Source organism: Coloeus monedula (genome assembly GCF_965178545.1).
Source record: "Coloeus monedula genome assembly, chromosome: 8".
NCBI classification, from domain to species: Eukaryota; Metazoa; Chordata; class Aves; order Passeriformes; family Corvidae; genus Coloeus; species Coloeus monedula.
The window spans coordinates 11,530,398-11,649,123 of NC_138788.1; the positions used below are offsets into that span (position 1 = coordinate 11,530,398).

General features: G+C 40.1%; 2 protein-coding genes across 2 annotated transcripts; one reads left to right on the forward strand and one right to left on the reverse strand.

Moving 5' to 3' along the window:
- The first annotated feature begins 16,703 nt into the window (after nt 1–16,703).
- Nucleotides 16,704–68,707, forward strand: RASGEF1A (RasGEF domain family member 1A). The gene is made up of 13 exons (XM_082286077.1): nt 16,704–16,783; nt 43,774–43,953; nt 50,245–50,373; nt 55,767–55,904; nt 59,174–59,395; nt 59,680–59,754; nt 59,998–60,090; nt 61,725–61,827; nt 62,128–62,207; nt 62,793–62,984; nt 64,069–64,192; nt 64,460–64,532; nt 66,203–68,707. Exons 1-13 carry the CDS (start codon nt 16,766–16,768, stop codon nt 66,225–66,227), a joined length of 1,452 nt encoding a protein of 483 aa, XP_082142203.1. The 5' UTR covers nt 16,704–16,765; the 3' UTR covers nt 66,228–68,707.
- Nucleotides 68,708–76,475: 7,768 nt separating this feature from the next.
- On the reverse strand, nt 76,476–109,243 carry CSGALNACT2 (chondroitin sulfate N-acetylgalactosaminyltransferase 2). The gene is made up of 8 exons (XM_082286318.1): nt 109,204–109,243; nt 92,284–93,531; nt 84,766–84,982; nt 84,130–84,231; nt 82,354–82,532; nt 80,665–80,759; nt 79,508–79,589; nt 76,476–78,353 (listed from the first exon to the last, which is right to left on the reverse strand). Exons 2-8 carry the CDS (start codon nt 92,945–92,947, stop codon nt 78,061–78,063), a joined length of 1,632 nt encoding a protein of 543 aa, XP_082142444.1. The 5' UTR covers nt 92,948–93,531; nt 109,204–109,243; the 3' UTR covers nt 76,476–78,060.
- Between the last annotated feature and the right edge of the window lie 9,483 nt (nt 109,244–118,726).

Sequence of the window (118,726 nt, forward strand, 5' to 3'; positions counted from 1 at the left end):
TAGATGGCAATAAGGCCTGAAATTGCTTCTGTGGTGTTTCCTCCACGCTGCCCACCCCAGAGCACAGAGGGAAGAGGCAGAAATCGTACTTACTTTTGGGAGCAGATCTAACTGGAGGCTTCTTAGGTGTGAAGGCAAGTAAGGAGTGAAAGTTTGTCCTTTGGCATTGTCCAGAGTATGAACTGTAAGAAAAGCCAGTCTGTTTTTACCAATTTTATCTCCTGAATCAGTAACCAAGAGCAAGTCAAAGCATATTTAGCAACATCTACCATTTGCTATTTGCCACAAAATATCAAAACACACACTTTAGCAATATATTTAAAAGAACCAAATTACTGACACACTAGAAAGAACTTTTCCTTGATATTGCAAGACATAAGCATGTGTTTCTTAGCTTTACTACAGAAATATACAGACTAACAGAACAAACTGAGTTTGTGCTCTATATGCCTAATGCAAGGAGTATCAGTTTTGCTTTGGAAGACGGGGAAAGAACACTCAAGGGCAACCACCACCATTCCAGAAACAAACCCCCCATCTTTGGAAGAGGAGTTTACCAAGTCAGAAAGGAATAGATTTTAAAAAAAAAAAAAAAAAAAAAAAGCATTTTTTGAATGCAAATATGATTAGCCCTCTTCTTTACTACAGCAGCTCAAATTGTGGATGCAGATTTTTTTTCCATGTACCACTTGAAGAATTCATTGCTTCTTTGTGTTGCTATTTTTGGCAGAGAAGACTTCATATATTCAATTTCGTATCCATGTGACAGAAATCTTACAGAGACTGCTACCAGCACCACTGTATGATAGTACTCAAAAGGCAAATAAGATCAGCTTCAAAGGCTCTTATCTTTCCTAGATCTGTGATTTTTTTATACTCCCTGGCCTGCAACAAGGCTGCACTTCTTCCCACAGACCACCTGTGACCAAACAATAGGACTGCAACCTGTCCTCCCTGACACCAAGGGGGGAAAAGCAAGTTAAAAAATGGTGTATATTTCAGTGCTCAACAGTGTATAGTCCTACATGATTATCTTATTGCTAAATATTTCTACAACTGTTATTATGTTCATCTCAAGTATATTTCTGAGTGACTATGGGAATAAGAATTTGCTTTTGGCAGCTATTGCATCTCACTCTTTTCTTTGCCTATGGTTGTGATCACCATCAGTATTTCACATGTAAAACCACTCATGTACAATTAATTAATTATTCCAAGTAGGATTTTAGCAATCACTGTGCAGTTTTTAAAATTATGCAGTCGTGTGTGTATATATATACACACACATACACAAGGAAAATCAATATCCCTAGAGTTTTAACAAAGCAGTTAAACTTTAACACCAGCCCATCACACACAATGCACTGGCCCCTCTTCAATGGGCTTACCAACTTCTGGATAAATAGTAAAGCTGGAACCAAGACATTCCTTTTGATTTCTTCATTGGGTTGTGAACAATGGAAAAGCAACAAAATTGCTGAGTGACCAAAGAAAATACTACCCTGCACATGTTAAAACCAAAATCAAAATAAAAACCAAAACAAACAAATAAGAGACCAAAACCACAAAAAATCCAAACCCAGCCCAAGGAACTCAAAGCCATCTTGATAAGTTAATCACTGTTACTTTTAAAAATGATCATTACTACAGCACTGAGAAAGGTTTACAGATGATTTAAAAACTGAAAACTCATAATTAGCAAATAAAGTTTTCTGAAACAAAATATAAAAGCAATTCCCAGAAAGAATAACATTTAAATGAATGGAGGGAAAAGAGGTTGCAAACCTGTCCAAATGAAGAATGCTTCTTTTCTAAGCTGATTTAAAACAGGAAAAAGGAAAAAAGGGAAGGGACATTTAACTAAGTAGTTACAAAAAACTTTATCACACAATGAAATACATCTAGGACTGAAGATATGAAAAGGTATGGTCAGAATTGATTCGGTGCGAGTTAAAGCAATGGTCCAAAAGGTCAGAGAATACGAATTTACACTCTAAAGGCAAAGCTTGTTTCTAATACCAAGCAGAGAATTCCTCTCTTTACACACAATATTTTAAGTAGTAGCTCTGCAAGTTCAGCAAGTTTCTGTAGGCTACCTTACCTTGAACATTTCACGAAAGACCTTCCCAGAACTGGGAATAACACACATTTTGTGGTATTTGTGGTTCCTAGCATGCTTAGCAGTGTGATTAATAATACACATTTTTCTCTTAACACTGAAAAATAAATTCGTGGCCCAGTAAGTTTCCCTAACTGTGATTCTCTGCTCTCCAGAAATTGGAGTAATGTTCTAAAATCTCTGCTCACAAGTCCTCACACATGTTATTACTGGTTCTGTTCATCAGCCTTGCATAGGTAAATGCTGATCAGCAGAACAGAGGTTGTCTGTTATTAAAGCACACCAGCAGCCCCTTTTCCTCTAGGCTGAGAGCATTTAGGTGATTTTTAGCCCACAACATCTCACAAAAAATCTGATCGATTTTCCCTTGATATCAACAGAAATCCCCCTTCCAGTTTCAAAAGGAGATCAAATCCAGGAAAGCCAAATCCAAGAGACAAAAGCTCAGAATAGCTCCCTAATATTTCTGAATGATATGCTTCACTTCTATGCTTTATTGAATGCAGCTGTGGAAATAAGAGGCCTTGTCACCTTTGATGACAGAGAATCCCTAAAGATACAAGATTATATGCTAAATTTTACTTGTCTTGAGCTGGGACAAGCTATTCCATAGCAGGTTGGTGAGGTGCTAGGAAGAAAGCTGATAGCAACTGTCTAAAAAATCAATTCTAAAATAAAGTTGACATTAAATAACACAAATTAATTCTTTCTACAAGTATAACCCAAACAGTTTGCTTCCAAAAAAATACCTTATCTTAATGTCTTTAACCAATGCAGTCAGAGGGTCATTTATCATAATCTGTAGTCCTAAAATAAATGAACACTAGCATTTTTGAGGGTTAAAGAATGCCAGTGAACATTACAAGAGGGAACAAGAGGACCCACCAGTTCATGAAACAGGATATCATGGATGGGTGTAAAAAGACTCATAAGATTTCACTCTTTTAAATGCTGTCAATTAAATTTGTGATAACAATCCCAGGACATGTAGCAGATTTCCTGGAAGCACATTCCTGCAACTCCTTGTAAGCATTTTTAGTGCTAATCTTGGGAAAAATCTCTTCAATGTGAACAAAACAACAACAAATATTAAGTGGCTACATGCATTCTTTATAAATAAGGACTTGAAAAAGAAGAGAACACAAAAATGCGGGCTTTGCACGGAAAATGCAAATATGAAAAGGGATTAAACCTCTGGATTTTGACATTATGACTGTACTTTTCACAGATCTTTAGGTCTCAGAAATGCAAGTACATCAGCATCAGTTTTTGTTGTTAGCCACTTTTTTCAAACACACTTGAACTTATTTGGGCAATGGCTGTTCAGGTGAATGGCAGACATGCTTCTTCCAGGAGCCAGTGAACAAGCTGAAGGGCATATTTGGAGCAGGGCAGCTCAGCATGGGAGTCAGTATGTTGGGGCAAAACCAGCAGGAGCTGTCCTGGAAACCAACTGTTTTGTTCCCAGGATTTCTTGTTGTTGGAGTTTGTGTGCAAAAATCACACCAAATTTAGGATCATAGTATTGTCCATGATGTAAATCTGAAATTCAGTTAGCTGTAAATATTTGATGCTTGTTCAGCTAATTAATCCTCTAATAGCTGCAGTATTCAGATGAAGAGCTCATGAGAATAGGTATGTAATTGGTTTTCCAATATTCTATTTTTGCCAATTCCATAAGACTCTGTTTTACAACCAGCAAAGAGCATAGAAGAGGAGATCCTAGATTACTGGAGAAAGATAAGCAGAGCATTTTCCTTGGTAGAAGCAGGAGGGGTTCACTGTATTACATCCAAAGATGCCAACTGCAATGCTCAGGAAGACACAGAAGGGAAAACTATTTATTCATAAATTCTTAGAGCACAATAAAGCAATGAGAAATAGCCAACACAAGCTTGCTGAGGACAGATCATGTCAAAGCAGTCTAACTCCCTTCTCAGGTGGGATAACTGGCCTAGCAATGAGGATACAGCAGGAGTGACACGTCTAAAGTATCCTCAAGCCATTTGCTTTGTCACAGAGGTCATTCCCAAATGAACTCTACATCAGCTTCCCCCACAGGGAAACAGCATAAGGACCACAGTCAGCTGAAGAATCATGATGGAGCCACAGTTATCAGTGACCTGCTCCTGTGTCAGTCAGCCAGCTGTCTCCAGTGGCATTATATGGTGCCTACACCGTATTCTGCCCAGTCTATTCAGTAGTTTAACATCATCGAATATTGTATAAATTACGCACGAGAATCTTAGGAACATTACTAAAGCAGGAGGAGACATACTTGGGAAGACAGCACTTAAATTCAAAGGGTTCCTGATGCACGATGAGCCCAGAGAATTGCTAACAAATCCAGTCACACAAAGAGAGGAACTCAGTAAGCAGGAGGTGCAGCAGATCACAGTACGAGCCAAGAGCGTAACTCAGTGTGATTGTTCAAACACGGTTTTAAGAGACGAAAGGAACGCAATGTGCAAGCAGTAGTGGTAACTAATCCACTCTCTTTAATGCTAGTGTCTCTCAGCTGGAATACAGTACCCAAATTTGAGCTTCAAATGATAAAAACCCAGGCAGCATCCAGAGAAAAAGCAAGAGAAATACCAGAAAATATCCTGCAGAGAGAGACTGTATTTGTTTGCAACACGCACAAACAAATCTTTCATTACAACTTTTCAAGGGCCATTTCAAAGCCATGTGCCATGAATACTGTGTACCTTATCTTGGGTGGATTTCAAGTGATACCTCAGGTCACTTCCAGGCCCCATTTCTATGATGCTTTGTCTGAAATATTTCCAACAAGCCAAACCAAACTCCAGCAGTGCTTTCATTGTATAAAAAAGATGTAAAAAAGGAAAGTCATAGACTTGCAAAAGATAACAACTGAATTACACACTCTCTATAATTCAAAAGTAAAAAATGAAAAATCTACTTAATCTATACCTAATCTAAAATTAAATTGTGTAACATTCTTCTCAAGAGGAGCATATCAAGTCAAAGAACTTAAGAAAGCAATCACTCCTGGTGTCCCTACATGCTACAGTAATCAGAGAAATTAAAAAGATGAGGAAGGAATGGTACTTTTAATTCAGATTTAATAGCCAGTAATTGGGGTAAAACTCCTTTTACAGTTGCAGAAAAAATGAAATTAATAATAACTGCCTTCCAAATCAACCAAGATGCATAGTATCACATAATTATAATGAAGGACTTAAGAAGATTCAGATAAAAAACATTTTAAAATATTTTGACGTTCTGGCACTGACCTGAGCAGATGGAATTGCATTAGGTTTGTTAAATGCCAGCTAAATCAGGCTTTCCACAGGAAATAATGTGCCTACATTAACTATCTGTAAGAAATTGAAACTCACTTTCAAAGTGCTATGATTAATTATGAATAAGCTTTACAATACAATTTTAAGTGACATCTCTTTCCAGTTAAGTGAAAGCTAAGAGATGCTTGAAATGACTTTGCTTGTACAAGCTATACATTATCCCTACTGTAAAACTGCATGAAAAAGAGTTTCCCCCTATGTACATACAAAGGAGTGATGAAAGGTCAAAGAGAGACAATATTGCTATGAGTTTCTTTGGAGGTTTTTTACCAATGAATGAGCTGAGTGGGTCACAGCACTGGATGCCGCGAGGGCTGGATGGTTTGCCTGGCTTTGCCATTAACTCAGAACAGCATCAGACAAAAATCACTGAACAGAGAACCCATTCCTTTCTTTGAAAAATGAAGTTAGTGGCACTCCTTAGGTTTTCTAAATCCTTCCTTATCTATGAAGGAAAAGTACTATTTTTGAGTACTTTATTTTAAGCAATTCAACATCCCCTAGCCAACAAACCGAACTACTCAAAAATAATCAAATAAAATCCAGTTCCCCAGGAAAGATGAATTTGTTACTGTTTGTAGCATGCTTTAGAGGCCTGAGACAAAAGATGACTCACAAAAGGTAAGCATTGATTTCAGGAACAAAACATTTACACAAAGGCTTTGTTTTAGCACATTGGAACAAAAGGGAATGCCTGCAAATGAAGGAATTGATAAAGACTCTGATGATATGACTGAAGAGTGGGGTAAGAGCAGCCTAAATCTGTGTGAGCAGGGCCAAGTGTCTCTTAGCCAGTTAGGTGTTGGCAGCTGCCACCTGCAATGTGTAAAGCAGAAGCTTTAGAAAGCTTTAGAATGAGGTGGCACTTGGCCTGCACCATCTGTGCCTCTGTAGCCTCAACAGCAGAGCAGAATTCTTCACGTGCTCTCAGACTGGACCTATATCACTTGTATGGCACTGAGCCTCATTTTCAGCTGGTGTAAGGATTTGAACAGAATTAAGAATCAATTCAGTTGAGAATCTCATATATTGTCACTATCTTGAACCTAAAAGTTAAAATAAAATGTGACTAATGGTGACTCTGAAGTTTATTGTTATGAAAATTGGTGTTTAGATATGCTTTAGGCCTGATGCATTCGAGGAACTACAGCAGTAGCCAGAACTACATCATATGCTTGTTACACCAGCTCATACATTAATAAATCAGTTGGATGATACATTTTTGGTGGCCAGGTCGTTGTGACCATCAAAATCAGCTGATTAGGTTTTTAGTGATCTCAGCTAAACACCAATGTTGGTTTTTGAAGCAGTGTTATCAGGTCCAACTCAGAATATTCTGAGTCTGTAAAGGTAAAGAACACACACACCTCTGCCATGAACTAACATGGACTGATGAAAATAAATGCCTAAAATAATCAGATGGGAGAGAAATGTTATTTCCCACCTATACTGCTGACCAGTTCAGCATGCATTTACTCATGCCACACGTATGCACTCTTGAAGCATAGATGAGCGTACGACAGAGTGGATATTATGCTCTGCTAAACAAGCTCAGTGTCACCTACCAGGTGCCTGGTCACCTCTGAACTTCCCCACATCACACAGATTGAGGCTGATTCTCTTGAGATCAACTATAAAACAGAAGGATGGAAGGACAGGAAGGGCATATATGCATGGAGATAGCACACAGGGGTGCAGTGAGCACACCAGCACCTGGCCATGCCCTGGGGAGCCTTTCCTTGTGTTACTGCTCTTGGGAAAACCATTCCTGGGTACCTACGTGCTCATCGTGCCTGACTTGCACCTCCCACATCATCAGCAACAGGGAAAAAAGGTCCAAAGATAGAAAAAAAAAAAAGGTAAAAACCCCACCCCGAAAACCAAACAAAAAACCAACCCAAGCCTAACCAACCAACAGAAAAACCCCAAGATATTACCTTGCACAGTGGGAAAAGCTAAATGCAAAGAACTACTAGCAGGTGCTGGTGACAGATGCATAAAGTAACTGCTAAAACACAGGAGGAACTTGGAAGCACAGGTCTTAATAATTTTCAGCATGCGATAGTGATTTTCTTTTCTTTTTTTCTGTGTCTGTTTGTGATGATGACTGTCTCATTTCTGTAATTACTAAAGGTGTCCTTCTTGGTCATGTTTTTCTCATCACAGCAAGGGTGTAGTGCTAATGAGTTTTCCTAAGAAACAGAGATAAATACTGGCAGTTCTTCAAACTGTAAACTGGAGCAAAGGCATTTCTGTTGTGAGAAAATCTCAGCACCAAATCATAATCAACCCTGTTACCCACTGGTTATGAGAAAAGGAGGGTAGAGAGATGCAGTTACTTGAAGGAAAGGTTACTGTTGGGTTTGGTTTTTCTTTAGATAACTTTTCTAATTTCATTCAATTTGTCAATAAATTCCCTAAGATGTTTATAGTAGTTTGTGACAGTAACCATTACATTTTGAAACATTGTGAACAAAATAGGAAAAAACTTTTTCATTTAATTAGTTTAAAAGCAAGATGTTGATTAAAACAAAAAAACGAGTAGGAGTCGTAGCTTTTCAAAACCTTGAATCAGCAACACTTTATCAATGATGCCACACCATGTGACAGTCCTCATAAACTGCAGGCTATGCTCAGCACAGCGTTTCCAATACTTTTCCCATGCTTTTATCCAGCCTAATCTGGGGTGTAAGATGGTGCAACATGGAATTTCTATTTCTCTCTAGTTTTTCACGTTGTATGATATTTTGCGACCAAATCAATAGAGCACAGCCTAATATACTCACTGTTTGGAATAAAGAAATAGATAAAAGCCCCACAATGCAGCGTGGGAGACTAAAACAAGCCAAGGAAGGAGATGCTTAGCAAAGAAAACTTCATCCAGAAACAAACTGTAAGAGGCAGGGAATGGTTCTACCTGAATTATGTGACAAAGAAATGCCAAAGCATACACAGGTAAAATATGCTCAAACAAATTCTCAAAAAAGGAAGGATATGACCCAAAAAAAAAAAAAAAAACAACAACAACCCCTTAGTATTTTGATACCACACACCTTGCACTTTCTTATGCCACCTTATCCTAACGTATGAGAATTGTGCTCTCTCCTGTAAATGGCACACAGCCACAAGGTAGGAATCCACTGCCTGAGGCTTTCTTTAGAGTGTGTGGAATGGCAACCAAGTTGTGGCGCTTTTTTTCCCCCCCAAACTCATTTCTCACAGCAACCTTTACTTATTCTTTCAAGTCAATCTTCCATAGAGTAGCCTTTTGTATCTACCAGGAAAACAACGTGTCGCTGAGACAAACAACATCGTGATTCATGCTAGAAGCAGAGTTCACTGTCTGCTGGCCCTCAGCCCAGATCCTGAAGTGCCCACTCTTATTTTGTAGCCTGCATTACCATAAAAGCAATATTTTATTAGCAGAGAATTTCAAACTCTTAATGTACGTCTGGCTTTTTATGGCTGCATAATGTGTGCAAAATTCAGCTCTTTCTTTGCTTCCTTTTCACTTCAAACCAATGAAACACATCCTGGCTGCAACACCAGCCCCTTTTCTTTCCAGAAGTATTCTGGCGTCCTCTTTCATATTTCTTTTTTCTTGGAATAAGGCCTTCTTCTCAAACCTGTTCACCTTCTTCCACACTATCACTTTCAAACACCTTTTATAACAATTTTCATATAGTGACTGTATAAACCATTTTGAGGTCAAAGAGTTCTGAGTTGTCTGTAGACAAGAAAAATGCTGAAGACTTATGTGGGAAATTTCTGGTGCTTTCCAACCTGGATTTTTTTTTCACTTGAGTTACTGGGTATTTCCTTCCAGAATTAGGGATAGTTGTTTTTTCCACAGCTTCTGCTTTGGTCACATGAGGTGGCTGCCTGAGGCATCACGCTCCTTGGAGGATCCTCATTCTATTCTGGGACACACGCTGAGGAACACCAGAAAACACAAGGCTGTGGCCACAGAGGATAGCTGAAAGCACCAACTCATACACTGAGCTTTCACTGAACAGTCAAGCTGCAGGGAACCACCTGAATAAAAATAAAGCAAAACAGGGCCCCCAAAACATCATAAAGCTACCAACACCTCTCTATGTTATGCAACTTTTCAGATTTTAGTATGAGACAAATAATGGTTCATCATTAATGCAAGTATCAAGGGATTCACCAACAATGACACTTGCTTTAGAGGAAATCAATGCACTTTTGTGATGTGACCACACATATTTGTGTTTAAAAAGATGATTAAAAGTGGATAAAGGGCCCAGGAATGGAGATAGGCCAAAGAAAATTTGGCTTAAAACTTGCAAACATTGAGTCCATGCCAAGTAATCTGCTTAACCAAGGAAAACCCCAGTAAATAGCCTATTTCCTGAAAAGTGTACAGCAGTTCTACAGCCAGAAATTCCCCTTCTGACTTGCAAATTGAAACACTTTTCAACAACGACAACAAAAAAAGAAGCAGACTTAGTGCAAATAATTTGAACTCATTATTCAGCATCACCAAGAGTTCTACATAATGGAACAGTAAAGCATAGGATAAGCCTTGCCAAGTTGTCATTTTCCAGTTTTCACTACTGAAATAAAAGTGCTCATGGTTGGAGGTGATTGGTAATAGATGGAGATGGTTAAGAAATAGACAAATAGATTTTTCATCTTCCACTTCCATGCTTCAGAAAAATAAGAAGAATCAAAGCCAATATAGCCATGTACCAAACCAGAAACAAGGGAGAAAAAATACAGCTCACAAAAGAATCTACAGCAGAACCAGCAAATGGACTTGGTCCCAGCTTGTGCCTTCAGACACTCCCAAGACTATATTGTTTTAATCAGATTTATAGTAATGTTAGACAGCTAAACTGTCAGAGTGCACACATGCCATACTGTTCCATAATTATTATGGGTAGCAAGACATTGCATTTCTTTGTGAAGGACCACCATTCTGCTGGGATCTGCAACACCTGGAGAACAGGGGATTGTAGTCTTTGCAGAGCTACCACCATGGGCAAAACTCTATCATGTATAACACACAGCTGCTCCTTATTCAGCTGACCAAAACATTTGCTTCCACCCTGAAACATTTCCACAAATGGCCATGCTTGGCTCTTGCCTGATGAATCCTGGCAGAGGCAGGATCATGCAGGTTGTGGTCTAAGGTCTGCATCTTTATTTTACATGTAGTACTTCTGAGACGCATTGAAAAGCATAACATAATAAAAGACATTTAATACCATCTAGATCAGTATGACAAGAACATCTCCAGCAAATTGCAGAAAAAGCAATGGAAATCACTTAATCCACAGTGCCTGCTTAATAACAAAAGAAAAGAGGGCACAGGGAAACCACTATGGAAGAAAACATTTTATTTCTGTGTCTCTCCATGCTTTTTAAAAATTGAGTACACAATTGCACAGGTGTCACAGGGAGGAACAAGTGCTTGAAGTCTAAGAGCAGCTTTTTGCATGAAACAAGCAATAGATAAAGCCTGAGTTTAAAATACAACATGTCAGGGTTGCTTTCCAAAGCCCCATCCAAAAAAGCAGGGCCACTCCATCTTCTACATGCATATAAATTAACCATGGAAGTGAGCTTTGCCCAGTATGTTTTGTCCATTTTTAAAGGGTCTAAATGTTGCAGTTAGCTCTACAACCCAAGTCCCACTCCATGGTGTAAAGCCCCTCTACCACTTCCATAACTCAGGGAGTGCTCCTGGCAGCAGTGACCTGCACCACACGTGGGCAGGTCTCAAAGCAGCACAGCTGGGGGACCTGCACCCCAGGGAAGAAGTGCTCTTACACACTTGTGAGGATTTACCAATTTTCACTTCCTCTGCTGGACATTAACCTGTGATCATAGTACCAGGGATAGCCAAAGGGAAATTGATCTCCATTTTAAAGGAGAAAATTAAGATAGTATCATTCATAACATATATGTTTTCCTGACATATTTCCACATTTGTCATATGTTCAAAGTTTAACTGGCAAACATAATCAAATCTGTCTTCTATCCTATTGTCATTGTCAGGGGGGAAAAAAAAAAAAGAGGCTTTTCTTCAAATAGGGAAGATGATTTCAAGCAGTTTCTCTTTCTCACCAGCAACAAGCTGTATTGGGCAATCAAAGACAATCTTCAGAAAGCCACAAATCAGACATTATGAAATTATATTCTGGGTGTCTTTCTTCCTCTTTCCTACTTAAAATAAAACTGAAAGGGAACACAGTTTTATTCACCCAAGAACTATTTCCTCCAAAATTTCACTGCTTGCTAAATGATTTCAAATTTAAAAAACCATAAAATTTCCCGCATATTCAAAACCCATGACTATTTTTCACTTTTGTTTTAACTATTCCAAGTTTATATTAAAAATAAAAGTTTTAACATGAAATAATGCTTAGTTCCTAGAATCCTTGCAAATCCCCTTCTAGAGTAATAGTATTAATAGCCACCTTTCCAAGGCCAGATTACTGCCCATCTTGTATCAGACCACTCCACTTGGTACTTTCTTTCTCCTGACAAGCATCTGCTCCCTTTAGGTGAAAAATAACTAAAATCCAGCAACAGTTCCCTGTTCCAGGTCAGAATCAATGGCACTGACAAATGATAGTAACAAACCAACGCCAACCAAGAGGACACACCAAGATAACTTTTAACATTATAATGAAGTGCAAGTCAAAATATAGCCACTATGCAGATACAAAAAAAAAAAAAAAAAAAAGAAATCCATATTCATATGTTGCAGCAGCCTTGCCAGAGCTTAGAGATAATGCACAGCAAAACTAAACTGCAGTAGTAACATTCAGAAATGGACTCTGCTGCTAAACATGTGGGGCCAATCTTTACATATCAAAAATGGAGGCGAAAAAAGTGACTCCTTCCAAAGTCGGTGACTTCCAATGGCAAAGGAAGTCTATGGCCGTGCTCACAATTAGAGGCATGAATTACAATCTAACCACAGAAGACCCATCTTTCGTTCAACAGCACTCTTACAGCTTTCTAGGGAAGCATAGTGCTTTCTAACTTGAGGCTTGCAGCATAAATGGGTTTTTTAGGAAAAAATAAAACCACTCGAGTTCACCAATAAACAGCTCTTAAACAGTGAAAAAATATATTGGGACATCATAATATCTCTACAAGGAAGATGCAGAAGACACATAAGTACTATATCCTCTAACATCAAGTTTTGCACTACTATCCTCCAAAATTCTCTGATTTCGATGGGATTTTATTAGCTTTTTTCTCTTCTCCTCCAAATCATTGTAACTGGGTGAATGATGAAAAAACCCCATGAGAACTTTTCTTACTCCCACAGTAGTTTCCCACTTCTCCAAAAATAAACACACCATTATGTTTTTACACTTGCTGTAGGTTCCACTACATAACATTCTGAGAGGGGCGGGGGTTTCCACTCTACAGACATACTGCAGCATCAGTGCTAGCAGGAAGCTGCTCTCTTTACAAAAAAAGGGAAGTTGCCTGTCTGCAGTGTTTTGAAGTCACATCCTGCCTTTAACCCTGTATGGGCACATCCTCCTTTCCCCAAAGTCAAGTGTTGTACACGCAAGAAACTGAGGAAGAAAAGAGAGTAAGTGCTGATCACATCCCCACCTGTGCCTAACACAACTCAGCAACTAAAAGCACATCTTGCTAGTGTTGGAAGTCAAGATGAACTTTGCCTTGGAATACTTTTGGTATTTAAAGCATGCTAGGCTTTACCGAAAAAAAAGTCTTTAAGTGGAAGCTTCATAAGCATAGCTGGCCTCCTGGTAACTGTGTTTACTGATAGCCAAAACTAAGTACAACTGTATGCTCCTGCTGCTTTAGGTTCTGGTGGCACCTGCAGCAGAGCTTGGAAGGCCTGCCAGAAGATTTCTTAACATTTATAGAGAAGCCATGCTCATCCTCATAGCTATGGGAGAAGCTCTCCCTCATCAGGAGTACGTTTACTGTTTCCAACAAACTACAAACAAACAAAAAACTAGAAAAACTCCAACATTTTCACTTCAGTTCCAGCATGAAATGAGAAGCAGCATTTCTTCACTGATATTATTAGCATGTAAAAATCTTGCATCATATGAAAGTAACAGAAAAATCCAACTCAAAAATGTGTTTTCTGTATTTCTTGCTTACTTCCTATCTTTCCTTCTGTTTTGATAATGAAAATCAAAAAAATAAGATTTTTCTTTGAAAACATTCATTTTGAATTAACTTAGAGTTTGATTAAGAATACAAGGACTCTAAAAGTTATTTAAAAGTTGGTTTAAGCTAAGAGCTGATCAAGTACTGAAAACAAAATTCATTGATAACACCAAAACACTCAGGATAATTCAGAGTTGAAGGTACAAGTATATGAAGATTAGTCCTTAATGGCTGTAAAGCTATTCTCACTCTCATAACTGACACTTACCCTACTTGGGGTAAATATTTATACATTCAGTCACATACTATGCTTTCGGGCAAATAACTGTTAATTTTTAGTCAGATTTTCAAGGGAAATGAGTTTTGTGTGCTTATTCCACTTGTCTGTTAAGTCCCCCCCATACTTAATTCCAGGAAGTAATTAAAATTTGTAAAAGGTAGAGGTCTCAATGGTAAGAAAGGTAGATGTGTCAGAGAAGAACAGCTCAGGTTAGTGCCATGGCTGAAGTCAAAGCACTTCAGCTGTAACAGCCCTCTGTGGCTGGTGCCAGCCAGGATGCTCACAGCTCTGGTTTAATTCCACATTCAGCAAAAAAAGGGCCTTGAAACTACAAACTGACCCAAATCAGCAGTACTAATCACAACATAACATTCAGCTTAGTAATGCAGCAACAGTGAATTTCCTGAAAATTCAAAAGAAAAAGAAAAAAGGGGGGAAAATAATGCAAGTCCCACTAAAAACCTACAAGATGGTTTTCGAGTTGTTCTGTGGTGAATAATCTGTGTTTACAATAGCTACAGTGTGCCTTTGAACAGCTCAAACCTGGATTGTCTTCAATCCATTTTACCTTAGGTGTCAACAGAGCAGCTGCCAGTTTCTCCATATTCTTTATTTTTATGTGACATTTAAACATATATAGTTAAGGATGTCTCCATCATCCTGATGAGATATGATTGCGCTGTCACTTTTCTTTATGCTGTGATAGTACTTCTTAACAAGGAAAAAAAAAAAAAGATTTCTTATTCTTATATGATCAAAACTGCGCTAAGGAATAAAATTCTCAATTCCAAGGTTTTTGTGAAGCAGTTTAATGAATTGTCAATTTAGCAATATAAATATTGGTATTTTACTAGAAATAACTTCTTAATGACTATTAAAAAACTGCTGTTACTGGTGGATTTGAGTTGGGGGGGGATTTAACCTTTCCAACTCTTCTTATTGCCTTTCTCTTGGCACCTAGTGTTTAAAATCCTGCCTTTTCCCTTTTTTTGTATACTATAATTTGTGTTATTTCCTTCTTATAATCTTCCCCTCTCTGAAAATATGTATGTCAAATTTTAGTCTTTTACTACAATGCATTTTCAGTGCAAATTAGCAGTGTGTTCTAATAGTAATCCATTGCACCCCTCATTTTAAGGGGAAGGAGGCAAGACACATGACAAAAATCATAGAGTGAAATAGCTGGAAGTCCACCCACTGAGAAAGGCTGGATGGCAGAACCACTGTGCAATGCTGCTGTAAAGAAATGCAAAGTAAGTATTATTTTACTTTATATGAGTCTTACATTATTATTTTTTTTAAATTTGAAAGCACCAGTGTAGGATAATTTATAGTTAGAGAATTATATTGTTCAGAAATTACATTGAGCCATCTTAGACTTGAATAAAATTTAGTTCAGACATTAGAGAGCAGAAGAATGCATCTTGGAACTATGTGAAGCCAAACTGTGCACTAGGAAATGCAGGCAGGCATACTGCAGTAACAGTTCATTGTAAAATTCAATATTGTTGATATTTGCTTTCAAAACACACTCCCCTGCCTCCCATCCTTTCCTTCTGTCATTTCAGACAAATCTGTGGTTAAGGGATTCCGTGCACCTCAGTCGTCCACTTCTCAAACCTCATCTAAACACACACCTCACTTGGTAAAGCAAAACCATTCTTATCCATCACTCATGTCCATTGCAGAAACCTCGTCCTCTGCAAGCCTAAATTAAGTGTATTCCACTGACCTCTTCCAAAAGTATCTTACTAGCGTGTAATCACATCCCTGTGTTCTTAGCTTCCCCTTCTAAACTGTTCCTTCACATTTCCTCTATAGAAATGCCAGTTCCATTTCCATAAAGTTTTGTCATCGTCTTTTGCCATCACCTCTGTTTTCTTCCTCATTCTTCACCGATTGTTCTGTTTCCCCAGTCTGCTTATTTCTACATCCTTATTAAAATTTCTATACCTTTACACAAAACAAAACAAGACCCCCCTCACCACTAGCATTATGCCTTCAGTAACTACAAACTAAATTACCTACACAGAATATTCCTTTCATTATTTACTTATTTGCCTCTGATTGGAAGATTTTACACTGTAGACATATATGGAATGGAGAGAATTTCTCATTTCTTATTATTACTGATTCAGGTCTCCCGACAGAACACATCTACAATTCTTCCTGTATGATTTAAGTGAGCTTCTGAAGAATTTCTGGTATGCATTGGACATTACTATGCAAAAATCAAGTACAAAGAATGGTCAAATAAAAACTGATTTAAAAAAAAAAAAAAAGCCAGCTAGTTTAATTCCAGAGCGTTAGTTCTGAGCTGTCAGATCTCCATAGCATACACTATAAAGTTTCTAGGTAGCTTTGTAGGAATTTTATATTAGAAAAATCAAAACAAAACCGGCAAAAAAAACCCAAACCAACAAAAACTCCAGAAAACAACAAATTAAGTCATACTACACCAAAACAGGAATTTTGGAGAAATTTTAGCAGCAATGTTATAAGAAAACAGCCAGTTAGAAATGCCTGCCCAAAATCTACTTCCTTTCCTTCACAACATCTTTACACGGGTCTTAACCAGCAAGTCAATTCCTATAACCCAAAACGCAGAGGAAACAGCAGAACAGCCCTGGTTTCGCTGCAGCATAAGGGCAGCAGGAATGGAAGTTCCCAGTCCGTGCCCAGCACATGACACCTACGTAATGGAGAGCTGAGGCTCAGAATTTCCTCCCGTGCAGCACCTTCCGCAGTACTTTCGTTTTTTCTGGGTATAATGGTAACGGGAAGCCGGGGCTACCCACACTCCCTGCCCGAGCGCAGCCAGAGGAGCGGCACAGCAGCTCTTGGCTCCTGGGCAAGCACAGAGCAGGGACAGGCTCCGGGGTACCCCAGCTGGGAGAGGACATGGTCCTGGAGAGCCAGGTAAGTCTGCACAGTGCTGTGGGCTCTTCTGTCTGCTCCGTGTTCTGCTGGTGCTTTAGGAGGCTCGTTCGGCTCCAGGAAAACCACAGTGACAGTAGCTCTGTGCTGGGTATGGCAGGGTTCAGCCACCCCCAGACGCACAGCCATGCACGACACAGTGATTTAATGCTATGCTACAGAGAAAGCACACTTAAAATTGTGCTTTAATTTAATTTCAGGTTATACATTCACTGGTTATTCTGTGCATTGCATCGTGCTTGGGTCACTTGTAATGAATCGATGCCGCGCAGAAGGAAGATTACATGGCGGTAGCTTTACGCAATGGTGGTGTGGAGAAATGGAAACCGAGGTTAATATTTCATGTTACTGTGGTCTGTGAACTTTTTTTTGCTCTGGAGTGGTGTAACAGAAAAGACAGAAACATAGATTTGAATGTTTGAATGAATATTCACCAAGTGAGATGGCTTCAGTATTGTGCAGGCAGGTTTAAAGTGATGCAGTACACTGCATCACAAACACAGAATCAAAGTTCTCTTGCAGGGATGTTTGAATTTGTCCTTTGGAGTCAAACCCATCCCAAGCTCAGGTGATGTTTCCAGAACATCAGCAGTCAAGTTTCAAATATTTGCAGCAAAGATAGGTACTTCTTCTCAAAGATTTCTCTCAGTCCCTCCTTTTCCAAGTTAAGCAGCAACGCTGTAATTTCAAGAGTAACAGGGCATTTGAATTGCAATATGCACCTGCTGTCACCTTATGCAACAGAATAAAAAATATTTTCTGTAAGATCAAAAAAATAGGTTTTATTTTCAAAAAATTGCAAAGGGATGCTTTCATTTTAACTTCTGCTACACCAAAACCACTATCATGATACCTTACAGAGAAATAAAGGTTTCTGCTGCAACAAATAAGATCCGACTCTGGACTAAGTTTCTCTATCTGGTGAATTAAAGCTTTAAGTGGATTGGTAGGGACCTGATGCACATAAGTCGTGCAATCCCTTGAGAAATGATTTTCAAATTAACTAATAAGATATTGCACTGTGTATAGCTTATTAGAAAGAAACACTGAGCAGCAACAGCACATAGCTACTGTGCCTGGGATTTAAAAGCCGGATTTAGCTGTCATGTCCATAATTCTTAGTGCATTGGTTATGTAAAGGAGTAGGTGAGAGGAGGGTTTAGTTTCATATTAAGGAAAGTAAAAAGGCTCTGCAGAATGTAATTGCAGGATTAGTAAAAAGTATAAGGCAGCTTTGCTCTGCTATCAAAGAGCATACAAGCTTTACATATCAAGGCAATTCATGGAAATACTCATATAGAAAACTTGAATAATTGAAAATGAGATTGGTCTTACATTAAAGGATAAAACAGATGTTTTCATATTAAAAAAATCATATGTGTAGTGAAGAACTTGGTAAATTTTCACAGGAAAATTTAAAGGTTAATTCCACAATGGGAGGGAATAATATTCAAGAGCTTTTTTACCAACCCTGATAGTTACTTTAGTAATATCTCTGCAACTTTCTAGATGTTCAAGAGATCCACATGTCACAGGATTTCTATGCATGAGAACATTTTGACAGTAATTGCCATCCATCTTGAGGGGGAAAGTTAAAGGTAAAGAGACAAAGCAAGCAAATGCCTTGAGAATAATTTTTAGACAGAGAATCACAGTATGGGGACAACACTTAAGAACAGAGAAACTATTAAGGCAAGAGATGAGGTGAGTAGTTGAACCTAGCTGGGCAGAAAAAGGGGAAATCATAAGAATTAAGGGTGAAAACTTGTCAGTTTTAGTAATATATACAACCCTGATCACAGAAAATGAAGTTATCATAAAAACATTCTTTAACAAAGCTGCTGTTTCAAAACTAGAAGGGTACAAAAATTTGAGATTGCACACCAGAATGCATCAGTGAAGTCTACCAAGGTAGCACTACACCTAGGGTAAAGAAGTGCTAAGGGAGGAAATCCCAGGGAAAAAGTAATCATTGATTTAGCCTCATGCAAAAGTCACCTACAGGGCACAAGTGATCTAGTTGTATGTGATTGCAAAAAGGGGCAATTAAAAATAAAATTTAAAACCATTACAGAGAACTGGAGTGAAAGTGCTTTGCTTAGAATACATATAAAGACAGGGACTACTGCTTTCTAATTTGTGAAACCAACTTCAGAACTTCCCCACTGAAACAGAACAGATGTCATTTTTTAATGCAGATGACATTAGAGGAACTGAAAATATAATAAATGCATAAATGGTTCACGTGGAAACAAAGGTTATCAAAATAATTATTTGATGCTTTGACACGGAAGGACCTCTAGTTTCAACCTTTAGCTGCGACTGTCATGGACTTAGATTACCCTTTGTCACACAGCCAGCCTTGCAGCAGCCCTTGCACAACTCCTGTCCTGTCCTAAGGAGACACAAATCAGCCTTGCTGTCACATCCCATTAGGAGCTAAGCTGATAAAACCTACTGGGATTCCAAGGTGACATCGCTTCTTTCATTACGTTTGTCACAATATTGATTAGATTAGGTCTGGAGCCCATCTTTGGCCTGCCACTGACCCATCACATCTCCTGGGAAATTCTGCAGAGTAGGACACAAAATTGAAAATGACTGGAACAATAGAGATGTTCAAGATGGTCATAGCTCATGGGACTCACACAGATGTGACAAGTACTGATTTTTACTAACTATGCATCCTAATACATTAATCCCAAACTTGACAACTACATATTACATTATCTCCTCCACGGTAGTCAGCCTTCAGGAGCTTAATGGCATGAAAATAACCCACCAAAGATTTTCATTTCTTTCACTGGAATAAATAACAACATGGTCGAAGTGCTGCCTGGCTAATTTTCTCTATCAAAATTTTAAAGAGTAAATAAAGAGCAGGTTGGTTTGCTGTCTGTGTAGCAAACCTTGTATCAGTTGTCTCCCGTGGCATGTTTAGTTTTAGATGTTTCACTCACACAGGACAGCTGAAGATTCAGTTCAGAGAACTGCACAGCTGAGCCATATGGCATCCACATAATGGTAGCAGTCAACAGCTAAAGACCCCTACACCTGTTCTTACGTGTTCAACAGGCTTTACTTATTGGCATTAAACACTTCTAATATAATACATTCTCTGTGTTGATAGAGGCTTTGTATGTGACAGATTTGATAGTTCCAAAGGCAAAAAGGACTACTCCGAATTGCTAAAAAAGTTTTCAGATTTAGACAGAATGAAAGTTGGTGATTTCTATATTATTTTAAATCTTTTTCAGTATTAGGTCAGCTTTTCCTGTTTCACATGTGGGCTGCTTTACAAATACCATCAGTAGGCATAGCTGAACTGCAAGGAGCCTGAGCAATAAGTTCAGTAAATGTCACTCCTTTTACCTACACCTTTACCTCCCACATATAACACCCACTCCCTCTGACAGCACCAAACCTATGGTTTGAATTTTCCTTTCTTCTAAGTGTTCTCTCCTTCTCCTTATCTTCACACAGCTTTGCAAAATAGGACAGCTAAGCAATCAGCATTCCATAAGTAAAATAAACATTCCTATTTGCAGCAGGGAAGCTGTAGCACATCTGTCCCACGCAGTAAAACCCCTGTCAGAAGAGGACCCAGTGTGATAGCCCAGGAACCTCGGGGTCTCACGGAACAAGAGCTTCCAAATTTGATTCTTGTATGCTTCGAAGGATAAAGCAACATGAAGCAGAACAAGAACAGTGTGTTTCATTCAGTTTAGTATGGCAGAACACTGCTTGTTTTATTTCCATGGGAATAGAAAAAACATATCAAGAAGGAAAAAAACCAAACATCCAAGATTTTTTTCTGTATAAAATGTTATTTCTCAAACATGCATATGAAAATACATATTTCAGTTTGCTGCTTTGATCTTTTCACAACTGTTAAGATTCCTTTAAGTCCTAGAGATCCTCTCACCCTGTTCTTAAACTAGCCATTCTTTTTTTCTTTCAGAAAAAAAGGAGTCGAGTTTCTCTTAATATAATCCCAGCTATTTTTTTAATAGAAAATTTTTGTATGCTACTGAAAGATTTGACACATAATTAGCATTCCATTGAAAAAGACTTTAAAAATTAAGACCACACAGAGAAAGAACAATACTTGATTATGGGTTTAGTTTAAATAAACTTGCTTTAAATGCACTCTAGGATATTTAAATTGAATGAGATGCAGCTATCTATACCCATAAATAATACTCCAAGCCCCAATAAACTCATCCAACATATCTTCATGCTCTGCAGAATTTTACCTGTAGGTTATTACTATGCAGACTTCAATTAAGATGCAATAACAGCTTTTACATCGAAAAACTATGGTTTGCACCTTGAGGATGTAAAAAAAGCAATATTCTGAGGACTGCCCAGGATCAATCTTTTTATGCTTTAAGGGCTGAAAATTGTGGGAGGAGGTTTCAGCCAGAACTAGAAGGTTTTCTCTTTGGAAGGGTACAGTTCTTCTCCCAAATAAAAATGTTCAGAAGATCCCTTCCTGCATTATCAAACAATATCCTCTAATTGTATTACACTTATGCCCTTGCTTAAACCATTAAAATCTAAGTGGTACAACAGCTGCACTCTTCACACATTATAAAATAATGAAATCCTGAGCACAGACCAAAACGAAAAAGTAACCTTTCCTCAACACCATAATATACCATTAAAAAAAAAAATAAAGCAGATATTTTTGTTGCACATTAATATCTTTGTTTACAAAACCCCACGACCACTTATTTTGCCCAGAATACACGACACAAATCTGAGGGGACATTTGCATTAAAATTCTTCATTCATATTGACATGGGAAGAACCTTTCCTTCCTCAAAGAAAGCAACATGCAGTACACATGTGTGGAGAAAGTAACTTTTCAGAAGTTTTAAATAGCTTTAGTGTCAAATAGACCCTGACCCACTTCTGTGTTCCTATATCTTCACCCTCTTTTCTGCATTCCCTCCTCACATGCACTACTTTCCCAGCTCATCCACACCTCCTGCTGTGGCCCCAGCAGGTCCATGCCCTGCCTTGATCCCGTCTCCTTACTAATCCAATATGTGGCCCAGCTGTCTTTGGCAGCATTAATTACATTCCTCTCCTGTCCTATCAATTGCTGGCCTCTTCATTACCACTGCTGGCTTTGGTTACCAGGAAGAGGATTTATTTCTATTCCCTGCTTCCCTTCGCTCCCCATCATCTTCTGGTCTCACCAAAGAGATGCGCTGGAGTCCTGCGCATGAGCCTAAGCAAACCTCCAGCTCTGCCACCTGGTACTTTGCAACCCAGAAAGAAGAAACTCGAGCTGAAGGCTGAGAGTTCTTGCTCTGTGCAGATCACAGACTGTGACAGAAATGGACATGACACCGCTGGTTTTGTTTGATGGTTTCTGATGTGTCTTCCCACTAGAGAAACAGAAAGCCAAGACACCCTAAAGCTACCTCTCAGCTGTATGAGTTTGATACTTTGCAGACTTCAGAAGGAAGAGGGTGAAGATGCAAAAAAAGCTTTGTCAATCATTTGGACTATGCGCAGCTTGCTTGTGTCAGGGTGCTGTCCTCTCCCTGGTGATTGTTTCAGCCAGAATCTAAGGTATAAATGTGTCCCCTGCCCACAGTGCCTCTACCTGCAGAGAAAGAGCTTGCAAGTCAAGTTTGAAAAGTACTATAGAGCATGTCAAAAGAAGTGTACAGGAACCCACTTCTTTGAAATTGCTGACATTTTGGAGGATGAAAGAAGCTTCAAATCTCCAGGGCTCCCGCCTTACAGGCACTAAGGAAAAATAAATCCCTTGAAAAGAAAAGAAAAAGAAGAAGAGAAACTGCCTATCTCTGTTTTTAGAAGTTCATATATTTAAATCCCTTGAGAAAGGGAATAGTTTGGGAAACTGACAGTGAAAAATAGAAGACTGAAAATAAGTCTGATTTTTCTGATATGTTTTAATTTTATTTTTTTAATGAGAAATGGGGTTTGAAATAAATGTAATCTGAAAAAGCAATATAATTTACCCACCAAAAGGCAAGAAGTTAGGAAAACACCATCTAGAAATAGTCTGGCCAAAATTTAATTTGCTTTCAGAGACTGCACATGTTTATCATCAGCAATAGGCATCCCATTACTGGTTTTGCCACCAGCCAATAACAGAAATGCATGTTGCTTCTTTATTTTTCTTTTTATTCAAGTAATAGCCTTCCTTACAAGACAGAGTAAGTGAATCCTAAAACTGGTACTGTAAATCTCAGTAATACACGCAACCCTTTTAGCCAAACTGGATGTTTGAAAGTAAACTAGAACAGCCCTACCACACTGAGGGCAGCTTTGTCTCACCCACTGGTGTCTGCAGATGCAGGGCTGAACAACATCTATCACTGGCTTTGATAACCACTTGAAACAAGAAGAATAATGCTGCTCTACTTGGAGCAGATGGGCAAGTTAGGATAGCAGAGCTGCAGGAAGCACACTAAGCTGAAGTGGGGTGTGACCAGACCTCTGCCCTGTGCCCAGGTCTATGGGCAGAGACTGGGGACAAATTAAAGCAATTGCCAGGTTTCTCTGACTTGTGTCATGGGGCATCCATATGTATTTTAGGACGAAAACCAGACAGTACTGAATGCTTTCAAATTATAACCAGAATCTAGTTTGGACCCATTATTTTATATTATCTTCTGACCTTGCTTTTGCCACAGGAAAAAAAGCTCTGAAAACCATGTTTACATACTTAAATGAGAAAAGGAACTGCTATCCCCTTATATTTTTCTTTTCTGAAGGTCTTAAGGGAGGAGTGAGAACACATAGTAAATAAATAGCTTAACAGACTGTAAACAACTAAAGCTTTGCCTCTTGCAAAACTATAGCCCCTGTGATTAATGTTTCAGGAATTATATTAAAATGCAATAACTTTCCCTGTAGACTGGTGATACCCAGGAGAAAAGATTCTCTGCCTTGAATAAGACCATGAAATTTGATTTGTGTATTCTAAAGAAAGAAATAACAATCTCTTAATTTAGATAGATTTCTTAACAAAGGCAGCATCTTCCTGTTTTGATCACAAATTAAACAATAAAAATAAAGAAGTCAGGCTGTCTGACTGCATGAAAGAAAGGGAGAATCTGCATGAAGTAGGCCTCTCTTGTAATTAATAATAAGAAATTGACAGGCAATACATCTACTCTGCACCTTCCAGTATCGTGACTCAGAACTGTACTGTAAAAGCTGTACACACTGCTAACAGCTCCTTTCTTTAAGGGCTGCTTGTGCTAAAGAAAACTTGTGAACTGAGTAAAGAATTTAGGGCATCAGTCACTGCTGGACTAAGATAACATCTCAGAAACTTCAGGGGTGGTTGTGGAGTTTGCTCTTACTCTTTGGTACTTTCTCACCACTCAGACCAATAATTAGGCATGTGATGACTGACCTTAATTTTTAGGGAACAGACTCTAGCAGACTTGTTAAAGGATAGAGGAAAACCCATAAATTAAGATTAAATGCAGCACACACGCACATGCACAGATGCAATCAGCACTAAACCAGTGCTCCAGGCAGAGGTGCCCTTACCAGGCTCTCTCCCCCTGGCCAGGGTAAGGCTGGCTCTTCCCAAATGCTGCCTTCCCCACTCTGTTCCCATGACAGCAAGCTCAAATTTCACCTCAAGTTTAGCAACTCTGTTCTGCACCATGGTCACTGATTAATGCCATGACCCTTGACTCACTAACCTCAGCAGTAACAAAACAGAAGGCTCTGGGCTTACAGCCCCAAATTTTAAATTGGTTTTAGGGATGGTCCTTGCTGGGGGGCAACAGTGGAACTTGTAGAGATGTTTTGCATGAATAAACAGAGATAATTTTTACCCCTCTTAGCCTTTTCTGAAATTTAGTAGCAATAGAAAAGTAAACAGGTAACTGTTCCAGCACAGCCTTAAATAATTCAAAGAATCACACTCTGCCTACCTGAAAAATTCAGAGCAGGCCCTGTAACAGTAAACAGGTTTTTAATCAATTCTAAAATCATAAGAATACAGAAGATAGATGACACTAAAACTTAATTTATTTTCTATTCGGCAGAATTTAATAGAGCCTGAATGGCCCTCTCAGAAAACTGAAATAGGAACACAAGTTTTAAATAAACTTCTTCTGGGCACATCTGCAGGGAACAGTTCACGATCAAGCAGTCCTTGAAATTTCTCATGCCATTTGCTGTTATAGCAATACACAAGTTTTAACCACTGCAAGGAGCTTCAGCTTGTTCTTCCTAGTGATCTTAACTGGAAAAATCCTGAAAAAAGCAGGTCATTGCAGCACGGGGACTCAAACAATCCCTGTGCTTCCAGAGGGGAGAGGCCAAGCAATGCCGGAAAATGGAAGTCAAACGTTCAGATGGCACTTGGCAAGGAAGAAACTAGTGATGGGTCCAGGCCAGCCAGGCTCTCCTGCAGCCATGATTCACCCAGTATGTGACGCAGGACATCGCTTCCACCTGCACATGCAACACCCAGAGCTTAGGGGCTGCAGCCAGGACCCCCTCGCTGCCTGGCTTTGGCACAACAGGGCCCCAAGGCTCTCCTGAAGCACACAGCTCACACAAATCCCTCGGGAATAGATCTCTGTTGGGAGAACTAACCCGGAGCGGCCTCTTTGAAGTACAAGGGAACACTGGCTACATTTCAAAGCAATACTAGTACCAAGCAATGAGAGGACTCTTATATTTTAAAACATGGATTTCTTGATTTTCCAAAGGGCAGAGAGTAGCAAGTAGGACTATGAGGCGGCAGAGCCATCTGGGCAGCACTGGGGAGTGGGGCTGGGCAGGGAGGCTGAGCTCCCCAAGCAGGTGAGGGAGGCCAGAGGCCGCCCTGGAGGCTGGGTCACAGGAGCACTCGGAGGGCACAGCCTGAGCACCATGGTGCATCACGGCAGGCAGCAGCACCCTTCTCTGCCTTGAAGTGATGGCAAGGAGATAAAAGCCTCTAGTGTGAAAACAAGCCTGGAGAGCAGAAGCAAACTCTTCCCCTGTACTATGTAGGCTGCTCTGGAGCCTGCCAGCAGGCACTGCCACCGAACAGCTGCAAGAGTAGGCACGGGCAGGAGCACAAAGACGTAGCCTTAAGGATATTCACCACTGGCACCAGGAACAAGCGCTCGTCTGTTCCCGTGCCAGTGGCTGAGTCACAACAAGCTGACACCCTTTGGCACATTGCACCGCCGCTTGCTGCAGTGATGGCCTTCGGATGCATCAGCAGCTCAACTCACTGCTACAGCACTGCTGCTCCTCATACCCTCGTCCCTGTGTTCTGACCCAATTATTTTCCATGAAGTTACTTAAGGCATGGAAAAAAACCTCCAACAACCAAGTGCAAGAGGAGCAGAGGGGAACATAGTTTGTTGAGCCCATAATCTTAGAGCTAAATCTCTAATTCCAGTAAAAAAATATTCTTTTTACATGATTGTCAGGCAGAGAAAGCTACTGCCAGCATTTTGTACCCTGGTTCTGAGCACTCATAATATCTGTTTAAATTAGCAAGCAATCAGCACCCACGGGAATTGACATCCCATACACAGTATTCCAGTTGTACATTCTCTCCTCATTCTTTTCTGCCATGGAAATCTTTATTGCACAGGGCTTGTTTTGACAAGATATCTCTTTTTTATTCAAGAATTCTATGTACTTTTCACTCAGATTTTCAGATTCAGTCAGTCTCTATATCCTCGAGCTGTGTGTAACATCAACATAAAATAACAAACAGAACTCAACAATCAAAATTATTTTCTCTTTCTTAGTAGAAAAAGTCATACTACATTGGTGCCAACCAGTGAGATTAACACAAAAATGTTCACTATCAGTTATGCATTAATAGAAAATTATAACTCTTGAAGTGGAACGGATCTAAAGACCAAAGAAGTCAGAATTTGGCTATTTACTGAATTTTGAGCATAACATAACTGTTTCCATGTAAGAATGAGAACTGAAATTACCTCATGTTAAAGGCACTATCAAAACCTAAACCAAGGCTCAGCTACACTGCATCTATAAAACACCCATTTCTTATCAACTCCCATTCCTTTTCAGTTCACATTCCTACATGCAATGCATCTTTCCCCATACCTGTAACAAGAAAAGTCATTTATATTTACCTATGTGATCACAGCAGGAGTGCTACCAAAACATTTTTCCCCAGACCAAAGTACTAAGACCATCCACAGGATAACAACTGGGTACTTGTTTTGTGCCTCTGACAGAAATCATGCATGATGTCTTTCCCCACTGCTTTATTCTCCTTTATTCTCTCATTGACAGTAGCTATTCCTTTCACATTACGGACAGCATAGATACAGATGCAGCAAAAAATTCATTTTTTAAATAATGACAAAGAATGCCTTCCTATTTCTGACAAAACATTAAATGATACAATTCCTGATGTAGTATATATTCATACTGATGATATAGAATTCGTTAAAAAAATGAGCTAATAAATCAGCTAATAAAATGTTCCCAAACCAAGCAGGTACCATGCTAGGCTTATGAGGTTTTCAGCAAACCTGAGGTAAGTTTCAGGAGATAAGGATGATTTTAGTATCTTAGGTGGCAATATGGTTTGGACCTAAAGAGAGGACAGCAGCTGTTTCAGTTGAGCTCTGCATTTGAATTTCCAGGGTTTGCAACCCCTATAAACTCAAAACAAAACTCAACTGGTGTGAACTGAAAGAAGATGCTTGAGTGAGAAAACTGCCAGTGGAAACCACTGAGCCTGAGAATCAAAACCAGTGTTCAGATCTGCATTGCACAGATGCTTGACAAGCCTGATGCAAATGTTATGTTTTCTTGCTTATAATTCTAAGCCCAACCATTTTTTTCACTGAAACCAAGCGTTGGGGGGCCAGGGGAAGAAATTAATTTGAAATGGATCTCCTAATGAGCAAAGATCACGGACCCAGCAAGAGCAGGGAAATTGCCTTTGCATATTTAGCTTTCAAGAGAGGGAGGAGAGAAAGAGAGAATGGAACTGTGGACACAGTGGGGAAATTTATGAGAAACGCAAGTTGTGTGGTTCAGGCAGCTTGAGGGAGTGCTGAAAGATTTCAGAAGGTGACCAGATTCCTTTCTCATTAATGAAGGGGCCCTGACTCCAGATCCGCTGAACTCGCTCTGAGTGGAAGGCTATTCAGCTCTCTCCTTTGATTGAAAGCATGAGTCTGTTACTTACGAGCTTTCAGTAGCTTTCCTTTTAATAGGAAGTGGGGGGAAGGGGCAAGAGGACGGCTGGAGGAGGGGAAGGAAAAGATGGGTAGCAAAAAACCACTGGTAGCAGAACATGGGACTTCGAGGGATTTGCAGGACAGGCCTTTGGGGAAAGATTAAAAGCCTACGAGGTGAGTGATGCCTTTCCTGGGCTGATTTTCCTTTCCTTATTATTCACCAACATGCTAAGAAGTAAACTCCTCTGCATCATCAATCCACCCTTACTCTCTTTTTTTCTCATAGTCTTACTAAGTTTATTCTGCTAGCATGGAACTTAAAAAAAAAAGAATTGGTGGGTTTAATTTTTTTTTTTTTTCTGGTAGATATCATCTGTAATTTAATAATGCTAAAAAAGAAAGCCTAAATAAACCAAATCTTGACCATCTCCTCTGCTGCAACAGGGAACATGTAGCCTGCTGTTCTAAATTGTAGACAGTCACGAGCTCTCGTCAGACTTTGTGTGGGCTTGAAATGTGCTTTTAGTCCTTTGCAGCTGAAAACTGAGCACAAATTATCACTAAAAGGATATGAAAAATTATGCTGGGACATTTGCCATAGCTGTAAGGGAATGCTCCTCAAAGCAATCAGAAAAGTGAGCAGATTACTTAGGTGGCTCAGGTTTGAGGACTGCATTGACAGCTAGCTGTTCCTAACAAAGGTTACTTTTTCATATGGGGAAGAAAAAAAAAGACAAAACCTCACTGATTTCTTGAAAGAATTCCACATGTATCACCAATGGCCATGAGAGGTCCTTGCTTGTGGGTGAAGGAGAACACAGCAACAGGGTGTCTAAAGCCTTTTGTACTTAAAAGGGATCGAACCAGAACTCCTGTTCAAATACTTTGAGCATAAGTGCCTTTAGTGAATTTTAAGATATTTAAGCAGGAAAAAAGCTTGTCTAAAAATAATGTGAAATATCATTATAATTATTGTAACAATAGTGTAAGTATTTTGTAGTATGAATTGTAAACCATCAAATTGTAAACACCTGATTCATGGTTTTAAAAGATAGAATATCATTAGCAGTTGAATGAGTATTCAAATCTTTCCAAAGATAACAACTGTGACATGGTTACAGAAAATGCTTTAAACTCACCCACTTGTAGCCAAATGTGTTGAAGCAAGAAGGCTTCAACTGTTGTAGTGTTTGGTCTCATCCACAGTTGTAACTTCTGGGAACAGCTGTTTTATTTTTCAGAGGCAAACTCCAGATATTTTATTCTACTGCAATATTCCAGACCATTTCTCAGACCAGAGTTCAAACACCCAACTAAAGGGTACAATTTTATTTCTATTTAAAAAAAAAAAATCAGCCATGAATTTACCTGTAAGCTCACTGGTTAGCACACAACAGCAAACGATGTCACAGAAAAATTAAAGCTATCACCTTCAAAACTACACTTGGGAGCATTTTAGCATAATAGACTTCTTAAACATCTTTCCTTTTCAACTATGTCAGTATTTCAAATATGAACTAATTTAGTCAAAATATGAAACCAAAGTACACAAAAATGAACAAAGCAAGACACTTAATTACAAATCTCTGAAAACAAGTAGGTGACTTTAAAGTAAACTGAGTGCCCAACAGGCATGCTATTAATCATTCTTTGGGAGGGAAAAAAATCATTTTTTTTAATCAACATCTTGCACTATTTATTAGTCAACAATATGAAAAGAAGAATTGAAAGGTGCAGACAAGAACTGTGGTCTATTTATAAAACAAGGGACTAGATTTTCAGTTATAGGTACTGATCTTCCTGTTGTCTGCAAATGCTGAATCCAGTTCAAACTGTATTTTGCTAGTTTTTATCTGTTGCTAATGAAGAGCCATCAACCCCTTCCGGTCTGTAAAAACTTTGGTTTAAACTGAGCAGAGATCTTGGCTGGAAACTGAACAGGCAACTTCAAGATAAATCTAAGTACTTCCTGTGTGCATCAGCCTGGGAGGTAACTTCAGTGCTGTAACATTTGGAGTGCTGTGCTTGATTCAGTGGAGCTCCTAGGTGTGTAGAGTAGAACAGAGATAGTATATCCAGAGTTTAAAAAAAATTAAGAAATCTTTACATTTTTGCCCTTGGTGAGGCAATATTTACCCGCATTTAAAACACAAAATATCTTCAGAATCAGACTTTGAATCAAGTGTATCAATACAATATAGAGGAAGGAAAAATAAGGAAAAATAGTAGTAATAGAAAGATAAGACCATTTGGCTCAGTAGGGAAAACAGGGACTTTGTGATCACAAGCAGCACCAAGGGGAAAGGAGGGATTAAGTAACACTGAACATCAACCTTTATGTGGGGTCACTTAGATGAGTCCTATTGCCTCTAACAAGTTTTGTACTAATACTCAGATCTGCAGCATTGGACATGAAAACCTACATCACCCCTTCCCTAAGGTTACAATTTTATTACCATTTATATTGAAAGAAGAAAGTGGAATATCCCAGTATCACTAACAAAACAACACTTCCTCACTCTTTAAAACATGCACATACATATACCACAAGAACAATGCTAACTTCTGGCTTGATGCTCTTTGATATATGAACATACGAGACAATTGGAGACATTCCAATTATCTCCAGTTCAAAGTTAGACCAAAATTAGAAGCAGTTATGAATAATGGAGTAGGTTTTAGTAGAAATAGCAATGCTGTACAGAATAAAGATGAGAGTTTAGCTTAGCTGTGAATACATGAACCAGGTGAGCCACACTGCTTCCTTAAACAGACACATTGGAATTGCACATCCTCAGAAGTTCGATTAACAAAACATAGTCAGAACAGTTTTGTGACAGATTATAAATTGTTTTCAGATACAATTTTTATGTTTTGAGGTTAAAATCAGAAGCCAAAGTTTCTTGTGAAAATTCTTCCACTTCTTTAGGAGGGTTTTTTTCATCCATGCCAAAATCTTGTCATTTACCATAGCACCCTAGGAGTCAATATCCCCTCAAAAGATGTATCTTGGAAGGTTCAGTAGCCAACACGGAGATAAACACCAGCTCAGATGAAAGGGTTCCTAAGCAGTCTATTTCCATTCATTGGGAAATTCTCCTGACAATCTAGCATTTTAATTAAAGAATAAAATACTTTCAGGTAGTAATGCTTCTATTTGGATGAGCTATTTTTCTTGGATGTCTATGCCACATTACAGGAAAAGATATGGGGTGAGCATTCCACCATTGCCTTATACTTCTGCAATGCTACTTTACTTTGTGGATTTTGTGAAGATTGGAGCTCAGAGGATCATCATGACAGTGCAGATTGTAGGAATGACAAGATATATATGGCTACTTCTTTGGCTTTTGCACTCTTATCAGAGACCTGTTTTCCTTGACTTGCTTTGCTGTCTCCATAGCTCTGTGTAAGTGTGGGCAGTGCCAAGTAGGCAGTGGTTGGCACTCCAGCTCAGTGCCTTGTTATTCACAGTTTTGACAAGGGTAGCAGACAACAGGCCAGAGATGATCTTTTATGGTTTCTGCCCGGGTTTCTGTATGGTTATTTACAGATTCCCTTGTTCAAATCCTGTGTTGCCTTCCTTCACCAACCTCAGTTTAAGTTTGCCAGTATTTTGAAAACCATAAAAATGATTACATAAAACAATCGATGTTTTCTCCATTTTTAGTAGCAGTAAACAAGTTTTAGCAACAACAAAAAAAATTATTTCACTCAATAGACTCACTGGGAACTGCAAAACATAAAGCAGCCATTTCAACACATTCATAGAACATCCATTACAAAAGTTAATTAATGTACTAGCTAATAGGAATTATTATGTATCATGCAATGCTAGGGCAATTGAAGACTTTCATTTACTTCAGAAAGTAACTACCAATAAAAAGCACTAGCATACTGAATGCTTTTGATCTTTTGCTTTAAAATTACAATCCCATTTCTAGAAATAAGTGTTCCACTTGAACAAACCCTTCTTTACTTCAATAGACGTAGGTGTGAGAAGGGGCAGGTGTCTAACTCCACCTACCAAGGGCATGCAGCGAGACTGTGCTCAACTTACGACACAGGTGTTTAAAATGACAACAACTTGAGTGCCTCTCTAGTCTCAAATTTCTCCAGCATCACCGAATTTTTATACCACAAAAAGAGCAGATCCAATAAGGAACACAGAAGTAGTAAGAATGTGGTACACCCCCTTTTCTGGACTGGATTTGCACAAAGTACAATATGACAAGAAATTCCTCAGCCTTCTTATCAGAGTGATTTGATGCAGGCTGGCGGGTAATCATGGCAGAATTCTGTCCATAAAGTTTTTTTTTATTATGGCCCTAATTATTCTAGAACAACATAAAATGGTTATAGTATCATCAGTAGAAAATGGTCGTGATATGTAAATCTATAAAACATCTATGCTGAAAACACACAACAGAGCATTTTAGATCTCCCAAATTGAAATTAGGCTGGATTTTATTAAAGAATTTGCAAAGATAACCGTTTCAATAACTTAATGCATCTGCAACACTTCATGTGAAACAAGCTGTATTTTTTAATTCAGTATTATTAGGTCTGAACTAACTCCCAGTGGGATGTCTTGTAAGTTTAGGATTTCTACCTTGTCTTTGTGATGCACATATTCTGTGGGAGCCGCGAATGAGAAAAAGAGGAAATTATTAAATAATCATAGGGAACTAGTCTCCTACACAAGAAAAACAATCTGATTTTCAGTGAACATTCCCAAATTAACAATCAACACTGTTGTCATTACTCTTAAGCAGCTTCATTTGGGGGCAAGGCACTTTGAAGCTTTTTTCATGTATACAGACTTTAAAGAAGTGTGAGAGTACTACCTGGCCAAAAATTTCATATAATTAGCAAAGTTAAAGGCATTATGAATAGACTGCCCAGGAAATCTGACAAGGCATGGAAAGCTTTTACTTTTAAACCACCCGCTCAAATATCAGTCAAACAGTAGCTAACTATCAGTTCAGGACACACAGAAGCACCAAGAAGGGATAGGATGGCAGGGAAATGAAACAAGGTTTTTAAATTGCTCTCATTCTTGCGATCCAAAATAATTGAAATATTTGTTACATATTTTCATTTTTATGCAATGTGTGTGTTTAAGCTTTATGTAACATTTTACAGCTTGTATGTAGAGTGCTAGTGTTTTGAGACTTTACAGAGATAAAACTACATAACAGAGTTGACTGTACTTTCCTGAGCAAGTGGAGACCATGCTTCTGAACACCACTCAATAATTCCTCATTACGTTTATTGCAGTAATTTCTTAGAGACAGCTATTCATTTCACAAACCCAGCATATATCTCTCCACAGCTTCTCTCCTCATCTGTATTCTACAATCTGGATCTTGTCTATCTTTCTATCTTGTCTAGCTCTGGAGAAAAAAAGGTAGCTAGGAAAGTAGGAAATGCAGGGAAAATAGCATCAACCACTACAGCACTTTCCGATTTCTACAGAGACTACAGACTTCTGAGATCTATCCTAGAAAAATCTTTTACCAACATGACCGTGGATTTTAGGGAGATTTGGCACCCCTGCACAAACGAAAATAAGAAGTCAAAACCAAACAAACCAACCCCCAAAACAAACAACTCAAACCAGGGAAATCCACCCACAGAACCTTAAAACAAGTCTCTAAACCTGAGCTAAACCAGGTTGTGCCCATGGTATGCAGAGCTTTTGCAGACCCGGGAACAGAGTTTAATGGGGAACCCCAGAGAGCAGCAGAAGGAACAAGCTTCCCCTGGGGAAACAAGATCAGTTTTAAGTTTCCCACACGCTCATGCCTAGGGAATCCCCTTTGAAGTTGCTGGCTGACACGACATCTGTTTCATGCCACAGCAGCTGTAGGGTTGAAATCCAGACTCATCAAAACATACATGGCTCTTGAATTCACTGTATTTGTTTTATACCTTTTGATTTTTCCCCTGGTAAGAAGGTGGAAGAATATAAATTGTAAAATTTACATAAAATGATAAAACAACCTCCCTAAAAGGATTTTTAATACTGACACAATGAACTTGAAAAAGGCAGAAAAAAAGCGTGAAAAATCCAATAATATCTTCCTGACAAAAATATAAGTGCTCCCCCTGCCCCTAAAAGAATATTCAACTAGAAATTATTGAAACTTGTTATCCTATGACTTAGGCAGCTTTCAGGTGAGTGCCAGTCCTAAATGACAAAGCAAACAGGTTCAATGAGCACATGGGTTTTTCATCATCAGCTATTTGAATTGTGGCTTGACCAGTACAGACCACAGAGGAAATAAAAGCTCCAGGAAGACAGTAAATCTTTTTCTGTTTGTAGTACACTTACATTTATGTCCTTATAAAGATATTTTCATAAAGGGTTGGGCCAAAGTAGCTCAGTCATGTGAATTCTGTGACTGATTCACATCAATATGCCTTAGCAAAACAGAAGAGTAATTGTTCAGCTAATACCACTAGCACACAGGTAGATCACCGAATTTTTTTATTTTTTACTTTCAACATTTATGCATCTACAGCAGGGGGTTTGTTCACCTGCAGAACAGTCCTAAGCTTAGCCCAGTGCAAATCTGAGCACATAGGGCCATGCTATTTTAAAGTGTCACATTCAATAGCTTATGCTTGAATAGTCTGAGACGGTGTCCCAGGATATGTAAAAAAGTATAAACATATATCTATAAGAACTAATAACCTCTGTTCTGTACTACTCAGCATCAATTCAATATACAGTTTGTGATCTGATTGTGCCAGTCCTTCCCAGGTAGCTCAAACTATGCTGAAAGACACTGTAGGTGACAGAAAAGTGCTTAGAGATAAAACTAAGTAGGCTTGGGAGCTCATCCGTTTGCTCACTAGCTCTTGTCATTCAAAAGGCTTTCTTAAAAATTTTTTTTGAAAACTTAATTTGGTGACAGCTTCTTGCTAAAATTATACCATATTTAACTATTTTCACAATACTTCTCCATATATTTTCCTCAAGATGTTATCAAGGTGATCACACCTTGATTCTATTCCAAATAAAGCCAGTAGAATGAAACCAACAGCAGTTAACTGCCCTGAAAAACGAGTAGACTTCAGAATACTCTAAAAAGCCCCCTAAAAGTGCTGATGAGCTTCTTGGCAGCATCAGCAAAAGGAGTCCAAGCAGTAGATGTTCATGGGAACTGAGTTACTTGCAGTAATTCAGGTAAGACAAGATACATCACATGTTTAATACAAACGTTTTTAAACTAATACAGCTGCAGGTGAGTTACTGCAAATGAGCTCATCAGCCCAGAATTTCTCTCCATCAGCTGAAAAATAAAATTTGTAGAACCAAAGAGAATTAAAATTGGAGGGGAAAGCAATGGACCCCATCACTAATCGTAATGAATCTTCCAAAATACCTGTGGGAATGCTAACAGTGTCACTGTCATAGTTTCTGCTAAAGCAAACAGAAGGTTGACTAATCAAACTGGCAATTTTGATCTGCTAATTGTGATGCCCTGAAGCTTATAACACTAAAAATAAATTTATTTTTTGTTGAGCTAGTTAAAAGAAATAGCAACCCACGTGCATTTACAAAAATACCATATCAAGAAGATTGACATCAGCAGACATGCAGATTTTTCTTCCCCTGGGCACCAAATTGCTGATGTATGTACATGCTCCCTTCTTGGCATAATTGATTTTCTCTTTCTGCTCAGTGGCACAGACTTGGAATTGCTGGTGTCACTGCAAGCATGAATATGCAAGTAAAGGACACACTAGCTAGGATAAGTCCAGAACTCCTTCATCTAGAACCCAAACTTGAGCCCAATTTAAAAGAGAATACCAGTTGTTTTTAAATATTGAACTTAAGAAGGCCTGAAATAAAATTACTATAAAGAGTGCATATTACACTAACATGCCTTTGTTATTCCTTGCTGGAGTCAAAATTAAACCTGAATCACAAACACTAAAAGCAGCTAAATAGGTTTTTTGTGCCTTTTCTGCCCTTTCTTAAGAAACAGTGAGAAGGCTCCATCACCTCCTGAAAACACAAAAATTGCCATTTATGCATGACAAGTTTTAGCAGCTCCTTTAAGCAGAGAAGGCCCAGCCCACATCTTTTTCTGGAATCTTTTCCTTTAGTTCACTCTCTAACTCTCCTCTGCCTTTAAATGAGCTGAGGTCCTCAGACTCTGGTAAGGGATCTCTTGTTACATCCTTCATGCAAAGTAGAACTATCACCCCTTTATATTTTTATTTTATTTAATTAAAGCTGATTGATCCATGCCGATCAAGAATATAATAAAGATATTAATGGTATATTACTGTATTGTTTCCCAACTGAATCTATCTTAAATCTTAATCAGCAGGCAAGATAATTCCTAAAAACTACAGATTTCTGTGACTAGAGTATCCATGAAAACCAAGAATTTCACTAGTAGTGAAATTGGCAGCAGTGCCAAAAGAAGCATTAAAACCTTAGTCGTGAGTTAACAGCCACACACCAGTATCACAGGCAACTCATGTGTCAGGTTATGTTAAATCTGTTATTTTGGCAGAAGCACAAAAAACGGGGGATTAGCACCATGTCCTCTCTAAATCCTGGGGAAGGCCTTTCCTTTCAGTCCAAGAGGGAGCTACAGTACCGAGCATCAGGGGAAGATCTGTTTCACACTGCCCAGCAGAGAGTTATTCTCAGTGGTGTCAGAGAGCTGACCTGATGCCAGGGAAAACACAGTTTGCTCCACAGATACAGAATACAATTTTCACAATTAGTTTTCCCTTTCAGGTAGAACCAAAAACAGACATAGCAACAAACCACATCCTAAGTTGCTCCTATATTTTCGTCTTGGTTTGCTCTTAAAATTGCTGGATACCCAAGAGATAGAGTGGGTCAGGACCTCTTCAGCAAAACATTTTCAAAATGGAAAATGCCATTTTGAAACTACAGCATCCATTGGCTCTGACAAAACTATTGTGTGGAAAGATTCATCATGCCCCAGGGCACAGAGAGGGAGACAAAGGCATGGTCAGCAATAACCACAGACTGCTGGCTAGCATATTCAACCTTGCTTCAAGCTTACAAAGCTTTGCTCAGTTCAGAACCACTATTTGAAACTCTTTCCTCCCACTCCCATCTGCTGCTAAGTTATTAATGTGCCATCAAGTTATTCTGCAGCATGAATCTCTGAAATTTAGAAGTCTTGAAATTTATCTAAAAGTGGTTTGAGAACAGCTTTTAAATCTTAAAATTTGTGTACAACAAGGAAATCTTGAACACTTGTGCAGCCCTACAAATAAGACCAGAACCCAAATGCTCCCTGAAGACAGCCACCTGAGGCTGTCTTCTAAATACTCTTTGAAGCTCTAAATACATTTTGCTCCTTAAATGATAAAGTCTTACAAATGGTCCATACTAACATGGGTCCATGTAAAAGCCCTATCTAAGGCCATTGTTGTGAAGTTTAATGGCATTTCCTGGACAAGTTCCTTATCTCAAGTCCAGATAAAATGGTTCAGTCTATAACCAAGCCTATCAATCCATAAAATCCATAAATATAATGCACACGTTTAATACAGCATTCCTTTTCAAATTCCAAATGACAATATCCAGCTGAATACCTTAAAGCCTTCCACAACAGCAAGAAGCAGAGCACTCTATACACCTGTAACTATACCTGTGAAGGTGGTGGGCAGGTTTCTGTACTGCTCTGTGGGGATCATGTACCAGTGGAAGAGAACGTGCAAACACAGTCACCCTCTATACCCCAGCCACTTGCAAGGCCTGTAGAGCTCTGGGTAACAGCTCAGACTCACCCTCCAAGTAAGAAACAAGGCTAGGCACTAAACCCAGCAGTGCTTCAAAGACCTAAGCAATGTGCTCTGTTCATCCTGCTATGTACTTAAAAGGGTGGGAATGGACAGATGAAGACTTGATCCCATGTTGGTATTTAATCAACAATATGACCAATGCCATACACAAATAGGTTAATTTTCAATGCCAGTTCCTCTGGCTTTGTCCCTCTTTGCTTCCTTCAATGCAGATGCTGGGGCTTTAAAACATGTTGACATACTCTGTTAAATGAAACCAAATGTTTATTATTAACAGACTTGTGTGGAAGGTGACCAAGCGAGTGACTCGAGTAGCTTGACAATGAAAGCTCCAAGGGCAGCATTTCTAGGAGAGTCTCTTTGTAATTGACTTTATAGCCTCAGATCAGCGTTAATGACATTTGTAATGACTCATTTTTCTTAAGTACAATTACATTTTAAATATACACACAGGCACATTTGAACAAGTTATTTCCAAAATGCTATTATCTAAGACAAGTGGAAAAAAATTCAAGTTTCTTCTTCCCTAACTGTCTTTATAATCTTCACTCTCAAAACGAGCTCTCCTTCATTTTCATCCATTTTTCTTTGCTAAAATTTCTTGGTTTTACCAAACTAGTGGCCAGCAATTTTCCACTCAAGATGTAACTGTACTAGGAAACTGTATTCCAACACAATAATGCAAAAACTTACTGCCCAAATATAAGAACATACAAAATAAGTGCAACAGCATGAAAACATCCTTATCAGCATCTCACAGACGAATACTGAGGGCACAGCAGGATTAAAAAATTTGTCGGCCAAGTATCCATAGCATAAGCAGGAATAGAACCCAAATACCTCACGTGTCAATCCAGGTCATTAATCATAAGATAATGGAACTTGTTAGGGTGATGTTAGCCAGTGTGAGAGGGGCTGAAGCAACCTTGAAAGTTGAGACAGTCACAGCATGACTGCTGCTGACTCACTCTGCAGCAAGATGCTGCTCTGACCAGCTCAAGTGAACCACAGCAGCGTTGCCTCAAAAGCAAGCTACAGAACGAGTACAGGCTCTGCTGATTAAACTTGCTCTAGGGTCCACCCACCAGTAACATGAGGCAATGCCTGATGGAAACATCTTCAAAATGCAAGCAATTTGCTGAGGAACTGAACTTACATAACTACAAAAACAATTAGACCTCAGAGAGTTTCTGTATCAACAGATTTCAACACTCAGAATATAGATAGCTAAAGGTCATCATCCACACTTTACAGAAGGGGATATGAAACAGAATGATAACATGATTCATCTATTACATGTTGTATGAGCCAAATTTAGGCCTTCAGCTCCTCTGATTTGTAAAAAACTACCTTTTCAACAAGACTGCACAATACAGTGTCCCTAAAACCAATCACAGTGAATCGGAAAGGAAAAAAAGACATTTCACTGAACTTGTATCCTGACAAACGCCCCAACATTTGTATGCACATACCTAGGTATGTATATAAACAAGAAATTTACATGCGTATGCTCCTTTACCTATACGTACAAAAAAGTCTGAACAGACTCTGCTGTACTACTGAATGTAGGAATAAGGAAAAACACCACAGTATAGATACATGTCACAGTGAAGAGAGAGCATGCCTAGCTAGCATAGTTCTCCTTAATTCTATTAGAATGTTTCTTAATTCCTACATTTCTTAGCTCCATTGACAGGACAGATCTAATTTCTGATGTCAAAAAACCCAACAAAACCCCAAACAAACAAAAAGATCAGGGGTTGTTTTTACAACAGATTGAATCTGTGACTAGAGCTCAATTAACTATGTATGTTTTGCTAAGATTAATGGACATATTCTTCTACAAGTCTCAGCAAATGTTTGAGCAAGGTAGGAAAACAGATTAGCACAGAAACAGAATGAAATTCAATACCTGTTTTTCATGCATATTTATTTGCAGGCTTGCTGGTGTTGTTCTTAGCCGTAAATACTAGATGAGTTATTAAAAGATATTCATAGCATTCAGAAAGAAATATTATCATGTTATACAGTGATAGCCTACAAATTAATACCTTCTGCTTTTGATAACTCTTTATAAAGAACTTCATGATGTTTGAACAAGACTTAACAAAACTTGTCCCTCACCCTCCTGTGGCATTACACAGTAAGGTCCTAACATGGCAGTGCAGCAGGTCAGACCACTCACTGGATTCCAACCTGGGACTGCCGCCCGGAACTTGCTCAGTGTCCAAGGCAGGCAGTGGACTGTAACTGAGGAAAGGCTTAGCATAAACAGGCATCAGATCTGCTACAGCACCTGCACTCTCTGAAGGTTGTGGAGTACAGCTAAGAGATGGGATTGACACTAACAACAAAGCAGACTGTTGGCGGGGGTGGGGGGAAGACTTTTCAAGTAGTCGTTTAAAAGAAAAACCTCATTGCAAATAAGGAAAATCATCTCTGTAGCAGATCTGTTAGAATGTGGAAACCAAGAAGGAATTTAGTAAGCAAGCAGTAAAGATGATGGGTAGCTACACATCCTTCCAAAATTAATGTGTGTTTAGGATGGATGACAGTGCTTGTTCTCAAATTGTGAGCAATCATGAATGTTACGCTCCTGAGTATGTGCATGTGCCTAAATTCGTGTGCTGTGCCCACCTACCTAGAGTGGCATGCCTACTTCCAAAAAGGCTTTTCCTACATTAATCACCATGGAAACCAATGAAGGCTTCTGCTACGTATTCAAACACAGAAATTAAATACATAATTTTAATAATAAAAATAAATTTACATAATTACTCGAAACAATATACCGACTACTAAACCATCCCAATTCAAGTAAAATGAAAAACAGGGTGGGAAAGATTTGCTTGTGTGCGGAAAGGCTGCAAAGATGGCAACCCTCAGCTGCGCCTGGGTACAGGTGGGGAACTTCGTGGGGAGGCTGGATGCAGCCCGGAGCCTTCCCCACGGGAGATCAGGTTCTGCACAGGCACCCGTGCCCGTGTGTGACACAACACGGGCTCGTTCCGCGTCAGCCCTGCGGTTTCGGATCAGGGCTATCAGATGGCTGGCTCAGGCAACTTGAAAAGAGAAACAACTCTGACCGAGGGAAGAATACAAACAATTATCAGCGGGGAGGTCTGGGCGATCCCGGAGCAGGGCGATGCCGGAGCAGCGCGTCCCGCGGCTCTGCCCGCCGACGGGGCACCCCCGGCAGCGCTCCCCGCGCACCGGCACACGCGGGGGAGAGCGCAGGCACCCGCGCCGTGCTGGGCTCGCAGAAACACGGCCGGTCTGGTGGCTTAAAAACGTGTATCTGGGGGGAAAAAACACAGAAAAGGGAAAAAAACAAACAAGCAAACAAAAGGGGGAAGAACGAACAACCAACCAACCCAAGCAGAAAGATCAAATGCCCAAAGAAGAAAAGGTGCCCCGGCTCCCCCCGCGGCAGCCCCCGGCTGGGTGCGCCCTCCCCGCGCGGCCCCGTTTGAACGGGCCCCGCCGCCGCTCAGCCAACGGGGCGCCGCGGCGGCCGTGACGTCAGGCGCGGCGGGAGCGGCGGCGCGGGCGGGCGGCGGAGCTGTCAGAGCCGCGGGGCCCGGTGCCCGCGCCGCCGGGGGAGCGCGGCGCCCAGGAAGATGAGGGTAAGCGCCGCGCCGGGGCGGCCGCTGCCGGCGCCACCCCGCCCGCCACCTGCGGGCTCCGGGGGTGCAGAGCGCCGGGGCGGCGCGGAGCGGGAGCCCCCGTAAGCGTGGAAGGCACGGGTGGGTTTGGCGCGGAGCTGCCCCTGCGGCGGAGCCAGCGCCCCGCCGGTCCCGCCACGCGGAGGACGCCAGGAGCGGCTCCCGGCGGCGGCAGCGGCAGCGTCCGGGGCAGGCGGGAGGGCGCAGCGGGCGGCAGGTGCTGCCGGGGGCCGCCGCAGCGCTCCCCGGCCGGGCAGCGGGGCTGGGGCGCGGGCAGCGCTGCGAGTGCCCCGGGAACGCGGGGCCCCGGCGGCCGAGCGCGCCCCGCGGTGGTGCCGGTAACGGGGTGGGAGAGCCAGGGCGGCGGGGAGCGGCACGGGCTGCGCCCCAGAGGGGTCTTTAAAAAAACTGATGCAACAATGAAAGCCGCCTTAAAGGAGTTTAAAAGGCTTGATAGCAAAAGCGGGGTACGTTTCCCGCTAAAGCATCGTTTCAGAGGGGATTTGTTTGATGGTTAGCTTCCCTTAAAAGCCCTGTGGAACTTCGCGTTGTTAGCCAGAAGTGCTCATCGCAGCCAGACCATCCTGAGGAGCAGCTTGGGGCAGTATTGCTATGGACCTTAAAAGGGAAAAAAGCAAATTACTGGCGAGTTACATAGTACAGATAGCAAAGCCGTTAGCTTCAGCGTATGCTTCGGCTGCTTCTCAGTGTTGTGTACTGCAAAGCTTAGGCCTAACAGATAAATCAGTAAAATACTGAGTAAGCTGAATGCACTTTTGTGCAGAACTGTAATTTTTAATTTCTTTTGATATGACATTAGGCCCTGCATTTTCTGGTTTTTTTGACTCTTACGTCCTGAACTTCTGAAACTGAACTCCGCTCCTCATTGTGATGCCCCTGGTTGCTATTAAACAGCTGCTATTTTTTAACTTACAGGGAATTACACTTCCCTTCTAGCTCTATCATGTATGTATGTACGCAACAGTCTTTTGGTAAAAGCCATAAAACAGTTCTACTTATCAGCTTCACACATAAGTAAATCTGTCACTTTGATAAACAAGTTCTGTTAATACTGTATTTTTTTCTCACAATGCACTTAGCATTTGTCAGAGCTTAAGAAGAGAAAAATGTTCTGTATTCCAGTTGTAAACATGAATGACTGACTTCAGGGAGTTTGAGAGGAAAAATGTGCCTTGCATTAAAAAATTGCTCAGAAGAAGACTTAAGAGTGAGAGATGAGCGCAGTTAGAAACAGCTGTCAGGTTAAAGGTACTGGTAATGGCCTAATCCTTTTCATCTACATAAGTGCTTTTCATCTATGTCAATATCTTGTCTCTTTCAGAGACAGAGAGACAGCAGCTCAAGAGTTAACGCTGCCTTCTTTGCACTTGATCTCCTAAACAGTCTTGACTATTTCAGCAGCCAGGGGGAACTGTTTTGATGCTGAATAGCATTTTCAACCTTTACATACAGTAGCAGGATGTTTTGTTTAGTCTTCTGCATAGATTTAAGCTGTAGCCAATTTAAAACAAACAAAAAAACCCCTTCAGTTTACTCAAAGACTGTGGTACAGTGATACAGCTGTGGCCAAGGGAAGGGAGGTGCAAACCCCAAACCTTCGTGTGGTTTTTGTGTTGCGACAAAAGGTTTGTATCCTAAGCAAAGATCTCCAAACAGACTATTTAAATTGGAGTTGTATATTGCAGTACACGTCACAGTTCCACCCAGTTCCTGGTTTCACGTACATGTTAAAAAAAAAGGCAGTTCTGTTCAGACAGGATATCCCCTGCTGTTTCCAGTGATATCAATGTGCAGAAGATGCACTTCTGCTGAGACCTGGATTACATCTAGCTGTAGAAGTGGCAAGGGATTTATCATCACTAGTAAAGTATTTTAGCCAAAGATGTGACTTCAAAGTGAGTAAAAAGGGGAACATTAAGGCTTTGTTTGTTTGTTCAGTAAGGCACCACTTCAGTATCTTGGAAATTCAGAAAGCACTCTGTATTTTCATCTCCATCTAGTTTTATGCATAAAGGATAAGAAAAACTGTGGAGAAGGAAGAAATCAAGTGCAGTGAGGAAAATTCTTACAGCTCGTACATCTACAGCCTTAGAGACATAGTTTAAAGTGCATTTCAAACACTAAAGCCAGCTTGCAGATGTGTGACTGCTTGGATTCAGAACTCAGCTTGAATGCTGAAGCTGCCTTCAGTCAAATATGTAATTGTGTTTAATGTATGCCTCTGTAAAACCCACACATAAGACGTCCTGAAAGAAAGCTTAACCCTCTCTCCCTTTCTTTGCCGCTTCTGCAGGAAACTATGCCCCAGACACCAATATTTTCCAGCATGCTTGGTTCCAGTTGTAGTGGGCAAGTGCAGCCAGACATGGGAGAGAGATGTGTGGACCCTGTTTATCAGGATGGGAACCTTGTTTCTGGATCACTGGAGGCCTTGATAGAGCGCCTGGTGCCCACCATGGACTATTACCCAGATGTGAGTAGTCACTGAAAGGTTTTTAATGCCCATGGTTTTACTGCATTAGTATCTGGACTGGTACTTTCTCATGAAATTCTACCTCTGATTCAAGATTAAGATGTAGGCTAAAGATGCATTTATTTTAGTGGCCATATTCATTCACTGAAGATGTTGCTCAATAGGGATATTGTCTGTTTTTAAATGAGAGCACTTGTTAGAAAGATAAAGCCATCTTGAACTCAAAAGTGCCTTAAGAACCAATTAAAAGCAGCATAAGCTACAGAATTTTTATAATTCTAAGCTGCTTTAGCTCTAATGCAGCCAAGATTAACTACTAACCTGCTCCTACCTAGGGAAGCAGACCTGAAAACAGCTCTAGTATTTTTTCCTGTAATTTTCTATGCATATCATAGTTAGGTCATTGGACAAAAAAAAGAAAAAAAAAAAGAAACCACAACCCAAAATAGATTCTAATTAAAATACTCTCTTTCTCAAGACATTTTAATGGGCCAGTGCTGTAATAATGTATGTTCTCGAGCCTGAAAATGATTTTGAACATCCTCATTGCAGTCCTCAAAGTGAATAGTTCTTATAACTCTGGGGTATGCAGTAAGAATCTGAACCTAGGATATTGCTAAGATATCACTTTATCACTTAAAATTACTCTGTATGCCCATTAATGAAAGATATTATTGAAACAAGCAGCCAAAGATCAGAGAGGATATATAACATATATTCTACTTCAGCTCTGAAGAAGGAGCAGCTGTGACAGAAGTATCCCAGCACTTTGAAAAACTAACAAGGGAGCAGGAAACTGCAGTCACTATTAACTTGTATGTCAAACAATGTTCGTTGTAGTGGGCCATCTTGTATGTTTCTCTAACTTGTGTAGAACATTTTATTGTGGTCTCATTTAAATCACAAAGTCCCTCCAAGCTCCCACATATAACACCACACATCCTCACAGTCGTCACCCACAGAAAAGGGACTCTCCATGTGAGAGTTCAGTGGTAATATGCAGCAGAATTGCCATCGATCATCAATATGGATTAAAAAAGCAAAACCAGCATGGTTTACTATTCCAGTTCAAAAGTAATCCTAAACCTTATATTTAAGTGTGGCTAACATACAATTGTGCTGCCAGTACAAAATCCTTTATGAGACTCGGAGGGGTAACCATTGGTAGACATTAAATCTCTGTTCCACACCCCCAAGTGCAGAGTGTAGAACAGATGCACAGAAAAAAGCAGTGGGTAGAGAGCTGGCACGGTAAAACAGTGGAACAGCTTTAGGCTAATCCAAGGAGTCAGTTCCTTGTCTTTTGTGTGTTACTGGAATATGGTTACTTGTTACTTGGATTTCGAGACTGTAGCTAAGTTCTTTAAGCAGCTGCTAATGCACATCCCTTATTGTACCTTGTAACATAAAATCTATTTATAACACAGCTACTCTGAAAATGGTTCCATAAAGTGAGTATTACTTGAGGGGTCTACAACTTATTTTGGAATGCTGCTAGTTTCCATGGTGCTATCCCCTTCAGATCCCATGCAAGAGTGAATTACAAACCAAGCAGGCATGGACCCCACCCTGCAAGCTGCAGTTTAAATAGGCAGCCAGCTCTCAGCTGAACATCCAACAGAAGCAGTCAAGGGGAGCTCCATGGAAAGAGACAACAGCATTAAACCGAATTCGTCTCTTCTACAGCATAACACATACCCTTTAGTTAAATCAGATCACCCAATTTAGCTGAAAGGATTAATTATGAGTAGATAAATAAGCTCTGAACTTAAGGAAGGAGCTGTATTTGAGTCATCTACAAACCCAAGTTTTCTATTTCACTTCAGTTACATGTTTATACTTCATTTCATGCTCATTTGTGGTTTTAGGGGAGTTGCCACAGAGGGTTAGTGGTAGCCATTTAGGCTGATATCCTGTCAGAAGAGTATCCAGTTCTGTATGTTCAAGAGAGAAGTTATCAAAACCTCTCAGTCTCATGTCTCTGGCTACTCATATACAGAAAGGCAGCAAGGTATCACCAATTAATTCTCACCAAGAGAAGCTACTGGTAACATTAGAGCAGAGGTTACCTTAGTTTCAGAGTGACACAGTTGTAATGGCAGTACTCATCCAAGTTTTCTGATTAATTTGTCTGAGCACAATGCTCAGAAGGCATTCCTGCCTGTGTGCACATTGAGCTTATGATCACAGTAACCTTCTGGACTGAAGAAAAGGGAGTGGGGGAGAGAGTAAACACAGAGTATCTTTCTGTGCTGGTTACAGAAGCAAAACAAAAATGTATTTGCCATGTTGGCAGAGCACAGGCAAGGGAGGACAGGAAAGATAAGCGCCTACATTTGTGTTCCACTCTTTTGAGTCTTGTTTGTGTGCAGGGACTTGCTCAGCACATAGGAAATGTATACTCATGAGACAGAGGAGTTCAGGAGGTTAGGAATGGAATGTACCAGTCTGCAACCTTGTGCCCAAGCAAGAAAATATTTGAAGAAAATATTTCACAAACACAAAGTTTCAGAATGAGCAGTGAGGGCACACAGATAAATTTTACTTTTTCCCTCCTCCTCGAGAAGTCAGCAGTGCATTCTTGGGTCAGAGAGTAACAATTCCTTCTTTAGTCTTGTGCACTCATGCTCTGTCTTTTTTTTTAAATATAATTCAGCTCATCTCTTAGCAACAACTTTAGGCACTAAAGGAATCTGGCTTCTTATTCTCTTGCAAAGCACAAGCCCCTTTTGTGTCTACTTACGTTCTTCCAAGTGCAGAAAGGATTTTTTTTTTTTTTTTTTTTGCCTGTCCTCCCAAATACCTGTCACTTTCAGGATAAATGGAGCTTAACTTTCACTCTTATAGCTTATGGAAGCATTTTTTAATCATTCTTAATCAAACCAGCTAGCTACAGAGCTAAATTTCCTTCTCCAAACCATCCTCTTCATGGCCAGAGGACTGCCTGAGAGACTGTAGGTTTTTACACCGTTAGAACATTTAGCCTATCTGTGTACAGTAGTGCAGATGCATCAAATCACATAAATCCTTGATCTAGATAAGGCATATGACATTAGTATCTTTACTATCCAAAAGAATTGTGTTCCTAGCCACTGAGACCTGCCACTAAGCTGAAATGCAAGCCTTAGTTCAGTCTGAAATTTCTTTATTGGATAAGGAGTGGCTACTAGCAGAGAAGCAAGGAAATGGGGGGGTCAGTACTGCTGTCATTTTTAATTTGGTTCTTAGTTGTAGTCCTTGTCTGTGTCAGTAATAAAAGTATCAAAAAACTCTCTCAATTTGATACCAGTATAGTGTAAACCAGCATATCTTGATTGACCACACTGGAACAATTTTTTTCTTCCAAAGTAACGAACCTAGTTCCAGTGAAGTGACTTTAAAAAATTGAATAAAGATACAGCAGATGGATTCCAGAAGGAACAATAATTTGTTTCTCAAAAACCTAAAAGCCTAATGCTGTCTGAAAAAACATTGCATGGGCCCAGTACAGCTATTACTGATTACAGAGACACATCAGCAAGCCTGAAATGGAAAGTACACACTGTCATGGCCTGTATCTTCCTACATCTTGCCAGTTCAAAACGTCTATGAACATCCTGTAAAACATTATCAAGGAAAGCAAATAAAAGCACAGGTCATCTCTCTGTGTCACACTTTTCTTGTTGTGTGAGTGGCTCTTTCTCAGAGCCACTCTGGATAAACCCTGTGCCACATCACACAAGCTTCCACCAAGGATACCAATGCTAAAGTTACTATGAGAAGCAAAATTACATCTTTGCTTGAAAGAATGTGTTCCAGCTTATCAGAGCAAAGGTCACTGCCTGGGCAGTGTGGCTTAAGTTGTGGTTCCCTGTACACACACATACAGACGTCTTTCAGACAGGTCTCTCAACTCCCAAAGCAAGAATGTGGGGAAGGGATCAAAGTGTCAAGTCCTTTTTTTGTCTCCCCCACCCATCTCATCTCTCAAATGCAAAATAGAGTAAAAGTGAGGGCTGCTTCAAGTCTTCAGTGCAAAAGTTTTCACACAACCCAGTGACAGCTGACACACCCAACATTAAATTCCTGTTCCACATAGTTCAGACTCACAGATTTAAGTTCAGGGACAACGACAATAGCAATGAACACATGAGATAGCTGCAAAATATAACAGAGGATAACTAGGCATAGTTAAACACACAAACACATACCCCAAATCTCACAACCCAGCACTATTCTTTCCAGTGCTTGCATTCTGAGTAGGAGCGTATCAGTTTAGGAATAATTTTCCTATGCACAAGAGTAGATGATTTGATATGTTGTCCCATAACACAACCAAGTCCCCTTTTGTGAGTTAGGTTAGCTTTTCAGCCTTATTTTAGTGCCCATTACACATCACATACACTACCCATAGATTTTGATAGAATTGGTGATCTTCATGTTTTTGTCACTATAAACTCTGAAATTCTGGAGAGACATGAAATATCAAACAGAAGCCTAATTTCTTAGATATCCAGACATACACTTGTGGGCCATGCTTGCCACCGTGCCATCGAGGGGGGAGGCCTTGCTCTCGGTGTCCTGTCACTGCCCTGCCCACCTGCTCAGTCACCAAGAGCTCTATTGTTAGATGGCCCCACAGTCCATCTTCTGGAGGCATCAGTGGAAGCTCTCAGGAGCCTGACCCAAACTTTCCATCCTGTTAGCCCTTCTCCTCCTCTCTTCCTCCATTCATAAACAACAAGGCAAAGACTATGGATAAACCCTGGTTTTGGTTGTACAGAATTAATGCTATTCCTAATTTAATACATGAACCCCAGCACTAATAAGACCCTCAAATCAGAATGAGCATTTTAAATGCCCCTGCTGTATCACACTCCACTCTGTTCTTTTGTCAGCTTCCTCCAGAAGCTCAGGACAGAGTGGTATGTCTAGATATGTGTTTAATCTATTATATTTTTCACTCATTCCCAGAACACTGTGACTTTTAGGGTTTTTTTTTTTGTTTGTTTAAAAAAAAAAGATTCTTTTGCCGTGATATTTGGTAGTTAGTGCTAAATTTGTACTACAGGGCACACTGAGTACTAGAGATGTGAAAACATTTTTCATTAATAGCACATTTTATTGTGATTAGAGAGAGAAACACCATACCCTCTTTGGGGTCATAAAGATACCATTCTTGTTTAACTACAAGTGTGTTTTAGAGACTGCAAGGAACAGAATTTGGTAGCTGATAGTAGAGATACTGTATGTTAGACAGCTGGTCCTAAGATTTTAGCTGTCTCAGTTCACTTGCCCAGTCCAAGGTGGTACAAGCTCACGCTGACTATTTAAATGCACTTGTCTGTGTCCTGCAAAGTCACATTAGTAAAACATGGTCAAAGTAACAGTGCACATTTCAAACATAAAAAAGGTTAATTGAAGTACTTTGTCAAGGAGATCCACTATAATTTCCCAACTCCACATTTTGTCAGAAAGCCTAAGGGAAAAAGGGAAGTACTTATGAGATGCTACTGTCATTAGTCAGGCAATTACAGTCCAATACAGAAGCCCAGATTCAAACACTGAACCCAGACTAGGACACAAAAGCATCCTCACTTCAATTAAACTATCCAGAATATGATACAATGGATACATGTCCAGAGTACCATACAATGCATCACAGCTTTTAAATCTCAAATGGAGAGGTTATTTCTAATGAGACATCATCATTGTTGGTATTTATTAGCAGTGCTCATATTCAAAAGACTCTGAAACAAGCCCCAAAAAACTAAAGTCAAACTTAAAACTACATTATTGTCATAGGCCCCCAATCTAAGTGAAAACTTTTGTCAGCGATTGTGGGGAGAAAGGAATAAAAATCCCCATACATTAAGAAATTACAGCTGTGGTTTGGAATACATATGAAGCAGTTTCCTGCAGCTCAGTGAAAAACAATCACTCTTAAAGAAACAAAGCAGCATTAAATAGTGGTGTTTAAAAGTCATAACATCCTACATTAGACATATTTCATTTGTGCTTTTGGTAAGTGATGACTAATTAGGCACACTGAATCTGGCATTTTAAAAGGAAATCATTTGATAATTGGAAAACCCCACAGTTAACAGCCTTAAAGCCTATAGCATTTCCTTTTAACAGAGCTAGAAAAGACCAACATTCGTCTGGAGACAGGAAAAACTACAGAAATTTTAAATGGAGGAAACTTATATTCATAGGTTACAGATTAGTTTTTCCAAGGAAGACAGATTAGTTTTGCTAAAGTTTTTCAACTTGCTTTGTTATTTTTGTGTTGTTTCTTTTCTCCTTCCACAGAGAACTTACATCTTCACTTTCCTGTTGAGCTCACGAGTCTTCATTCACCCACACGAGCTCCTGGCTAAAGTGGGGCAGATCTGCATTAAACAGAAGCAGCAGCTGGAAACGGGGACTGAGGCAGAAAAGGTAAATGGACCATTACATCCCTCAGTTAACTGGGCTGCTGTCACTTATTTTCCACTCTCTCCTCATTGTAAAGCTAAATAGACTGATAAAGAATAATATGAAATTGTAATTGGCGTTTGCTGCTGGATGCACTTGTATTTGGGTCTTTTTCCTTGAAGTACCTTCACTTAATTTGCTGGCCACATTTGCTAGAGGTTATGCCTTACCAGTCAGCTGCAGGTCAGTGCTGTGCACCAGAGCAATATCTGCCATGAAACCTGCCCAGCAAGCTGGTTTGCACTTTTGAGCTTTGACCAAGTAAGGAAAATCAGATTCTAGAAGAACCCTTTCTCCAGTCAGCCTCACCATCCTTTTAGAGTTAGCAATAACCTCTGCTGTTAGGTTATTGTTGGGGTCAGTATAACAGTAAATCCGAAAGTTACCTCTCACAAAAATTAAAGAGATGCACTTATTTAAAAAGCTAGCCTACACTGACGTGGTTTACTACAATCAGTTAAACCAAACTTACATCCAAGTGTCACCATTTGCAAAGTGTGTATTAAAAGACTTTGGACTGAAATTGAAGTTCCAGGAAAGTCCAAGCTGGGAATCAAATAAGAGTGACAGAAACAGGATGGTACCAACAAGTATTTAAAGACCTAAATTGTTTAAATCCTGGGCATGTTTTGGAACCTTTCTTCTCCGACAAGAAATTACATGCTCACATGCCTAATCTTCAGCAAATTAATAGTCCCATTTTGTTTTCTCCCTGGTGTGTCTGTACTCTGAGTGAGGAGCACAAAAGGCAGCCCTTGTTGGTCAATAAAGAGTTTTTGACAGCAATACTGACCTAAAGCTTTTTCTCCCATACTATTCCTGATGTGCAGCCTCTTATTAACATCACAAAATTGCTCCACAGGACAAACTAACCATGGTGCAAAATTTCATCCAGGTCAGTCCCCTGATCTGCTCTCCAAATATCTGCATAGCTCATCCTGTAGGTGGCTGGGGAAGCCAAGGGCCAGGGAAAGAAGGTGCCAGAACCACTGCATCCAGTCCTGTACTCAGAGGTGATAATTGTCCCCAGCACCACTGCCAAACTTAATTTGTGACTGAGCACACTCTGCTCTGTAAGTTGTAATGGTTCCTCAGCACCACGTAACTAAACAACAGAGATGGGAACATCTAAAAATGCCAGGACCATCTGAAATATGGAATGAGTCAATCTGAGCTGTACACAGGGAAAAGACTGCTGTGAGCAGAAAGTGTCCAAATACATCTGTGAAGTACTTGGATTTAAAATGAATGGGATAGAAGATGAAACTTTCGTGAATAACAATGCACTTCAGAGATTTTCAAATGAAAGCAGTCTCTGGGGACTAAATCAGCTGGGTATTTAGAGATACAATACTAATTGTAAAGTAGTATTAGTGTGGCTTCTCAGCAGATGTGTTAAAAAGTCATGGCTTCCTAGTAGAAATTAAATGGCATTATGTCCTAACAACAGGATGTCAAACAGAGCAGCTCATATTCCAAACACCCACATTCTTACACCTGCTGGCAGCTTGGAAATGGGCCTGCAGGAAAACCAGCAAACAGCAGGGTGACAATAAAACACTTTTGGGACGTGGCTTTAATTTACATGCTCTTTCTACTATGCCCTTGATCCATTCCTACCTCCTTAATATAAAGTGTAATTTTTTCCTGCCTTCTAAACACAAACTTCTTGGAAAACACCACCTAAACTTCTAACATTCCTCTCAAAATGCTACTTTACTGCCCTCTGCTGCAAGCACCTGTTTTACAGAACAATTTGGCTGCTAGCATTTGCAAACATTTGTTTTTCTACATGGCAACAAATAAAATCTCATTTCACATGCAGGATAAAAACTCTTGACTCAAGATACTCTTAAGTATTCACAGTCATAATCCATGAAGGTATCATCAGCTACCAGCACCTTCTAATTAAGTGGCTGCATAGCAGGAAATAGCTGACAAAAGCAGTTAAAGCATCTCTGATCATTTCTGATAGAGTTTGCTTATGCAAATCTCTTAAGACAAGCTGGACAGCTTGGTGCCCTGGATAGCATGTGAGCTGAGGAAGCAGCAAGAAACCAGGTTTTGAAGTTACACACCACAATACTTATCATTCTGTTGGTTTTGACACTACTGGCTAGCCAAAGAGCTCTACAGAAATACAACCCAGAGAAAAATGGATTGAAAAGAAAAACACTGTGAGGTGTCTTGAAGCCTGCTTAGAGTCCTTTTAACTACTCATAAAAAGCAAGAATTTCACAGTTTAAGACATCAATTATAACATACAAGTCAGTAGTTAAGACTGGCCATAAAGGAGAAAATTTAACTCTCCATAAGTGCATTAGAGATTGGAAAGTCTCAAATGAGATTATCACTTGTATAGTATTATTGAATGGAAAAAACCCCCTGTTTTTACCACTATGGTACATTTTTTCTGCAGCTAGAGAGTATTTTATGTATCTAAAGTTAAAGAAGAAATAACAGGAGAATGTAGAAGTTAGTTTCTATTAAGTCTGTTTTGCCAGTCTTTGAATATGTAAGTTCCTTCAAAAATTACTATATCCCCTGGGTTTTGATGCCAGTAAGTTCTCCTTTTTAAAACCAAAGAATAAAAAAATACTCATAACCAGTTCATTGCCATTAAATCTTTCCTACAAGCTCAGTACTGCTATTGCCCTCCTTTCTAATGGAAAGTTGTTTTTCAGTCCTGTCTTGTCTCATGCAGAACAAGGTCAATCCACAGTACTTAATAGAATTATTTCTCTTCTCAAAGAAATATTTGTGGGAGAAGTATTCTCATGGACTCCAGAGAATTCTGTCAGGCCTCACAAGGGGAGGCTCGTGTCTGGAGTAGGACTAGAGAAAAGTAGGTTGGTAGGTTTATTGCAGCCATGACAGAAAGGAAACTGTGCTGCTACCCACAGATCTGTGAGGTTTCCATCTGGGTTACCACATGCACCAAGCCTGTCACGCTGCTTTGGGCTTCATCAGAGTGCACATGAAACAGAAATCCCATGTTCTGCTACGCTGAGGTCTTTTAGCATTGTTCTCAGAAAGTGTACACCTTATTTTCATGAGTGGTAAAAAGCATCTGATGAAACATTAAGCTTTTTTAAACCTGAAGAGTGATACAGTTTGCAGTTTGTCTTGCAACATTCCTAACTTTCCATACTAAGAAGGCAGACCATAACAATTCAAAAGTAGATACAAGAGATGGGAAATCAGTGTTCATAAATCACTGTGTTTTAACCTGTGCATGGAGTATAATCTGGGGTAATTTGGCTGAGTACTACAAGCACAAAGCTTCACTTTTCTCCTTCAAACCTTTTCCTTCTATATCAGTGCCTAAAAAAACTGATGAAATATAGCCTGGTGTTACACTGCACCTACTTCAAATCATGACAGCTAATGCTACCTCTTCAGTGGGCTCCTGGTCTTTAAGGAGCAATCTTACACACAGCAGCACTAAAAAAGCATCAGCTATGACTGATTTAGTCTCTTCTGCTTCTGGGGTCAGTCTAGAGAACCCATAAATTCTTTATGAACTGAGTGTTCATATGGAGATGCTTGCCATGGCCTGAGGTGAGATTTTGAAACCTTTCTGCTCTCACCACTCCTTTTGCAGTTCCAAAAATTAAAAAGCAAGGATAGTCAGGATGATTAATATTGAAAAACAGTTCTGTAGCAGCTTTTGGTAAACAAAAGTGGAGTAGGCACATACCTGTTAACTTTAATTGAGTGGAAGTGCACTCCCTGGCTGATTAATTGTCCTTCACCACCTACAGATTATTCAGGCTCCATGCATTTCCTAGGAAATAAGTATAAATTGTCTTTTCCCCAAGGCAGATGACAGTGGGAGTTTGAAGGACAGGCAGCAATAATCTGGAGCTCTGTCCCACACTTGAGAAATAGCTTGAAGCTGCACTTGAGGGGCACTGAGACACTGCTTTGCAGGAGTGCCCACTGCTGGCAAAAAGAATGGTGATGTTTTCTTTTTGGCCTCCCTATCCAGCTATTCTGTGTTTCTCTCATTAGCAGCATCGATTAAATGCTGTCAATAAAAACAGGTAGGAAATGCATGCTAGCAGTTTGCAGGTCTTAAACCAAAAACAACCCAAGAAAATTCCCTCTAGACTTACAAGGAGGCACTGGCTTATTCTCAGATGGAGGATTCAAGGGTGCATGGTTTAACTTCAAAGTTCTTATCAATGGTTATTAATATCCTCATTGACTATATAATGATGAGATATACTTTAAAAAGCAAAACAAAACCAGCTTTGTCTCGTTGACCTTTGGTTTTGATTAAATAAACTGGGACATACCATCATGAGATGATGCTTTGGCAGGAGCTGCTACCAGCATTTGAAGACATTCTCTATTTGTCTTACAGCAGTTTCCTGTGGTGACACTCACATGTTCAGTCCCCTCCTGCCCCCCAAAGAGGCTGCTGGGCAGTGCAGTGAGGGAAGGGCTGTGCTGTGCCTGGGGGGATGTCTGCACTTACACAAGTGGGGAGGGAACACAAAGCAAAGCTTCCTCTTTTTCCTCAGTGCATCACAAGTTGGGTAGGAGGATAAATATAACCTGAATTAAGGTTTGATTCTTCTTGTTCTTGAAAAGTGTACTTAGCACTCACTCTCCCAATTTTATAAGAGTGCTCCCTTGGATGTACTGGTGCTGCTGTCCATCGATACAATGGAGGGGGGAGTAATTGGCATCCAGTTCAGGTCTAACTGATGAAAAGCCTTAGGTGAGTCACAGGTAACAAAAAAAAAATTTAGAAAACTACTCTTCCTACTCCTTTCTGTGGATGATAGCTTTCTGAGCAAAAGCCAATACCTTTTATTTTCAAAGTCTGTTTTGATTTAGACATCGTGGAGAGAACACATACATCTTTCCTGTCATTCATTTATTTAATATACAGCTCAGTCTGGATGGTCTGATAAATTCTATGGAACAGAAATATCTTTGTGAACATTTTTCATGGAAGACAGTTGGTAGAGTGCTGTGGTTTGAATTCAAACACTACAGTACTGCTGCCTCAGATGGCGTAAATCAGCTTAAATCCCATGGATTTCAGTTAAATAAGTCACTTGAACTGTTCTGTCACCTTTGTGGTTTTATACAGCTAACCTTGAAAATATCTTCGAAGTGTTTGGTAAGAGACATTACCAAGCTATCATGAAAGGAGGCTAAATGATACTATTTAGGAATCTAGTGCACAGTGAAATATGTTCTTTTTTTTGGTTCCCCTCACCTACTATTAATGCAAAGTATTTTCAAGGGTGTTTCTAGATTTCTGTGAACGTTTATCAGTTAATTTTATTTGCAGTTAGACAGGTCTATGGTCAGTAATCAACTCATTGTTTCTTTCCTAGGCAAAACTAAAATCCTTCGCTGCCAAAATCATTCAGCTCCTGAAGGAATGGACTGAAACTTTCCCCTATGATTTCCAAGATGAAAAATCCATGAAAGAGTTGAAGGAGATTGCTCACAGGATCACACAATGTGATGAGGTAGGGGTGGGAGGAGGAAAAAAAAGTTAAGTGCTCAAGCAGTATTTGACAGCTGTTACATGAACTGTGCCATGTTCTGTACAATCCTGCAGGCAGTATTTTCTAAATGAACTGCAGCAGCAGTTGCTAAGCTGTCAGGGTAACCACAGGACATGGGCTGCCTGATGGACTTAATGGTCCATTAGCAGAAACTGTCTATGTATAATCACCACACGTAAGAAGAAGAGAGAAAATAGTCATGACAATGTGAAAAATGACTGTGGTGTGGAAGGAGAAAGAGCAGTAACTATAATGGCTCAGGAGGATTTAGTAATGAATTACACACCATCCTTTGTGCATTGTTACTACTCTGTAGGTCTAAATTCTGCAAGACACACCAACTAGTTGTATCAAATGTACCCTTGGCCAAGGTGAAAATATTTATTACCTAGTAGCTCATTCCCAGCTTCTAACAATAATAAGCAGCTGGTTTATTGCAATGTTTCAGGTGAGAGCCACAGTATTGCTACAAAGTTTACCTTCGAGCTCTGCTAGCTAGTCCATCACCAGTCTTAACAGCTCTGAGTTTCTAGCCTGTGAAGAAAACTAGGCCTTGAAAAAACCTTCTAAAGCAAACAGATAAAGCAAATTGGAATAAAACTAAGGGCTGTTGGTTTTTGGCGGAGGGGGGAGCAAGGGGGCCGGGGGGGGGGGGGGGGGGGGGTTGTTGGGGCTTTTTGTTTATTTTGGCTTTTTTAGAACACTCACAAAGCCTACACGTTTTGTTCATTGGGAAAGTCACTGTTAACAACCAATAGAACCATTAGGAGGAACTGGGAAGACAGTGGTAGTAGGTGTTTTTGTTGATTCAAGTACAGAGAAAATGAAGAACAACAGGTCTGACAGCATGGCATGAATCAGGGGTGGGACAATAGAGTGAGGTGTTGCCAAGCAGTCAGAAGGAAGCACGTTTGTTTTTTGCATCAGCAAAGATGTTTGCCCGGGTGCTATATGAGAATGGCAGTGCCTCAGCAGGAGGGAAGAGGAAATGGGACTGTAACATGCCTTCTCTTCTCTTTGCAGACAAGGGCAGAGGGGTGCATGTGGGCAGAGGTAGTACTGTGAAAGGGGACTTGGCAGAGGCTTTATTTAGAGTCTCTATCTTAGTATTTAATTTGTCTGTCACTTTGAACTAGAAAGAAGTTGTGCCCTTTCTTTCTTTCTCTTCCCCTCCCTTCCCACTCTTATGTATGAATAATTGTCATTTGAGAAAAACCTGTATTCATGGCATGGCTCAGTGCTCTGGTGTCCGAGGCATGTGATGACATCCATTAATTACAGCACCACCATATTTACCCCCTTAACAAGGCTACCAGACAAGTTCCATCATTGTAGAGCTGTGCCCCCTGTGACCCTTAGGAAATACTAATTTGAAGCTGACAACAAGCAGCTCTCACACTAAGTTTTTGTTACCACATCAAATTACCCTCCATACTATGCCTCAGTGTGGAATTATGGTAAAGGCTGGGGGTTTATTTTGTATTTTAAAGCTTTTTCAAATCCCCTTAAGGATACTGTTCTTCTTACATAAGGCAGAAAATCAACTGAGAACACACACAAAGCAGTCAGGTGTTGTCCTAGTGATATCAATCAGCGTACCAAATAGCTAAAGCTACAGCCAGGATTGCACCCCAAAGTTGGTAAAAATGAACTCAAACAAGTACAAATCATTGTACAGTCACTGGCTTATCTTCCAAAGTGGTAGGGAAAATTAGGGTAAAACTAGTAATTAAAGGAAACTGTTAAAACTCTTAAGGACATTTGTTTAAGCATTAAGATGCTATAAATTCATAATAGCTGAAGTAAGACATGGCTTTTCATGTCTGAGTTTCTTTGTTCACTTTTGCATAATGTCTGCAATACTCTCACCTATCTTCAAGTGTCATTTTCTACAATCCATATCAGCAAGTCTGCTTCCTCCCAGACACAGGGGCAAGTCAGGCACAGCAGCTGAAGACAAACCACTCACAGTGGGAAGCTCAGCACACCAGAGAGCAGAATTCTGCTTTGTTTCAGTTGCCTCCACCAGGCTCCCTTGGCATTTCTGAACACTTGTAGCACAGTATCAGAAATTACTCCAGACAGCTGCTGTTCAGCAGTAATCCAGCCTCAAGATGAGCTACACTGCCTTCAGCTTTTCATTTGATTTCACTTGGGAGTCAGATTATTGCCTTGTAAAGCACCATTCTGACACCATTATTGCTTAATTATAGCACGTAATATACAAGTATTTGGTAGTCATCATCTCTCACATCTGCTACATAATTTCAGTCATCGCTGCACATTAGTGGCTCCTTTGAATGGTCACAGATTCATTGCAGTTCTTTCTAGCATGTCCCATTGACTGGCAGAAGTGAACCTTGTGGTTAACTTCAAGAAAAGTAATTTGCATGAAAGCAAGAGAATGATTCTGTGAGGAAAAGAAGGACTATCTGGGTGAATTAATTTTCCCAACAGCAGAAGAAACCTAGGTCACTTAAAGCAGTAGCAGACAGAATGGAGGAGTAGGAAAGTGATCAAGTTAGCTCTCTGGAGTTGATCTCAGAGAAATGGCTATAGGACACAATGGCAGAAAAAAAAAATCCCCTTAGTTGTCAACACACTGAGCAGATGGATTATGTTCCTGTGGCTTTACCTTTCAATGAATCCTTACAAATCTTATGTTTCAAATCTGTACATGATAAACAGGAAAGGCATTTTAGTTGTCCAAGAACATGATATATATTGTGCTCGTATATAAATATTTGGATGCTGTAGCTATTCAAAGCTAAGTCAGGATATTTTAGGGCTATATTCCTGGATATCATGTGAATTCCCTGGATTCTGCTTGGGCTAGACAGACTGGATTCATCAGTGGGTCTGATCAAAATGAGAGCTTTTTGGCACTTGGTACACAGAGGTTCCAGGAAGCCTTGTGCAAGGAACCCCAGCACCTTTCAGGTGCCTGCTGCAGCTGCTCACATGGATGCCCTTGAAATGGGGCACTACCCAAAGGAGCAGAGCAGCCAGCCAAGCGAAGCAGAGCTGGGAAGCCAAGCAGGCATAACCATGTCATTATGGAGTTGTGTGGGAATTTAGGACAAGGTCATTTGTCACAGAATGATCAGCTCAGAAAAGATGAAAGAAAATGGATAATAGGCATTTATTTTTCTGAGGCAGAAATTCTCTGGTGATCCGTGTCTGCAACAGCTAAAGGTTTTCAGCAGTTGTTGTTTCTCCCTTTTGCTTAGGAAAATGGAACAGTGAAAAAGATCATTAGCCAGATGACACAGAATCTCCTGATGGCCCTCTCTGCACGGAGCCAATACCAGGAAATCAGAGAGAAATTCCGGCAGCCTGTTACTGACAAGGGCACCATCCTCAAAACCAAGCCCCAGTCAACTCAAAAGGACATCCTGAGTGTGTGCTGTGACCCACTGATCCTGGCACAGCAGCTGACCTACATCGAACTGGTGAGACACTGATTGGGGGGCAGTATTCTGTTTTCCATTTACTAAATATTAATATATTCATCAATATGACTTTTGCTATGGCTTCACTGAGAGCCTCCAGTGTATTAATAGCAAAATACCAAGTCAAGTAATGAACAAGAGCAATTAGGTACACTGATAAAAGCACCTCACACACCTACACTCTAGGAAGATAAAGTTACCAAAAAGTTCTCTTAACCTTGATTTTTTTCACTGAACTCTCTGTTTGTCTGTACAATGACAATCTCTCCTCTCTCCAAACACAGGAAAGGGTGAGCAACATTTACCCAGAGGATCTGATGCAGATTGTCAGCCACATGGACTCCCTGGATAATCACAAGGTACAAAAAGCTGTACAGAGGGAAAAAGAAACAAAAATGAACCAGAGTAAAGGATAGTACTCCATCATTTTGAGTACAAGAAAGTGCAAGACAGACTGACATTTTCTAAGCTTCTTTAAGCTCATGCCTTAAAAAATGTGCAAGAGGATTTTATCAAGATGTGAAGAGGAAGCTCATCCTTTGGTAAACTTTGACTTTATCATGACACAGGGGAGGTTTAACGAGCGACCTGTTCTCTTACAGTGCCGAAGTGATGTGACCAAAACCTATAATTTGGAGGCCTATGACAATTGGTTCAATTGTCTCAGCATGCTGGTGGCTACAGAGATTTGTCGGGTAGGTATTCATAGAAAACAAGATAGCAAAGGGATCCTAGCCTTAAGGACAAGAGGCAGGCAGTGGTCTAAATGAGATTTAAACATTAGCAGTGCAATTAAAGATAATAGCATTATTCAAGCATTAAGTTATTTGCATGCTCATATGATTAAGAGTTCAAGGCTATGTTCTCTAATTTTGTGCAGCTCCATTAGTCATGCAGTGAAATGGAACTTGTGTGGACTGAGTTAGGAGCTCTTCTGGATTTATCTTTTTTTTAAATGCATCAGAAGATTCTTTAAAAATACTTATCTTTAAATGCAGATTTACCAAAAAACAGCTGTCCTTCCACTGCATTTAGATAACATTAGCACTGTCATATATTTATTTTAAATTTATATTCATTCATTCTGTTCATACAATATTCACTGCAGAAAAATCAAGAATAAGCTTTTTTTAAAGTCTGGAAAGAAAGTGGACTACTTTAAAGGTTAAAAAAAAAAAGAGGGAAAATAACCTTATTAGAGGTTAAGGTAACTTCTGTCATATAATAAGCAAAGAAATGGAAGGTGTATTGCCCCAGAAACCTTTTTTTTTTTTCTTCATGTGTGTTCTCTTTTTAGCTTCTTATTAGATTATTCTTTTTTAGATTTCTATTAATTCCAGTTCTATCAAATGGGATTTTTTTTCACTATTCCTGCTTGGTCAGTAGCCCTTCTGTGGAAATCCCAATGCCTGCTGCATTTTCATGAAGTCCAGTGTACTGATCCTAAACTCTTCAGATTTCCTGCTCTCAGAAATGTATTGCAAAGGCACACCAAGACACTTCAGAGCTGGCTGGTAGGGCTCATACATTTAGTAAACCATCAAAGAAAGGTTTTAGCACACTGAGGGCTAAGCCAGGCCTTCAACTGCTGAATCATTTTCTTTTGATATGACAGAAACTAAAGTACTTAGGTCAGAGAGTTTGCAGTCACTGCTTAGGAGCCATTTTTATATAAGCCAGACAGAACTTTTAGGTTTAAACAGGGAAAATACTTTCATGAATGAATGCAGTCCAGGCAATAATTAATTTTGCTTTGCCATTTATAAAAGAACTTGCAAATCAGATGTTCAGCATCAGTTGCTTGATCCTGTGCATGTTTGCATGAATGGAAATTTGTATATTTGCTCATCATCACTACCTGCTCTCAACAGGTCATTTGGAAGTACAGGCAGCAGAACGAGAACAGCAGGAGGGGGCAATTGTTTTCTCTCATATTTAAGTTCCATGTCCCTGATCTTAAGTCTGTCCAGTGCTTTCCCCCCCCTTCTTGAGAGGTTTAAATGCTTTACATACATTCTTTCTGATGGCAGTGTCACGTTATCTTCCTTTTCCAGTAACAGGAAATTGCTGAAAGTGTCCAGCGTGTTTATGCAAAATTACCTAAGACACAGAGGACTTCCCTGTGTAAACAAAAGTCTGCACTCCCCCACAACTACACAAATAATTGGTAGTCACCCCAAATATTTCTGCTGTTTTATTAAAAATTAATCTTAAACTATCCTGAGGCCTATATTAAGATTTAGCTGGAAAAAGTGCCTTTGGCTGGACAGCCTATCCAAAATTCAGACCATCCCTTCTCTCTTAACAGACCTTGGTGGTTTTTTCCCAGGTTGTAAAGAAAAAGCAGCGTACAAGAATGGTGGAATTTTTCATTGATGTGGCAAGAGAATGCTTCAACATTGGAAACTTCAACTCGATGATGGCTATTATCTGTGAGTACCCTTAACACAGATGGCAAAGGGCGCTCCATTTTACAACCTGACTGGTGAGACTGTGCTCATACTTGCCCTAAATTGGCCAACCACATTAGCATGCACACTTCCACAGGGACAGTATCTGCCAGTGACAGATTAACGTGTGGGTAGGTGAGCTTTAGCTACAGCTTCTGATTGTCAAGCTGAAACACCTTCCAGAATCTTATGATATATGTGCTGATACATAAGCCCAGTTATATTAGCCCTGCATTTTTTTCAACTCAGTTGTTTCTTTGTCTCCTCTCTCTTTGCATTCAGCTGGCATGAACTTGAGCCCTGTGGCACGGTTAAAGAAAACCTGGTCCAAGGTGAAAACAGCCAAATTTGATGTTTTAGAGGTATGTATAGTTTTGACTTTATATAGAAATCAAATAGTTTCATCCAAACCTCTGCTACTCTGTCAGAGATCAGAGAGACACCTCTGTCAGTGGTTACCAGCACATAAACATTATGAGACCATTTCCTCCATTTCAAACTCTCTAGATTATTTCTTCCTAGCATATTTTTGCCCATTTCACATCCGAGTTTCCACTCCAGTGAATTCTGCCGTTAAAACTAATTAGAGGACTCCACCTAGTGGAGACCTGCCTGCAAACCAAACCTAATTGGAACCATCGTCAGAAAGAGAGGTGACAGCAAGGAGAATCTTGGTTTATCCCCGAGAGAGTCATTTATGATTTCCTTTCAGTCTGCTTTGTTAGTGGAATAGATGCAAAGTCAGTACAGAACCCTCCTTCCAATGAAGGTAGAAGTTAGAAGAACTTGCACCCAGACCTGATTAATGTAAAGGTACTCTGTCATGAGAGTTTAAGAGGGGCCAAATGAAGTTACGGAGAATGAACTCTGATGGTTAGAGCAAAGCTTTTTATTTTTAGGAAACATGCATTACCTGACTGCCTTTTCCACCCCCTCTATAAAAACAGCACCACATGGACCCATCCAGCAACTTCTGCAACTACCGCACAGCCCTGCAAGGAGCGGCGCAGCGCTCCCAGACCGCCAACAGCAGCCGCGAGAAAATCGTCATCCCGGTGTTCAACCTCTTCATCAAAGACATCTACTTCCTGCACAAGATACACACCAACCGCCTGCCCAACGGGCAGATCAACTTCAAGGTAGGACTCTGCTCCGACAGAAACTGCACTGCCACGTAAACCTGGAGCACTGTGAGCATTTCCCAGCTTCGGACTTCTGGGTCGTTGTATTACCCATTCCTTCAGTGCCCATGGGATCCAGACAAGGTGGTATCATTGTCTAGGGGAGCTGATTTAAATCAAATTTCTAGCAAAGCCAGCAGTTGCTTTTCTGTGGCAGCAAGCCATCATATCTGATCAAATTTAAAAGGTAACTTCAGCCTGAGCCATCATCCTTAGCTGATTGCAGTTTAGCTAGCTGTAAACACTACACACAGCCAGCAAATGTTATTTATCAGGTCTGCAAGGAAGGTTCTACAGCTGCTGGGTTCTCTCTCCCCAGTTAATAAACAGGCATGTCCAAAAGACCACAGCCTATCAAAAGTGCTTCTTGACAAAATTTCGTCAACATTGAAGCTGTGTAGGTGGAGGGGTCACAGAGAACATACAGGACAAACCCCAATTAATAGTGCATTTCTTAAAATCCTAGGAAGGAAAGAGTACCTAAATGTTCTATATATTATTTTGATTTCCTAAATTCGGAGAGTGCTTTATGAGAAAATCAGGCATGTCACATTTCATTTAAATAGAAGTATGGAAATGTAAAAAGTAAAGCAAATAAAAACTATTTACTGTCCAGCTCCAGTCACAGGCTAGTGTAGACACTCAATGCAGAAAATAGGCACCATTATATATGAAGAAAAGGTTGATGAAAAACTTGAAGGCAAAAGATCAGATGGTTAGCTGATAACAGATGAGGAATTAGCAGCAAGAGGGGGAGATGAAGGGAGGCAGAAGAAGAAAGAATAGCAAGGAATCACAGAATATGCTGAGTTGGAAGGGACCCACAGGCTGCACAGCACCACCCTCAAGAGTCACATCATGTGCCTGAAAGCATTGTCCAAATGCTTCTTGAATTCTGTCAGGCTTGGTGCTGTGACAATTCCATGTAAGTCTGAGTAAGGGATGGTAAGAAGCAGCTTAAAAAGAATAAGACTGAGAGGCTCTAATATTTCAAAGAAAGCAAATGCTATTTTAATAATATTCTTTTAATTACTTCATGCAGAAGTTCTGGGAGATTTCAAGACAGATTCATGATTTCCTGACATGGAAGCAGGTTGAGTGTCCCTTTGAAAAAGACAAGAAAATCCAGAGTTATCTACTCACAGCACCTATTTATAGTGAAGAAGGTAAAATCCTTTATTGAACATTTTGAGTCTTTCTACATGTTAAAATACAGACAAAATACGCAGATGAAAAATACTAGCATGAAAAATCACATTTTATTAGTAATTTGATAAGTGTTGCAAAACACATAACTTTGCAAAAATATAATGAAATTTTTCCTCATCAGAAGCCAATGCAACAATTAAATCTCCTGTATTTTAACCATTAGATTTTTTTTTTTCAGGTAAAGAACTCAGGTATCTGATTTTTTTTTTTTTTTTTTTTACCAGCTCTGTTCATTGCATCCTTTGAAAGTGAAGGTCCAGAAAACCACATGGAAAAAGACAGCTGGAAAACACTCAGGTATGAGGCTTCCTCAGAACATGAGTCTTTCTGCAGACACACAGAAGCCTGTGACCATTAGCTTTTTCTGTCCTATTTGCTACCCAGCTTAAAACCATAATACAGGTTTTTTTCCTTCAAAATTTAAACCTGAAAAAAAACCAGTGGGGCTTGGATTTTGATACAGCTTTTCCAGCCAGGTCTGTTGAGGCTGCAAGGTCACTGCTGGGACTGTGACAGAGAACATCCTTTGTTTAGGCTATCAAATACAGTAAAATAATCTGCATTTGTAGCAGTGTTCAGACATCATTTTCTCAGGGAGAAAACCTACAGAGATGCTAAGAGAGGGCTCTCATCATAGCTGTGCACTTACTAATTAACGCTGTCTGTGTCATTAATTGTTGTCTTCCCTGATGGGGGAGACAGGTAGAGTTTTGCCAGGAGAAAAAAGGAGGCAAATGGGACTTCGTGCTTCTCAGTCTCCTCTTAGGTGTTTATTAATTCTTATCTAAGGAGTACAAGCCACTGGCATGGCTTAAATATAGCACAGAGCAGAGAATGCAGCAAGAAGACAACTTATCAAGATTTCACAGCCTTTTTAAAGGTAAATTACCCAATGAGAGCTTAAAACACAAGATATTTTCACTTTTTTACCATTGTCCAACAAGTTCCTAAATCACGTAGACAGGAACTGTGGAATTCTGTATCCAATCATCCCAAACCACTACTGCTGCAAAATATGGAGTTAGTGAAGAAGGAGAAAGAAGCTTTTAACTACAACTTATCCTCCATTTTGAGGTTTTCTACTTCTATCTATTTACTATTCAAATAGACCTAAAAACTCTAAATTTTTCACCCTGTGATAATCTCACATAGTATTATTCTATCACCTAATTCACGCCATTGTAGATTCTAATTCTTCCCAGAGGCTGGGCAAATTTTCCCATGGACAGAGGTCAAAAACAGTACTGTCCAGGGGGGTAAAACCTTCCAAAACAGGCAGAGAAATATTCTCTGAATTCTAGGTTCCCACAACAAATGATATAAAAGGATGAAAATTTCTAGGAATATGCTAATTGTCAGCCTCCCCTAAGGAATAGTCTCAAAGACTCCTCATCCTTCTGAGAATAGGAAGCACCGTCCCATATACATGATGAGATCAATTAATTAGAATTTTTCCAATACTGAGGCCAAGGCAGAGAGATTTGTAAGTCATGCTAAACATTAAAATCCAACAGATCTGTTCCAGACAGAGAATGAACAAAGCCTGCATGCCCTGAGCTTTGTCGAGGCACATTGTGGCTTTACTGTCCTAAACAAGACACTGTTTCCCACTGATCCCAGCATTTCTTAGGATGTCCACATGAGCTTTTCACTTATAACCTCCATGCAATGCACCTTGCATGAAATCCAACAATGTTCAGCCTGCAGCAGTTTAGGATGACACAGGGACATATGTTACATGCCTGAGCTCATCCTAAGGGCCTGAGGTAATGTTATGCAAGTTAAATTTTCATCTCATTTAATGTCAGCATCTTTATTGAAATGCACAGATTTGTTCCAGTTTCTAGCAGTTGAAAATCTATCCCTTGAAGAGAGGCTTTCAGCTAATGATGCAAGATAGATCTATTGCCAAAACTGAAAAACTTCATTGTGACAGAAAAGATAATTGTATTTTTTTTATCTTTTAGGACAACTCTGCTTAATAGAGCCTGAGATTTTTGGATCCGATTTGCAGACTTTGAAGCACATCTAATGGACATGTTTTTACAACCTGAATGAAAGACTTTGGACTGAGCTAAGAAAGACCTCACTGGATGAGGTCTGTTTTGTATATACAGTAACTTTTATGAAATAAAATGTGGTAAATATTTCACATGTCAACCTTAAGGCACTTACTGAAGGGTTTTGGGTTTTTATTTTAAATATAAGGGCAGGGCCCTGTTCTCAGAGATTAAATGTATCATGGGAGATGGTATCTTATTCTATCAGCATCCAAATTTTTATTTTTTATTACTTCCACCAAAACAAATACAAGTTCAAACACACATCCTAACTGAAGCCAGTGTTCAGGTTAAACACCCCATTGGACCAGTATCCTACAGAACACTCAGTATGTCTCCCTAGCTTTGAAATGAAGGCTCTCCTTCAAATCAGCAGAATTGTTCACAAGTGTTTGTTCCTCTCCTCCATCAGCAATTAGTGCCTTACAAGGTACTGAGCTTGTGTAGTTGTACCTTCTGACGCTGGGCTGGAAGTAAGGGAAATAAAAATATGGATGTCTCGAAACCAGCTACAATGTACTTTTTAAATAAGTGGAGAATTATGGCACATGAAGTAGAGTATACCTGCCTGTAACACTGATGGTGCAGCAAACCTATTTTTGTTACATGATTTCAAGAGATAAGAGGGGGTAACTGCTGGGGTCTGTGCGTTTGTGTGTGAGTATGTGTGTATGCACATGTGGGGATGCACACATGTCTAAGTTTTAACGCTTCTGGGAACTATCCTTTAAATTCTGGCTGTCAGAATAGTTTGTGTTTTCTTTTTGAAAAATCAGGGAATTTTTTTGTTTTGTTTGAAGAGAAGAATGTCTAACCTAGATTATAATCTCTGAAAAACAGGCCTAATATGTTTGTTTAAAAAGAAGTTTTGGAAAACAAAAAAATCAGCATGGGCCAGGGAAAGGGAAGTAAACTCAGATGTCCAATTTGAAGTTAAGGCTAAAATTTCCAAAGAATTTCCTCACCATGAATTGGTCATTTAATTCCATTGGTTCCTTTGAAAAGTTCAGTCTGTACTTACAGACAGCTAAAACAAAGACCAGTTTAGAATGTAAGTTTTTTTCTAGTCTTTTGCAAAGCCATGATTAACTGTCTGGGACAAAACCCATTGAAATCTAAGGGCAAGCACTCTAAGAAATTAGTCACCTTTGAACAAGGCAGTACCAAAGGCGATCTGCAAACCCACTGATGCTTGCCATTTCTAATTTCTCCTTTTAGTATTGAGTTTACTCTTAATTTGAATATCTGAGTACCTGGAGAGCTTTTGTCAAGATTCAAGGTATTCCTTTCCAGGAGAGAAAAAAAAATATAGTTAGGACTTCCTCATCTGATCTCTGAGTTGAGAAAGAAAAAAAAAAATAGGCTCAGATTAAAACTCATTTTGTCCAATGAACAAATTATTACCCACAAATACCTACTTTTCTTTTCCAGTAATTTTTCTCTGAAGGCTTGAGGGCTGAATATATGATAATAACTCAAGCCAGATAATTAGACTGGGCTTTTCCTTTTTTTTCTTTAAAAAAAAAAACAAAACAAAAACAAACCAACAAAAATCCAACAAAAACAGTTCCTCTAGAGCTGACAGTGGTTACAGCCTCCCTAACACAGCCTTGCAGAGGACCTCTGCAAGGACTTATTTAAAAATGACCAGCTCTAGGTAGATGGTATTTATGTTATTCTGCCTTCTGTTGAAGAAGGGGCAAGACTTGCTGGACTGAGGGTCTGGTTTATTCCAGTCCAGCAGACTCTCCTTGCTTGAGTGCCTACAGCCAAGAGCAGTGCCACTGTTTGATGGAGCATCTGCAAGCACTGAGCAGAAATTTGCTCTATTGGCCCTGGAGTACGGTGAAAAATTAAAAAGAGCTTTCCCTCTTTGACTTCCCCCTTGGCAAATACTTAAAATTGGAGGAGTAAGTTGAGGTAAGGAAGGGAGACAAATCACCATTTCGCTATTCCCATAGCATTGGCATCAAAGAGAAACAAAAGCAAGTTACACCATGAGGAAGGAAGAAGTAGAATACTAACTACTAACAAGAACAGCCCAGGAAAGGGGAAGGGATAATTCTTATTACCTGCTGCTATTTTTCCTGTGCTGAAGTGCTGGCCTTCAGCCCTGGATTCCAGTAAAAATATTTATACTGTATTATTACAGTGTTTTGCACTTTCAGAGATGTTCTAGCTAGTAACATTGTCAGACACTATACGAGGGATTGTATATCAGCTTTGTTTATGGAACTGAAGTTTAAAAGGGATGCTTAAAATTTAAGAAAAAAATATATATTTGAAATGCAATTTTAGAACACTTTCTGTAAATGTATAAAAGAGCTTTCACATGAATGTGCACTTCACCGGTCAATCAGTCCAAGTACATACTTGAAATCCATGCAGTATCTACATTGGTTCCCTTTTATTTTTCCTCCCTACATTTGATACATTCCTTAAATACTGTGTTTTGCTATTCTGAGCTGAAATGCTAAATATAAAGCTGTACCATAAAGCAGGATATTCTGTGTTTGACTGGATGTGCTTGCATTAATAAAAAAAAAGAAATTGCTTCAACCATGATTAACTTTTTCCATTGTTATTTTTCACTTGTAAATGTATCAAACCACAACCCAGAAGCTGAAGGAGGTGTGGAAGTCAATATGGTCAAATGAACCAACTGGTTTCTTTCTGACATGAAAAGCTATAGTATGAAATATTTAAATGTCTTCCAACAAAGGCAAGAGCAACACTAAGGCAACAATATGCTGCCACTTCTAATACTCTCTCTGCAGTAGTATTTTATGGATTTGATAGGGTCTGTGCTACAGAACATTTTTGTTCTCTCAGTGGAAGTGTGTAACGGTTCCATTGTGTAAAAACACTTTGTGTCCTAAGAGTTAAATTTCATTTTTTCCTCCCTGTATTTGTCTTTGCACAGCAGAGCACAGGAACATTTGCTGGCTGCAGCAGACTGCAGGGCTTCCTGTGGCAAGGTTCCATTGCCATTTCAACAACCCAGCACCTTTGGTTGCAACCACCCTTTGTCATGCCCTGCTGTACAGAAGCAAAGCCACTTCTCCAAGGTCACACAGAGCACAGACAAGCACAGAGCTGTAAGCAAAATCCAGCTTTTCTGCCCCAGTGCCACCTCCTTTCTCAGGGATATAAGCCTTGGGGAAAAAAAGAAAAATTACATCTTGGAAGTGCAGGAGCTCTGGAAAGCCCCGTAAGCATTTTTGGTGTGTTGGAAACTCTCTAGGGAAATGGTTTTGGTAACCAGGGCAGCCTCACAGAGTTGAGCAGTGCTAGGCTCAGTCATCACAGCTCATTAGAAAAGATAATGATGTTTAGCAGCATTAAGAGGATCGAGCAGATAAGAGTCTTCCTGATGGCCAGTTCACACTCATAATTAATATGAATATTTCGTCCTTGGAAACTCACTTCCAATTATGTCCCATCCAGTCATTAGGATAAATTAGCTATTTACACAGGCATAAGAGTAAACAATAAAATTGCTTTCCAGGCACTTTACTGCCACTAGAGCACAACACAGGGTGACAAGCAGTAGCTCAGTGCCAGTAAGGTACCCTTAGTTATGTTAGCAGCAATTTGATTTATCAAGTTAATAATTCCCGAGAAACAGCTTTCTGTTAGCAAATAACTCATGGGCAAAATTCAGCTGAGCAGTTAGCTGCCAACCAATATTAGTACACTTTTGGAGAGAAATCAGTAATTCTTTTGACGATGTGCTGACAGATTTTCCCTTTTCAGCCTTCAATGTATGTAATTTTATCAGGGCAGCCCCAGTTTCCCAGCTAACCATAAAGGCCCACAAGCAGTGTGTGGAAGCACAGTTTTGAGCTTGTTCCCTGCAGCAGTTGAATAGGGCTGTGTGGACAGCAAGATACCTTAAAAAAAAAAAAAATCAAATTGCAGAAAGAATTAATCTACAACTGTTAATGCATGTCATCAAGGAAGTTTCCAGACCAGTAAGCATGCAAATAGTAGCTTCTTTCAAATGCTTCCTTTCATGCTTGTCCCTGGCAAGGCAGGGATAACTGGGAATGTTTTGAGGTTCCAGCACATTTCTATGGGCTCTGACAGAGGTTCCCTGACAGTGCAGAGGTTTGCTGTCCTTCACTGCTTCCCAAGGTGGTCTTTGGAAGAGAGAGAAACCACACTTGGGATATTGTTCTGCAGTGACTTGGAGGTATAACATAAATTATAAACATCTCTCCAACATAATAGCAATAAAAAATTGAAACATTCCTAGTGTGTCCAATGTTATAAGCAATTTTCGACATCAGCATTTTTATGGCTTCTGGATAGCACATTCAGCTTTTGCACAGAAGATGGATGCAGTTGATTGCTGTAAGATAACTTAGGAATATCGGTTTATTTTCCTAATGAAATATTTAAAAAGCAATCAAGTCCTATTGCAAGCAGGGAGTGCTGGACAGTGTGAGACATAATCTGCCCTCTCCTTAAGAGGTGTGAATGAGGAAGAAATTCAAACCACCAGGAAATGCAACAACAATAAATACACTGTTTCTGATCTATTAGGATACAGACTTTACAATATCAGCTACTTAGGCTCCTGACAATAATAAAGGCACTTAAACAGAGAATCCCTATAAAAAACAGGGGTTGGCAAAAACATTACATAGTTACTCTAAACTATTAGTAGCACCTACCAGGAAACAAAATCTCCCACAAAAACCAAAACTAAACACACACAAAAAAGTCAAAACCCAGGTCTGTGGCCACACAGAGGAGTCCTGTTTACAAACCCACTTCAGCACTAGGCCTGGAGACCATTTTATAGGATTGAAAGAAAGCTGAACACAAACCAAAGCACCAGCTTCAAACATCCTCACCTAATCCAAGGCAGAAAAGAAGAAACTTGAAATTTAGTGGAAATTGGCTTCTAGTATTTCTAATCTTATCTAGCTTCTTCAGATTCAGGAGCAATCTTAAAAGTAATGTGATTCTGTTTGGGGGCAGAAGCCAAAGGAGTTCCAACATAATCTCATTACAGAGAAAATTACTTAACATCTTTTTAATCCCTGTCACATGAGCACACTGTGGCCTCTTCTGATTCTGAGACATTAAATTCATGGCATCTTGCTATCCATCAGTGTCAACACTGAAAGTTGCCTTTAAAATATTTACACAACACCCATTTGTTTACATTCAATTCAAAGAAGATACAACACTAATACAACTAACAACACTCCACCTCCACAAGTATTTATTAAATCAAAGAAAAAAGTACAACATATAATCAATCACAGCAACAGAGCACTGGGGGACTCAGCAAACACAGTTGGAAGTGATGGAGTTGACTGAAATCTTGAATGTTTATGGCACTACCAGAATTTAATGAAACAGTGAACAATTGTTGTCTGGGGATATAATAGCTCACTGTTAAAGAGCAGATCTCAGTTCGGAAGAAAAAAAACCACTCCTAAAATATTTCAAAAACATAAAATCCAAGCAAGCAATGAATACTTTGGCAGATGCAAACAAGTCCATTCTGTTTTTCTATACACCTCTTCCCTCACTTTACTACTAAAAAATTTCAGAGTAGCCAAGTATTCCAAAAAGAATTTCACAAGAACCTGGCAGCCAAAAAAAAAATCACTTTTACAAGGTTTTTAAGAGCACACAAACAGAACCCTCCCCACCTCTGACATTTGCTCTGTGGATGCATTTACAGGCCAGAACACCATCCCAGCTGGTCTCCAGTAACTGTGTGGCCCAGGAAAAGCTGTGACTTGCAACCTGAGAGTAGCCAAAGCTGTCTCAGAGCTGCTCACCAAAACGTTCCTGAGCACCAAGCAATCTCAAAGGGTTTTATTTTTGCTTCAGCCTATCCCTTTAACATGATCATTTTCCCCATGGATTGTAATGAAGTCAGCAAGAGGGCACTTAAGCTTGCATAAGGCTGCAGGAAATCTGTCAAAGAGTTTGGGCTCTCGCAGGGCCAAAGCTGTGCCTGTTAGCTCGTGTTTCCACAGCTCTGCTCAGCTTCACCTCCTGTCTCCTCCACATCCATCACACTGGCAGAATATCATTTTCCCCCTGCTTCTCACAGAAGCTCCCCAGTTGTTTCACAGCTGTGACTTTGCTGCCTGGGCACATTTGCCACTGCCTTCAGCAGGAGTCAGGTCAGACACTGTATCTGGGAAGGCTGTTTGACAGCCTCTGCATTACATATCATTGCACTCCACAGATACAGTCTTCTTTTAAAACAGCACTTCCACCCAACATCTGAGAACCCTCCAGTGCTGGCAAAGAGCACATGCTCCCACTGTGGACATGCAAATAGCAAAGCAATTGACCAAAAAAACCCCAAAACAAACAACCCCCACAAAAAATAACCAATACACACAAACCTAGGAGCTGAAATTTTCAAGATCAACCACCACCAGAATCATAAACACAAGATCATCTTGCCACTAGCACAACAAAAGGCAGGAATGAGTTAATATCCTCTTTCACCTGCAAGGCAAGTACAAATGCGAAGTATCCTACCTACGAAAGAAAATTACAAAATCCTTCACTAAGTTAACTTGCACCAGCAAAGAGTTTTTGCACCATTTATAGTGAAAGATGAGAGGACACGGGTCAAGACACTTCAGTCATATGTTACATACAAGTCCTGTAGCTACAAGGCAACCTCAAAAGTGTTAGAACTAAAAATGCTCCAGAAAAACGCACCACATGACATGCAAACCTAGAGTAGCCCAAATAAACCAGTTAAATGACCACAAACTTCAAGTTCAGAGGGACTTCTTCACCCTGGAATAGGGCTAAACTAACCAAAACAGAGCTGCATTTTAATAAAACCTTATGCCAGCATTTAGACTTAAATATTAAAGGAGGTTATTTAACATTCTACTTGTAGGTCAAAAGCAGTTGCTGCACAGCACTTCCATACAGATCCCAGCTACAACACCTACTCTTTAGACCCACCACAACACAGCCTTGTGAAAAGCAAATAAGGTCTCCTAGTGAAAAGGTAGAAGCCACTGCCTTTCTGCTGCAATCTCAAACATAACAATGAAACACCTTACTCAAAGCCAGGAGAGAGACCACATTTCTCAGAAAAGAAGGAGAAGCACCTTCTTCTGCCAGCTTCAGGCGCCAACTGAGGGGAGGCAGCTCTTCCCCAGGGCTAATTAGCCCCAACTGCCCTCATTATTGCAAGCACCTGTGGCAGGGGCAGCCCCTCAGGAGGCCCCAGCAGGACTCTGCTGCTGGCTCAGGGGGCACCACTGCTCTGCACCTCCCCAAAGGACAGCTGAGCCCATCTCCAGCTGGTACCAACTCCCCAGGGCCTGAAGGCACTCGTGATGCTGAGATTCACATCAGCTGGGAGCCGGGGCCATGTGAAGCCAGCGGCAAAGGGGCACCAGGGGTGTGTGGGTGCTTGCACAGCTCCCGGGTGTGTCTCTACACAGCCCAAATGCACTGCTCAGTGCCAGGCATTCAGAAAAAATGTGCTATAGTATGTGATATACCACAGAGGCAGGGGTCTGCAGAGCCACTGCCCACCATAGAAACATAAAAAACGGTTTTATCAAAGTCTCCTTTGCTGTAAAGGTTTTCCAGTGAAAACAGGTGGAGACCTTTAGTTTGCAATCAGGCCCAACAAAGAAAAGGTGAGCATCGTTGGGGCATGAACCAAACACTGCTTAAGCTCATTATCCTCATTTTCCTTCACAGCTGAGTAAAATTTGAATGATTTATCTCCTTAAGATGTATTTGAAGAGTCACACACAGCAAGAGCACCTCAGGTAAATGAAAGCTACACCCACCTTCAATACACAGAAAGCTTTTATCATTACATTGATGAATCAATAAGTTAGTAATTTATGCTGAAACATCATTTTAAAGGTTATTTTAAGGTTTTTTTCCTTTCATTCACTGATCTGACAAAGCAAAAATTTTGTTCTAGTTTATATTTTGGCATGAACTAAAACCATTTAAATGTCTGCATTCAGATACAAGTGGCTAGGGTTTACCCTAACCCACTTCTCTTTCCCTCCTGATGCAATTCTCTTGAACACAGTTTACAAATAAATTTTGATTTTCATAGGTGTGTGCATCTCAGAGTCCAAAGGATTTTATGAAATTCAAAAAAACCACAGCATTTTCTTCTGAATGAAGGAGACACAGAATTATTCTCTTAAGTTTTTTCCACTTTTCCCACTGTATTTGCTGATTCTCCAAACCAGTATTTACTAGTCTCATTGAATAACATTTTTAAACAAATTCAAAAGCACAACCCACATTCTTTCCTGCCAAAGGTGAAAGTGTGCCCTGAGCTAATCTCATCTTGACTTCCTTTAATGAAGAACACTTCTCTCTAGGGAAGACTACAGATTGTAAATTCATTGGAAAAGGTTAAAATTTATGTGGATAGCATGAAACAAAAAAAAATTACTTCACAATTCAGTGGAGCATGTTCCTATTTAAATAAAATGTTACTGTATTTACTACTCTAGCACTAAAATGCAGTGACTCCTCCAGGAAACCACTTGGACCACAGCTTAAAAAAAGTATGTTACATAAACAGCACCTCTCAAAACAGGAGGACAAGGCCCAGACTTGGCCATGTAACCCAAGCACTGACCCTGGGCACACAGACTGTGACTCTGAAGCCTGATTCTTTGCAGTGCCCCAGCAGCACCCCAAGCTGCACAGCGTGGGGTTTATTCTTCCTCTGCAGGCAGAGCACACCTTGGGAAAGCCAAGAGCAGGTCTTGCTCTCAAGCAAGAGATTTTCATTTTTGAAGCATGATTTGCTCCCTTTCTTGGATGAAGTTAGGAAACACATGCAAGGAAGAGTTACCCATCTTACTGGGAAAGAGCACACCTGCCCTGCATTACAGCTCACAGCAGCAACCGGAAAGCAGCAACACTGCTGCTCACAAACACATGCTTGTAGCACAGTGTGGCTGTGCCCAAATGCAGTCAGAAGCTGAACATGCTCAGGCAACTGAAATCACTTTATAATAAAGGTATATCCCACTATTTCTGACCTAGTTCCATTACAGAGCAAAAGCAATGGTGTGCATTCAGACACTGGGTGCACAGAGCTGTTGAGCTGGTGTGTGCCACAGCAACATCTCACACAGGTGGGTATTGCAGGGAGCAGAATTAAGACAAGGGAAACCCTAGGCCTGCAAGGGGTCCTCTGTCAGTTCAGACATCCTCAAATCATGAGCCATTTGGAATACTTGTGTCAATGCCCAACACACATTATTTCCAAGCATTATGACTTCCTTTTTACTCCAATGCATTTGCTTCCACCTTTTGGGATAATGAATGGAAAAAAGTTTCCAGAAGTGGTTCCTGGTGACTACATTCATCTCCAGACCTCCCCCATCACCTTCCAGCATTGATGCCACAGACTGGTTTTCATCACACAGATGGGGACAGCTGACACTGATCTCCCTCGCTATTGCTGATAAGTACAACCATGCCGTGGAAAACAGCAGAACCTAAGACACCTGGATATCAGCACTCTGCCATGTTTCCAAAACATGAGAACTGGGACAACTCGATCCTCCTGCAGTAGCGTCTCTGTTACTGAGAGCTCATGGGCAGCAATGCTGGACACCTGTGCACTACCTCCAATGCCATTCCAGGCCGTGTCACACAGGGGTGGTGCCAGTGAGAGGCAGTTCCAGATGCTTATTCTTGTGCAGCCAGGACAGCAGCAGCTGTCCTAAGTTTTAAAGGCTGGAGTCTCAGGAGAATGCCCCACTTGTATCTTTACCCCAAGTCATGATACCAATGTACTTAATCTTGTTCTCACCAGTATCTTAAACTTTTTGTTAGCAAAACCCAAGATATCCAAGTGAGGTAACATCTGGTCTAAGTTTAAGTTGTCTGAGGAACAAACTCTCATATCTGGTCTGGGTAGATACCTGAGATGCAAAATTGAGCTGGCTGGATTTTCACTGCAAATATTATTATGTGAATCCAGTGTGTTATGCTCTGTACAATATTATTGTAAAAACATATTTCAAAAAGACAGCTTAAAACAATTTCTAAAATGCAGAAGTTCCATTTATTATATTGAGAATATCAACTGCAAGAAGTCCTGCAATGCATTCTCTTCACTCTAAGTACAATACAGTACACCGTTCTCCACAATAAGTTACATAAAGGCAAATTTTATGTACATATAAAAAACGATCAGTGCCCAGAACTATTTGCACAGCGTATCTGCTATTCAGAAATCAACCATTTAAGTCTTTTAGTTGCCTTCAGAATTCTTGAGCAAAATAAATTCATAAAACAGATCATAATTACCTGGTTTGAGAAAGGTTTTCAACTAATATCTAAATTCAGCAGAAACCATGCAAATGGTTTAACCACCGAATTAGAATTCTCTGCATTCATTCTATAAACAAATATATTAAAAAACGAGGCATGCCATGTGGTATCATATAAGACAACACGGAGAAAAATGACCTGCCTGCATTTGAACTGTTTATGCATCCCAAAACACCCAAAAGGGAAGTACCAAAGTAGTAGTGCCATTGTACAAGGCATTAATGAGACCACAGCATAATTCTGCTTAAATATACTCAAAAAAAAAAAACCCAATAAGCAAAAAAAAAATCCCAGAGGGGGAAAAAAAAAACCAACAACACCCTAAAACATCCTCAAACTGAAAAAGTGAAGAATAAGGCTACTAGGATAATCAGTGGAATGAAGAGCATTGTATAAAGAAAGACTGTAATAGCACTTGCTTTTTCAGTCACTGAAACAACTAAGAGTATATAACACCTTACAAAAACATGTCAGGAAAATGCCCAAAAGAGAAAGAATGCACAAGGACAACATTGGCATAATAGCAAACAGGCCACTAATAAATTCTTATGGGAATGAAAAGATGGTTCCTCAACTTAAAGGATGAGATACATAGGCAAGGCCTTGGAACAAGGAGTGGGGCCAAAAATGTTTAAACGAACAAGTTTAATAGCACAGCTCAGTTTATAGAAGGGATGTGACATCTACTGTAGGAAAAGACCAGGCCCAGAAACACCCAGCTAGAATGTTCCCAACTTGTCTGATCCATCACTGAAATAAGAAGGTGGTGTCTCCTTTGCAGTATGAACTTCCATTATATGCTCCAAAATTCCACTTAAAAGGATTTTCATTCCCACCCCCCAAATTACTCTATATTCAACCATGTCAATGTCTGTTAATACAACAAATGCAGCACCAAGCCCTTGCTGTGGAATCAGCACCCTGCACAGCTGCTATACTGGTCAGCATGTCCACTCATCTTTCATGGTGAGATTATTTTTCCACACCTTTCTCTTGTTTCTACAATGGAGTCTAAGCACAGTATCCTTCTAAAGTCACAGTGCAGTGAGCCATACAGACTGAAAATACTCAAGAGACAAAAGATTATTTCATTTAATTGTCAAAAGAATGCAAATATAAGAACAGAAATGTACCACATGGAAAAGTGTTGAATTGTACATTCCCCAGATTTTTCCAGTCGATATTGAAGACACTTTCCTTGAACTACATATGCTGTCCAATTTAGCTGAGGTGCTTGAGCTTGCAAAATATGTAGGTAAGAGGGCATCAGTCAAAGGATTACTCGGAAAACAAATACAAGAACCAAAAACCCTCTAAACTCTTCTTCACTGAAAAAGAGAGGCACTGCATTTGTAAGCTGAATTAAGGCTGTAAAATGATGCTGGTTCACTGTGAATTTGAAGTCACCACACGCCCCAGGGGGCCCTTCACCCCACAGGCTCGCTGTTAGTCCTGTAGGCCTGCTTTCGGAGGTGCGCCTCGATCTCGTCCCTGAACACCAGCATGCCGAGGTGCGAGTGCGACGCCTCGTTCATGGCTTTGGACTGGATGCACATGCGGTACTGCTCCGGGGTCAGCTCGTCCGCACAGTGCTTCTCGTGCCACAGGTGGAACAGCCCGGGCACCGGCGTCCTGATCACCATGAGGTCACCGTGCAAGTACTTCCTGTAAAGGTGGACATCCTCACCGCCCCAGCCTTTCACTTCCAGGTCAAAGCCCCCTACAAAAACAGCATCAGAAATTGTTCTTTGGGCGCACAGGGAAAAAGAGCAACGCTTTCTGCGTAACATGTTACCAGATCTGGCATGACATTCCGGAAATTCTGGAGCAGTTAACTAAGTTTTCCATGCCATAGCATGCCAATTTGAGGGACAGGACCTTCAAGAATACCGCGCCCTTTGTGGTGGAAACTGCCCAGGACAGAGATCTGCTGACTTTGGAAAGTCTCTTAGAGCAGTGTCTCCAAATTGCATTATGCGTGACATCCCATGTGACAGCTGCAGTAAACTGCAGGCAAACCTCACTGGCTATGCTTTTGCATTATTTTTAGGAAGCATAATGGATTTTAGCAGCTGGAAAATGAAGCAGTCATGCACCATATGAGAAATCCTCTCTAAAAATGCCAGCAATTACTCCATAGGTCACAATTCAAAAGGCCAGATTAAGGAAAGGAACATGGTTCACCATTTTAAGTTCTCTTGTTTTTCCAGGACCATGGTGAAGAGCAACCCAGGCTCTTGCACAATTTCAAAACTCCAGAATTATAAAGTCTCCATTTAGCATGTACCATACAGATGGCAATATGACTGCTATTAGCAATCAGCCTGCATTCAAGCCATCAGACAGCACACAGGGCAGTATCATTACATCTTCTGGCAGATTTACATCCTCTGGCAGACTATCTTCACCACCATCTTGCATATTTAAGCACACCAAGCTGTTCTCAGTTTTAAGAACACACCACAAGGGGGGGAAAGCACATTGCTAAAGCCTCAAACAACTGTATCCAACTCCTCAAGGTTATTTAAAGGAAAGGATTTGAATGCTTCTTGTCTATGTGAGTGGCTTATTTGAGTGACATGTTTCTTAAACTTGATTCATTTGCTTCAGACAGACACAAAGTACAAAAAAAAACAAAACAATATTTTTAGAAGTTCTAGAGTGAAACGTTTCTACTAAAACTATTGTGTCTTTTAAAACATTCAACAGATAGGACATCAAAACTTAGAAAAGCTAATTTATCTCATTAGTCAAACTTGTCATGCAAGTCTGACTGCTGGGCTTAGGAAAATAATACAAGAAATTAATTATTTCTTTCCTGTCATTAGGTAAGACCAGAGAATCACAATTTTTTTTTCTTTAGTCTCATCTTACCAACAGTCAGAAAGTCCGTCCGATATTGGCAAGTCATCCCAAAGCCAAAATCCCGCCAGAAACCAGAGTCCTTCTTGTGTACCTGCAATTTTAAACCAGTATCATTTTGAAATGTAAAATACAACAAAAGGAGGTGCATTGCATTTGGTTTTGCAGAAAGCTAAGCTCTTCCAATCATTTGCTCAGTGCAGGATAGAGCATAACAACACTTCCGGTGTTTCTGAGTCATGCACTCATGTGGGGCTTCTTAGTGACCTGCTGTTCCCTTCACCCTCCACCTTCCAGTTCCAAACACTCACCCTCACTGCAGTTTCCACATTTACCTTTTTGCTGCACCACCTCGATTTCCTATGTATCTGCCCAGACCAAGCAGTTAAGCAGTCCATTGCTAAATCATCTGTTCCCAATACTCCAATTCCTACCCATTTTTAAGGCCACATTTGTCTCTTGATCTGATATGACAAAAAAAAGTAAGCTTTGTGACTGAAGTCTGCAACCATAATAGTGCTAAGCTCAGAAGAGTGAACAGCAGAGCTGTCAGGCAGGGGCTCATTCCTCTCTCAGCTATGACTACCCGAGGTCATATGCAAAACCTTCCCTCCAGTTTTCAGTAGGATCCTTGCAAACAACTTAGGGAATGAGGGCTATTATTTTTTTCTTTTGATACAGCTCTTCTTCACACTACTCTCTTCTTTTCCTCCTCCAAACCTGTCCATCTCAGAAGTCTCAGCTGCAAAACCCAATTTCATCTATGCAGTCTCTTGAAAGAGAGTTAGACTGGACACTTAACTTTCAGAAGATTTTTGCCTTCCACCAATGCTTTTTTTGCTGGAAGATAAGAAGAAAGTTGCTGCCATGTAATGCCACCATCCTCATAAAATACTGGCTTTCCAGGCCAGAATAAGCAACAGATCAGAACTACTAACTTCATTTGATTAATAGCAACTATTTCTTTAAAACTACATGGAACTCCAGGTTTATCTAAGAATGAATTTTGTACTGTTTGACAAGATTTTTTTCCAAGTGCTTTGCCCATTATGTTTAGATATGCACTGCCAAAGGTCGTAAGATATCCCAAACAGACTATTAAGTTACACTTCATTTTGTTTTAATACAAAGCATGCCTAATTCTATCCAGAATAAATCCCACTGCTTACCAATTGCTGCTCCACAGGAGGTGGTATATCTTGGTTGGCATAGACAATAGCAGGATTGTAAAGGCTGAATACCACAGGATAGAAAACCTTTTTCCCTGGAAGTCAAAAGAAAATTGTTACTCACTGTGGGCATGTTTTCTGAAGGCAAAAAGAAACCAGAAACACTCTTTTCCCTTAAAATATTACCTATTAGGCATCTAGTAGAAATAAATCAAAACGAGCTGCTAATATTTCCCTCCTAGGAAGCCTGTAATATCTAGTGGGGCAGAGCTCATAGGATTAAAAAAAATACATATGTATGCATATTACACATATTACACTACTGATTTACATTTGCATATAGTTATATATGCTTATATAAAATATTATCTCAGTGTCATACTAGGTGACTGAAATATTCCTGCAATAATGATATGCAGTAAAACTAAAAAATAATCAAATCCAAGTAACACCTTGCATTGTTGAGATTTATGAATTTGTGTCTTTCCACAAACATGTAAAAGCAGGTACATCCAGGATATCCTACAAGGGTATCAAGCATCATGAGCATCCTGACTATGCTTAAAACACCAGTTCTGTGTCCATTATAGAAACCAGATAAATATTTTTCCATGAATGTCGTGCATCACCAAAGCTGCAAAGGTATTGACAACAGTCCACAAGAATATTCACTGTCCTGACTTGGGCATGAACTCTGAAGGAGTGAGCAGCATTTTCAGATCTCACTTGACACAAAGGTGACAAACTGCCAGTATGAATTGCCAAGCAGTCTCTCAAACCCCCTTCCTTGTTAAAGCTCACAAGACACTGCTCTCCAACAATTTTCCAATTATTTATACAACTTGTTTGATGAAGTACAGAGACAGACAGAAATGAAAGAAAAAACAAGAAACAGAATCCAAATATCTGGCTTCTGAAGAATTTTCTTGCCTGTTTATTAGATGAAGAAAAAATATCTACTGATTCCAAATTGACATTTGGAGAAAATGCTTTCTGGCTGCAATAAATTTGAAACAAGAGTAAGCATTAAAAAAAACCCCAAACACACATTTGACAAGAGAAGGTCTTCAGTAGAATGCTTGTTAACTCAAGAAAGCTTTACCCTTCTTGGCAGAAGCCTGTAGAACAAGCAAGGCTCATACAAACTTAAGAAAAATAATCAGAATATTTCAGAGCTTGGGATTTAAGCATGGACCACTAGCTCAGTCTCCATAAGGAACACACTGCAGCTCTACTGAAAACCATTCGTATATGATGTGTTTGGCCATACATGAGTGAGAAGAGATAAAACCGAACTTGTTAGAGACTTCAGCATAACAAAAATCATCTTCCACTGTAGAGCATTACACTGTGTTTTGTTATGCAAATTCACATGCAGTCTAATTGTTAAAGCAATTAAACTGTCCAGCTTTCTTTCAGACAACTAAATCTTAAGAAAACATGAAAATTGTATATGTACAAAAAAGATAATTGTTCTTAAAACAAGCTACACTAATGCAGAAGTTATTTCTCAGTCTAAATATTATTGCCTTTTGTGAAGAATGTGATTCATTTTCCAGGGTGTGTGTGGTACTGAATAAGCTCCACCATTCAAGTCAAGTTATCTTTGTTTTCAATATGCTCAGCACAGGTCAGTTGAAGTCAAGCACGGTGGCAAGGCTCTGTTCCAGCAACAATCAGGGAACATACCGGGCTCAGCATTTAAGCGACAACTGTTGAGGAATTCGGCTGTGAAATAAACATCAACATCACAGAAGAACATCAGGACCTCGCCCTTTTCCCAGGCTCTGGCACCCATGTCAAGTCCTCGGCCTCGGTTAAATTCCTCATTCAGAGAGACAAGTGTGTAATTGTGGAAGTCAGTTTCTCTACAAGAAAAACAGAGCCAAACCCAAAATCAATCTTTGGGGAGGGGCAGAGGGACCATTTATAAGTTTCCAGCATTTTACAGGATTTCATTCCAGAAATTTAAAAAGAAAAACAGTTATATGATCAGAATGAGAAAAAAAAAAAAGATCTGTTACACTTAGCTGTCTATTTTAATTTTAAACCTTGTAAAATGATAGAAATCAGTCTTACTTTAATAACTCCACTTCATGTTTAATCATTCAGACAGATTAAAAGGCCTTTTGTAGTCTGACATGAATTAAAATGCTCTCTTGAATTACAATGGCATCTAAAACTTGCCCCCACAAACCAAGAAGTCCTGATTAACAGAGAAATAGCTGTCTTCACCAGTTCAGAGAAGACTGCAAACAGGAAGCCAGAGTCCTGGCATCACCAGACTCATGGGGCAAAGGCCATCTGTGTGGTGGTGCCACCATAACCCAGGCATTTTGCTTCTCCTTGCTATTTACCAGTAGCACATGGGCCTGTACTCACAGCAGAAGAGGGAAGGAGCAGCAAAAGGAGACTGAAAACACACTCAGAGAACATCTTCAAGCAAAGTTAAGTGTCTACTTCAAAGACACTTCAGAGGACAATGCTTGAAGAGAAAAGAGTGAAGATACTCAACAGTAGCACCACTAAAAAGATACAGAACCAGGTAAATGCTCAGTGAGCCTGCAGCACTGGCTCAGGGCTCTGAGGACATCTCACAGAGAGCAGAGCAGGCAGCAGGGGCCTCAAAAATGGAGGGGCCCAGCACACGGCAGGTGCTAGGGAGACTACAGCAAAAAAGGCAGAAATTCTCTCCTCCCTTCCTACAAGATGCCTGTACATGTCAGGCCAACTCTCCATCACATGCTCCAAGCTGGTGACAAAGTAGCCAGTGCCTAATCTATGTCATCGAGAGGAGCCTGGCCAGCACTGTGAGAGAGGGATCACACGAGAGCTCAAGGGGAAAAAGCTCCCAGCTCAGGGATGAGCACAAGAGCTCAGGGAACGAAGAAGTAGGTAAAGGATGCTAACACCTCTCCCATCTCTCTGGAGCAAAAATCATAAAAGACACACTCAGGAATTTTACATCCATACTAACATAATGCTACTTGCTGAGACAGCCATGATGAACTGTGCTTAAAGTTATTTTACAGCCAAGAGTAAGTAGGCCTACTTTGTACATTTTTGTTCCTCATCATTAAATAAAATTGTCTCTCCAGTGAAATAACTATTGAAATGTACATCCCAGTTCCAAAGAACTTAAGCTCTGATCAAGCTGTTAGCGTGACTGAATATGCACTGGAAAACTCATCCCTGTTGTTATCCCTGTTGTTTTTTGGACTGTCAGATAGAAACCTCAAAGTCTTTTCTGTCTATAAGTTGATTTTTGTAGTCTTCAGGAAACTTTTGCAACCTAAGCTGTAAAATGCCAACTATAAATAGTGTACAGTAAATAAAGCATACTTTTCCTAGTAACCTGTAATGGAGTATAAATTTATTTGGTTTATTTTTTCATTCTTTTTAAGAACTACTTAAAATGCTAATCAATATTGTTTGTACTGACTGATGTTGAATTGATACACTTACCTAGCTACAGATTCTAGGATGCTTTTCACTTCTGATAGACCATCCTGTCCGAAGTACACCACTGTGAGGTGAACACGCTTATCCTGATGAATACACACATCCCTATAAGCACAAAGATAAGCTGATATTAATAATTACTTGCAACACAATAAAAAACTTCAGGTACTTAAAAGCTACTGCATTAAAAAGTATTAGCAGACTGAAGTGTTCTGGTTAGGCATCAAATGGCTTCAAAGAGAACAAGGAAAGATGTTTTCCCCTCTTCTTTCCCCATCTTTCCCATTTGAATCAGAAGGTTCCAATACTGTGTGTCACATTCCAATACCTTATTTTATAAACAGGTACTCTGTACATTTACAACTAATGTAAAAATTATGTTCAAGATCATCTGTGTCCAGGTTCACAATGATCCTGACATTTGGTCATTTTGCTGCAATTTGAGAATCTCTCAAACCCTTTTAGAAGGAATGTTTTCTCCATACTGTAGGTTCAATTACAAACACCCCAAGGCAGTTGCACACAATGTTGGAATCATTAGCTCCACTGCAAATCAACCAGAACAGGAATTCATTTTGAAAAGGAAACAAAATACTGAAAATCAGCAACATAGCTCACTATATAATCTCATGCACCTACCTAAAGTTTTGCATAAATTGTGCAAATGCCTCAGTTCTTCCAGCAAGAGGAACAATAATGTTAATGATCGATCTAGAAATATCGACCGTTTCACTCTTCACTTTCATGAGGGGTCCAAAAGGTCGGAACAAGGTGACATGCCTGTACTCCATGCCATCCATCTTCTTATAAAACAGCTCATACTGTGTCCCCTTATCTCTTTCTGTACGATAGTAACCTGAAGAATAAGTCACACAAGTAATATGTAAAGTCAAAGATCCCGGAAATTGTATTTCAGAAACACTGATTTTCCTAAGAACTAAAGAAGTGGGGACAAACCTTCTGGGTTTCTCCTAAAAGCATACAAAGTTTCCACAAACTATTATTGATCACAATCAGCCTTCTACCATTTTAGGTCAGACCTGAGAAACAATCCCAAACAAACTCCAGCTTCCCTTGCTTCTTAGAGACAACAGGTTTTGTGGTCCTATGCCAGCTTCTCAGACAGAATTAGAGTTGGGTCTTCCCAACAAAAAGGGAATTCAGCTATTTGCTATGGAAAAGGATGGCTGAAATTTAATACTGCCTGCTCTTAAGCCGTTCAGTAAGAATCTAGCCCTGAGCTAGTCCACAGTAAAAACTGAGATCATCTGGCCAGTGATCAACACAAGAAAAGCACAATTTGTTCTGTGGGCAGAACAAATGACAGTAACTTGCTTGACAAAGTCTGCAAAATCTGACATGTGGCATCGAAACAAAACAACTGTGTGATAATACTGGAATGCTTTTAAATTGTTTTCACTGCTGACCAGTAGTTAATGCTTTCTATCTGATAAATTAGTGGCATTTTACTATACCCACAGTCTTCTAAGGACATAGGCAGAGGTTTTCTATGTGGCTGTCACACTTCAGGACAACAATGCTAGTCCCCCAGAAACAGGACTATCTGTTGAGAGATATTTTACTCCTAATGGGTAGAAAAAATCTGTCCCCTTCAGAACATGGTCCTTCATTGTGTCCCATTCAGAACAAGCTCTGTGTTGCCAATTCCATATCTATGCTACCCTGAGAATAAGAAATGATGACAGGAAAAATCCTCCAACAAAAATGCCTTATGAGCATCCCACCTCTGCTCTCTTCTCACCAGCCAGGAAAAGAACCACAAGCTACGCCATGAACTGGCATTACATTCCAGTTAACTGGCCACCCAGACCATAGAGAAAGTTACAAACAGCTGCATATTCCCAAGTGTGATGCACACCCCTGCCCTCACAGGATGCATTTCCATTCACCTGGCTGGCCTGAAACGCCCCTTCTCCAAGCCAGTGATCTCAGCAGCTGAAATCCCTCCCAGGCCTCCCACCCAGAAAGCAGTTGGTGGCAGGGCACAGAGCAGACAAGCCATATGGGCAATACAACGGGTTCTCTTTTGTATCCAGTATTGATATTGTCCTTTTTGTCTCATCTTCTTTAGCAACTGAAGTCAACATGGGACAAAGTATGTGAAGGGAGCAGCTCTCAACCTCAGAGCACCTTGGGTTTGACTGTCTCAGGAACCAGAAAGAAGGGATGATAGAGCTTTTTGGCTCTCCTTATCCCCAGGGAAGTATTCCTCCATGTTCCCTTCCCTTTCAATACAAGAAGCAAAGGAATGTGCATACCACCTTGACCTAACTTCTTTCTCTATATCCCAGATTCCATTTACAAAGAAAGAATCCTTTCTCTAAATCTACCTAACTCTGTGTTCCTCTGCTCCAGCCTCCATCCTCAAACCAAGCCCAGTTTCTTTCACTGATGCTCCCTCTTTCTGCCCAGCAGCCTCTCTTTTACAGCAAGTGCCTTATGCCTCTCCCACACTCAGCTCTGTAATCCATTCCTTCTTGTGGACAAGCGCGTGCACTGGCAGATCCAACAGGAAACGTGGATGACTACCACAGAGGGTCTGTGGGATGCATGTTGTAGCAGAACAAGCTGGTCCATCACACTGGATGTCAGTGAAAACTGAACCTCTTAACTCAGATGGTTTTAACCTTTGAACAAAGTTCTGCAATGCTCTCCTTGAAAAGACTGAAATTCACATTTATGCTTTTGTCAACACAGAGATGCATGAAGTATGCACCACATTTTAATGCTAATTTTTAAATCATTATTAATTACAAGCACTGAAAATGGTGTTTCAAACAATGAAAGTCTACAATGCTGACTGCCAGAAGCAGCAAAAGATTTTAAATCCCTCTCAACCCTTTTCCATTCCAACCTTTTGTGCTGCATAGTCCAGCACTGTAGCTTGAAAACAGCATAGTGGTTAATGGAGCAGCTGATGCACCACTATGCTTGTATCTCATGCTTTCATGTAATACACAGCAAACACTTTGTACCAGGACTCCTGGGGAAATTAACATTCAGCATTTTATATTTTATTCTTTACTCTGTTATCCAATAGCTGTTTGCAGATAAAAATACCATTTACAACATAAGCAAAGTTTTTAAAAAGCACGTCAGCTGCCAATAGCCTATCTTTAATCAAAGATTAAGCTTAGATGTCAGTCTACAACAGAAGGCTGAAGTACAGAATAAAAATTTCTAGATTAATTTAAAAAAAAGAAAACAAAAGCAAACCCCACTGCTGTACTTCATAAAGATATTAATATGCAAATTCAAATACAAATAGTGCCTTGCCAACATTCAATTGTTGAAATACAAGATTCCAAACTTTTGAATCTCAACATGCTACTAGAGCCACACTTCTTTTAAATACTATGTACTCCTCGAGTTATTCTCCTTGCTATGAGCTAACCTCTGTTGCTAATCTACTAATTTGAATACTTTTACGGGACTAAAGTTTCTACACACAGAAGCCAGATTTGAGAACAGCCAGAAAAAGAACCCACATCTGGTTTACTTCTTAGTGTATTCAGGTTTTTAACACTTGGAACTGACTCATTTAATAAAACCTGTTATCTCACCTTCCAACTGGCATATGCTGGCTGTCATCCAAAATAGAACTCCTCAAGCAAAGAGGTAAAAAGCAGTAGAAATAATTTAGCAGCTGCTATTTCTGGTCCATGAAGCTTTTCTCCCTTTGCAGAAGTTCTGTTTCTCACCAAACATACTAAACATAGGAATCCTGGGGATCAGTTACTATCAAAGCCAAAAAGCTCTTTTTCTATTGCCTTGAATATTTTACGACTACCAAGAAAGTGTTTAGTCTATGGAATTTAAGATGTATGACCTGTTTTTTTTGGTGTGTTATTAGAATTCTCCACTGAAGTTCCCAGGACAGTGGCCAGTTTCTGATCTTATGCAGCACACATGAAAGGGGCTGTTTGCATGACAAACAGTCCACACTGTTCTATGGATGGCAAGGACTTTGGAAGAGTTTTGATTTAAGCTGGCAGCAGGGGAATAAAGGATTTTTACATGCCACGGATGGGTGGGGAGTCTTCCTTTTAGATGCAGATCTGAAGAAAGTTTCTGGATGTTGCTCAGTTTCAATTGGAAACAGAATCAGGACCCAAATAGCACTGCTAGACATTCAATACCAAGACTTTTATTAGCAATTAGACAATTGCTTCTGTTTTCCAAAGGTTAATTTTAAATGTTTGTGCAACGGAAGAGCTTTTAATCTCTTGATAAGAAAAGCCAATTACACTGATAAATATAAACCCAAATAAGCCAGTTACACTGATAGTGAAGTGTGTCCATGAAGGCTCCTCAAGGCTTCTCTGTCACCATTCAAGACTTAGTGTCACAAGCTTCTGGAGAAAGGGAACAGGCAGAGGTAATACTATTATCTCCTCTAAATTACTCTCCATTTCTCAATATTATCAAATACTGATCTCAAATAAATCTATTTTTAATTGAGGACTACCTTAGATTGTGCAGTTCAGCAAGTAGGTCCATTGTTCATAATCCTAAATCCATTCATTCGTGAAAATATGTAAAATTGCATCTTTTATCCTCACTAGGGATACTCTTCATCCACAGGGAATAGGATACTCTTGTTTCTCATATACTTAGATCTAATGGAAACACTAAGGAAAAAAAAAACAACTTCAAAGTGTTTCTCAACTGCAAAACAAGACTTCTTTTCAGGTCAGATTTTTGTTCTGTTAATATTAGAATTCTGGAAGTTTCATTACGGGTTGCTGCAAAGGAAAACAGGTACAGCAAACAGAGCTGAGAAATTTGCTGGTTTTCTCTTCATCAGCAGAGCAAGTCAATTGAGCCTTGTGAAAAATAATTTGAAGTTCTCAGAAAGTATCTTTGTAGTTGTAATATATACTTAGAAATCTTTTTTTTTTTTTTTTACTTAGTGTTATTGTTCAAAGCCTGCACATAACCATGACGTGGCTGTGGTAGCTCTGCCTTCTCATAATTCCAAAGCAGATTTGGATCATCCCTTTGTCTTGCAACACTAACAAGATAACATCAGTTCAGAAAACACTTGGCCAGATTGCTCCCTGTTGTGGATACAGCTTCCTTGCATCACTGGCAGAAGACAGAGTATCTTCATGCAGAGCCCACAGAGGCTGAGCGTGCAGCAAGGCAGCTGCATGAACAGTTAAATCAAGGACACAGAGCAAAAGTGAAATGACTAAGTTCACATCCATCAGCATGTATTTGGAACTTTTTTGGCCTATGCAGTATTAGAAGTAATAAAAATCAGTAGTTTCAGACTACCATGAGTATTATTGATAATTAAGTGTACTTCATCACAAAAAAAGTTTCTTTAGGAAATTTCTATTTATAAAATAGAAAGCAGATAATTTTTAAATTCAAGTTATTAGTATTTGTTGTCTCAAGGTACTCCAATAGAGATATATCCTAAAACACAGTAAGAAAAAGAAAATCTTGAATTTTTTTTTTAAATAACAGTGATAGTTCACTGACTGGGCAACAGAAGCAACATAAATACTGGGAAAGAACTTCAGACATATTCAGCACACATCAAAAGACACCATTAAGTAAAATCATCTATAAGAAAAGATATTCTAAACTTATTTAAACAGTCACCAAATTCTCTAAGGTGAGAGTACCCGAAAGTACATATCACAAAATATTCCATAGTTCAAAGTTTAGTCTACTATTTCACAAGTCTAGGAAAAGAGCAGACATAATCCGCAGAACCAAATATTGACATATATAAAAATAGCCTGTTGCGGTAACAAGCTAGAACACTTTAGAATAAAAATGCCTATTTCTTGTAGCACAGTTTTGTGGGTAAGTTTTTTATACACAGATACGCAGTAGTTTTGAGGAAAAAAATCCTGCAAGTCAGAAGATAAAATCCGCTTATCTGTACTGAGCAAAAAACATGATGGTTATGTATTAACTAAAGCAGTACCATGTTTTCTCTTTTGTCCCAGAAGTAAAAAAAAAAAAAAATCCATACATCAAGTTTCTCAGCCTCCAATTTCAAATTGCACAATACTCTAGTTTTAGTCACAAACCACTTGTTACAAAATAATTACCTATTGAAGAGGATGCAGAACTTAAATTATTTGCTTTGACTAAAGCCATCTTTAAAAAACTGTCTCTCTAAATGAGCAACACTAATCCAGCAACAATTTTGACATGCCCTTAGGACAGTTGCAGGACCTGTTCTGACATCAGTTGATACACCAAGTCTGCTATGCAATTTAAACCTACCAGTTTATGACAGCTTAAGGGAGCAGTATTTTCTAAATAGAATGGCAGCAGCTTTCCAATTGGACTTCCATCAAAAGGGGATGCCCAGGCAATGGAGGCAGAGTGCTAGAGCCCACTCACGGGGCTGCAGGGCAAGGCACCTGCACATACCAATACTGGCTGGGTCTGCTTCTTACCTCTGAGTTTTAGAAAAACAGGGGTGGGGAAAAAATATGTGAACATTCAGAAGCTGCCTTTTATTACTGGCTAAATTAGCTAGTAGTATTTGCACTAAAAAACCCACAGAATACCCACACAACCCACACCTGTCTGAAGAAAGACACTAATAGATATAGATAACGCTATGGCTGGTTGCTAACACATCCATATGCAGCATAAAATACTTGTCTTTCCCTAAAGTTCCTGTAACCCTGTGTTTGAAGTTACTGTCTTTACAGCAAAAGGAAATTCGTTTGATTTCCATAAACAAATACTGGTGTGAACAGAAGCAGAGGCATGAAGTATAACTCTAAGGTTCTAAAACTATTTGCTTTCTTGAAACTCTGTCATTAAAGGCAGCACATTAAAAAATCGACAGCTATTTCAGTCATGGTAAAATAAAAATTCACTAGAGTACAAGCAGTATCTAAAATGGCAATGGAAAAGCAGCTGAATAATGTAGATATAAAGTACAAGAATGACTACCCCTGGAGAAAATAATAGAGTTTCAAAGGAGAACTGTACTAAGAGCCTAACACAGCACTGGCTGTGTTGCACTGACCCAGCTAAGTGGATTCCATGGCCTGTCCCACCTTCTGGAATGAAAAAGAGTACTTGCATCAAACTTTAAACACAGTAGCTGTTAAAAGCAGAGACTTTTTGCAGTACAGACCAATTACATCATCTGAGACTGAAAGAATCCATTATTTCAAGGCCAGTGGTACCTTTCTCCAGCATGTTTCCTTAATAGTGCAGACATCAGTACTTACTCCAGACTCCCTTCTACAGTAATGGTCTTATAACATGCTCTACCTTTTGGTTTTTAATGGCAGCACGAACTGTATTTAATACTGTAAGTATACAGAAGGGGTATGAGGGCAGTTTTTGATAATACTTCTCTCCATCAGCATGAGACTGTACCTTGACTGTACCCCTTGTTATGGGATTTGTCTATGCATCTTTTAAGGGCTTTACTGAGCGTTGAAAGCTTAACTGCTCTACATATGCCTTTATAATAATATGTGTTCTGCAGTTAAACTTAGAGGCACTGAGACAAAACAGAAGAGAGAACAAGAGAACGGTTCAAGGCTGCACAGCTTAGCAGACCCCATAACTGTATACCATGGAAGGTCTATTCAGGTCACCAAGTTCTTCAGCTGACAGGACCAGAACACAGCCTACCAATGCTCTCCCTCCAGTAGGACCATGCCAACTCTAAGAGAGTCAAAGGCCTGAATATTAACTAAAAGTGGCATAGAGATGAGTGAAGAAAAACCATGTAGCTTCATGCTGGATTGCTTAGCTACTCTGGAACAAGAAAGGTGAATCAATTTCTCCCTCCCACTGTCATCAGTTTCACTGGAAGTCTTTCAGTTATTCAGTACCATAAGCAGCTGTATCACACTGACTTTGGCTACAATCAGTTACGAATGCATCCATATTTTAAGCAGATACAGCTTCCCCTGTACAGCTTCCCCTCTTGTGGTGAGCCCCTCTCAAATGTATTTGTTATTCCACTAAAACCACAAGATAATGAAGCAGTAATATTCTCATCATCAGACATAAAGGTTCTTATGATGCAGTTACTCTTCAAGACTCTATTCAAGTAGGTAAACACCTAAAAGTACAAACACCATTAAATGCCTGTTGTGACATTCTGCTAATGGGCTGGAAAGCATGTAAACATACCTTCTATAAAGTCATTTTCACTATATAGCTGCCTGTCTCCTACTCCATCATCTTCATCTTGTCCATCTTCTTCATCTGGATTATTGATAACTTCTAGGCCAGCCTCGATAACTTCCACCAATTCATCTCGTTTATCTTTTCTAACGGGTTTCTCTTCTGGATGCCGAGTGAGCCCCATCTCCAACTGGAATACTTTCATGGATGTAAAGCTTTCAAAAGGAATGACTCCATACTCACTAGGCAGTTTGGCCCCCACGCTCACCTCAGCTTTGTCAATCTGGGAATGAAGAAACTCTAGGAGATCATTGGATGTTTGTTCTTTGGTGCCCTGGTAGTTCATACCATTGACCTTCGGGCTCTTTTTTTCCTGCAGGGACTTCAATTTGTCACTCATTTCCTGAAGCTCTTGCTTTAACTGAGCAATCTGACGCTTCAGACTGGTAGCTCGGTTTTGGTAATGCTCCTCTTGTTCCTGCAAGAGAGCTTGATAGTATTCTTTACCCATGCTTTCACCTACAACACCAGGCAGAGATCCATTGTTATCTGTTTGTGGAGCACACTCCAGCAAATACATGAGCAAGACTAAACTGAATAGTAAAGCAAGGCCCACCAATAGCCAACGAGTCCTGGCTTGAATTACTAAGCCTCTTCTAGGCATTCTCATATTATTTCTGTTTCCAATCCTAAAAGATGACTTATCTGCTCTTGCTTTCCAGGGAACATCACCCCAGACTTTAAAAACTTAGAAAAAGAGAGAAAACATAACTGTAATAGCTCCTACAAGTTCTGGTAACATAGCTGATGAGCAGTTTTCAAGCTTTGCCTTAATCAGGTGTCATTGCAGAGATGTAAATCTGAAGTTCCTATGTCATCCATAACCATCAACTGTAAGTCTGGTTGACGCCATACAATTTGCTCAGGATTTCCTACCCCAAACAAGAAAAAACTGCAGAGGGGGAGGAAGACAGAAGACACCAGCAAGGAATCATATTTTCATTTCCTAATTCAGCCCTAGTTGAAGGGGCTTAGCTTATTTGAAGTTTTGTGAGGGAAATCTGCAGAAGTAATTTTGTAAGCTTTGAATAGACAGTAATTTTCCCCCCCACTATGTGTGAGAGCAATCTACAGTTTAGTAAAAGTAATTTTCATTGGCTAGTCTTGCTTTTCCTCTGGCACTTGAGTATTTTATTCCACTCCCCCTCCTTTCCTTGGAATCTGTGGTTTGAGTCAGCAAAACGAAGACAGAACCTAAAATTAAAAGAAAGGTATATATTAGAACTACAAAGCAGACAGTCATTTGGAAAACACATGAACAAAGTTCTAACACAGGCATGCAAAAGACTGCTGGTGGAAGGAGTGAGAAAGGGAGAAAGAAATGCTTTTTCTTTCCTTTGCATTACCCATCAGCAACTCCCTTTGACACAGTGTCTGGAAAATAGTAATGGTTCTTCTAGTCTCACCACATTTTATTACACATTTGTTTTAACTCCACCATTCCTTCTTGGGTTTTTTGTTTTGTTTTACTCTGTGGGACGAAAAAAGAAAAAAAAAACAAACCCCATGCCCTTCCTACTCCTCTAAACAAAAAAAAAAAACAAAACAACCCAGACAAAACAAAAAAAAAACCCAACCAATCAAAAAAACCCCATGAACTATTTTGAAGGAGCAGAAGCTTGCAATTTTATTTGCTTTTACTTTAAGTAAATATCTTTCAGGGTAAAACTATTCACTCATGAATAAAGTATTATTGATTTAAATATCAAAGTTTACAGAAACTGCATTTCAGATTAAGTCAAATTCAAGAGAAATTGAAATTCAAACTCCAATCCCTGATTGATGAAAGGGATCCTGAGATTACCCATCTGCTAACATTTCCATTTTTTGATATGGTTAGGCTAGCAGAAAGAGGCAGTGACTATTTGCATGGGTCACACTCGTACATGACTGACCAAACTAGCCTAGAGGAAAAGACCAGGGAAACAGACCAGAGATATGCAAGAGGGGGATACCAAAAATGCTACTCAGCACTGAGAGTCAGCTGAACAATTCATAGGCCTCCTCAATGAGAGCATAAAAAGCTAAGAAGTAGGCTCAGTGCATGTTAGTCTACTTTCAACATTAATAAAATACTTCCATTTAAAATTTGATTGTATAAAATAAGTGAAACTCATTAAAATTTATCCAGGGACCTATTAGCTCTACATCCATTTTGACTGTGTTATGCAATTATGGTTTGGGGGAAGTTCTGGGACTCCCAGTTTAGTTTCACTATCCTTATGAGACTAGAAAAAAGTTGCTAACTTCCATACTGCTTCTCTATGGGTTAGACAGACTAGCTGGCACTGCCAGCTGCCACACAGCCCGTCTTGCGCTGACCCTGCGAGGCAGTCAGGGTGCCACAATGCATCCCATGTTTACAGCAAGCACCTGGCACTGTGTCTCCCTGATTACTCATTGTGACACTCCTCCCTTCCCATTCAGCTTCCAGCGTCAGGATACAGCTCCAGTGCGAATCAGGTACCCCTTATCAGTGGTATCGTCATATTCAGCATCCACACTTGCAAGGAATCTCCAGTTACAAAGCCAGAAAGTTTGAGTGACTTATTCATACCACCACCAGCAAAGCCTGCCACAGCTGACCTGAAGTCTGCAGGCATATCATGCACACCAAGTTTGGCAAGAGCTGCACACCGTGGGGTTGTCCAGCTGAAGTCTATAGGACTGCTTGAAGGAGTTTTTAGTATTTCTACCGCTAAAGTCCCTGTTAACAAATAATCTATCTAGATTATGTAGAAACTCTTAATACAGCAGATTAAAGGCAATTAGTCATCTGAAACTGAAGCTTTTGGAACTCATGGAAAGCTACTGCAGACTTTGATACAAAATAAATAACAGTTTTATCAACTGAATACTAGATAACATCCTTTCAAGTCCAAACAAGACAGAAGTTAATCACTTCTCGCTGCACAAACACAACATTATATAAATGCAAGTTGAATGCCTATAAAGAGTGATCAACACCAGATGTATCCTCAGACTACTGACCGGTGTCCAGATGTGCTGAATCAAGGGAGTCAGAAGAAAAAATCTACAGGATAAAACCAGTTCACAGAAATGACAATCTCATCCCAAGCTTTTAGTACAAAGATGACCATATGATGTTTTTTTACATTTCTTACTGAATTCTTGTTCTGTTGGACTGCAGAAGGTGAAGCCACAATTAATAGCATAAAGAACCATGAGCTTCTTTAAACCTCAGTAAATGCTAGACTGTACTAAAGCTACTCCATGCAGAAGCTGACACATCTTCAACCAGTAAAGGCATATTGAGAAATGATCAAAGTACCTAACTTGTATAAAGTATCAGTAATTCAAGCCCCAATTATTCTAATTGTTGTTAACTGAAAAATAGATACCCCTGAAGATGGAGCATTAGTTCTAGCAGGCTTTTGTAGTCAGTTCTTGCTCCACCAATAAACTACCCTGCGTTCAACTTTGATGAGTCACTAAGTTTCTTTAGGTCTCATTCAAGTCTTAGAAGAAAGGGAAAACAGATCTCCTGATGTGGTGTCAAGAGGACACAATGTACCAGGAGATTAAGATCCCCTCAGAGAATAGCAGGGGGCAGTGAAAGAGCGCTCCTCTTCATACCTTTCCTCACTGTGGCCAAACAGACATCATTGTGGTAAGCATGGATTAGGGAAGTCAACACGCCCCCGCAGGGAACTCGGCCACTGGCACCGTGTCACCAACGCAAGAAAAAAGATTATGAATATTTGCAGACTTCCGGGCGTTCCCACTGGCACTTATTTACAGCAGAAGGCTGTTGGGGGGAGCACTGCCCTGAGGGGTGCTCAGGGATGAAATATAATAAACCCTTTCTGCAGCAATGAGAACTACACGAGCTGGGCTGTAAAGTGCTCACTGGTCCTTTTCCTTCTAGGCTCTAATTATTGCTTCATTAGCTGAAACCCTTTATCTAGTGGGCTAGTGACAATCCTATTAACAAGACAGCCTTTTTACAAAGATAGGCATTGCCTATTTATGTTTGACCATTTTCTTGCAACACCATAAAGAACAGGCATTTTCCCCACTACAGCTTCACTGTGGCCTTTAAAGGAAACGAATGTTTTTGCAACCAGTTATGCCAAACATTAAAATTTTAAATTGCACAGGGAGAGCTGAATGGGAAAGTTAGTTTACTAAAGCTGTGGGAACTGAGCCAATTGACTTTTTTTTTTTTTCCCCTTCAGTATTACTTCTGTTGAGGGAAGTTTTCATAAAGGAGTAAGACACATTTCATCTTGAATACTTCAAAGAGTGAGTGAAGGCAGCAAGAATCTTCCTTCCTTCTTATCCCATTGGAAAAGGAGAGCTTATGAGCACCCTATTTCACTGTCCTCTCTTTTCAGAAAAAAAAAAGGGCCCCATTTTTGCATATTTACAACCCAAATTTGATATGAATTTGATCTGACACAGCCCTATTTTAGGAATTCCAGTAACTAGGCTGTAGAATATGATTACAAGAGAAAGCAGGCTGTGAAACCCCAGAACAAGCAAAAGCACATGGGATCCAAAAAATCACAATAGGGAAACTAATTGGGTTACATGGAACATTCTGAAATTCATAAAGAACAGTAAGATTACCTGGCAATAAGTAATCACACAGAAGTCCCTGGAATTTCAGTGTTTAAAGATTAAGTTCCAAAACTTTAAATTGCACATGCTGGTATTTAACTTCATATCAATTCTTCAGAACAAGTCTATTTGCAGTAGTCTGTATGATCTCCAAGGAATGAGATATCTGAGGCTTATAAAATACTTACAAAGATCTGCAGGATTTCCAGAGGCAACTGGTTGTTAATTCTTTCTGCATTTCCAGGGTCTTCTGTATATTCAACTATGGAAATGTTTCTGTTCCTTACAAAAAAGTTCATTGCTTCTCTAAGCACAAGGGAACAGACCAACATGCTAATTGAAAATGCTTTACCTTTTTTTTTTTTTTTTTTAAACTATATTAGCATTCTGGTTTTGTTCCTTGCTGCAAAGGATGAGTACGTCTTTCTGAAGTGGGGAAACATTCACACTTAAAGCAGTGACCTAATTCAGTACGCACCTGGCTTCATGCCAGACTGTGGGGACATTCCGTGTGTGAGCATGTTTTACTTTAGACATGTCCTTTTCATTCAGCATGCCCTAGACGGTCACTGTTTAGCTGTTCATGAAATTCCAGCTGAGAGTTCTTTTATTGTTCACAATTTCACCCAGATGCCACAGACATTCACTGTCTTAAGCCTCCTCCACACACATATTTCGGTATATAACTTCTTGGCAAGTTATACAATAAATCATAAGGTCCAATCTCATCCCTTGCATATTCCCTTCTTATTCTGAAGAACAGTGCCACTGAGAACAGAATAGCTTGGAATGTCAGAGGAATACTGGGCACACCATTATCTTCTCACTTGCTGAAACCAAACTGAAAGCAAGCTGTGCATCTGCTGTTGCAGGCAATCTTTGCATAAACCTCGGAGTGAAAAACCTCAAACCATACCTTAACAACACACAAACACATCATCTCTGCTTAGACAGTCTGCTGAGGTATAGCCTCAGAAAAGAGAAAGGAATTTGTTCAGAGTTTTATTACACAGTTCTAGCTGAGCAAGTACAAAAGTCAGATTTTTCTGCTGCTAGGAAGAAAAGTGAAGAAGAGGAAAAAAAAAAATCCACAAGAATTAACTGCCAAAGTTCTCACTTTCCACAGAAAACCAGTCAAGAATCTCACCCTCTTTACTGACTGAAAAAAACCTTATTTTTATCACAATTCTGCCATCTGATGAGCTTTCAGCTATGGCTCTGCTTCCCAGGCATACATGCATATGCATTGCTGGATGGGAGAGAAGTTAAAAGCCACTACCAGTCTATGGCAAGATGACCTGCATTCAGTAAAACCAACAGGAAAGTGAAAATAATCACAAAATATTTTAGACCTTACCGGTTTCATATTGAATTCTGAGAAATTTGAAAGTTTTGCTTGTACATATTGCAACCACTGCCCACAGTAAATCGATCACATCAAGCACACACAGCAGCTTATTTTCAACTTTTTGAAAGCTTAGAGCATGATACACTGTTTCAGTGCACCACAACACTCCCCACTAGCTGGTAAGCACTGGACTTCAGCTTTGTTTCTCACCTTACTTGGCTGACACCAAAAGGAATTATTCTTCCAGCTACCTCTTTTTATTGGCATCAGTTTCCTTTCCTCTGCCAAAGCCAGAGGTCCCATGGGGGAAACAGGGGGACAAAAATGACTGCACACTCATCACTGAGCATCTTACTTCATTTTTAATTAAGGACATGGGGGAAAAAAATGAATAGTGGTGAACTGTACACATTATGAACAGCCTGTGATGAATTTTAAAGTGCTTGAGCATATCTGCAATAGGTAACTTCAGACATCTTTAGTTCCTAAATAGGAAGGGAAAAAAAAAAAATCGTGCCTTTGGCACAAGGACCATTCTAGAACTCAAAGTACACCAGGAGTAAGTAGTTCAGGCATGAGAACCATAGGAAAAAGTTACTTCAGTGAAGGGTGCAACAATCACAGGATTTATTACTCAAAAAATAATATTCTCCATGCAAATGGTTTCTCTCACAAAAAGCAACATTGTTGTTTTGCCAGCAGAAATGCTGCACTCTGAAATAAAATTAAGACCAAACCTCCACAAGTTTCCATTGCCACATTAGGGACTGCAGTACATAGGGAAGATATATCGGGTTTCTTATCTCCCTTGTTTCATGTGATAAATCACCTCACTCTCAACACGAGGGAGAGAAAATCAATAAAAAACACTGCCTTTTCCAAGGACCAGATCCTGCTTATTAATTACATCTTTTCAGGATATGCAACTGAAGCAACACACTTTGTACTAACCTCTAAAACACAGACATGCAGAAAAGAGTAGGGTTTCATTTTAATAGTGGTGTTCAATCATCTTAAAAATCAAGAACAATCAAGCAGGTCACCCTCTTTACAGCTTTCCCAAACCCTCTCTTGCAATTTCGCCTCAGTTTCAAGTTCCCTGGAATGTGTTTTTACAACAGCAACACAGACCACGGGGGCTGCAGGAAGAACCCATCCTGCTCATGCACCACACACCCCTTCCCTGCCCCATGTACACGGTCAAAAAATAAATCAGCGTGCCAAGCTGACAGAATAGCAAATACTGTGGGGTTTATTGCCTCTGTTCTCAGAGAAAGCCAGCAGAAGGTGATATGCAACAGCCTAGAAATGGTGGTATTTTTGCCACGACAATACCTGGAAAAAGCAGTCATGTTGTCATCCTCAACTGAAGGAAATATTAACTGTACTGTAGTGGTTTAAATGCAATTCTTTCATAACCTACTGTGAAGTAACAAGGAAAAATAGCAACTTTTTGCTGGAGCAGTTTTATCTCCTATAACAGAGAAGTAAGCAAGTTATCGCTTGTCCTGGCATTTGTTGTTCCTGAACAAAACTAAATCCATTACATAGTTAAGTGGACAAATGAAAGAACAGCATTATTCCCATTATTTACTTTATACCTAATCCAAAGTAAGCAATGAGTTTATGAATAGAAGCCCTGCTTTGGCTTCAGTGAATCCAAAGCAAGTCCATTTGTCTGGAAAATGCTGAATTAAATGATGAAACTTGAAACCCAACCAGCTACACCTTAACCACGCTGGTCAGTATTATTCCATTTCAGATAAAGCCAGGAAACAAAAGTCAACTCACAGTCACTTTATTGTTTTTATGAGGAGAGACATCTGCTTGGCAAGAAAAACTAGCTAAAATGTCCTAGGTAGTACCAACTGAAGGAGTTTTGTTTGCTTGCTTGCTTGTTTTAAAACTATTATCAAAAAGCTATCATGGAAGGCTCTTCTACCGTCAGCTTTCACAACACAGTAGCTTTTCTGTATAACACAACTTTTCCTATAGCTTGTATTATTTAGCTTGTGGGTTTCTGCACTGCTGTTGGTGCTATTCCTCTTTTTAAATTTGGCAAGCAAACCACAAACTCCAAGTTTGGAGAAGCGTGTCTTCTTCCCCTTACTGACAGGGAATTAAAGGAACAGCAGTATTACATGACTCTGCTTATTGTGCCTACCTTGTTGGTTGCTAGAGTGCAACCTAGAAATGGGAACAGAAGTACAAGCAGCCACCTTAGCACAGCTATCAGGGAAGATCTTTCTCCTGGTATTCCTAACATCTTGCAAGTAGTGTTTTTCACATGAGCATTAAGCAAGAACCTGGCCTACTTTTACAACATGCTTTGTTAAACCCTTATTAAGGACACAGTCCCCATGAGGGGCTGCATAAATTATAACACTGCAGCATTTGGGTTCCTGAGCCAGGGCACTACACCTGAGCAACCATACCCAGCTGATGGCAGTCTGTCCACTGAAAGGTGGCAGAGCTCCCCAACAGACCTGTGTAACACTGCACACCCAATCAAGGGCAAAAGGACTGTGGAGCACAGCTTAAGTAAAACTAAATCGCACTTCTTACAGCAATTGCAGCTTATCTTCAAGGATGCACAGTAGTCTCTATTAGAGCACATGCTGGAAGAGGTTCATACTGCTTTCAGTAGGATAGAGCAACAGCTGCAGCAAGTGGCAGAAATTAAACTTAAGATCCCCAGTAGTCTTCAAATAGGTAATGCTGTAGTAGGGCTTTTTTGCACAGGAAAACAGCCTGCTTCAGAAGGACAGAAAAACCAGTTACACTTAGAGAGCATCACCTTGAATCAAAGTGAATGAGGAAAGGTGAAATACTCTTTAGGCACCCAAAGCATCTAAACAACTTATAAGGCCCCAGCTAAATATTTTCCCCACACAAGATGATGCTCCCTCAAATGCAATAGCACAGTAGAAGGTAACTGGCGATCCCAGCTCACCAGCACAGCATTTGCACAGCACACCTGCATTTTCACTGATGCCATGTTCTATTTATTAAAACCAATCACTGAGAATGACTGCAATCATTCACTGTGGAACGGTAACTGGGAAAACCGAAGAGATGAGAATAATGTGTTTTTCTTGCAATTGCTTCACCTAAGTTCCACATCTAACCATATTCTCAGAATTAAGCTGTCTTCTGCTTTCTCAGATCTCTGTCATCTACTTCTCTATATAAGGAGATCAAGATAACATAGTTACTGTAACCTAAGCATAATGAAAATATAAATGCCAACCTATGTAAACGCTTGAGCTGTTTTTAAAGGATAATTGTCATTCAAGTTCATACATGGAGGCAGTGGAAGACTTCTCATTGTGGGAGGTAAGAATAAAGGTCATGCATCCAGTTTCCTTATACTGTAAAGCAAATCTGAAAATGCTGTAGAGGAAAACAGATTCCCTTTGAGGCCCTCACAGGCACCTAGTAGGTAGTTCTCACATGGAGATTGCTTTTTCTTACGTTATGAAGAGATAGAAAAGGACAGTCCATACCCAGAATGTTTTTTCTAACAGCTGCACAGCAAATGAGCCAGCATTTTTAAAAAGTTGGAGACTTAATTCTGTGGGGGGTTCATTTTTCTATGTTAAGAGGGACACTGTTTTCTGGAGGTAACATTCCAGACTATGATGCAACTGTAGCAGTTGAAGCGAAAACAGACTGCAGTTAAATTCTCAAGCGCATCCAACTTTCTTAAAAAGACTTTCAAACTTCTATTAATACCTATCTTAAAACCAGAAATGTATATAGGAAATTGATTTAAATTTAATAAAAAAGTTTTGTTGGACAAATATGCACCACAGCAATATTCTCACTGAAGTTATGATTTATTGCCAAATTTTTTGAAGGTTACCTGGACCAGGGAATATTTGTACAGAATGCTCCTCAGTGCAAGGTTGAAGACTCCTGAAGTGACCACTGGAAGATATTTCTGTGCATTTTGTCTAAGTGGTAGTTTGGCCTGAGAGTTCTAAAATAACTAAAACCAGTTTAAAATACTACTTGCTACAGAAATCCTAAGAAAATGCTGCCTTGAAAATCAATCACCCTTAATCTTTCCTTCAATACAACTGAATCAGCTAACTTACGTTCACACGTGGTTTTCAAAACTGTGCTCACTTTGCTATTTTTCAGTCCACAATCGAAGATGGAAGGAGGAACACAAACTACAAATGTTTTTAGAACACCTAAAAATCAGCATAGTATTTCAGGTTCTGCTTTCAGCACAACAAATCACCCTCGAATATGTCACCAGCCATGAAAGCTGGATGCCAAACAACTGAGAAACATCTGGCGCATTCCAGAAGCACAGCTTATGTCATCTGTAATTTTTCAGTCTGACATTATAACTAAGCATTAACTTACTCTTAAAGGACTAGCAATACCAAGCTTCACCAGAAGCAGAAAAGCCAGCAGCTTGTCAGAACTATCCTGATATATTCCTTGCATTGAAAAAGTTGCCAGTATGAACAACTAGAAACATCAAACACTTTGCATTACACTGCTTCATCTCTCTTGTTTTGTTTCTCAAGTCCCTGAAGTCAGTCTTTGGACCACTTGAACCACCTTTCTTCCTCTCTTCTTCAGGAAGAGATCATCATGGTTTGAAGGGGAGAGAAGCCAAGAGTTTTTGCAAACCTCTGCTAAGTTTTTGCAGGCTCCTTGCACTGTTCTTTCATTGTGTTCATATTTCACTACTTTTTTATTTTTCTAATTTTGCTTGTTTTGCTTCACAGCAGGGACATACAGGTTGTTACCACAGACACTTGTCACAAATGTCACATTTAACACACTGTTCTACTGGCAACAACTTCTATTACACTGTTTGAACACTGGTCTAAAGTTGGGTTTTTTCCTTCCCTTCTTGTCCCTTCACACAGTTGATTTAAATCCCTATCACTTCCACCTGTCCATCTAATAGAAGCTCAGGACCTTAAACTAAGGAGGAATTCTGAAGAGTTAAAAGCAAAAGAATTCAAAGACCCTGGATTATGTCCAAAATGTGATTTTAAAAATCCAGCATAAAGAAAGATGCATCACAGCACTTCACAGCAGAATCTAATACAGTATTTTGGATGTTAACACCCAGTCCTTTGCCAAACACTGGGGGCACTGAGGAAAAGTTTGCCCTGCAGAGACGTCTTACTGGAGCAATGCTTTGACTGTGCTGGGAAGAGACCTGCCAGCTCTGTCCAGCCAGCACTCATCCTCCTACTTCAGAAATTGTATGTCCCTTCTTTAGAAGACTTCTACGTGTATCAGGAACTCACAGAGCACATGAAAGATGGACTAAACTACTATCACTCAGCAGTCTTAATTTTCACTCTACCAGAGCACAAGAAAGACATGCAAGTCATCTGCTGCCCCTGGGGCTGTGAGTAGCATCAACAGTGCTGACAAGTGCCATCCTTTTTGACACCACTGCCTGGGGAAACCTTTGAGACAGCAGAAGTGCTAACACAAGTCATCTGAAAGCTGTCACCCAAAACACTCTTACAGGACAGACTTTATTTCACAGAAATTTAAGACAGCCTCTGAACTGTGGGTTCACTCTGAACTGTGCTCAAAACCAGCATTTTGTGTTTTCACAGTGCGCTTCAAAACACAAGCTCATTTAGATCACTTCCTCTGCTTTAATTCAGCAGTGTTCCCAACAAGCCTCAATTGCTTCCTGTGCATCACTGCTCAACACCTGCCCCTGCAGCAGCAACACAAGCTCCACCAAGAACTTTCCAAGTATTATTTCTGCTGTTCTACGGAGATGCAAATGTGCAAACACCACACATGAACACAGGGGTAGCAGAAAATCTGCCTGGTTACCTACCTGGCTGCAATTGACTATCACAGGACACACCCACATCATCTACAAACAGAATTAGCTCAGAGCCTTTGTACAGCAGCACCTCAGCCATCAGCTTTAAATTTTCATGTGTTCCTGCAATTACACACCTGAAAACCAGAAACTGTCCTGCCATGTCTCTGGCAACTGGCATCAGAAAAACAATTAGGGCCCTTTTCTTTACACAGTTTACTGGGACTAGTCAATACAAAACTGCTGTAGGTTCATACACAACTTTTTGGAAAACTCGGGTGGTCCTACAGTTTTGGTCTTCTATGAAAGTACTCATCTGTTGTCTTGACAAAAAGCACAATTAACAGTGCAGACATACTAACCTAATTTTGTGGCTGATGCTCATTTGTCAAAGCCAAATACAAGAAGGAGGTGTGTATATAACAGAACCTCATCTGTTAAACAATTTTACTTGGAAATACAATAATTGCAAGTATTGTATTTCTAAGCTACCTTTAACTCCTACCTGTTCTGCATTGTATTATTTTAACTCTGAACATGTGAGAATCAGCCTGGAGCTACATTCAGCAAAAGGAGACAACTGTTGCTGGTGACAGTCATTAAAAGTATGCGGGTAAGACCCATCTCCAGAGGATTTGTTAGCCATGAGAGAATTTTACTTCTGCTCTACAACTGGCATATTGGTTTCCTTGAACAGAAATTCCCTACAGTATGCCAGAGAAGAGTGAAATTAATTCCCTAGTTTTTGGGAGAACAAGTGCCAAAAGTGCCTGCCCACCTAGCCCTCCCCCAGCATCAGCTCAGCCATCCCTATGCTGCTGAGACAGCTACATCAACTCTGCACACTTTTTCTTTAGTTGCCAAGTATGTACTTGTACTCAGACTCCTGCAGGTAAATGTTCTTACCTCTGCATCTACTGAAGTAATGCATTAATGGATATTTTGGGTCATTTCTGGCCAAAGCAGAGGAGCTGATGGGAAGCATCACTTTTGACAGCAGGATGCATATGGTGCTGATCCATGCTTTCCGGACAGCTGCCCTAAGTGACATCCCTACCAGAGAGCCCAGTACCACAAGGGAGAAGGATCCTCTGCCAGGAGCTGCTTCACCAGTGAAACACCAACATTTAGTACAGGGGAGGAGAAAAGGAAAGAACAAAAGGCAGCCAGACCTGCCCATTACCACCCACTCACTCCACCAGTGAAAGAATTTAAGGGGGGAAAAGACTGACGTGAAGCCCTGCCCCTGCTGTCACCCACCAACACAGCTGCCAACAACACTCTCCTCAAATGTGTCTCCTAAGGAGACATGGGCACCCTCCACTGCAGGCTGGGCAGGGAGAGACGGCATCCAGACCAAGGCCTTCCCAGGACCACAGGAAGGGCTAAAAGAAGCAATTAGACCCAAGAGCACTGTGCTGGAAAGCACCTACACTGCAGCCACTAATCAGTAAACAGGCAAATCAATATAGTCACTTTTTATTACAGTTAGAGATGATTGTCAGGAAATGGTTAGATTAAAAAAGTACATACAAGATTTCCTCACAAGATAGTTTCCTCATATCGTCTGATTTGGATTCTCTGAACTTCATTCTGAAACACCAGCTCTGTTTATGCTCTTTTCAGGGCTCACATTTGCACTCACAGCCTGAAATAACTTGCCAGTTTTATCAATTTGCTTTTAGAGGATTTGGTGTGTGAATGGAAAGAGCCTTTAAAAACAAGTAAGGTAAAGCAGAGATCGTTCCAAGATATTATTCCACCACACCCCATTCAGAAATAATTGTGGAGCAAGTGGCTCCTGCCAGCCTTACCATAACCCAGAGCTGCAGCACGGACAGCCTAGTGCCAGCAGAGAGAGTGCAAGCTTCTCACAAGTATTTTAGTGTGCCATGTTTTCACATGCAGCACCTTCAAGCACTAGGGAAAAAAGCAATTTTCATTTCCCCTTGAATCTCTGATCTTTAGCGATTACATATAGCTTTCAATGTTACTCTTTTTAAAACAAAGTTTCTCAGCTAGCAGTGACCATCAGAATCCCCAAGAATTTAAGGCGGGAAAATCCCCAATTTAGAATCCCCAATTTAGACTACACACACCATGAAGTATTAGATAACCAAAAAATATTCAGCTGAATAACTTGCCTGTCTACATTTTTAGGCAAACACAAAATACCTGCAGCCTTACAATATTTTTTTTTAAAGAGGCTTGGACAAAAGCAGGAGCTACCTGCACCTAAAAAGGGCCTCAGACATTATCCTCCTTTTGCACCAAAAGGCACTCATGATTGGAGGGCTGCAACTTGCAGAAATTTCTCCTGTCCTCAAAAAAATTTCATTTTGAAGAGCTTTATAAAAAAAGAAATTAAAGATATTAAAGTAATTGCACACTTTCTGATTTTTTTTATGAACTATAATATTAATGGATATGCTGGGCTTTTCTGACCATCATTCAGAATGAAACTGTTCTGGCAGACAGTAAGAAGTGCCCTTCCACAAATGCTTCTTACAAGCTGTGGTTCTAACTCAGAAATAAAACTATATTCCCATTTCCTTCAAAAGGCATTATATTTTTTTTTATACAAATATCTTGTGAGTTTTGTCTCATTTCCCCATTTCCAGCACTAAGCTTAAAAGACCATAATTAGATGCATAGATAAAGCACAGTTATTTGTGGTTTGGTCTTTTTTCTAAAGACAATATACTCCTGAAAACATTTTCTTCCCATTGCGCCCTTCAAGAATGACTTTTTTTTTTCTTAAAAGAAAGTCTTGTACTTTTGAAACCCCTGCCTATTTTCTATGTCATTTTTTCAGAAGCAAAATTATTATGGCCTTTTCTCATACTTTTATTCTGGAGGGCTGATCCTTTAGAGGTTAGATGAGCTAACAAAGAGCCAAGGACATTATCAGTTCCAGCACTTATCCAAAGCCTGACTTTCATCCCACCTCCGTGATCCTGTTTCCGCATTATTTAAGGACAAAATACTGCAAGTCATGAAGCTTGCTTCATAATGACAGGCTGCTTCAGAGACAAGAAAAATATTGTGCAATTTGTTTTCTGCAGTGAAAAAAAATGACCTCATATTTCTCATACCCTCCCTCCTAGGAGTTTAGGTTTTTTTCTTTTAAAAGTTCAGGTGATTCTGGTGGATTCTTTCTATAAAGAGGTCCACAGAACACTTCTGGCAAGCGTGAAGTAGCAGACTGTGATGTAGGGGTTGAAATTCTTGTGCCAGATATGCTTGTGGGTTTTCTTGGCAACAGACCACAGCTACTTATCATTTAACTATGCCCTCAGATGATGTTTCTCACTGACTTGGGAAGACCCATATCCTGGGGTTGAAACATAAAAGCAAAGAATTTAAATTCAAATGTAATTTGGTGCAACTTCTACCACAACGTAGCAGCTGTACTGACAGGTTTGGGGGTTTCTTTTTTTCCTTTATTTCCTCCTCCCTTAAGCCTGAGAAAGACACTAAAACAAAGTCATGGGAGCAAGAAGGAAAAGAATTATACAAGATCAACCAATCTTAATCACACTGAAGTTTTCACATGTTTTCTCCAGCAACAGACAAGCTAAAGAATGTCTGTTTGGGCTGTACGGCCACGTACTTCAAAAACTCTGTTCTTCTTCCATGTTCAGCTACTGATGGTTTAGGACAGTGGTGCTGTAGCAATGTTTAGTGTGGGTCTCCTGATATTTCTGACAAGGACTTACTGGCAGAGTCTCCCACAAAAGCCTCAGGGTGTAACTGAGGCTCATAGCTAACACCCCTCCACAAAACGCATCTACCTCCACTGACAGATACTGGGAATATTTCCAAGCCGCTGTCTCTGGTGCTCCTTGGGGACCCACTATCTAGCTAATAAATAAAAGGAAGACAGAAGTTTCCTTCAAACACACGAAAGCAAGATAGGAACTTGCGGCTAATGCATGCTGGAAAAGAAGAAACTGTCTTACGAGGCCTAGCATTACAGTCTCCAAGGGAAAAAAAAAAAAACGGTAGGGAAAAAAGGTATTTTTACTGTATGACCTTAAGAGATATTGAGTCAGTGTTGAAACAATCTCTCTTTTCTGCAGTTCTTCTGAGTTACCCGTGAGAAGAGAATAAAGTTAGTCCTTATCCATCATCTGCAAGTTTAGCAGAAGAGATCAGTGTCTCAATTTCGACCTGACGGAGGGACTTGAAGTTAAAAAAAAACTCAAACAAACTACAAAACCACATAGTAAAGTAAACACTGATTACACTTCACTGAAAACATGTACTATCAAGTATAAATTTCTACATACCGAGGTCTAAAAATGCTCTTGCAAATTGCAACCCCCCCGTTTCTGCTTTAGCATTTCTGAATTAATTGCCTGGTGACAATTACACAATTTATTTTTAGGTTCAACACCAAAACGTTCCAACTCTCACAGTTTACGAGAGCACACAATTTACCGAACAAGAAAGTGTCAGACAAAAACGAAGAGATGTAACCCACAGTTTAAACAACGCTCAATATTTCGGAGAGAATAATTAAATACCCTCTCATCAGCATTTCCCCTACTTTGGGAGGTTGGTGGAAAGAATGGGGGGGTTTCTCGCGGCTCCAGGAAGCCCAAAGGCCCCCGCGCAGCCCGGCACAGCCCGGCCGGGCGCTGACACCGTGCCCGCTCCAGCGCTGCCCTGTCGCGGGGGGGCCGCCTGCTGCATCCCCATGCCTGCGGCTGCAGAAACGCGCTCCCAGCACGCCTACGGCCAGCCAACACAATGGAAACGCAGCCGTGAAGGACCAATTCGTTTTATTGTTGAGACAGCGCTACGGTACAACCGAGTGGCCCGGTGCGCCAGGCCGCCGCGCCAGGGCGGTCGGGGCAGCCCCCTCAGCGGCCCCGGCCGCGCGCACCCACAGCCGCCCGGGGAGCTCCGGGCCGGGACACGGGGCCGGGCCCGCCACGGTGCCGCTGCCCGCGGCCGGGCGGGCTCCGAGGCGCTGCGAGGCACCTTCTGCCGGCAGCGGGGAGGGGCCGCGGGCCTGCCGAGAGCGGCGGGCAGGTGAGGGGCGCGGGGCCGAGGAGGAGCGGGGCGGCAGGAGGGCGGAGGGGCGCGGTACCGCCGTACTCACCGCGCGGGCCGGCGCGGAGCCGCGGCCGCACTTCCTGCGTGCTCGGAAATGAGCGGGCGGGACCCTCCGCCGCGCCGCTTAAAGGGGACGGGCCGGCCGCCCCCGACCGCCCCCGGGGCGGGACCGGGTCCCCCGCGCAGTCCCGCGGGAGAAGCGGGGCCGCCGCCGCCGAGCGGCAGCAGGGTGGGGCCGCGGGACCTCCTTCCCTCTCTCCGCCCTGCGGCGCCTTCGCTCCCCGCTGCTCTGAGGCGGGGGCGCGCCGCGCTCGATGAGCCCCGGGAGAGGCGAGAAGTGCGTGTCTAAGGACCAGAGTCGGGAGCGTACCCATACACCCTCCGCAGCTGTGCCGGCAGCGCCCGCCGGGCGGTCCCCTCAGCGCCACGGCCACACCGAGCGCGCCCGGAGCGCTGCCGGCCCGCGGCCCGTGCGCCGCCCGCTCGCCCCGCTGCCCCCCGGCCAGTGACCCTGCCCTGCGGCACTGCCCGAGCACAGACAGCACACGCTGCTCTGCCAGCCCTGGAGCTCCATGGCTCGCAAAGGTCCTGCAGCAGCACAGTGATGCTGATTTGTCAGATGTTAGCAAAACCGTGAAATTGTGAGGTAGCCTTTATGGTGGAAAAAACAAGCAGAATTTACCGATAATTATTTTCTACTTATCCAAATATTTATGTACAGTTCTGTATTTCCTAAAGAATTTTTTTTTTTTTTTTTTTAATTATTAGTTTTCTGCAGGGCTTGACCTGAAAGGAAGCCAGGCTTAGGAACTCGTGCAGCTTTCCACCCACGTGCATGAATGGTGGCCTGTAACATTTCAAAAGGGTAAAGCTCAGGAAACAGGTAAGATAGCAATGTTCTTCCACAACTATGTATCAAGTGGTTTTTGTCCCGCTTTTCAAAAACAGAGTCAGAGAAAGCCAGTAAAGGCTTATCCTGTAAAGACCTGCACCCCCTAACTTGGCATCAGTCTGTTGGATTGCCTGTGACTGCTCACCTGCCTTAAAGGCAGGCACTGAGGGCGTTCCAGGATGGAGCCCCCCGTGGTCTGAGCAGCAGAGGCTGCACCCTCTGTCACATTATTGCTCTGTCGAGGTCTGCACCCCCTTTAGCACAGAGCAGCCCTTTGTCTTCAGGCAGGCAGAAACCCATTTTTTCATAAATAGCTACACCACACAGGGTGGGAGAGGTCTGGATGTCCAAGGACCCGTTCTGTTCCGTGTAAATTTCAAGCCCTCAGACAGCAAAGATCTTTCCAGGGAATACCTTAAATGAACAGGGAAAGGACATTTGGCTGATGTGACTAGCCATCACTCCAGGCACTTTCCTATCCACTGAAACTTGTCACAATGCTAGATCATCATTTTAGGTATTCATCAAAAATATGCTTGAAAAGTATATTAATAGAAGAGAGTTATCAGAAGGTTTTAAATATTCATATATGCACTCCTCAAACTAGGTAAACGTGGCTTCATTACTCCTTTAAAATAGTATGCAAATATACTATTTTAAACCTGACCTCATGCAAAGTTTCAGTATTGCATGTTAGAGATGGCTGTTGACTCTCCCTCAGCACCAGTGCTTGTCTTTGTTGTGGATAATGTGTGGGAGTTTAGTAGACACCCATGACACACTGGAGAGTGCCGTGTTCTGTAGACATAATATTATTTGGGACTACAACAAGATAATGGAATGGAAATAACTGAAATTACTGATTTGGTTAACTAATGCTAGAATGTAGATCTGAAACAAACTGACTACCCTGCAGCACCCACTGGTTGGCCTACAGAGAGCAACCAGACTCTGAATATTGTCCTTCAGGCTTCCCAGGTACCACCTTTCTGCACACAAGCTTGTTGCTGCTGTGTGGGGAGAGCTCCACAGGGCCTTCCAGGAGATTATACACAGAATACTTTTTCTTCTTCTCCAAGTGCCAGTTCCCTCTGTTTACCACAATTTCTTCACTAGCAGAAAGTTTGGTTTTTTTCCAGATTGAGAGAAGGAAAAAATAGATTTCTTAACCTTTAGTAGGAACAACATGGGTATTCACAGTCATCTTTGTATAAAAGATCTACCATGTCAGGAGAAATGATGGGTTTGCCGTGATGTTGTGTATAGTTTCCTGACTCTTCTATCAGAATGAGCTGTTCTAAGATGAGACATTCCTTCATAACTCTGACCTCTATTTATGCTGACAGATGTTATAGTTCCTATTTGGTGTTAATCTTACAGGCCTACAGAGGAATTCTCACGTTGTTTGTGAATAAAGCAGGCAATAAAACATTTAGGAAATGTCTGTGTTTTAAGATACAATTCATTTCAGCCTGGGGATGTTTCTTAGACAAGTAGTTGCAGACCTCCTAGCATCTGAGAGCAATAGATGTATGTGTGTACATATATGTGACACAGCTTTGAATTCCCCTAAAATATTATGATAGGATGGTTATTTAGGAGACTGACTTTAAAAATGTTTTGCTAAACTTTGCTAAACACTGTTCTTAAATTGGTACAGTTAGGGGGAAGGAAGTGGCTGGCTGGCAATAGCTTATTGAAAAAAGAAGAGTTTTCCAGAACAGCATTAGCTCCAGCCTCTAGTGGTTTTGGTTTTCTTTTCCTTTTTCATGCCTTTTTTTCTTTTAAGCATATGTGTGGGCTGGAGGGGAAGAAACAAAAGAAAAAGAGAGAGAAGAGCTGATCTGAGAACATGATACCAAAGTGACGGAGTAATGTAAATGAGGCCAAAGGAGAAAAGAAGAAAAGCAATCCTTCAACAAAGGATATTTTTGTTCTATTAACCTCTTGAGCCAAAATTTTCTTATTTGAGAATAAGAAAAATTGTCTGTTATTTTGCCTGAAAATTCTGAGCTTTAATTGTCAAACAATAGTCATTAGTTTGCCTTGACACAAGGCTTTTTGTCAAATACCACAGCTCAGCTTTACTGATGGCACAATTCCAACATGATCCCATGTGAAGCCACTTTCTTTTTCCTTAGATGTTGCAAATTATTTATAACAGATACTGAACAATACAACCAAAATCATGAAGAATTTTTAATAGCCTGAAATCAACCCTCCTACAGTATTTTAATAATTGTGATTTATATCCTTTAAAATCCTCGATTTGAGCTTCTAAGTGACACTCTCTGGCCCTTTGTCACTGGTCCTGTCCAAATGCATCCTGTTGCTCTGGGCAGTGAAACAGGGTCTTAGGAGAGGCCGTGTGCTACAGCAGAATTAACTCACGTCTGGCTTGGGCAATGCCAAGCTTGACCTCAGGCTCTGCTGGCAGTGCTGCAGCATCAGCAGCAGCTGGGTCACCGACAGCCAGTCCAGGGCTTGTTCTGCACCTCTGAAAGGACACAGGACACTGTCTTATTGTCCTCGTGGGGCATCTACTGTGGGTGTAAAGATGCTTGGAATGCCAGGATGTTTTACCTCACTGCTTTCAGAGACTGGAATAATCTCTTGACTTACCATAGGTTTAGGAGAGACAGTGCATCTGTAAAATTAGATTGTACTGACATACCACACAAAAATCTTCCTGTACTTATTGTTACTGTGCCCTTTATTTTGCACTGAGCAGCATTTTCTTTTTGTCAATGCCTAGGCTTTTGGCCTCTAAGTTTTTGAGTGCTGAAAGACTGCATTTTTTCATGTAGTCTTTTGGGATCAAATAAATAGTAATTCTTTGGTATTATAATGTACTAAATTTTGGACTCAGAAGCATATAATTTATGTAATGTTTGGGAAATTAACTGCTATGGATTGCTCTTTTCCTGTTGTTTTGGGATCACAGTTGCTAAATTACTTCCTTTCAAAAATTCTCATTAGAAAACGGTATCAACCAACTTTCAATTTACATAGAGTCCTTTCATACATTAAAGCAGACTCAATAATTATGGTACTAATTCATGAAAGTAGACGACAATCCTTATCATAAAAAACATAATCTATAAATCACAGCTGTAAGTGAATGTAAATAAGATTTAGTTTTATCTACTATCTGAAAAAGCTTTCTTCTGATAACAGAAGTGCTTGCTGTAGTCCACTTGCCTTTTTCTTTGAACAGTGATAGTTTAGCATCTGGAAAAGTGTTTGGAAACGTGTATCAGATTTTTTTGGATACAATCTCTTCAAATAACTTTTTCTTTTTGAAACCAACATATAGTTGCTGTTAGCAACAAATGTTTGCCAAGCTCTGTGACAGTAGTAAATGGATTGTGGAAACATTCCTGTACCACGAGTACGGTGTCACTCTGGCCGGTGTCACGGGGGAACAGGAACACAGGAGGGGACAAGCAAGGAGCTGTGTAAAGTGCCTGGGCTCTGCTGCTGCTCCAGCTGAGAGCAGCAGGTAATATTCTGCAGTGGTGGCTGAGCGTTTTTCCTGGCCACATGGCCTTATTTTTCCTGGCAGGAACAATGGGTTGTATGCCCAGAGTTCCACTGCTCACTCGCAGCTGCACCAGGGTTATCACATCAGAGTAAGCAGTAACAACACATATGGAAAGTAATCCATGTAGGCAGTGCTGGAATTCTGTATTGGTTCATTTCTGACTATTCCAAAGCATCTTTACTATATAGCTTCTGTCTAATGGCACCAAGAAGTGCTGTAGGCATTTCTCTAAAAAGAGAGGAAAATTTTGTCACAAATACATTGATGGCAAAGCAGCTCTGAAACAAAGTCCAAGCAACCATATTCTGTGCCTAGAATGGAAAACAAATAGGAGGGTTTTGACTGGAAGACTCAGTGTTATGCAAAACACACTAAAAAATACACATTCCTTTTTTTGTCCTCCAGTGCTGAAGAACAGTAACCTATGAAAACCATCAAGTAATATATTTAAAATAAATTTTATTAAATTACTTTTTAAACTGTAGACTTGACTACCTAGGATGCAGGAAAAGAAAAAAGAAGGTTCTGTATATGAGACTTAAGCCTGACAATCTTTCATGAACACTGCTTGTCTGATGAGATAACAATATAAATTATCAAGGTCTTTTGGTTGGTTATCTGTTTGGGGTTTTTTCTGTGCTTGAAAGTCTCATGCACCAAAGCTCAAGTTATTCAAAAAAATATCTACAGTAAATGCAGTCTCTGTAGAGGGAAGTACTTGGGCTTCCTTAATCTGAGGTTCTTCGTGTTTTATACAAAATATTCAGTATATCAATAATTAATATGCATTACTGCATAATCAGGTGTACCAACTGAGCCAGTCCGCCAATAAAACCACCACCACCTTCCACACAAAATCAAAACAAAGCTGTAGAAAGGCACAGTACAGGGATGATCATCCATGCTGAGAGCTTAGCAAACAGTTAGTACAATGCCAGCGTTCATTTCTTCGTTCAATAGACAGCACCAGGGACTAAGGAACTTCTCTTGCTCATTGCATTTACTGTGCTGGGCCATTTTTTGCAATATTTATCTACTCCAGTTTAGGGCTTGGGGTGTTTTGCTAGTGTTAGCTAAGGCTTGTCTGTCACTGCCCAAAAAAGATCTCCCTCCCTCTGAAAGAAAACTCCAGCCAGTTCATAAAACCAGTTATTTGTTTCTAGTTTCTGGTACCATTCATTGTTGCATATACATCATTAAAATGTTTTTAAGTGCAAAATTTTTCATGTATTTAAATTCCTCCCATAAAATGGCATGGAAATAGTAATAAAATCACCTAACTACTTTGATTTTATTAGCAGTACTTTACCAATGACTGAAAAACTCTCACAGGATTGAAACAGTGTAAGACATGGCAAAAGGAAGGTGGGACCTAGACTATTGCCTTGTCAAGACAGAACCCTCCTGGGTACCATAGAATATCAACAGACAAGCAGAGAAAAATACCATACCTCAGTTAAGCAGTTGAAAATACTTTGTTTAGATTTTCATGGAAATTGTCATGTGTTCCTGTGGTGCATAAAAGCAGTGGCTGATTTTGGAAAAGTGTTAAAGTATGCTATTGAGACTTCACTATTATCATTGTAAGACCAGTGGGTAAAGATGAACTGATTTGCAAAGTCAGGATCAAATGTCACTGCATTCCTAGCAGTCTCACAAGCTTCCCTTTAATTGCTGACTTGTAACAATTGTTTTATCTTTGTTAGGAGAAAGTTTTGCTAATGAGCATCTTACAATGACTCGCATCTGTTGGTAAAATGAAACTCCGAATCAAATTAATTCAAAGCAAGATTTTACATTAGAAATGCAATCACAGGAGAGCTGAACAGCAAGATACTTTGAAAATCACTTGAATTTGTACCCACTCCTTCTCAAGAGCAAGGAAAATGTGTTCCTGCTTCTCCTTTCCCGTCCCTATTTTTAGAACTAGAATGAGAAAGACCTGATCTGGCAGCCTGTACCCCATTTAAATGATGAAATATCAGGTTCAGATGTATTTGCTAGATGGAATTGAATAGTTATAAATGACATTTCCATTCCAATTTCATTCCCTTTTTAATTTAAATTTAAAGAATGTCAGTTACCAGTTCTGGCACTGTGCTAGACAAGCAAGGATTTGTACTATTTTAAAAAACAAATCATATCTATGACAGGATAAGCACAGAGATAGAAAGTTTTTTAAACTGACTTTTTCTGCAACTCAAGCATCTTAGAAGCTGTGTGCAAGCTGTGATTAAGTTACTAATGTACACTCACAACACGAAGATGTTCATTGCAAGTGCAGACAAATGCAAATAGTAAAATTTGGCCACATGTAGGAGGTGAAAGAAAAAATAGCTTAACTTGTGAATGCTTAAATGCTGCTGATAATTTTGTGTATGTTTTCTGCTCCCCCTGCTTAAATCTTTTATGACAAGGTCTTTACAGTAGATTTGATGCCTTTTATAGCAATAAAGGCAGTATGTACTATTCATATCACTGCATTTCAAAGTTTAATACCCTTGAATTGTGTTCTGCTATGTATTGCCTAGTAAATATAATTATCATTTGAAATGGTAACAATTAGAAGCAATCTCTAGTTTAAGGTCTAGCATTTCAAAGCATGCATTTCACGTTTTCTAACATTGAGTAAACCTTAATGGAAACTCAGTAAGTAAACAGAATTGATTTCATAAACATCATTTCTGTTCGATTACAAAGTTGTCTTTGATGGTAACTTGTTGCAGCCTAATTTGATTGCTTACATTATTTTGTGCATGCAAAAATGGGGAAAAATATTTTGCAGTGTAACTTAAAATATTCTTGGTAGTATTTTTTACAAAAACTCACATAATCTGTTTTTCCTCAGTATTTAAAAAATTGTCACAATTCATTTTAACAAATGATCCTGGAAGAACAACACTGTGTGAGACCTCCAACAGCAATGTTTTAAAGTAAAAATCCATATAGTCAGCATAAAGTTTATGCTTTTCTGTTTGCTGTCTGGACCAGGCCACTGTTCAGAAAGCCTCTGCACAGGAAAAACAGTGAAGTAAGCATTTAAATGATTTCCTGACTCGATGCTAAAATCTCCCTCAATTATTTATACCCTGTACCAGAAATAATAATTCTTGTCTTCTGCTGTCAAATCAATCACTGACACTCTTGACCACACAGAAACGATCTTGGAGAACAGTTAACTCTGCTTGTTTCTCGCTGGCTGGTTCTTGAAGCTCTGTACACGTTTACAAATATATACTATGGATCTGGTACTGATCTCCTGGATCTTTTCATAGACTTTTCCCACATTTCACTCTTTACAATGCTTTTCCAAGCTTTTTAATCATCTGAAGATGAACCCTTTACCAGATTTCTCAAGGAATGAGATCAGCCCTCCCTCTCAGCCTCCTCATCTCTCCCATCAGCCACCCCTTACTTGGGATTCCACTCTTTTTTGACATGTGCTTTCCCAACAGATGAGAATTTATTCTGAATCTCTTCTTTTTTGTGAAATATTCTTGATTAAAGGGATACTATTCTTGTTATTGGCAACAGTTTGGCAAACAAGTAGGATGAGTGTATCCTATTGGTTTATTGATTTGCACTGGGCTATAGCTTACACCACATTACAGTCTCTGGAAGAGTAAGTGGAGTTGTTGGGGTTTTTTTTCCCCCAAAATAACTTTAAAATATACCTAAATATAGGCAAGCAAGATTCTTTGCAAACCAAATGCTTAAAATACATATTCATTTGATTTAGTTTTATTAAAAAATTAAAAATACTTCCATCCTTAAGCACAGTAAATTCAGACAGGAAATTGCATTGGCAGGAAGCTATGAAAATGGCACGTTGCAAATGAAAATCAGTGTTCTCATCAAACTCTTTCAATCATGATCATGTCAAGAAGGAAAGCCCTGAACAACTGAAAAATTATATAAGGGCTTTAACAATTATTTATGTGACCTGCTGAGTGCAGAAAAATCAGACTAGGAACTGCAATGATCGATTGATATCAAGATCGAGGTCGAGTTCTACAGGATTTCAAATCTATGGTAAGTACAACTGCAATGCTCTTGAATTGTTCTCACTATTTAGATTACTCTGTAATCCATATGAAACAGCTTTCAGATGAGATAAAGTTGCATTTTTATGAATTGTACCTTTTTAACCCAAATAAAGAGCTAATTATTTCTGATGAGCTTAAGGGAAGGTGTACTTGTCTATCCTCAGGCAGGCAAAAAGTTTTTACTTAACTTCAGAACATTATCAGCAAAATGAACTTTGATAACAGCTCAAAGAAAGGTTTTAGCAAGAAATTTTTTAAGATACATGTAACCCTTTAAAACACCAGGTAAAACTAAAAAACAGGCCATAAGAAGAGAGAACTATTACTTTTCTCAGAATGCATTAGGAGTATTTATCTCCTGGAAGACACAGGTTGCTATCCCAAAGTTTAGAAATGAGAAACAAATACAAAACACAGCTTACATGAACAACTCAGCTTTACTGAAGAACTTGATAAATACAAAAAAATATTTCATTCACTGTCTCTTCTAGGTATAAATTAGAAATTTATTTGTGCTTACCTGTCCTCTAGTGTCTAGTACCTAATTCTAAAGACTGCTTCCCAACAGGCAAGTTCCAATGTTGTACCAGGCGGGGATGGGCACACCAAGGCTATTGCTACGTCGTCCACATTTTGATAATAGTCTTTGTACTTTTGCTAGTTGACTCTTGGGATATTGGGTTTTAAACCAGCAAATGTTTATGAGTAATGTATTTATGAGTGATCCCGCTAACTTCAGAGGGACCACTTAAATTTTATGTAGTTAGATACAGAGGACCTGAACAGCTTAGGTTTTCTTATTAGGATTCTAAATACTTGTGCACATCTTTAGGAAATTATTTGGTTCTTTTTCAGGAAGTTTGCTTGGGCTGAAACAGTCAAACCATTCATCGCCCTATGGACCATCTGCACTCTGGTCATGGGGAACATTGTTGGGTGCCACTTAAGGGCTGGTGCTCTTGAGTATTATCTCCAGTATTTTTTATAAATTTACCACTGTAACTACATGCTTTTAGGTAAGCTGAGTTTTGATACAAAGTATTTCAAAATTATAAGCAATTTTTTTGAACTTTCAAAAGTTAGACTA

Bases quoted from the DNA above. Each gene is read 5' to 3' on its own strand.
- RASGEF1A (XM_082286077.1), top strand. The intron at 60,091-61,724 runs GTAGGTATTCAT...GTTTTTTCCCAG, and splicing joins TGGCTACAGAGATTTGTCGG to GTTGTAAAGAAAAAGCAGCG. The intron at 62,985-64,068 runs GTAGGACTCTGC...TACTTCATGCAG, and splicing joins ACGGGCAGATCAACTTCAAG to AAGTTCTGGGAGATTTCAAG.
- CSGALNACT2 (XM_082286318.1), bottom strand. From the start codon at position 92,947: ATGAGAATGCCTAGAAGAGGCTTAGTAATTCAAGCCAGGACTCGTTGG. The intron at 84,983-92,283 runs GTATGTTTACAT...CTTATTCTTCAG, and splicing joins TGAAAATGACTTTATAGAAG to GTTACTATCGTACAGAAAGA. The intron at 78,354-79,507 runs GTAAGATGAGAC...CTGTTTTTGTAG, and splicing joins GACGGACTTTCTGACTGTTG to GGGGCTTTGACCTGGAAGTG.